At 41.6% G+C, this 141,711-nt stretch overlaps 14 protein-coding genes, 1 long non-coding RNA gene, 5 other non-coding genes and 1 pseudogene across 21 annotated transcripts; 13 read left to right on the top strand and 8 right to left on the bottom strand.

The window, feature by feature from the left end:
- Positions 1–1,314, bottom strand: part of LOC126061151 (ras-related protein Rab-5A-like) — a 3,252-nt pseudogene extending 1,938 nt beyond the window's left edge.
- Positions 1,315–8,709: 7,395 nt separating this feature from the next.
- On the top strand, positions 8,710–9,672 carry LOC126061038 (olfactory receptor 2B2-like). The gene has a single exon (XM_049857436.1). The coding sequence runs from the start codon at positions 8,710–8,712 to the stop codon at positions 9,670–9,672; it is 963 nt and encodes a 320-aa protein (XP_049713393.1).
- Positions 9,673–36,915: 27,243 nt separating this feature from the next.
- Positions 36,916–36,986, top strand: TRNAG-GCC (transfer RNA glycine (anticodon GCC)). Its single transcript has one exon. It is a non-coding gene; the product is annotated as a tRNA-Gly (tRNA).
- A 404-nt stretch (positions 36,987–37,390) lies between these two features.
- On the top strand, positions 37,391–37,462 carry TRNAM-CAU (transfer RNA methionine (anticodon CAU)). The gene has a single exon. It is a non-coding gene; the product is annotated as a tRNA-Met (tRNA).
- A 7,859-nt stretch (positions 37,463–45,321) lies between these two features.
- LOC126077314 (histone H2B type 1-J-like) lies at positions 45,322–45,834 on the bottom strand. Its single transcript, XM_049886533.1, has one exon. It carries the CDS (start codon positions 45,765–45,767, stop codon positions 45,372–45,374), a length of 396 nt encoding a protein of 131 aa, XP_049742490.1. The 5' UTR covers positions 45,768–45,834; the 3' UTR covers positions 45,322–45,371.
- Positions 45,835–45,955: 121 nt separating this feature from the next.
- LOC126077320 (histone H2A type 1) lies at positions 45,956–46,810 on the top strand. The gene has a single exon (XM_049886548.1). It carries the CDS (start codon positions 46,077–46,079, stop codon positions 46,467–46,469), a length of 393 nt encoding a protein of 130 aa, XP_049742505.1. The 5' UTR covers positions 45,956–46,076; the 3' UTR covers positions 46,470–46,810.
- A 775-nt stretch (positions 46,811–47,585) lies between these two features.
- Positions 47,586–48,084, top strand: LOC126077383 (histone H3.1). The gene has a single exon (XM_049886687.1). The coding sequence runs from the start codon at positions 47,604–47,606 to the stop codon at positions 48,012–48,014; it is 411 nt and encodes a 136-aa protein (XP_049742644.1). The 5' UTR covers positions 47,586–47,603; the 3' UTR covers positions 48,015–48,084.
- An 11,202-nt stretch (positions 48,085–59,286) lies between these two features.
- H1-5 (H1.5 linker histone, cluster member) lies at positions 59,287–60,041 on the top strand. The gene has a single exon (XM_049886499.1). The coding sequence runs from the start codon at positions 59,331–59,333 to the stop codon at positions 60,006–60,008; it is 678 nt and encodes a 225-aa protein (XP_049742456.1). The 5' UTR covers positions 59,287–59,330; the 3' UTR covers positions 60,009–60,041.
- Positions 60,042–60,574: 533 nt separating this feature from the next.
- Positions 60,575–61,040, bottom strand: LOC126077333 (histone H2A type 1-D). The gene has a single exon (XM_049886573.1). It carries the CDS (start codon positions 61,017–61,019, stop codon positions 60,627–60,629), a length of 393 nt encoding a protein of 130 aa, XP_049742530.1. The 5' UTR covers positions 61,020–61,040; the 3' UTR covers positions 60,575–60,626.
- A 254-nt stretch (positions 61,041–61,294) lies between these two features.
- LOC126077364 (histone H2B type 1-N) lies at positions 61,295–61,799 on the top strand. The gene has a single exon (XM_049886637.1). It carries the CDS (start codon positions 61,348–61,350, stop codon positions 61,726–61,728), a length of 381 nt encoding a protein of 126 aa, XP_049742594.1. The 5' UTR covers positions 61,295–61,347; the 3' UTR covers positions 61,729–61,799.
- Positions 61,800–73,631: 11,832 nt separating this feature from the next.
- On the bottom strand, positions 73,632–100,406 carry LOC126077361 (histone H2B type 1-H). The gene is made up of 3 exons (XM_049886622.1): positions 100,345–100,406; positions 82,283–82,777; positions 73,632–75,020 (listed from the first exon to the last, which is right to left on the bottom strand). The coding sequence occupies exon 2, from the start codon at positions 82,762–82,764 to the stop codon at positions 82,384–82,386; it is 381 nt and encodes a 126-aa protein (XP_049742579.1). The 5' UTR covers positions 82,765–82,777; positions 100,345–100,406; the 3' UTR covers positions 73,632–75,020; positions 82,283–82,383.
- Positions 82,993–83,505, top strand: LOC126077338 (histone H2A type 1-D). The gene has a single exon (XM_049886587.1). It carries the CDS (start codon positions 83,043–83,045, stop codon positions 83,433–83,435), a length of 393 nt encoding a protein of 130 aa, XP_049742544.1. The 5' UTR covers positions 82,993–83,042; the 3' UTR covers positions 83,436–83,505.
- On the bottom strand, positions 100,388–119,384 carry LOC126077386 (uncharacterized). The gene is made up of 4 exons (XM_049886701.1): positions 119,065–119,384; positions 115,408–115,438; positions 113,610–113,950; positions 100,388–100,752 (listed from the first exon to the last, which is right to left on the bottom strand). The coding sequence occupies exons 1-4, from the start codon at positions 119,360–119,362 to the stop codon at positions 100,427–100,429; spliced, it is 996 nt and encodes a 331-aa protein (XP_049742658.1). The 5' UTR covers positions 119,363–119,384; the 3' UTR covers positions 100,388–100,426.
- On the top strand, positions 101,577–104,520 carry LOC126077391 (uncharacterized). Its single transcript, XR_007517719.1, has 3 exons — positions 101,577–101,987; positions 102,796–102,911; positions 104,427–104,520. It is a non-coding gene; the product is annotated as an uncharacterized LOC126077391 (long non-coding RNA).
- Positions 106,260–109,459, bottom strand: LOC126077353 (histone H2B type 1-F/J/L-like). Its single transcript, XM_049886611.1, has 2 exons — positions 109,044–109,459; positions 106,260–106,274 (listed from the first exon to the last, which is right to left on the bottom strand). Exon 1 carries the CDS (start codon positions 109,431–109,433, stop codon positions 109,053–109,055), a length of 381 nt encoding a protein of 126 aa, XP_049742568.1. The 5' UTR covers positions 109,434–109,459; the 3' UTR covers positions 106,260–106,274; positions 109,044–109,052.
- Positions 109,725–110,193, top strand: LOC126077345 (histone H2A type 1-J). The gene has a single exon (XM_049886600.1). The coding sequence runs from the start codon at positions 109,735–109,737 to the stop codon at positions 110,119–110,121; it is 387 nt and encodes a 128-aa protein (XP_049742557.1). The 5' UTR covers positions 109,725–109,734; the 3' UTR covers positions 110,122–110,193.
- On the bottom strand, positions 117,607–118,094 carry LOC126077324 (histone H2A type 1). Its single transcript, XM_049886562.1, has one exon. The coding sequence runs from the start codon at positions 118,068–118,070 to the stop codon at positions 117,678–117,680; it is 393 nt and encodes a 130-aa protein (XP_049742519.1). The 5' UTR covers positions 118,071–118,094; the 3' UTR covers positions 117,607–117,677.
- Positions 118,328–135,162, top strand: LOC126077305 (histone H2B type 1-C/E/F/G/I). Of its 2 annotated transcripts, none has more exons than XM_049886511.1 (2): positions 118,328–118,751; positions 133,723–135,162. In XM_049886511.1, exons 1-2 carry the CDS (start codon positions 118,375–118,377, stop codon positions 133,769–133,771), a joined length of 426 nt encoding a protein of 141 aa, XP_049742468.1. In that variant the 5' UTR covers positions 118,328–118,374; the 3' UTR covers positions 133,772–135,162. The 2 variants fall into 2 exon arrangements, with proteins under 2 accessions (XP_049742468.1, XP_049742477.1); XM_049886520.1 differs by lacking the exon at positions 133,723–135,162 and adding an exon at positions 119,148–119,225.
- On the top strand, positions 126,808–126,879 carry TRNAQ-UUG (transfer RNA glutamine (anticodon UUG)). Its single transcript has one exon. It is a non-coding gene; the product is annotated as a tRNA-Gln (tRNA).
- A 2,451-nt stretch (positions 135,163–137,613) lies between the features above and the next one.
- Positions 137,614–137,685, top strand: TRNAQ-CUG (transfer RNA glutamine (anticodon CUG)). Its single transcript has one exon. It is a non-coding gene; the product is annotated as a tRNA-Gln (tRNA).
- Positions 137,686–140,761: 3,076 nt separating this feature from the next.
- On the bottom strand, positions 140,762–140,833 carry TRNAM-CAU (transfer RNA methionine (anticodon CAU)). Its single transcript has one exon. It is a non-coding gene; the product is annotated as a tRNA-Met (tRNA).
- Between the last annotated feature and the right edge of the window lie 878 nt (positions 140,834–141,711).

The raw sequence follows: 141,711 nt of genomic DNA, 5'->3' as shown, positions 1-141,711 counted from the left end.
GAGAATGAACATCTTAACAATATTGAGTCTTCTGATCCTTGAACACAGCGTATCTCTCCATTTATTGAGGTCTCCTTTAATTTCATTCAACAGTGTTTTATAATCTTCAGTGTACAAGTCTTCCATATATTTCGTTGTTTATCCTTAATTATTTCATGTTTTGATGCTATTTTAAATGTTTTTTTTTTATATTTTAATTTTCAGTTGTTCATTGCTATTATAAAAACATGTAATTGACCTTTGTATGCTGACCTGATATCTATGACCTTTTAAAACTCACTTATTAGTTCTATAGACTGTTTTGAATTCCTTAGAATTTTCTATGTAGATAAGCACATTATCTGCTTTGAATTTACTTTGCTCTTTCTCTTCTAGTTTTTTAACAGTAGAAGCCTATACTATTTAATTATTATCTTTCTTCTTTTCTAATACAAACATTTAATGTGGTAAGTTTTTCCTTCAGCATTGCTTTAACTACATCTTACAATTTTTTATTTGTTGGTTGTTCATTTTCATTCATTTCAGAATATTTTATAATTTCCCTTGTAATTAGTTCTTTGGCCCATGTGTTACTCAGAAATATGCTGACATTTAGGGATTTACCAGATATATTTCTATTTTGACTGCTAATTTAATTCTGTATGGCACTGGGTTTGGGGTTATGGTCAGAGAACACACCTCCTCGGATTTCAATTCTAAATTTGTTGAGATTTATTGTATGACCTAGAATATCATCTATTTTGGTGACTGTGAACTTGAAAAGAATCTGTATACTCTTGTAGTTTAGCAGAGTGTCCAATAAATATCTATAGAACAATTTAGTTGATATTGCTGTTCAAGTCGTCTATTACCTTACCAGAACCCTTACCAGAACCCTGGTGGTATAGTGGTTAAGAACTTGGCTGCTAACCAAAAGGTCAGCAGTTTGAATCTACCAGCTGCTCCTTGGAAACTCTATGGGGAAGTTCTCTCTCCTGAATTTTTGTCTATTTTTCCTTTTAATTACTAAGAGTGGAAAGCTAAAGCCAGCAACTATAATTGTCAATTTCCCTATTTCTCATTTCAGTTCTATCAATTTTTGCTTCCTGTATTTTGAAGATCTATTACAAAGATCATACACATTTAGGATTGTTATGTCATCTCGAATCAATCCCTTTATCGTTAGGTAAATATCTCTGTTTATCCCTAGCACTATTCCTTGTTCTGAAGCCTGTTTTATCCAATATTAATATAGCAAATACTGTTTTTTTTTTTCATTATGGTTCGTATGGTAAATATTTTTCCATCTTTTTACTTCTAACTTACCTGTGTCATTTATATTTAAAGTGGGGTTTATGTAGATAGCATATACCAAAATAATCCTGTTGCTGTCAAGTCTGTTCTGACTCATAGCAACCCTATAGATAGCATTTAGTAGAGTCTTATTTTTTCATCCACTCTAATGCCTGTTAACCATAACCTAGCTCAGGGTTTAACTTGTGCAGGGAATTTAACCTTAAACATGTCCTTTGCTTCCTGAGATGTAAAGCTTAGAATTCCCTACCTTTACTATCTTTTTAAAACTCCGGACTATACCCAAGGATTTGTGCAAATGAATGGGGGCCACAGAGACCACCTAGTAACCTGATGTCAGCAGATGTCAGAAAGAGGGACATGACTCAATCAATCGTGTTGAGACTAGCCAACGGTTAACTGTCTACTCTGTTTCCTCCTCTTCTCTTTTAAAAGCCTCATTATAACTAGCCTAGATTGAGCCTGTTTTTTTTTTTAAAACAAAATGGTCTCCATGTATGTATACTGATTAACAGCACAAATAAACCCTACACGATTTCTCTGTGTTTGATTATTTTTTAACAAACTTCAATACATGAAAAACTCTTTAAAATCAATGGATGAAAGAGGAAAAACTCAGCAGTAAAATAGCAAAAAGACACTGTGGGATAAAAAAAATTAACTTTACCCAAAGAATTTGTTCTGGTGGACTCAAACTGCAAAGCTTCTCGTCAGCAGCCATAGCTCTTAACTGCTACACCACCAGGGTTTCCAAAATCATATTTAGGATGTTTTGAATATTTTTATAAAAGAAATATTTACACCATGTTATGTACATTTTCCTCCATTTTTATTAGGTCATCAGCAATGTCTTGTGACTGTAACTGTATGCCATCCGTTAGAGCTGTATTTCCTCATTTTACGTGGATACATATTATTCTATCCTGTGGATATATTAATTATTTAGCAAATTCCCTATTGAAGGACTGCACATTTTTCTCCATCTTTGGCCATTAAAGTATATTTCTACAATGAACATCATTGTCCATATGTCATCATATACCATTAATTTCCTCTCCATGAGAAAAATTCCTTGAAGTGAGAGTGCTAAGCTGAGAATATATGTAATTTTTAGCAGCTATTTTTTTATTGCCATATTTCTCTCCAGCAAAATCTATAACACTTTGAATTTCCACCAGTAATTTACAAGTAGTCTTTTTCCTTCATCCTTACTAGCAATAGAATTCAATTCTTTTGTTTCCAACCTGGTGAGTATGAAGAGCTTTATCAGCATTACTTTAACACATCCTTCTCTATTTGAGAATTTAAATGTATTTTCTTATATCTATTGGTCATTTGGATTTGCTATTCTCTAAATTATCTAGCGTATCATTTGTCATTTTCCAACAGGGCAATTTGTTCTTGTTGTTGTTTCAGATTTGTTAAAAACTCTCTCCCCCATGGTATAGATCCTAAATCTTCTTTTTTTTTTTTTTCAGAATTATAAATATATGTTTTCCAAATCTAAACATCTGGAAAAGAAATGAACCTCAATATTGCATAAGAAAATAAATTCTTAAAGGATTAAATGCTATAATATAAATAAATTTTCAAATCTTACAAGAAACTCTAAGGGGCATATACAATATCGAGCTGAGGAAGACCTTCGTATCTAGTCCTGGAATTTCAAAATTCATGAAAGAAAAGATAGATGTACTGACTACATAATAATTTTTTAAACTGCCTTATGTAAAATGTACCAGAAAAAAAAAAAGTTGCCATTGTGTCATTCTGATTCATGATGACCCAAGTTAATGAGCAATTTTCTTAACATACATTAAGTAGGGCTCTATTTTCTGGTATAGAAATCAAAGGCTTGGTGACATGACCTGATGTGGAAATTTAGACAAGTTATACATGAAATAACAAATTCCTGATGGAAAGAATTAGATGGCTTCAGAAAACTCATTGAATAGTTTTCAAAAGGAAACTAATCCCAATTCACAACACAAAACTCAAACTTTCTTTGATAGGGTTTATTAGTCCTACTGTAGAAAAAGTTGAGGATTCAGTCCCTAGAGAAAGATAGTTTTGCTGAGCAAATCAATGATGAAATACTGCTTCATAGAGATCTCCTCCTTCTCTCTTCCCAGTTGATATGTGGTTAATTACTATAAACTACAGGTGAGAGTTTTGCAATTTAGTGTTTGAGACTTTTGCCAGAGACCAAAAACAAACACCAATATTGACAGAGAAAGTACACCATATTTCTTATCCATTTTGTAACACCGATTGGAAAAAAATCTCTGAAAATTGTAATTGATTCCCTAGCACTGAGCAATGTGATGAGAGCACAACACGTCCTGGTCATCTGCGATACTGCATTCTTATCCTCCAGTTTACTCTGAATGGAGACTGCATGACTTGCTACATATGGAGTGGAACTAAAAGAAGTTTAACGAATTTCATCAAATTAGTTATACAATTAAGTAGCATATGAAGATGTCATTGTATCTATGTTCTTTAAATTAGTTCTATTTGAATTCAAGGCTTTTTGGACATAAAAATAAATTGATCCATCTCTAGTGCTTAAAAAGGAGGTAAGTAGACTATATTTCAGAAAATTAGCAAATAATATGATACTAAAATTTGAGTATTCTAAGCATTCACATCTCATGAACTGTTCATAATTCACATCTCAAGAACAGACCATATTATCTGCTAGGAAAAATCTGATTCACTTAGCTTCAGTTTCTATGTACAATTTTTTAATATATAATGCTATTTTGAATATATTTGTAATCTCTATGAGAAATACGAACTTTAAAGCAGGTGAGGAGTTTTATGTTCTAATCTTCAGACCACTACTTACTAGCTCTAGAACCTTGGGAAACTAACCTCTCTGAGCTCTGCCTACCAAATTAAGGTTTCATAAACTGGAAATTTTTTTGGACAAACTTCTGTGTACTGTTAAGCCAAGCTGGGATGTATTAAATTAGCTGAGTGAAAAAATTCACTGCTATAATTCATCCTTATAGTCCAGCATGAAGGTAGACGTTTTATATGGTATTTGGAAGCCTTCCATACATACATAGGGATATGAGATAATTTGAGAAAGCATGAGAGTAATCAGTTTTTATCATGAAAAGAAAATAGAAAACCCATAATGTATATCCAGAACAGGCAAGTGTCTCTAGATCAAAGTTTATTAGTAGTTACCAGGGGTAGATGGGAGGGAGGGGGAAAGGAAGACATGATGGTTCCTGGACACTGAGCTTCTGTTAAGGGTGATGGAAAAATTTGGGAAGGGTTAATGGTGATGGTTGAACAACATGATGAATGTATAATTAATATCACTAAACTATACATGTGAAGACTATAGAAATAACAAATGTTTTACTACCTTGTATTTACCACAATAGAAAAGAAAGAAAATCCATAACGTTACAGAAGATAAAACTAACATCCAAAGCTATTAACTAACTGGTCCAATTGTACATTAACTTACCGGCAGATTTGGAAGTAAAACTCTTGTTACCTCTCTTATCTCGATGCCTTTTCCATAATGCAGATTAAAAAGACGCTTCCAAGGCTTTGATGAATCTTGTTTTTTTTAACGTTCAGGCTCAGATATGGAATGAGAAAATTCAATAGACAGGTGACAGACATAAGGTCAACCAATGTACAAGTAATAAAGGAGGTGATGCTGTGTTCTAAACTCAGGGTTAAAATATTCTAAGATGATCACTGATGCCCAGGCCAGAAGGATTTGTAAAATCCCATCAGCAGCTTTCTAAAATCTTTTCCTTCCATTAAGTTCTGTTGTAACCCAGTAGCTATGCTCCCTTTCTGATTCCCTTGGCACCTCACATAATTCAAATGTTTTGTTTTGCTGTCCAGTTGAATGCTTGCTACTGAAAATGAGAAAAACATTATCTGGAGATGCTGGCAAAAGTAGAGCGATCCACTCTATGGGCTTTGAAGTATTAGCTACAATTGCAAACAACTGGCACAGGTATTAACAGGTAAATAATTAGTAGCCTATCTGATAGAATTTCAAAGTGCAGACAGAAACTAGTTTTTTTTTTTTTTTTAGTTATTTACAGATACTTCAGTCCTAATAATAAAGACAAAAACCAAAATTCAAATTACTTAAAAATACTAAAATTCAAAACATGCCATAACTATTTAATCCGAAGATATGCTGTCAAGAGTGGATAAATATTTGAGGTTACTGCGTGTTTGGAAGATGAACAAATGTGCACAAAAGTGTGTAAAGCAGAAAAAGAGAAGTCAGTGCTCTGAAATCTACCAAGTTCCCCCCCCAACCCCACCTTTCTTTCCAGCCCCATTGTTCTTATTCAGCTCCAGTGCTTCCTGCTAGAGTGATAAATATTCTTTTTCACTTCCCTGTGACTCACTGGGAAAGGCTGGTGGCATAGTGGTTAAGTGCTACAGCTGCTAAGCAAGAGGTCAGCAGTTCAAATCCGCCAGGCGCTCCTTGGAAACTCTATGGGGCAGTTCTACCCTGTCCTATAGGGTTGCTATGAGTCGGAATCGACTCGACGGCACTGGGTTTGGGTTTTCTGGGTGACTCACTGACTACAGAACTTGGGGAGATATTACATACAACAGGAAACACTAACCAATATATTGTATTGATGACAAAAGCAGTTTATTACTTTTATAAGTACTGAATTAAGGAGTGAGGTGGGTCAATTGATTGCAAAGGAGTTAACTGACTCCTCCTTCTGTAACTTCTACAGAGAGGGCCTCCAAGTTCTAGAGGAGAAGCGCCAGATTTAGCCCTGATCAGGAAAGGCAATTATCCCGGGTTAGAGGAGAAAACATGCAAAGTTCTCATTGATAAGATACTTCCTGAATAATAATATGAAAATTATTTCACTTTTCAATATTACAGTTAGGGTGAACTTATAACTTATCATCCAGACAGGAACACTCCTGAGAATGGGAGGGGATCTCTTAGTGACTATGCCAGGACAGCAGGAGTAAATTAAGCAGTCCTGGTAACGGGGGTCACCCCAGCTGCATAGACTTGAGGGGATATGTACAACACTCAAGGAAATTGTGAAGTATGTGAAATCTCTCTTTACTGATGCCATTTATCCCATTTTGCCAAATTCCTCAGCAGCACTATTTTGCCTTTCTTCAAAAGAAATTTTAAAGAAGTATTAAGAGTTTAAAAAATCAAATTTCTTATAAAGGTTTGCACTCTTTTGGAGGGTCAAAGTCTTAAACAAAAACAATGCTAGTTTGAGAGTAAAATACAGAAAGTGAGCTGGTGAGTAGATTTTTTTAATTATAAAATTAATGCCTGCTTATTAAAAAAAGTTAGAACAAAAAACATTATAAGTAAATTCTGCTTTACTCTCCCTATCCCCATTTCCCAGGGAAACACTTTCTTTTGTTTCTTTCAAGTTAACTTTTTATTTATATGTAAGCACTTGTATATATAAATATATGTAAAATAATATTATGAAACGATGTCCTTTCTCTAACTAATGGGACCATGCTATAGAAATGTCAGCAACTTTCTTTTTTCATTTAAACATGTATTTGAACATCATTTCATATCCGTGTCTATGACTATACACCTCAAATTTCTTATCAGCTGAGAGTAAGGGGACATTTTTGAGGGGATTAACAGCTCTGGAAAAGTAGAAGATTTAAATACACATTGCTAACAATTTGTTGAACATGAATACTAATGAAAAAATTATAATGTGTCATGGTAAGAGTTTGTTGTGATGAATACATTTTTAGCTTATGGAATTGACTTGTAATAGCACTTCTAGGAAATTTAGAACTCCGAATAGTTTCTGCCCAAAACATCTCAGAGTTCCTGCATCCCTGTCATACTTCTACTACACAGCTGTGTTTCTCTGTGCCAGGCACTAAGCCAGGCAATTTACATTAAAGATCACATGTGTACTTCACAGCAGATGGTTACTATGATCCCTATTAATGAGGTCTATGGTTTGGGGATTATGGCGGGAATGGAAAAGTGAGTTTTCAAATTGCAGAGCCATTTTCCATTAGTTGTTGTTAGCTGCCACTGAGTTATCTCCTGACTTACAGAGATCCCATGCATAACAGAATGAAAAGCTGCCCAATCCTGTGACATTCCCATGATTGATTTGAGGCGAGACCATTTTTCAGAAGCGGATCAGTAGGCCTTTCTTCGTAGTCTTTCTCAGTCTGAAAGCTCCCCTGAAACCTGTTCAGCATCACAGCAACACGCAAGCTTCCATTAATGGACAGATGGCGGCTATGCACGAGGTGCATTGGCCAGCTGTCCCGCATGGAAAGCAAGAATTCTACCATTGAACCGCCACAGCCCTCTTTCCTTTCCATTGGTAACCCTAGGAAATTTAAAGTTCTAAAAATCTTAAGTAAATCTTCTCTGAGCCCCTCAGAAATCTTGGATCACTATAGTTTATATATATATACATATACCCAAAAACCAAACCCATTGCCCTTGAGTCGATTCTAACTCATAGCAACCCTATAGGACAGAGTAGGACTGCCCCCATAGAGTTTCCAAGGTACTCCTGCTGGATTTGAACTGCTGACCTTTTTGGTTAGCCGTGGTAGCTCTTAACCACTACACCACCAGGGTTTCCTATGTATATGTATTTCACACTGCTCTTTTCCTAAATGTCAGAGGCTAGGCTCTGTGCATTTAATAAATCACTTATATTTCACATCAAGACAACTTTAAACAGTATCGTTATCTTCATTTTACAAAAAAGGAGCCTGAAGATCAAAGGAGAAGAAACATTCCTAGGGCAATGTAACTAATCAGGGACCGTAAGAATATGAGCCCAGGCCTCTCAGACAGCAAATTCCCTGTTATTAAAAATCCTACACTACTTCTACGAGCTACTCACAGCAAAAGGATATGTCTCCTTCAAACATGTCTGACAACTTGCTAGATAGTTGGTAGATGTATTGTTTTTTTGTTTATTTATTTGTTTTTGCAGAAGGTGTGGAGTTAAACAATTTAACTGATTCACATAATCAGGGAATCTCATTGACTTTGTGGAGAAATACCAAATGGCAGGAACTGTGTCTATATATACCTAATAGTATGGAAAGAAGTGAGAACAATGTGTTTATACAACAACAAAAGATCAAAGGATAAATTCTGTGAATATTGAAACTTATGATATACTTTTAAATTTTTGAAATTCACTTTGTTGATATACTTTTACAAATATAGAAACTCACTTGAAATACTTGGAAAGAAATATTTATATTTTTATCCATACATTTTTCACATTATTGATAGTATTGTTATAAAAATTTCTGCAAATTGCTAGCAAAATGATTATAACTGACATAGCCAATAACTATGCCTTTATTGAATTGCTGGCTTTTTTTTATTTCAGGGAACCAAGAGTTGAACCATTTAACATGAATAAGGTAAATGAGAGCATCCCATGGGAATTTATCCTGTTAGGTTTCTCAGATCTACCGTGGCTAGAGTTTCCACTCTTTGTGGTGTTCCTGGTTTCCTATATCTTGACTATCTTTGGCAATCTGGCAATAATTCTTGTGTCACATCTGGACTCCAAACTCCATACTCCCATGTATTTCTTTCTTACCAATCTGTCTCTCCTGGACCTTTGCTACACCACAAGCACAGTTCCACAAATGCTGATAAATATATGCAGCACCAGGAAGGTAATTAGTTATGGTGGCTGTGTGGCCCAACTTTTCATTTTCCTGGCCTTGGGTTCCACTGAATGCCTTCTCCTGGCTGTCATGTCCTTTGATAGATTTGTAGCTATTTGTCGGCCTCTCCGTTACTCAGTCATCATGCACCAAAGGCTCTGCCTCCAGCTAGCAGCTGCATCCTGGATTAGTGGCTTTAGCAACTCAGTATTGCAGTCCACCTTGACCCTTCAGATGCCACAGTGTGGCCACAAAGAAGTGGATCATTTTTTCTGTGAAGTCCCTGCTTTGCTCAAGTTGTCATGTGTTGACACAACAGCAAATGAGGCTGAACTATTCTTCATCAGTGTGCTATTCCTTCTAATACCCCTGACACTCATCCTTATATCATATGCTTTCATTGCTCAAGCAGTGCTGAGAATACAGTCAGCTGAAGGTCGGCGGAAGGCATTAGGGACATGTGGCTCACACCTAATTGTAGTGTCACTTTTTTATGGCACTGCCATCTATATGTATCTGCAACCACCATCCTCTGCCTCCAAGGACCGGGGAAAGATGGTGTCCCTTTTCTATGGAATCATCACACCCATGTTGAACCCCCTTATATACACACTTAGAAACAAAGATGTAAAGGGAGCTTTTAAAAGGTTGGTTGCAAGGGTCTTCTTGATCAAAAAAAAAGAAAACGATAGGCCTTGCTAAAGACTTGAAATTTACTTAGCTAAATAATCTAATTCTCTCCTGGTTGCTCTATTTTTGCTACTTTTAGAACTACTATGGTGATCGTCCTCAAATAAAATTTCATTGACAGAGAACATATTTTTTTCCTACTGCCTAAAAGTATTCATTGCACAAGTCCCCAAAACGTGTCTTTTTAGATTCCCAAGATAGTATAACCTTAAAATCTTTAAGGCCTCAAGCTTTATACCACGGTTTGTATACGTCAGGAAAAGTAGACATCTTTGAGACTAGAATAAATGCTAGGAACCCTTTCTCCAGAAGCATAACATTTTTATACACATACAAACAAATTTGCACATACAAACACACATGTAAAATTTTTTTCATATCATTGTAGGAGGACTCACCATCCACAGCCCTCTCCTCTTAATTATAGATGTAAGTTCAGTAGCCCTAGCTTAAATTTTTACCATCATTCCCCCATCAAGCCAGTAATAAAATCCGCAATAAGTTTTCTTCAACAGTTTTACCCAGATCTTTCATTCTCTTGCCATGGTTTTGCACTCAATCTACTAAATTGAAGTGTTCTATTTAATCCCCTCTCCTAAGTACCATTCCAGCTACATTTTGGGCCTTACTCAAATATTGTTCTTTGAAAAAAAAAATTCTTGATTCCTCTAACTCCTTTAACACACAAAGCACTTATCTAAACCAGAAAACACAGCACATCATATAATGATGTCTACTGCTTGTTTCATGCACTTTTCTCGTGCAAGATGAAAAGTTTTGTTAACACCATGTTAATTCCCTTGAGGTATGTAGCATAGACTGTAATTTACACTAATTCCATCTTACCTTCAAGCTAGTCAAAACGCTGAGGACTATATTCACAAATTGTGCGTTGGTTGTTTGGTGTGATGTATCATAGAACAACCATCTGTACTCTAATTGATGTAAAATTGAGAGAGTTATTGAAAATATAGAATCAGCTTGAGTAGCAGATAGACTGAATGCCGTGCTGGGGAATCCTGTAATCCAATATGGCAACTCAGCACTGACATTTCATAAGGTGGGAACAAAGGATGTGAATCACCTTACTTGATTGGTATTTACTAACTTAGATCATTGAAAGACATTACTTGATTGGTAGTAGATCGTTTATAAGGTAGGACTTTCTGTGGTGGGAACTAACAAGGCAGGATTTCCTGTAACAAAAGCTCGTAAGCCAATTGACTTAAAAGGATGTAGGTATCTTTCTTAGATTGGTTAACCTGTTGCCATCCAGTCAATTAGCGACCCTACAAAACACAATACAACTGCCGCATGTGGTTTTCAAGGAGTGGCTGGCGGATTCAAACTCCCAACCTTTTGATTATCAGCCGAATGTTTAACCACTGCACCACCAGAGCTTCCTTAAGTTGGTTACAGTTTGGTAATTACAAGGGCATATGACAGGGGTGGGTATTGAAGGATAGTTATGTCATCATTCTGGAAATTCTTCTCTTAGGGGAGTTGCAGTATAGTAGGTACATCATCATTACTAGACATTTCTTAGTTTCATGGTTATGTCTACATGGAAAATGGCTATTGCTAGCATGGAAACGAAATTAGCCACAGAGAAGTCGTTCTCAAACCTCAAGTCAGCCATTTCAGATTTTCTAAGATATATCAAATTTTAACATTCCCTTACACATTCTATTGATCAAGGATTTTGAAAGAAATTCTTTGATCAGTTCACTGACCACTATTCTGAAATAAGACTTTCTTCGGCATAGACTTTGAGCATATGTTTTATTCTGAATGGCTGCTTATTTAATAATCCTTTAAGAATGCAGACGCTGTGCTTGTGAAAAGGTTGTTATTGTTGTTAGGTGCCGTCAAGGTGGCTACAACTCATAGTGACCCTACGTACAACAGAACAAAACCCTGCTCAGTCTTGTGCTATCCTCCCTCCTAAGGAGCATTCTGTCTGTACTTCTTCCAAGACAGATTTGTTCCTTCTCTTGGCAGTCCATGGTATACTCAATAATCTTTGCCATCACCCTAATACAAAGACATGAGTTCTTCTTCAGTCTTCCTCATTCATTGTCCAGCCTTCACATGCATATGAAGTGATTGAAAATACTATGGCTTGAGTCAAGCACACCCCAGTCCTCAGCATGACATCTTTGCTTTTTCATATTTTATAAAGCTCTTTTGCAACAGATTTACCTAAATGTAATATATCATTTGATTTCTTGATGGTTGCCTCCAGGGACATTGACTGTGCATTCAAGAAGGAGATCAGACAATGAATAGCAGCTATAAATAGTAGCAGAGTATTATGAAACAATAGCTGGGCACCATTTTTTTTTTTCATTTTTATTGTGCTTGAAGTGAAAGTTTACAAATCAAGTCAGTCTCTCATAAAAAAAATTTATATACACTTGCTATACACTCTAGTTGCTCTCCCTCTAATGAGACAGCACACTCCTTCCCTCCATTCTCTAATTTTTGGCCATTCAGTCAGCTTCTGACCCCCTCTGCCCTCTCATCTCCTCTCCAGACAGGAGCTGCCCACATAGTGTCATGTGTCTACTTGGTCCAAGAAGCTCACTCTTCACCAGTATCTTTTTCTATCCCATATTCCGAGTCCAATCCCTGTCTGAAGAGGTAGCTTTGGGAATGGTTCTTGTCTTGGGCTAACAGAAGGTCTGGGGACCATGACCTCCTGGGTCCTTCTAGTCTCAGTCAGACCGTTAAGCCTGTTCTTTTTACGAGAATTTGAGATCTGCATCCCACTGCTCTCCTGCTCCCTCAGGGGTTTTCTGTTGTGTTCCCTGTCAGGGCAGTCATCAGTTGTAGCTGGGCACCATCTAGTCCTTCTGGTCTCAGGCTGATGTAGTCTCTGGTTTATGTGGTCCTTTCTGTCTCTTGGGCTCATAATTACCTTGTGTCTTTGGTGTTCTTTATTCTCCTTTCCTCCAGGTGTGTTGAGACCAATCGATGACTCTTAGATAGCCACTTCCTAGTGTTTAAGACCCCAGACGCCAGTCTCCAAAGTGGGATGCAGAATGTTTTCTTAATAGATTTTATTATGCCAATTGCCCTAGATGTCCCCTGAAACCATAGTCCCCAAACCCCTGCCTCTGCTATGCTGGCCTTTGAAGCATTCAGCTTATTTAGGAGACTTCTTTGTTTTTGGTTTAGACCAGTTGTGCTGACCTCTCCTGTATTGTGTTGTCTTTCCCTTCGCCTAAAATAGTTCTTATCTACTATCTAACTAGTGAGAAGCCCTCTCCCTCCCTCCCTTCCCACTCTTGTAACCATCAAAGAATATTTTCTTCTTTGTTTAAACTATTTTTTGATTTCTTAGAATAGTGGTCTCATGCAATATTTGTCCTTTTGCAACTGACTAATCTCACTCAGCATAATGCCTTCCAGATTCCTCCATGTTATGAAATGTTTCACAGATTCATCATTGTTCTTTATCGATGCATAGTATTCCATTGTGTGAATATGCCATAATTTATTTATACATTTATCCATTGTTGGGCACCTTGGCTGCTTCAGTCTTTTTGCTATTGTAAACAGTGCTGCAATGAACATGGGTGTGCATATATCTGTTCATGTAAAGGCCCTTATTTCTCTAGGATGTATTCCAAGGAATGAGATTGCTGGATCATATGGTAGATCTATTTCTAGTTTTTTAAGGAAACGCCAAATCAATTTTCAAAGTGGTTGTACCATTTTACATTCCCACCAGCAGTGTATAAGTGTTACAGTCTCTCCCCAACCTCTCCAACATTTATTATTTTGTTTTTTGGATTACTGCCAGCCTTGTTGGAGTGAGATGGAATTTCACTGTAGTTTTGATTTTCATTTCTCTTGGTTTTGGCAAGTTTGATTATAATATGTCTTGGTGACTTTCTTTTAAGATCTACCTTATGTAGAGTTCAATGAGCATCTTGGATAGGTGTCTTCTCATGTTTCACCATATCAGGGAAGTTTTCTGCCAACAAATCTTCAACGATTCTCTCTGTATTTTCTGTTATCCCTCCTTGTTCTGGTACTCCAGTCGCTCATGGGTTGATTGTCTTGATAGAATTCCACATGATTCTCAGGGTTTCTTCATTTTTTTTAATTCGTTTATCTGATTTTTCTTCTAATATATTAGTGCAAAGTGTATTATCCTCAATCTCCCCAATTCTGCCTTCTACTCGCTCAGTTCTTCTCCTCTGACTTTCTATTGAGTTGTCTAATTCTGTAATTTTATTGTTAATCTTCTGAATTTCTGACTGCTCTCTATGGATTGTTGCAGCTTGTTAAATTTTTCATTATGTTCTTGAATAACATTTTTAATTTCTTCAACTGCTTTATCTGTGTGTCCCTTGGCTTGTTCTGTGTATTGTCTAATCTCATTTCTGATCTCGTTCCTGATGTCTTGAAAAGTTCTATATATTAATCTTTTATATTCTACATCTGGTAATTCCAGGAAGATACCTTCATTCAGAAGATTCCTTGATTCTTTCTTTTGAGAGCTTGTTGAAGCGATCATGATCTGCTTCTTTATCTGATTTGATATTTACTGTTTTCTCTGAGCCATCTATAAGTTATTGTATTAGTTTATGTTTGCTTACTATATCCTAGCTTTTAGTTTTGTTTTGATATGCCCAAATACATTGCTTGAGTGAACTAGTTTGATTATTTTTACCTTTGAAGCTCTAACATCCTGTCACTGGATGGCTAGAGCTGTTATCAGGTATATCAGCCTAGAAGCCCATTCACTTTTCTTGTATGGATTTGGCTCAGGTCTCCAGGTAGTTGGTCATCAAGTGTGTGGTACAGGCTCTGTCCTACAGTCTTAGAGGGTCAGGGGTGATTGGTGTAGGTACCAGAATGTGATTGTAGCAGGTGGTCACACTTTGAACAAGGCAGGGGCTGACAACCAACACCCGAGTGTCTGTGAGGAAATCACGCCCCTGTTCCCTAAGCACATGGCTGGGTGGGTTTTGCAGATGGACCATGGGCACCCAATCCTTTTTGTTGTAAGGGCTGGGAGGTACCAGTTATCCTTGGACCCCTGTCATGGATGGCTGGGTGACCTGAGTGGAGCCACCAGTCCTTAGGCTTCTGATGTGGGTAAGTGAGGACCCTGTTTAATAGGCAAAGTGGTGTCAAACATCAAACACCCACCTCTCCACCACACAGCTGAAACAGTTGCAGTCTGCCAACAAGAGCCTATTCTCCTGAAATAGGCCCACACAAGTCCATACAGGGGGGAAAGGTATTCAAAGTCTGTGGACCGTTTATGTCTGGATAGGAGCCACTTCTGTCCTGAGCTCCCCAGGTTAGTGGAGCTGGCAGATTATCTTTTCCCCCAATTGTGAATTCATTCCTTCTCCAAGGCTGGGAGGATGGCTCAGGCCATGCAGCAGGACCTGTCTCAGGCCCAGGGAAATCAACAGCCACTGAAGCTGGCTTGGGGGTGGAGAGCACGGTAAAACATACTCAAGTACTTAGCTTTTGCTGAGAACGCCATTCTTATCTGGTTCTGGATGTGTGAGTAGGCTTTCTGGCTGGCTGTTTCTCCCTGAGGAAACTGCAGCCAAATGCTACCACCAGCCCACCACAGTCGCTCCCGGGAATGGTGCCTGAGGGTTCCCAGTGATTCAGGTCCGGCAACCTCTATCTGCTTCTGAACCATCTCTTCCTCCGCCTGCCACTCAGTCCATTTTCTAACTTTGCTTTTGATGTTCAGGGCTCCTAGCTTATCATAAATATAATCGTTTCACTTGTTTTTTCAGGTCTTTGTTGTAAGAAGGTTCACTTGAAACTTCTGACTACTCCACCATCTTGGCCCTGCCTCAGCTGGGCACTATTTGGCATCTTCACCATGCCATTGCTTTAGCCTCTTGCTTCTGTGGTTTTATTACTTGAGCGTTAGTGTAGGGCAGGCCACATTAGAGATATAACTGACATCTGATGGCTTACTCAAGGAGCATTATTCTTCTTGTAGGCATTAAATGGGTTTTTTTGGGTAAAAAAAATTGTTAAAAGTTTCATACAACATTTACTACTTCCTACTATTATTACAAAGACAATGAGTATTTTGAACCTAGTTAACAACAGAGGCCTAATCCATGGCCCAACACCTGAGAGTAACTAGCTGAAAATATCTATAAAAGGGGAGCCTATGGGTGGAGGGACATGGAGCCAAATAACTGTTTGGCAAATTAGTCTAATATCTTCTCCTACCACTTGTGAGGTGTTTATCCAGGTGAAGCAAGACGTGTTAGCTATAGCACAGATCCTTCATTGCTGGGCTAACCAGAAATCTAGGAAAATTTGATTATCTAAAATTACTTTGATGAGTGAGTTCAGTGATTTCAGTCTTAACCACGCTTTAAGAACCACTGTGCTAACAGTTAAAGTAAATAAAAGTTTTTCCTGAGTTCCTGTCCTTTATTTCTATCAATGGGAATTGTGATTAAAAAGGAAAATGGAAGCCAGGCACTAGAAAAATGAACTGAAATATGAAATAACTTTTCCCAGTGAAAATAGATCATATCTTAAAAGTCCAAATAAAAATATGCTAGGTTACCAGAGACAAATTTGGCTGTGACCTCAAAATCAGTGTACAAGAATTATGAGAGAATAGCAGAGAAATCAGAGTAATGAAAATTGAGCTATTTTTTATATATATATTTTTAATAAGCCATTCATTGATTCGATACTTTAGTTATTGGTACATTTGAAAGTAACTTATAGCAAAATTCTATAAATAGTTTATTATTAGCTAGCTTGTGATTATTAAAATATATGTATTCTACACATACACACACACACGATCCTAGAATCTGTTCCAAATTAATTTAGAACAAACACTAAACTAACTTTGCCTATTTTTATAGAGATACTAAACTGATACAGTTGTTGTTAGTTGCCACAGAGTGGCTCAGGCTCATAGCCACCATATGGTGTTGGTGTCATCTTGTGCCATCCAGTCTATTCTGGCTCATGACAACCCCACAAGTAACAGAGTAGAACTACTCCACAGGGTTTTCTTGGTTGTAATATTCACAGAAGCAGATCACCAAGTCTGTCTTCTGTGATGTCACTGGGTGGATTCAAAATGCTAACTTTTTGGTTAGTAGACAAGAGCAAACCATTTGCACCACACAGGGACCTTTTTGCATCCATTACATGTACATTTAAAAAATTAATAACAAAGGACACATTCAAAATGATACTCAAAGTTCTAAATTTCAACTTGTTTTGCCTCAGGAGAATAAAAATTTTATTAAAAGTCTTCTTTTTGGCAGATTAGGATACACATACATTGTAACATAACATCTTTATTTAGCAATATTGAATAACATGAAATTGAAGAGTGATATGTGAACATAAATTCAATACAATTTTCTCTCTTAGAAGTTTACAGTCTTATTAGGTAAAGAAGCATACATAAATGACATTGAAAGCAGAGATAATGTAATCACAAGGGCCAATGGGGAGGCAGAAACTATTTTGGAAATACTCCCATATCTGAAATGCACTAATAATAAAGACAATATGACAAAGGATATATTTATATGTAAAATTTATCCAGAGTGCTTCTTTTTTGGGGTATATTTGATTATATGCAGGTGAGTGCTCTGTCTTAGGCTGTTGCCCTGTCTTAGGTTGGGTATCTCTAAAGCAGCAAAACCAGTGAAGCATATGTATATACATACATGTATGTATGTATGTATATGTATATATACATATATGCATAGGGTTGCTATGACTCAGAATCTACTCTATGGGAATGGGTTTGGTTTTGGGTTTTATATGTATGTATATACATGTATGTATATATATATTTATATTTATAGAATAAGAAAGGGAGGGAGGGAGAGAGAGAGAGAGATTTATCTCATGGAAACAGCTCATGTGGTTGTAGAGGCTGGCAAGATCCAAGACTGTGGGTTAGGTGTCAGGCTAGAGGCTTTTCCTGTCTCATATAGCTGCAGGGGCTGAGCAACCTAAGATAGGCAGGTCAGACAAGAGGCTGCTGGCTCACAGGCTGTGAAGACTGACAAATCCAAGATCAGTAGGTAAGATGTCAGGCTGCTGGCTCAGGTCCCATGAACCAGAGGTCAGGTGTTGATGAGCTGAATGCAAGATCCAGAGCAGAGCAAAAGCCAGCAAGCTTTGACAGAAAGTCCATGTATGTTGGATGCAGGCCACACACCCAAGAAAACTCCCTTTTAGGTGATTGGCTACTCATAGCAGATCTCATCATGGAGGTGATTACATTATATCAGTCTCATCATGGAGGTGATTACACCATTACACAACTACCAAACTACATCATAACTGCCAAACCACTGAGAATCATGACCCAGCAAAGTTGACACACAGCCTTAACCATCACAAGTCCTAAAATGGGTATTAAGTTATTTAATTTTATAGCTCATTGTAAATTTTGATAGTATGTTTTAAGTCTCAGATTACCCCCAGATGTTCCTTAATCTTGTAAATTATATTTGGAACAGCCAGCCCTTTCAAATGTTATACACTGATATCTCAAAACCATCCCTTCATACACCAAATTTAGTTCTTCATATACTGCCTGATAAATGATAGGCTCCTATCCTATTCTGCCAGGATAGAGAGGGGTTGATGAAATGATAGCAAGCTTTACAGTCAACATTCATAAGCAATTTCCCAACTTTTAGAAGCTGTATCCATTATTGCATACTATGAGCAGGGATGGATTACCTAATAAGCAAGGTATGCACAAGCTTACTAATCTGTAGTGCACAATTTCACCTGTTTTTCACCATATCAAAGACGTGAAACCCATGTGAAACTGTGTACCACATATTAGGAAGTAAACAGAACTAAGCCCGTACATACCTTTCTTATTGTAAGCCTGTGCATACCTTGCTTACTGATTAATCCACTTCTGACTGTGAATTTTAGGGAAATCCATTAAGATATTTACATTTTATTCAGTGTGTCTAAAAAGTTGTTTTCCCATTGATCCCAAACTTTTTGCATAGGACAATTGTAGAGCTATTTCTGCAGATAAAATTTTTTACATGTATAGAATTTTGTGTCATTTCTCCCTTCTCTGTTTTGGTTTGCAGAGCCTACATGATTACCTCAACCTCTGTGATACCCAACATTTAATGGTACATCAAACCAAAACCCGTTGCCATCGAGTCGATTCCAACTCATGGAAACCCTATAGGACAGAGTAGAACTAACCCATAGGATTTTCAAGGCTATAAATCTTCATGGAAGCAGGCTACCACATCTTTCTCCAGCAGAGCAGTTGGTGGGTTAGAACAGCAGATCTTTTGGTTAGCAGACAAGAGCTTAACCACTGTGCCACCAGGGCTCCTATAATGTTATGTCGAGATAGAAATTTTTAGAAATTAAAAAACAATTTGAGAAAATGAAATTTCTGTTCACTATTCCATTTAGTTGACCAAAGCAATTTATTCACACATCAAAATGATTGAGAGCCATCGCTTTCCAGTCACAGTGCTGGCATACATAAAAAGGTGAATTAAGAATGGTCTTTGCCCTCAAGGAGCCCACAATCCAGGGGCTCCAACAGATACAGAAAACAAAGATGTTCCAATCATCTACTGCTGTATAATAAACTTAGTGGCATAAAACTACAACCACTTTATTATGTTCACGGGTTCTGTAGGTAAGGGATTGGGACAGGCTATAAGGTCGCTACGAGTCAGAATCAACTCGAAGGCAAAGTTTTTTTTTTTTTGGTTTACATAGGAGATGGATTGTCTCCACAATGTCTGGGCCAGCCTCATCGGGGAAGACTCAAACAGCTGGGGGTGACTCAAATGGTTATGGATTGGACTTATATGGAGGCTTTTTCACTTGCATGTCTGGCACGTGGGCTGGAATGATTTGAAAGATCCACCCAGCTGGGAACTTTAACCATGACGGCTGTCAGTGGCCTCCCTGTGTGGCCTGGCCTTTCTTATAGAGTAATCAAACTTTTTAATACAGTAGCTCAGGAACTCCAAAAGTGAGTTCTAACCAATAAGGCGGAAGCTGCAAGTCCTTTTTAGGACCTAGCCTCGGACATCACATAGTGTCAATTCTGTCATATTCTATTGAATGAAGCAGACACAGGTCCTTCTCAGATTCAAAGGAAGGATATATAGATCCAAATTCTCAATAGTAACCCTTCTCATTTGCAACCAAGATAGAGAAGCATGTGTTTTGATAAGGAAGACGTCGTAGGCACTGAAAGCCTTCATCACTCAGTGACAGACATTCCTCCTAGACTGTCTTCTACCCTCATCCTCTTTCTCTCTCTTTGCCTTAAGCCACCTTATTCGCAACAAGGAGAACTTTAAATGGACAATCATAGCTGAAGAGAAGAATAGGCGTTAAAATAGACTTATGACTTATGCTTCCCTTTCATAGATGCTAACATGGCAAACCAAAGAACAGTGCCCATGGCTTTTGCAGGGGTATTCAGGAAATGCACTATATTTCCTAACACAGTATCTTAGGCAAATCATTTGAACTTGATTTAACCAACTGCCAAAACAGGAAAATGCAAAAAAAAAAAAAAAAAAAATTGAATAACTTTACTAAACTCACCCAATAAAATTACAACAATGAATGAAGGTTTGGAAAATTCCTCTAGAACCAAGGATTCTATGTTGATCTGTTGCTATGGTTTTATATTTTTTTGAATCCCTGCTCAATTCCAGTGGTTGCTCAGATCTTTTAATTACTACACGGCTTTGTAGTTCAGACATCTTTGCTCATGTGGAGGACACATTCATTTTCTGATTCTATTCTTCTAGTAGTCAGGGCATTTGCTTGTTTGTTTTGTTTTGTTTCTTGCTTCTTTTTCTTCTTCTCGGTTTGTAATTAAGATTTATATTCCTATTTGCATTTTCATTTTTAATACCAATTTTTTGGTATTCAGTAAACCTCCATTCATGATAATATATATAAGAGAAGATTTGCCATAACTAAATGATTTCATTTACATTTGATGGCCAAATTCTGTCTCTAATTTTCAAAATGTTATCTTGTTTTTTGATTGTTTAAGAATAAAAAGTTCATACAAAAGTGTAGGAACAAGCTGGAGGATAGTTCAGAGCCCACACTTTGGGTATGAATCTAGGCTCTACAAGTTACAATTTTGTGTGCTATTGGGCAATTCATCTAATCCTTGGTGCCTCAGTTTCCTCATCAGGAAGGAGGAGATAACAATAGGACCTACTTCACAGGATTGTGTTGTGAAGATCAAATAGAATAGTAAACAAAACAAGCTTAGCCCAGCATCTCCCCCCACTAGATTGGGCTAACACTTTGAGAATAGATAAGGCATATTTTTATCTTTTCATACCATGTGTCTAGCACAGTGACAAATAGATAGTAGGTGGGCAATCAGTGCCTAATGAATCACTGAAAGAAATCATATCTAGTAGAAACTGCTTACAGTTCAAATTTTTCTCTCACTATTAAACACTAGTTTTGTAAATAGAGTTCACCTGGTTTAAAATAAGGTACTCTAGCCTCCAGAGTCATTAAGTCCATCCGAATCAAATACATTGTTAAGTTTTAAAATCAGGCTCAGCAAATACCATCCGTTTCTGAACTCTCAAGTAATTTTCAGTCTCCAAGCGTTTTTATCGTTTGCTTGTTTTGTTTGGTTTTCAGTTTTTGTTTTGTTTTTTTCAGGCCTGACAAGTACCCACCACTATCCAAGGTGCTTCGGGTAATTCAGAAGAATCACAACGCAAGCTGAGCTTAATAAATAATTTGAGAAATTTGAGACCTAGAGGAGCTAAGTGATTTGCTGTCTAACAGCATAAAAGTAACAAAATTAAAGTTCAAATGCAGGTTTCCTGATTCCCAGCCCAGTGTTCTGTCCACTGTGGAAATTTCTCATTTAAGCATAGGTTTTCATTCCAAAAAAAAAAAGCAAAGAGAAATGTACACCTATCCTGCCTGACTTGATAGACTTACTTGGGGTACAGTATACTCTGCCTGCTGAAAAAGTGTAGCTTGTTGGAAAGATGCAAAGTAAATGAAACACAAGTCCCCTGCTTGAGGTCCTTTTCTGGGAGACTGCAGCTGTGATCTAGCCCAGGATCCATGTTAGCGGAAACTCAGGTTTGCTTTGTCCAGCTGACTGGGCAGGCAGTCCAGAGCTTCTGCTGAGTCTGCCTGAGGAACTCTACTGATGAGCATGGCTGCTAGTAACTATGGCGGGTTGCTGCCTATTTGGCAGGCCTGCCCTGCTTCTGAACAAGCTGCCTCTGTCCTCCTTTCTGAGCTACTGTCCATCCAGGACTCAAAGCTTCAAAGTCTGAATATGAATTGCAGCTTGGAGGATATATTTGAAGTCTAAATTAAAACAATAAAAAAATTAGCTTTTGAAAGTTAAGGGTGTTTGCATATTTCAGAAGAGAATACAAAACAAGACACATAAAACCAAAAACCCATTGCTGTTGAGTCGATTCCAACTCATAGTGACCCTATAGGACAGAGTAGAACTGCCCTATAGGGTTTCCAAGGAGTGCCTGGTAGCCAACTCAAAATATATATTGTTACCCAGGACATAGTTATGGCACAGTAATGATTACCAAACACTGACTAGGTATCAGGTGACTTTAGAGATGTTTAAAGTTCATCGTTAATTCTTGCAGGCCATGAAGTTATCAATTAGGACATTAAAAGGGATAATTTAGTAAGCAGCTCCCTACAACCTTTAATACATAAGGCAGTAACAAACAAAAACAAAATACAGTCATTAGAAAGGGATATTTAACTTGTATTACTGGCATGAGAACAATGTTAGCTCAACTATTCTGTTTAAATTATTTTTAAGGTCCACTCCTTTTCATTCCAATTCTACATGATGAAATAATCTAATTTTTTAAAGAAAGTTCATATGAAACCTAGGAGTTTGTGAGAAACGACTATACAGGCACAACATCTAAAATAATTTGGGTTTCAAAAAGTCATAACCAACCTGACTTTTAAAAAGAACTTAAAAATCTAATTTTTAGAAAACTCGTCAACATGGGTGTTTTTCTGATTATCTTCTGATAACATGCCAATATCGTAAAGGTTTTTTCAAGTGTGTATAAGTAGAGGCTATATAGACATATGAGAGTCCCTGGGTGTTACAATGGTTAACATGCTCACTGGAAAGGTTGGTGTTCACTCTGATGATCTACGTCCGAACAACCAGCCATCGAAAATGCTGTAAAGCGTAGTTCCACTCTGACACGCATGGGGTCGGTATGCATCAGAACCACTTCACGGACAACTGTTACATATATACCGAAACCTGTGGAAGCCAGAATTTGATGAGACTGCCTTGTTTTTCTGGGTCTTACAAGCTTTCTGCCTTTGACAGGGTGCAGTCTTACCACTTTTCTAGTGCTTGTTTTAGTGGAAAATATTTGAGCTTTCCTTCTCTGACAGGTTTCTGCCTTACGCAGGTTGTGGCTTTCACAGGTTTTACTGTACAGGTAATCTCTGACTTAAGATGTATTAAAGTTACAGCAAGCCACACTTACAACGGTCCTTTTCTTTTTGTACATCTTATTGTTAGTAATATGTATACATACAATGTTACAGCACATAATTTGCTGATGTTACCATTCTCAGATGTTCACTCGCAGACGTTCACTTTTATGATTGACTGTTCAAAATACTGCTACATAGATTTAGTTGTCTAAACTAAATCAGTGGCTTTAGTTGCTTGAAAACATAGACCCAAATGTTAATCACTTTTCTAAAGTCAACAGGCAGATTGGGGAAGTGGTGAGATGTTAACGTGAAATATACGAAGAAAAAAAGAAAAGGACCATACGGATAACTCTCACTAATTTTCTGACTAGAAATGCCATCCTCATTCCCAGGAATAATTCAAATGATCCAGAACCTTCCACAAGTGGAATTATTACCACAACTGACAAAATGCCAACGTCGTCCAACTCTTCTTCAACATCGGAGTAAATGTTTATGTGTCGTGTATTTTTTATCTATATATGTATGTATGTATAAAAATATATCTGTAAGTTTATATGTAACGTTTCCAACCCCCAAAGACAAATAAGGATCGGATTTATAAAGATACTACTAATAAAAGGCAATAATAATGAAAACTAAGAAAAAAAATGAGGTATTCAACTTGCATCAGAACCAGCTGTGGACGGAGTGGTAAGAACAGAACCCCATCATAAGTCAGGGACTACATATATATACATACACAGCCCTACATGTGCAATAAATAGAAGAATGAAACCACCAAAATGTCAGTGGTTATCTCTGGATAACATTAAATTTTACTACTATTTTATTTTTTGCATATTTTTGTATATTTCCACAATTTCTACAGTGAACATAACTTTAAAAAGGAGTAGAACACCTAAGACATAGAATCAGACAGAATTGCATTCGAATCCAGGCACTGATTCTAATTTGTTATGTGATTGTAGAAATTACGCAACCTCTCTGGCACTCAATCTCTTTACCTGCAATTAATATCATCCTTGTGGTGGCCTAGTTAACAGCAGATGATGATATTCACATTTAATTTAAGAGGGTTTCTTTGGATTGCCTGAGAGATCATGTCAAGGATATCACATAAATTTGATTTCTTGGGAAAAGTCATTATACAGACATATGTTACAAAAATATAAGCATGAAGAATTTTAGTGAAAAACAGCAACTAACTACATTTTTAAAATTCTGGACCTAAGGAACTATGAGATGAGAAAAACAGCATTTCAAGTACTGACTGATAGTTGCCATTATATAAAGTGAAAAGGGAAATTTTCATAGTCTTCCAGACCTGTGGCTCAGGTAAAAATCCCATTGTACTGAATTTTAGAATACACAAATTTAATGTAGTAAATGAGTAATCATGTTGGTAGAAATTAAAAAGAAATACTCTGAACTGAGTGGAATAGCTTCCAATTAAAAAACAGTCTGATATAAAAAATTAGGATCTACTTTCTATCAAGATACATTCATAAAACAACCATTCAACAAATTTTTACTGGAGTGTTAACCAGGTCATTTTGCAAATGTGGTGCTGAGGATACTGAGACGAAAAACCTGCTCTCCCAAGATTGGAGCAGTGTCATCCATCCACGTCATACATACCTTAATCACTAAAAAAAAAAAAAAAAAAACCACCCCATTGCCATTCAAACCACCAACCTTCTGTTTAGCAGTTGTACCACCAGAGCTCCTATACTTCAATTACGTTGTTGTTGTTGTGCACCATCAAGTAAATTCCAACTCACAGTGGCCCTGTTGGACAGAGTAGAACTGCTCCATAGGGTTTCCTAGCCTGTAATCTTTATTTTGTCTCAGAGAGCTGCTGGTGGGTTTGAACCCCAAAACTTTCAGTTAGCAGCTAAGCTCTTTAACTATTTCGCCACCAGGGCTCCTTACCTCAGTCACACAGGAAAGTTTTCTAAGGCCTTGGGAATAAATCTTTACAAAGGACATGTATTCATGTAAAGATTTATTCCTCCACCCTCGTCCACATGTGAGGATTCCTCAATCCTTGGAACTGTGTCTTTTAAACTATTGCTTTGCATCCTTAGCAATCTCTTCTCAGGTGTCTCTTTTCCTTAAAACTTAAGCTACCTGAAGTTTGGGACTGTTTTTTCTTCATCTTGTCACTCCTCTGTGTCTGCTATAGGGCTTTTGACACCCTGGGTCTCCATAAAGTTGAGTGGCAATGATATATTTTTGTATGTATAAAACAACAACAAAAACAAATACATTGCTGCCGAGTCAATTCCGACTCATAGTGACCCTATAGGACAGAGTAGAACTGCCGCATAGGGTTTTCAAGGAGCAGACATATTGGTTGACAGCCAAGCTCTTAACCGCTGCACCACCAGGGCTCCACCTTAAATGCGTAAGGTATAGCTATTCCTGTATTCAATTCCTGATTTCACTCATTATCAGCTAAGTGATTGAGGACTACTGACTCAAACCCTGTCCTGCTTCAACTGAAAAATTAGAACAATACTTCCAGCCTCAGAGTTTTTTGAGAGGTGCTCAGAGAAGTAAGTGCTAGACATGTAACAGGCATTCAGCAGATGGTCTAATTTTGTGAATTAACATCATTTTTTTTCAAAGCCCTGTTCTCAAATGCCCGTTGCTCTCAAATGGTTAGATAGAACGCTTAAGGGGCAGTAAGCTTATGTTAATGGTGGATTAGCACTCAGAAAAGGAGGGTGAGAATGGCTGCACAACTTGAAGGTAATCAACGTCACTGAATTGTACGTGTAGAAATTGTTGAATTGGTGCATGTTCTGCTGTGTATATTTTTTAAAACAAAAATAAACATATTTTTTTAAATGTACATTGCAATTGGATCTACCCCCTTCTCTGGGCCTCAGTTTCTCCTTCTGTAGAATGAAGAAAGTTAGGCCAGGTCTCACTCACCCCTGAGAGCCTTCCCCATGAAATCTGTCCTTAGGAAGCACAAGATATGACCAGAGGACAAGCCCTACATGGCCTCGCCCTTTGCTATGCCTGTGACTGGGGCACTGCGCAGTCCAATCACCTTTGTCCCAGGACCTGGAAACCCAAAGCCTCAGGTGACCCCACAAGACGACCCTTACGCTCACCCCACAGGACTTCCACGCCCATTCCTGGCGTGGTCCTGTCTGGCTCCTGCCTCTCCGACTCCATCCTCAGAACTGCAGGTTGATGGTTGAACCGTCTTTCTAGGGAACCTAACGGCAGGGACAGCCGTTGCTGCACGCAGCAGGACGCGAGTTTTTACAGAAAGTGGCAGGTAAGGGTGTAGGGGCACAGGCTGGGGGCGCAGGAGTTTGTTCCACCCTCGTGCGCCCCCTGCGGACCACACTCTGTGTGCCGCGCTGGCCTTTGTCCGGCATCCGTGGTCCAGTGTCAGTTTTCCTGCTCCCGCTCCGCCTCCTCTTGGTTCTAGCTGGTTTCTCCTGGTGCTTATGATTGGCTGCTCGCCTCACTTATATACCTCTCCCTGTCACTCCCATCACTGGACCATCCCTCTTTGCCTAGTCCCTCGTGCTCTGTCAGGGTCTCTCTCATGGGGCTTCCTATGGGCCACTGCCTCTTCCCCTCCTGCTTATATATCTAATACTTACATATATGTAAGCCTGCCTGTGCATCTTATTTGTTTAATTCCTTCGTTGGTCTATCCCTAAGCCAACAGCAGACGATTTTAATAACTATACATTTATAGGAAATATAACCATCAGGTAAGCCAAGGCCACATCCATTACTTTATAACACTTATTCAGGTATAAAATGTACTTTTTTTTCCCCCATTAGGGATGGTTGAGTGCCTTAGCAGAGGTAATAACTGGCAATCTAGCATATCAGTCAACAGCATATCAATGGTATAGACCAGGGATCCTGGTAAACATTCTACAATGAATAGGCAAACCCAACAACAAAAATTACCTGGTCCAAAATGTCAATAGTGCTGAGCTTGAGAAATTTTCCATATACCCTTCACATAGCTCCTTTAAATGTTGACATCTACTTAACTATGGTTGTTAGATGCCATTGGGTCTGTTCCAACTCATTGTGACCCTCTGTACGACAGAACAAACCACTGCCCAGTCGTGCACTATCCTCACGATCCTTGTTATGCTTGAGTCCATTATTGCAGCCACTATGTCAGTCCATCCTGTTGGGGGTCTTCCTCTTTTTTGTTGATCCTCTACTTTACCAAGTATGGTATCCTTCTCCAGGAACTGATCCCTCCTGATAACACATCCAAAGGATGGGAAACAAAATCTTGCCATCCTTGCTTTTAAGGAGCATTCTAGTTGTACTTCTTCCAAGACAGGTTTGTTTGTTGTTCTGGCTGTACATGGTATATTCAATATTCTTCCCCAACACCACAACTCAAAGACATCAATTCTTCTTTGGTTTTCCTTATTCATTGTCCAGCTTTCACATGCATATGAGGCAATTGAAAACACCGTGGCTTGCGTCAGGTATAACTTAGTCTTCAAGGTGACATCTTTGCTTTTTAACACTTTAAAGAGCTCTCCTGCAGCAGATTTGTCCAATGCAATATGTCGCTTGACTTCCATGGGCCACTCCCATTTTACCCTTTGATTCCTGGACCCATGAACCCTGGCTATGGGAGAAACAGCACCATATATTGGACACTGGTTTAGAGCATATACAGTCTCCTAGAGAACATTGCCCCAACCCTGCAAGGTATTGGCACCTAACTGGAACTGTAATTGTGTCTTTAGAAGGCCATTCCATCATTCTATCAAGCCAGCTGTTCAGGATATTGGGGAACATGGTAACCAAAAATCCAAAATAAACCCATTGCTGTCTAGTCAATTCTAACACACAGCAGCCCTGTAGTACAGAGTAGAACTGCTCCACAGGGTTTCCAAGGAGTGCCTGTTGGTTAGCAGCTGTAGCTCTTAACCACTATGCCACCAGTGTTTCCAGGGAACATGTTAAGACCAGTGAATTCCATGAGCAAGGGGCCCATTGTCTCACTTCACTGGCTGTGAAGTGAGTCCCTTGATTGGAGGCGATGCCGTGTGGGATACCATGACAGTGGATAAAGCATTCTGTAAGTCCATGGGTGATAGTTTTGGCAGAAGCATTTTGTGCAGGAAAGCCAAATCTATATCCAGAGTAAGTGTCTATTCCAGTAAGAACAAAACACTGCCCTTTCCATGATGGAAGTAGTCCAGTGTAATCAATCTGCCATCTGGTTGCTGGTTGGTCACCTCCAGCAATGGTGCCATATCAGGAACTCAGTGTTGGTCTCTGCTGCTGGCAGACTGGGCAAACAGCAGTGGCTGTAGCCAAGTTGGCCTTGGTGAGTGGAAGTCCGTGTTGCTGAGCCCATGCATAACCTCCATCCCTACCACCATGGCCACTTGGTTCATGAGCCCAGGGGGCAGTGACAGGAATGGCTGGGAAAAGAAGATGACATGTTTCAACAGAACACATAATCCTATCCACTTGATTGTTTAGATCCTTCTCTGCTGATATCACCCTTTGGTAAGCATTCACATGAGACACAAATATCTTCACTTTTTTTGCCAATTCAGAGAGGTCTGTCTACATGTCTCATCCCTATACCTCCTTGTCTTCAATTTTTCAATCGTGTTCCTTTCAAGTCCCTGACCATCCAGCCAAACCACTGGCCACAGCCCAAGAATCAATATACAATCATACATCTGGCCACTTCTCCTTCCAAGCAAAGTAAACAGCCAGGCTCACTGCTCAAAGTTCTGCCCATTGGGAGGATTCCTCTTCACTTTTGTCCTTATGGGAGGTCCCAGAAAGGGGCTATAGTGCTGTTGCTGTCCACTTTCGGGTGGTGCCTATATGTCACACAGAACCATCTGTAAACCAGGCACGAGTTTTCTTTTCCTCAGTCAGCCAATCATAAGGAACTCCCCATGAGGCCAAAGGTGCAGAATGGGAGATGGTAGGTAATGTGACAGAAGTGCAAACCATGGGCATTTGGACCACTTTCTTGCACAACTTACTTGTGCCTTCAGGTCCTGCTTGGGACTATATCAACTCTCCAGCCCTGTGTCATAGTTTAGTCTGCAGGGACAAGGGCCAGTGTGACATCAAAGAATAGTATGTTATGTGTTTTTTTTATCACAGCATGTCAGGTCAAAGTCATCATAACTTAAAAGTTGTTTACCATATTCTTCACATACTTAAATGATTCTATGTCTAAGTTTCTAAATTTTTTAAATAACTTTCTTATGACTTGTGGGTTTCTAATGACTTATAGTTACTCTCAGAGAGCATCACAAAGGTAGACATATTTCTAAGTTCATATTATGAGTGCTTATACATATTCATACTAGCGATTTACACATTATGTGATTTGGGATCATTATAGAAACATACAGAATAGACATGCCCACCGTTGCTCCTTAGTCTCTCGTCTTCTTATGTCTTGTTGGAAAAGGGAGATCTCCAAGCAGATCTGCATTAACACCCTAGACCCCTAGAAGGCCACGGTGCTGTTCTTTAAATTCATACACCATTTGTTCATTTACTCGAGAAGTAGTTATCAAGCGCCTACAAAGTCTGAGATTATTGTAGGCACTGAGTACCCAGCCATGAGAAACCAGACACAAATCCTCTGTTCTCATGGAGGTAAGACTCATGTGTGTGTTTTGGGAAGAGGAGAGCGACAAAAAAAAAAAAAAAAAAGTTAACTAAAACGTAAATAAAGCAGGAGAAAAGAACAAGACCAAAAAAAAAAACCAAACTCTTTGCCATTGAGTCAATTCCAACTCATAGCAACCAGGAAGAATGTGCAAATTTCTCAGACATTCTTGAGAAAGTGACATTGCAGCCATGACATGAAGGTGGTGAGGCAGCAAGCCAGGCAGATTTCTGGGGAGAAAATCATTCCAGGCAAAGGGTAAATGCATGAAGGCTGGAGCGTATTAGGTGTGACAGCAGGAAGGCTCATGTGCCTTAGTGGAGTGGGCAAGGGAAAGAGCAAAGGCAGAGAAAAGGTAGAAGTAGAATAGATCCCGTAAGATTCGACTTTTACTCTGAGTAAAAGTGCACCATTGGAGGGTTTGAGCAGAAGAGGGACATGGTAGATCATACCATAGGCAGGGCAGAAGCAGGGAACACAGTAGAAGGCTACTTCAATAATTCAGGCAAGAGATGCTCGTGTCTTTTGGGTCACCATGAGTCAGAATAGATTCAATGGCAACTGACAACAACACTTACTAGGTCTCTACTCTAAGCCAGTATAAAAATGGTGTGGGGCTGGCATCTGGCCCCCTCTAACTTCACAAGGGGCTTGGAGAATCAAGATCAACAGCCCAAGGTTGATTGCTTTGAGGCAAAGGTCACACATTCCTCCTCTCTCCACCATCTTTACCAATTCTGACACCAACAATCCTTCCCACAGCACTCTCTACTGTTCTACTGAGTTCAATATGCAATGGCCACGCAGAACTCACAGACAATACTCATGATTATGAGGTTTATAGGGAAGTTACAGGTTACAATTCAGGAACACTGAGGATGCAGTTCAGGACAGCCTCTTCTCAGCCATGCCTACAGGCAGAACTCTCTTGGCCCCTCAGCCTGGCCTCTGCCCTGCTTGGGTAAGAATTACAAAGCTCTTTTAGCTCTGCCACTAAGCACCAAGAGGCACCCCATTCTACCAGTAAGCCTCAGCCCGAAGGTGCTCAGCTCTAGCTCCACTAAATACCTGGAGGCACTCTACTCTGCCAGCAAACATCCTGCCCAAAGGGACTCAGCTTTATTGCTCTGTCGGCCAGGAAGCTCAATTCACTGTCTCCTGTCCATCTCTCTTGCCATCATTTCACTGCCACTGCTTCTCACCGTCTTCAGTGTTACAGCTCTTTCTCTCTCTGTCCCCTGGTTCCAGGAGCTTCTCAGCACGAGGATCCTCAGTCCAAAGGACACGCTCCTTTTCTGGCTTTTCTTCCTTGGTGGGGGTAAGATCCTCCCTCTGCTCTGGAATTGTCTCTCTTTTAAGCGTAGTGTTATGGCAAAACTGATCAATCCCCTTGGTTGGCCACAATTACCTTATGCGCACAGTCCCACCCAATCACTTGGGTGGAAGTTACAAGTCTATGGCAAGAAAGGCCACACAAAAGCAATCCATCGCATTGCGGCCAGGCAGTGTACTAAATATTTATAACGGATTATCTCATTTAATTGTCACCAAACAAAAACCAAACCAGCTGTGGCAACCCCATGTGTTTCAGAGTAGAACTGCACCCCACAGAGTTTTCGTGACTGTGACCTTTCAGAAGCAGGCTTTTCTGTCGAGGCACCTCAGGATGGATTTGATGCATTAACCTTTCAACCTTTCCATTAGTAGTCCAGTGCTTAACCATTGGTGACACCCAAACCCATTGCTGTCTAGTCGATTCCAGCTCACAGCGACACCATAGGACAGAATAAAACTACCCTATAGGATTTCCAAGGCACAGCTGGTAGATTCGAACTGCTGACCTTTTGGTTAGTGGCTGAACTCTTAACCACTGCACCACTAGGGCTTCTAGGTGAAATCCAAGGACTTCTTAATTGTCACAATCACCTTATAAAAATAGATATTGTTATGCTTATCTCATAGATAAAAAAGTTGAAATTCAAAACAATGAATTGGCTCACCTGAAGACATACAACTACTAACAGGTATTTTCAAGATTATCCATTCCTAGCTATGCATTGATAGGTGGCTAATTTTCTTAACTAAAAGAAGGAAGGAAGTGAGCCTGCAGATAGCTGCAGAGCCACCCAGCCATGCCTATCCTAGATCTGCTGACCTTCAGCTAATCTGTAGATCCTCGGGGGGACAAGCAGTTTTTTAAGTCACTGTATGCTGAGGTGGATTGATAAGAATACAGCAAGAGCTAACAGATAAAACACCAAATCAAGATGAATTCTTTGAACTAGCTGTGTGTTGTAGAATAGTCTCTATTTGAAGCAGCATATCCCTTAGCTTTGAAAAAAAAAAAAAAGACTCATGTAAATCTTCAAGACTTGCATTTTTAATGCTAGTCTTTGTCAATCATTAGTTTGCACTTGGCATTTAAGATTGCTAGGAGATATAAGGAAGAAAGGCCTGGTGATCTATTTCCAAAAAATCAGCCATCAAAAACCCTATGAAGCACAGTTCTACTCTGTAATCCATGGGGTTGCTGATGGCAACTGGTTTTGTCATTGTTGTTGGTTTTAGGAGATATAAAGAATGGGTTTTTTTTAAAGAAAAGACTAAATAGGAGTGACTTTATGATTTTTGTTTTTGTTTTGAAAGGAATATAAATATTTTTTCCGACAGCAGTGGGTACCTTAATATAGTGGGGTATTTTTTAAAAAGTCAAATCAGAAGAGTAGATGTAAATATTTTACTTTGGTATCTCAGGAAAAAGTCTAAAATCTCCTTTATCTCTTTTCGGACACCTGTCCTCAGCATCTGCCTTTATCAGCTTCTGGCCTGCTGTTGTGGATTCTGACTCATAGTGACCCTTTAGGGCAGAGTACAACAGCCCCATAGGGCTTCCAGCCAGTGGGATCACTACGGGGTGCGGATCACAGTGGGTGACACTATCAGAGGAGATGACAGCAAAATGGCTGTTTATAAAATTTTTGTGCAGTATTTTCAGCAGAAATTTATTATTTTTTATAAAAATATCTGTCGTTAGTTATAACAGCAAAAACATTTTTTGTAAGCCCAGCTTACATCTATCAATATACCTATAAGGCTAAAACTCTATGCTCATTTATTTTTTGAACCTTCTAATGAGTTCTGGTCAAAGCTGCCATTATTACCCAATTATAATGATGCTCAAATCACGTGGCTTCACCTGGACAGCAACAGGTACGCGCTGTTGTTTTCATTGCTGCTGGGGTTCTTATTGTCTTTGATTTTGTCAAACTTACTGCTGATTTAGCTACAACATTGTGGTGGTTAGTATTTGTGAACCTATATCAATAACTTTTTTGAGAATGAAGTAGTAACTAAAGGAAAAGGAGAAAAATCAAAAAAGCTTCCGCTCAGTTACTAATGATATTGTAATTCAATGCAAGATTTTACAGAACAATTTTGTTGTTAATATTCATATAATCTAAGAAATATTATGCTTAAGCATAATATTTGAAACTATATATATGTTAAGCATAAAATTTTAAACTATATTTATCACATATTGTTCCATGATTAAAATTAATGACACTTCTACAAAAACATTACTAAGGATTCTGTATGGTCTGGTATGGGGGGAGGTCCATGGGGGATAGTGACACCATGAGTTACTGCACTGAGTGACACCAACACTAGTGATGATGCTATTTCCAGTGAAAAGGAGGAAGACGCTCAGCAAGATGGATTGACACTGGCTGCAACAACAGGCTCAAGCATAGCAACAATTGTAAGGATAGCACAGGGCCAAACCTGTTGCCCTGTAGTCATAGCAACCCTACAGGACAGAGTAGAACTGCCCTATAGGGTTTCCAAGGAGCAGCTAGTGGATTTGAACTGCTGACCTTTTGTTAGCAGCCAAGTTCTTAACCACTGCACCACCAGGGCTACATAAATTACCTTCCCAAACAGGAAAGGACAATACTTGGCTTTATGGTCACATTGATGTTGTTCTTAGGTGCCATCAAGTCAATTTTGACCCATAGCGACCCTATGTACAACCGAAGAAAACACTGCCTAGTCCTTCGCCATCTTCACACTCATTGTTATGCTTGAGCCCATTGTTGTAGCCACTGTAACAATCCATCTTGTTGAAGGTCTCTTCTTTTTCACTGACCCTCTATTTTACCAAGCATATTGTCCTTCTCCAGGGACTGATCCAACCTGATAACATGTCCAAAGGATGTGAAACAAGTCTGTCCATCCGTGCTTCTAAGGAACATTCTGGCTGTACTTCTTCCAAGACAGATTTGTTCATTCTTTTGGCAGTCCATGGTATATTCAATATTCTTTGCCAACACCATAATTCAAAGACATCAGTTCTTCAGTCTTTCTTATTCACTGTCCAGTTTTCACATGCATATGAGGCGATTGAAAACACCATGGCTTGGGTCAGGCACAACTTAGTCTTCAAGGTGACACCTTTGCTTTTTAACATTTTAAAGAAGTCTTTTGCAGCACATTTGCCAATGCAATGCGTCGTTGTCATTTGATTTCTTGATCACCGCTTCCATGGGCATTGATTGTGGATCCAAGTAAAAAGAAATCCTTGACAACGTCAATCTTTTCTCCATTTATCATGATGTTGCTTATTGGTCCAGTTGTGAGGATTTTTGTTTATTTTATGTTGAGGTGAAATCCATACTGAAGGCTATGGTCTTTGATCTTCATCAGTAAGCGCTTCAAGCCCTCTTCACTTTCAGCAAGCAAGGTTGTGTCATCTGCACAACACCAGTTGTTAATGAGTCTTCCTCCAATCCTGATGCCACATTCTTCTTCATATAGTCCAGCTTCTAGGATTATTTGCTCAGCATACAGATTGAATAGGTATGGTGAAAGGATACAACTCTAACCCACACCTTTCCTGACTTTAAACCACACAGTATTCCCTTGTTCTATCTGAACGACTGCCTCTTAATCTATGCACAGGTTCCTCATGAGCACAATTAAGTGTTCTGGAATTTCCATTCTTTGCAATGTTATCCATAATTTGTCATGATCCACACAGTCAAATGCCTTTGCATAAGCATAGGGAATAGAAACTGCAAAAGCCTGTGCTGGGCCTATGCTTGGAGGGTTCTGAAGAACTGCAAAGAAGCCAGCATGGTTGGAACATGGTGAACAAGGCCTGTGATGGGCAGAGATGAAGCGTGGATGTAAGCGTGGGTGTAAGTGGGGAGCAGGAGGGCACGTAGATCTTGTGGGTAGTTTTAAGGCTTTGCGGACAATCTTCAGGAATGCAGCTTGAGCTATACCTGTTTACGTGCTATACCCACACCACCACCATCGTAGCTGATCCCCTAAGTGAGGCCCTCATAAAAGAGGGGCTGCAGGTGCTCAGAAGGTAAGGATGAAAATGAATAAATGAGCAGCATGGGGAAGACAGTTCTTGATGAAGGCAACTTCCAAGTTAAAAGGAGAGCAGATACGGCAAAACTACTGGAGCAGGGACTCTTACCCTAGGTCCAAGCCCTGAAATAGATTGCAAATGTGTGTGTATACACAGGTTTCTAGGGACTGGGTCCAGATTTTTCATCAGGTTCATCTGTGAACCCACATGCTAAGAATCCCCACGCACATTTTAAGGGAACATGGTTAGAAACATCAGACCGTTGGCATTGAAAAATAGTGAATTTAACTTCAGAATTTGGCACTTCTGATTGTATTCATGGCTGACAAGCAATCTCCTTTAAAAAGAAGAGGACTGTAGGGAAAATTTCATGCTTCAAAGGAAAATTATAGCACACTCTTTTGTGTCATCTGATTCTAAATTCCACGGGAGCTGTTTTACAACTCTCTAAATTGTAGATAACTGATATCAGTGCAAAATAATTCATGAATTTAGACATGCGAATTATCCATCAGGTGGTAGAACACCCTCCCCCCAAAAAGTATTGCCCTTATTTACACATTTCAATATTCCTTGTTTATAAATGCTTCCGGCCTTTGGAAGTAGTAACTGGTGGTACTAACACTTCATGAATACTTCATTGATGAGTTGAATAAAATCTTTTAAATATGGGCCCTTTTTTATATCTATATCAGAGTCATGACTTCAACTTTAAAAAAAAAAAAAAAAAATCCTTTAATGAAGGTCCCTGGGCGGTGCAAATGGTTTGCCCTCTGCTGCTAACCAAAATATTGGCAGTTCTAACCCATCCGGTTAGGCCATGGAAGAAAGGCCTGGCGACCTGCATCTTTAAAGATTACAGCCAAGAAAACTGTATTGAGCAGTTCTATTCTGTAACACATGGGGTCGCCATGAATGGGAACTGACTAGATGGCAAGGTGAAGTTTTATCCTTTAACGAGACTTTTGAGCTGGATTCCACTGAAAGGGAATAGTGCCACATCCGTAACTATGGCAACCGAAGCATAAGGCAAACCCTTAGAATTCCCAGATTCCTTATCTCTTCCCTTTTCTCTGGGGTAACCAATACAGGCAAAGCAAGGGTTCCTATTTCCCTTCCCTCCTCATTACTCCTTCCTCGCTTCCCCTTCTTCTTTTCACACTCCGGGCTCCTACCTCTTTTCCTTCTCTTTTGTCTCCTCCTCCAGAGATTCTCTCCCGACTTCCTTCCCTTCTTCTTCCCTTCTCGCACCTTCTCTTTTTTCCGCCTCTTCCATTTCCTCCAGAGCCCACCTAACGTGGAGCCTCCTCACGGTCAAAAATACTCCCCTCTTTGTTTTTTTTCTCAATCTAAAGAATTAGGCATCTTCCAAGGAGCTTCTGGGGACTCTAAAAAATCCGGAGCCTCGGAGCTCCACAGTGAGAAACCGACCGCCCGCGGGAGTGGGGAGCTAGCAGGGCAACCGCGTGACGGAGCCGCGCCCGGGACTGGGCTGCCTACACTCCGGCCAGCCTCCAGCATTGCAGAGGCACGCTCTGAGCTTGTGAAAGAGTTTCCTTAAAAAAGGAAAGAGGGAACACTTCACGGCTATAATCAATAAAACCCGAAAAACTATCTAAAAAGGTTGTTTTAGAAAGTGTTTGGATACAAATAACAGGAAAAGGAAATCCTTTACTAGACTAATCAGGAGGCTTTGTATAAGGAAGCATTGGTGGTTCAGTGGTAGAATTCTCGCCTGCCACGCGGGAGGCCCGGGTTCGATTCCCGGCCAATGCAACAGCTCCTTTTTTTTTTTTTTTTTTTTTCCTTATATAACCCTTCCACACATCTTAAAAACGTTCTGTTTTTCAAAGGTCGGATGCTTTTCTGATCAGTTTTTTTGTTTGTTTTTGGTCACTCATAACATTTTGTGACTATATAATAACCTGCAATGGCCTCCGCCAGGTGAAAGAGGCAGGCAGGCTGGCGAGAGGCTGCTTCCCTAGAGACACGGAGTTCGTTTGCGTGCAGAATATTTGGGATCAATGTACAAGTGTGCTCTGAACTTATCTTATGTGAGCCATGAATAGCATCAACGACCCTTGGAGAAAAAGATCGTTTCTTTTTGTAGCATAAAGAAACAGCAACCTTCGGAGAAAAATATAATAAAGGAATTACTTCAAGCAGTGGTAACCCCGTGGAGCAGAGTGGCGCAGCGGAAGCGTGCTGGGCCCATAACCCAGAGGTCGATGGATCGAAACCATCCTCTGCTAGGGCTTTTATTTCTATTAAAAAAATATATTGATGACATTAAAAATATATATTCACCGATTTTGCATCTACTGACCAAACGACAGCTTCCGAAACAGCGGACATAAGTTTTCACTTCTTAGGGACGTTTTGGAATGAAAATAATACGCAAGTCAGAAAGTAACTTCCAATTAAGGAATGTAAAATGTCCCTCTCAGCAGATAATTTATTCAAAACACCTCAGCTGAAAGGCCTCCGTCTCTGCTTACTGCCATATTGTAGAGGAGAATATATTTAGAATTCTAAAGGACCGTACAGAGCTCTTTTCACTTTTAGAGATTCAGTTAAAGGCAATCGGAAGTATTTAAAATTGCAGCTCCCCCAGCAATCTCTCGCTCCTGTTCTGTTTTCCTCCGTAGCACTTAATCACTCTGTAGCATAAAGCGTATTTTATTTTATCAATTAATTCATTATTTTTCTCCTCCATGGGATGTAAATTCAAGAGGACAGGGATTTTTGTCTGTTTTATGACAGCGGTTGCAGCAGTACATAGAACATGGCCTGATGCATCTTAGGTACTTGTGATTTTGTAAATATCACTTAAAAACCACAATTTCTGATTCATTAAACGGAAGTATTCTACATTTTCCCCCCTCCTTTTACCTTTTAAAAAATTACAGAACAAAAATAACCATACAGAATTAACTTATTACTTCATATCATGTCATATTCACTACAAAACTTTTTTATAAAGAAAAAAAAAACACATTAAAATTAAAGTGCTCTTCTACCTCATCTCTAATCCTTCCTCGGGGCAATTCTATCACGAGTTTGATGTGTATGTCTCCTATACCGTTTTCACTCTTGCTAACATGTATGGCCATGATTATATAATTTCCACCTGAGATGAATTTTAAAACAGTGTTCGCAGTAAAAAGCTTCCTAATTTATGGATCACATGGGGACAGATGTGATTTATCTAAAAGAAGAAAACTGCCAAGAAAGATGGAACTTTATTTTCTCTTGGGTTCTGTTTAAGAAATGGATTTCCAGTTTTCCAGTTTGTTCATGGATTTTGTGACCATAGAGAGAACATTCTCTCAAAGTGCTGAATTCAGTTTATCTCTTAATCTTCTACAAAACACTAATTCTGCTCTCTAAAGACTTTCCTACTAGCAATCATAAAAATGAAACCAGAGCAGCTATATTAAAGACAGCCATTTTGAAAAGGACCGGAGACTGTGGACCCTCAAAGCACACTCTCTTCGTATAGCATAATTTGTGCAAGATTGAAACAACTCTTGTCATAAATTACGTTTGTTACTGATAGCTCACGTGACCCACATGAAAGAGACTTATTTTTAGAAACATTTTTTGGTGGAAGAGACTTTGACAATCACTTTTAATTGAGGAAAAGGAGACCAGCAAGATCATAGAATTCAATAAATTACATGGACAGTGGTGACAGCAGCTGGAGCAGCTGGAGTAGCGGTGGGGTTGAGGCTGGTAGAACTCAAGCTTTGTCATGGATCAGAGTTGGAATCTGATCCCTCAAAGTTGCCCACTTCATAGATTTGAATGAAAATTATAGAGATTTTCAAACCGTAGATATCCTTAGAAAGGCCCAGAAAACTCTTTGTGGGGCAACATTCGTATGGCAGAGAGCTGAGTGTCTATTTTGTGAGACTTAGAGGAAAAAAATGTGATTTTTGCTCCGCACCTTTCTTTCGATACTTAGCACCAAGAATCATTTGCAGTTTATCAATATAACTCAAATTCTGTCTCTACAGTGTTGTAAAATAGCCTAATCAATCAAAGACGCACGCCCCCATAGAATAAAATAATCCCGGAGGCTCCACTACTCAGCACCCACACTTTGGAATCTCTTTTGTCCACTTCCAAGTCTTTGGTAATTTATTCTGGTAATCCACACCCCTTTTGTTAATAATCTTGTTTTTCCTTTTTAATTCTACATGCCAGATTGTCAGTTTCTGGTGCCAGCTTTTAACTCTAAATAAAAATAAGAGGTGGAGTTCCAGCACCCGGTCTCGAAAACAGGCCCCTCTAAGCGCTAGAGAGAGAAATCCCCTTCCTTGGAGCTGCAGAAGAAAAGAGCTTATCAGGTATCATAAAATGGACCTGGCCACTGATATTTCTAACAGGAGATTTTTTCAAAGACACCCAGACCTCAAACATTATTACTATGATCTGTGGAAATAATCTTCAGCTTTTATCAGTTGTAATTCAAATCGATTGTCTTATAAAAAAAAAAAAGTTGCTGCCCTAGTAATAAGATGCAAATGGACATTTCTCCCCCACCCTCCACCCCTGCCCTTGATCTCTTAATCCTTGTGATATTTCTTTGCTAAATCAGAAGAGGAAAATTTGTTCTTCCTACTTCTCCCATATGCATGGAGGTAAAGTAAATAAATAAATTAAAAGTAGTGATTTTCTAGGTAAATAGCTGATTTAAACAGCCTGAGAATCTGTGCCTTATTTAAATAGGCAGTAGGAGTCCCTGGGTGATGCAAATAGCTCAACTACCAGTCAAAATGTTGGTGGTTCAACCAACCCAGAGGTGCCTGTGAAGACAGGCCTGGGGATTACTTCTGAAAGGTCACAACCTTGAAAACTATAGAACAGTTCTACTCTGTGCACATGGCATCACTATAAATCCGAATCAACTCCATGGCAACTAACAACAACAAGGAAACAAGAGTTGAAAAGAGAGCGACAAACTAGATTCAGGAAACAAACCCATTGCCAACAAATGAATTGATTCTGATTCATAGGGACCCATGTGTTACAGAGTAGAGCTGAGCTGCATCTTGCCTGTTACCTTTACAGGAGATTTCCAGGCCTTTCTTCCACAGAGCCACTGGTTGGGGTTGAACCAGCAACCTTTGAGATGTCAGCCAAGAACAAACTGTTTACACCATCTATTTGCACTACCCAGGGACCTCTGAGTCAGAGTCTACTCAACAGCAATGTTTTTTTTTTTGGAGGGGGGGGACGGAGTGGGTAGGTACCTTTTCAGGAAACAACGGTGAGCCAATTTGCAGAAAGGATTAATACCAGGAATGGGAGAGGCTGAGATTCAGTTTAAGACTCTTGTGGTCATTTTACCTTTCTCTTTCCTTTTACTCATTGTAAGAAAGATAGGAGGCATGGGAGCAATCACTAAAGATAAGGAACTCTCAGAGACAGTAGAAAAGTAGGTAGATGAGAATGTATCACAAGAAACAAATGTAAAAAGAAAGGGTTTATATACCCAGTTAACTATCCAATCCATAGTAAACAATTCCAACACAACTTTTACCTCATTACTGATTGTGAATTTAAAGAATTTTTAAATTTAATTTTACTTCTCCACTTCTTTACTCATTTACTCAGCTTGCAGAAAATGCCTGCTGTGTGCAAGACTCTGTGCTCTGTCCAGAGGCACCAGGTGAGGGATGGATTCTTTTCAGCTGAGGATTAAGAAAACTGAGAAGGCCTGGGCACTTGACCTGGGCCTTGGAGGGGAGCAGAGTGGACAGCTTGGAATAGGCACAGAAATCTCTGTTGATAGCCAGAGGTCTTCACCTGTGAGATCAAGACCTGATGAAGTTTGCAGACTTTTTTTTGTTGTTGTTTAGTCTGCACCATGTTATACATATTTTATTACTGTCTTAGTCATCTAGCGCTGCTATAACAGAAATACCACAAGTGGATGGCTTTAACAAAGAGAAATTTATTCTCTCACAGTCTAGTAGGCTAGAAGTCCAAAGTCAGGGCGTCAGTTCCAGGGGAAGGCCTTCTCTCTCTGTCGGCTCTGGAGGAAGGTCCTTGTCATCAATCTTCCCTGGTCTTGGAGCTTCTCCTCCTCGCAGGAATCCCCGTCCAGAGGACACGCTCTGCTCCCAGTGCTGCTTTCTTGGTAGTATGAGGTCCGCATGTGTCTATGCTCACTTCTCTCTTTTATATCTCAAAAGAGATCAGCTCAAGACACAATGCAATCTTGTAGATTGAGTCCTGCCTCATTAACTTTAACTGCTGCTAATTCCATCTCATCAACATCTTTGTTATTGTTGCTATGTACCGTGGAGTTGATTCCAACTCATAGAGACCCAATACAAAGGACTTACAACACATAGGAAAATCACATCAGATGACAAAATGGTGAACAATCACACAATACTGGGAATCATGGCCTAGCCAAGTTGACAGATATTTTTGGAGGACACAATTCAATCCATGACATTTGCCAATGTCAAAAATTTAGAATATTTCCGATTAAAATGCATGTACTCTTAAAAAATCAGAAGACTCACTGTCCTTGGCCTGCATCTCCACAAAGCAGTTGGGTGAAACTGCATTGTACAAGGTGTATATTCTTCAGTGTTCTGCAGTCCCCAAGGGTCGCCTTAGTTTCTGAGTCAGCTGGCATTTATAAATGGTGCTTGTGCTGTGGCTTTTTTTATATAGCACAATTTTGAGAACAGTGAAATATGTGTTGGTCCCTATCTCTATCAAAACTGGTAAAATGTAACAGAGTGTCAGAAAACTGTATATTTGAAGAAAAATAGCAAAGAACATGTTTCTTTGTAAACATGAAACAGGTTTTCTACCATTCAGTTAGTTTTGCTCTTCTCTGCTGGGCCCTTGTGGGCATTTGACTTTTAACCTCTGGTTTAGGGAATATCGCTACTGCGTCTTCAGCCACAGTTTAAGCAAAATGTAGACATTTTATGAAAGAGAATTTGAAATAGCAGTGATTTAGGAAATAATATCGGAGTCATTATTCCCTATCCTTGAGCACAGAGAACGTGACCCAGGTGGAACTGGGCTCACAAGAACTCACAAGGACACATCAACTGGGCCATGAGGTATAAGGACAATAGGATAATCTTGGAAAATGTCTTTTAGGGAACCTTATTCACATAAGCCAGAACACAAAAGACCTTTCATTCTTATCTTTTTTCTATTAACATATACCAAAAACCAAATCAAACCCACTCCCGTGGAGTCGATTCTGACTCATAGCGACCCTATAGTGAACAGAAATTTGTTGGCCCAATGAAGACCCTTCTGACTGTCTTTACTGAAGCCTGTACCAGTAATTATTAAGAAATACAATTCAAAATATAGGATGACAGTTTCTAGCCAATCTGTGAAAAAGTGAAGCTTTCAGTGGTTTTGCCCATTTGTAATGTTAATATACACTGATGACTGTAACCTTCCTTGGACTCAGGCAGACATGGCTGTGGTGGCATGCTTGTCAGTTTTCCCATTCTTGCTTACTCTGTAATATTTCCTTGGACTTGGGCAGACATTAGTTCTGGCAGCATGCTTGTCCACTTCTCAACTTTTGTCTTTTTGAATATATGCTGAATAAAACTTTCTTTTTGCTTTACTAAACTTTGTGATTTTTTTTCCCCTACAACAGCAGTTTGGAATCAAAGCATGGGAAAATGGCCTCAAGTGCTTTAGTAGGGCATTTGACTTGGCTGGGAAATAGGAACTGTCAAAAGAGGACAAAGAGAAACATTTGGAAAGGAAAGAAACATTCTACTTGCAAAGAGGGCAAAAGTGTCAGACTCTTGAAAAAATCACAAGTATTAAAAAAAAAAAAAAAAACTTGCAGAAATGACCAAGGTTACCAAGTTTACATAGACCTGTTCGGAGTGGAAAAAACTGCAGCTTACATAATTATCATATTCATAAAAGTCATGACAGATTTTCAAACAACAGCCTAGCTGTTCAGGTTTACAAGGAACATTCAAGTTTTTATTATCTTGGTGACCAGAACTACAGAGCAGGACTCTATTATTTTTTATTTATTATAGGATGCAAAGTATCTTGGTTTTATATTTTTATTTTTCGGAAGGGAGCGGGGGCAGCTCTTGCCAGGCCACAAAACTCGACACAGCACAACTAATGGTCTCTCTCTCTCTAATACGCTCTTTCGGTCTTCTCTTTTACACACCCGGATCCATGCACGCGCGCCCACGAGCGAATCTTGCAGAAACTAGCCTAAATTCAGCGGTTAAAGGGAAACAGAAATGGCGACCCTTCCCTACAGCTCTTCAGTAGAGCGCTGAGGTTGGAAAAGGGAAGCTTTTAATATGGGTCTGGGAAGCACAATGAATTGGATTTGTGCTAATCTTTTGCCACAAGATGGCAGAAGAGGGCAATAGTCAGTATCCCAGCCGCTCCGGGTGGAATCACTTAGAAAATCTGTGAAGGATCGAAAGAAAAAAAATAACCTTGGAAACGGAGCACGGAATAAAAGAAATGAATGAGGTGCCGATGAGGTCTGGAACACAAGGAATTAGGGGGGCTCTTTCAATCAAGTATTGTGGCTTGTCTGTGGGCTCCTTCCCCAGTTCCCAAGGCGCAGAGCCTCAGAGACAGCGGCTCAGCAATCAGAGGACTTCATTTTAGGGACGTGAAGGACAAACTCGCATATTTCGCATGATCAGCTGACCTGTTGATAGGATTTTGGGGGAGTTTGTTGTTTGTGACAGGGACAAGACTGTTCGTCCGAGATAGAGCGCCCCCACTCCCAACTTCAATGGACGAGACAATAGGGAAATACGGAAAAGGAAGTGGCAGGGCTGGGGTGGGGTGGGGATTGAAGCCTGAAGGAGGAAGAGGGTGGAGCTTGATATTTTGCTGTCTGACCCAAAAAAAATGGATTTACGAAATCAATCATTTACTTGAGAAAGGCGTTGACGGGGTGGCGGAAGAAGTTAATACTCTGAAATGCAAGAAAGAAGAATTCAGACACTACTGAGAGGTTGGTGGTGGTGGTGGGAGGGTTTTGAAGGACTTTTTTAATTTACGTGAAAACTACCCACCACTCCTTGGAATTCTCCACACCCTAGTATTCTTAGCCAGCCCTTGTTTTGGCCTGCCCCCTAATCTGTGGTCTTTTCTGGGCTCCGCTGCTCCTTAAACACTGGGTTCTCCGACTTTTGTTTCAGAATACCTGATCGCGGACTCAAATTCCAGCTTGAAAGCAGCTCCCTTGCCCGAATAAATCCTGGCCTGGCTGCCTGATGAAAATATAAGACCGCGCTTTCCGAAGTTGCTGGGTTTGCTGCTTAACATTTCATCCTTAAGGAAATTCTCTGACCCAAAGGTCATAGCACTAATAACTCTATGGAGAAGTCCTACTCTGCACACGTGGGATTGCGAACAACTCCATTCAGCCCCTGTTTTGTAGTGAGTGGGAAGTAGATTGAGCCTTGGTTGTGAAATGGTGAAGACGTACGACTGCTAACCACAAGGCGAGCAGTTGGAATCCACCAGCCGCTCCTTGGCAACATTATAGGGATTTCTACTCTCTCCTAGAGGGTCGCTGTGAGTTAGAATTCAATCGACCGCAATGTTTTTTTGTTTTTGGGGGCGGGGGTGAGTTGGAATAAATATCCAGAAGTTAACTAACTTGCCCAGGATTTGACTGTAGAAAACAAGACTGTTAATTTACAGCTTCTGACTCTTGGCTCCAGAACCCGGAACATTTTAAGCAGATAACGTAAAATTCTAAAATGTACCTCTTCAAAACCCACAACCTGAATGACATACTAACTAATTGCAGCCCCAGGCGGGCTTTTCAAATAGTATTGCTGGCCAATAATAGAGGGCGTTACTCGCATTGGTGATTAGTAACCCCAAGCGAAATTTTCGCTACTGACGCAGAGAGTAAACTGCAAGCCTCTTAGTTTTCAAAGGGCGACAAAGAAACAATACTAAATTTGTATGGTCCACACGCCAAGAATGCGTGCGGAAATCTTTCTACATTTCCCCCTTTCCTGCTATCTGCCTCTACTAACCAGCTCCCCTCTCCCCCCCCCCACCCCGCCCAACACACACACACAAGAAACAAGACTACAGGCAAAGTGCATCAGCTATTTTCTGAGAATGTGGGTGGCTCTGAAAAGAGCCTTAGGGGTATGCATTGCCGAGGGCGGCTCGCTTGGCGCTGGTGTACTTGGTGCCCTCGGACACGGCGTGCTTGGCCAGCTCCCCGGGCAGCAGCAGGCGCACGGCCGTCTGGATCTCCCTGGACGTGATGGTCGAGCGCTTGTTATAATGCGCCATGCGAGAGGGCTCACCAGCGATGCGCTCGAAAATGTCGTTGACGAAAGAGTTCATGATGCCCATGGCCTTGGAGGAGATGCCGGTGTCGGGGTGGACCTGCTTCAGCACTTTGTATACGTAGATGGAGTAGCTTTCCTTGCGGCTGCGCTTACGCTTCTTGCCATCTTTCTTTTGCGCCTTAGTCACTGCTTTCTTGGAGCCCTTCTTAGGGGCCGGGACAGACTTAGCCGGTTCAGGCATAGTTAAGAGGAGAAAATAGTGCTCAAGAAACAGGACAAGCTGTGGATGCGTCGTGTTCTTTCGATTTATAGCGTCATAAGCAAATAATAGTAAAGTTCTGTGTCTGATTGGCGCCTCTTCCGTGAATGACATAAACGACAATATTGTCCAATCAGAACACTCATTTTAAAAAATTGTATTTGCATTGGTTAAAATGGATCTGCCGTTTAGCCATTGGCACAGCTTTATTTTCGCGCCTAGCAATAGCTATAAAAGGTGAGTTTTTATGTACTACTACTCACTTTTGGCGGGGGTCAAGATTATTTCATCATGTCTGGACGGGGAAAGCAGGGCGGTAAGGCTCGCGCCAAGGCTAAGACTCGGTCTTCCCGAGCCGGACTCCAGTTCCCAGTGGGCCGAGTGCATCGCCTGCTCCGCAAGGGGAACTATGCAGAGCGGGTTGGAGCCGGCGCGCCGGTGTACCTGGCGGCGGTGCTGGAGTACCTGACTGCCGAGATCCTGGAGCTGGCGGGCAACGCGGCCCGCGACAACAAGAAGACACGCATCATCCCGCGCCACCTGCAGCTGGCCATCCGCAACGACGAGGAGCTCAACAAGCTGCTGGGCAAAGTCACCATTGCGCAGGGTGGCGTCCTGCCCAACATCCAGGCCGTGCTGCTGCCCAAGAAGACCGAGAGCCATCACAAAGCCAAGGGTAAATAAGGTCTAAACTCTATCACCAGTTCAGACTTCGAACTAAACCAAAGGCTCTTTTCAGAGCCATCCACCAGTTCTTAGGAAGAACTGAACACATTGTTTTCTGTAAACCTATAACAAATAACCTGGCTAAAACCAAGCACATAAAACTCACTTTGCTCAATTTAAAAATAAACAGCTCATCTTTATTGCCCTTTCCCCAGGAACATTTCGTTCTCAGTCGCTAAAAAACAAAGTTGTGAGAGTTTCCTTCTGGAAGAATGTCACTTAGGTCATTTCTTTTCTCTGGGCCTTTACCAAAATTGTAGAACCTGATGGTTCATTGATACCTAAAACCTCACTCTTAATCCAAACGCTTTCTCAGTGCTACCCAGAATTACTGGTAAAGTCTTAATCACTGATGATGCAAACTTATTACCGCACACATACTGATTAAGAACACAGATTTTCATGTTGAATAGTCCAGTAAGTTCCTTGCATCAAAATCGGTTAATGAGAAGATAGCTATTCATTCGTTTCATTTAGTCGAGCACCTATCAAGCCCTCTTAACCAACACCACGCTGGGCAAAGTAAAGTTCCACTGCTCCAGGGTCGAATGTTCCCGAGTCTACTTTTAAACTATCTTTGTTTTGAGTTTTGGTAGTCATTAAAAGCAGAGCTTACTGATACAGTGATGAAACAAAACTTTTTTCAGAGACTAAATAATAACGTTTTCTGCTGGAATTTTTTTCGCGTTACTGAAAAGGAAAAAAGGCTCCAGTGAAAATGCGTTTAAGGATCGTTTAGGCGCTGACTTCCACAAATTACTGGTCAGATTCCCTTTTCACTGGTGGAATCGTAATAAGGTGATTGGTCGAAGGCAGTAAACTCAAAAAGGATGGGGTACAGCAATTATTCCTTCCTGTAAAAAATAGAAAATAAAACAATTATTCTTTCCTGTAAAAAATAGAAAATAAAAATGAATACCATGGAAAACAAAACCGTTTACATGGGGTGGAAGGAACCAGATAAAGAATGAAGTAACCAATTAGGTTACTGCTGTAATAGCTCTGACCAATCAGGGTCGGAGCATGAGTATAAATTCTGGTCCCAGTATCACTCCTTCAGTCGCTTCTTTTTAGTGCACGACTGTTGTAGCTATGGCTCGTACCAAGCAGACAGCTCGCAAGTCTACCGGCGGCAAAGCGCCGCGCAAACAGTTGGCCACCAAAGCTGCCCGCAAGAGCGCGCCGGCCACTGGCGGCGTAAAGAAGCCTCACCGCTACCGGCCCGGCACCGTGGCGCTGCGCGAGATCAGGCGCTACCAGAAGTCAACTGAACTGCTGATTCGCAAGCTGCCTTTCCAGCGGCTGGTGCGCGAGATCGCGCAGGACTTCAAGACCGACCTGCGCTTCCAGAGCTCTGCGGTTATGGCACTGCAGGAGGCGTGTGAGGCCTATCTGGTGGGGCTCTTTGAGGATACCAACTTGTGCGCCATCCACGCCAAGCGTGTCACCATCATGCCCAAGGACATCCAGCTGGCGCGCCGCATTCGCGGGGAGAGAGCCTAAACTGTCCATCGGGGCTTGCTAGTTTTTTTTCCCTTCCCAAAGGCTCTTTTCAGAGCCACTCACACTCCCACTGAAAGTAGCTGCAAACACAGTGTTGACGTTCTGGGGCAGAATTGTTGAAAAGGGGAGGAACGTTACCACCGAGATACCCAACGACTGAGATCTCATTTAGCTGCAAAAAAAAAAAAGTTACAACCATCAATTTCACATTAGCTACAGTGGTTAGCAGTGGGTTAAGTCAATTTTCTTAAAGCAACTGTCAGCACAAATGAACAAAACCACTTCCCGGATTAAAAACTTCCCTAGGCCACTTGGACAATCTATATGTTAAAAGCTGTTTGGCAGTTTGTCAAACAGACTACAATGGGATTTAGAACACAGTTATTTGCATTTCCTTCTCTGCAGTGGTTAAAAGCTAAGCTGCTAAACAAAAAGTTAGCAGTTTTGCTCCTTGGAAACCTGTAGGGCATTTCTCTCCTATAGGGCCACTATGAGTCGGAATCCACTGGACCGCAACGGGTTTTTTGCTTTTCCCCCACTTAGGTGGCTGCAACAATGGGCTCAAACATAACAACTATAGTGAGGCTGGCGCAGGGCCGGACAGTGTTTCGTTCTGTTGTACATAGGGTCGCAACGAGTCGGAACAGACTGGATTCCACTTAACAACAACCCCCCCTTTAGAATGTAAATGTCTGGGGAGATGAGTGCTTTGTTTTGTGTACCCACCGTGCCTAGAATGATACCTTAAACTTGCTCCATAGAGATGAGTTAGTTGAACGGTCTAGATTCCCGGGAGACAGAGGCTATCTGTAGTTAAGTGAATTCAGGCAATGTGGGTGTTTTTTGTTCGTTTTGTTTTGTTGCCCAGGTATCTAGCAATGGTTAGTAGACTTCAACTTGTCTCACACTGAATTTTATATATATATATCACTCCAAAAAGAACAAAAAACCTGAATATGATTGGACTTAATCAGTATGAGAGAAATGTTACTGTTCAAACTGTAACATTTGATTCTCAAGAGAGTCGTATTGCTTATTGTCTAGCAGTAATTTGCCTTCTGGCAATCCTACAGATAAAGCTCTGAAATGTTTACTATCCTTCACATTCACTCCAAGATTTCGATACTATAAAATTAGCAAATTACCCCATCCATCGATTTTTATTTGCCAGCTTCCAGGAGCCTGACAATGCAGAAGTATGTCTGAGGAGCAATACACAGGCACCCTGCCATCAAAACCTGGTTGCTGAGCCCTGCAGGCTGATTGCCTGACCTTATATTGATGACTTCGCTAAGGTAGAAGCTACAGCGGAATTATTTGAGGCAACAGCTCCCACCCCCGCACCCCACACCTGAGGGCTTCCTTATGATTCTGTATCCCTTACGTGATGACACTACGTGTATGAAACACCAGATCCAGGAGATATGCATTCCCCCAAATCTAAAGAATTTTACTCATTTTTTCTTTCTATAGAATATACATGCCATAAGCCAAAGTTGTCTTGTTCCATTCACTATTGTATCTCTAGAATGGAAAGAGCCCCACATAGGACAGGTATCCCATAAATACTTGTTGAATGAGTGAATTTGCTAATTTGTATGCATTCTTTGCTTTAAAATTCAGAAAGCACTGGCATATATTATTTCCTTTGTTCCTCAGAGAACTTCAGAAAGGATAGATCGATTGTTTACAAAGAAATCCCAGAGAGGACTCAGCCCAAATTTTGTACCTTAAATAAATATACTTCATAAATAAGAATGGTTTTAGCTTAAAGAGATATAACGGTCTTTTATTTCCTACACAATAATTCCCCAAATTGTCCTGTTTTTAAATTCCAATACTCTCTTTAATCTGCTTTCCCATTCAGTCTCACACATTTCATCCCAGATGTGTAGCCACCACTATTTTTATTCTCCATGGTGAGTAGATGTCATATTGACAACAACTATTATATAAAGCTTTATAGTTTCCAAATATATTCACATGTGCATTTTGTATGTGACCCTGACAATAGTCTCTAGGGTTTAGAAGGGGTACAAGGTACTCTCTTACTAGCTCTGCAAAGTTTGTCTTTTCCAGTACTGCTTTAGTATTGAAGGACAGCCCTGGGCTGGTGGATACCAGTTCATAATTCTTTCCACAATCTCCAGCTGAGAGCAAAGTGGGAAGGAGATGATCTACATAAGCCTCCAATGGCTATAATAACCCATTGCCATCAAGTTGCCCCTGACTCACAGTGACCCTATAGGACAGAGTAGAACTGCCCCCACAGAGTTTCCAAGGGGCTGCTGGTAGATTCGAACTGCCGACCTTTTGGTTAGCAGCTGAGCTGTTAACCACTATGCCACCGGGGCTCCACAGGACAATAAATAAGGAAAATATTTAAATAAATAAGCTGGGAGGCAGAGAGCACTGTTTTTCTTTAATAGGGAAGGCAGAAGTTAAATGTTTTTCTTATCTCTTTTAACTCCTCAGCATTCCAGGTCAACTACGGACTAGTGAGGATATTTTCAATTTGAAGCCTATATCTGGGTATAGAAGTGGTGGTTTTAGGAAATGTCCAAAAATTCTTTGATATGCCTCTGTATGTTTCTATAATGATCTCAAATCTCATAATGTAGAAGTCACTACTATGCTTTTGAAATATATATGTATAAGCACTCATAGCGTTAACTTAGAAATATGCCTATCTTTGTGAGGCTCTCTAACATTAACTATAAGTCATTAGAAACTGTTAAGTCATAAGAAAGTTATTTACAAAAGCTTTGAACTTAGACAAGAAACTTGAAGTATGTAAAGAACATAAACAACCTTTAAGTTCACTTTGACTGGCATGCTGTGACACAAGAAAATAGAACATAGTTAATATCTAAACAACCTCCCTAATCTCTAACCTTGAAGAAAAAGTGAGTCCTTCAGCTGGTTTCTAACCCCAGAGAAAAGAAATAACATCCTAATTTTTGATGTCACACTGCACCTTGTCATGTGGAGCCAAGGTAACAAATTCATATAAAACCAAGACTCATTGTCATAGAGTCGATTCAGACTCATAGTGACCCTTTAGGACAGAGTAGAACTGCCCCATACGGTTTCCAAGGCTGTAAATCTTTAGCAGCAGGCTGCCACATCTTTCTCCCACAGAGTGGCTGGTGAGTTTGAACCACTGATCTGTTGGCTGGCATCTAAGTGCTTAACCACTGTGCCACGAGGGCTCCTCAAATTCACATATAAACCCTAAATTTCTGCTCACTCACAGAGAAAAGGCAGAGATGGAACTGAGATTCTGTCTGCCACCGCTGACCTTGAACTCTAGCTATTAGAAACCTCCACCTCCTTATAGCCAGTTCAAGCCACGGTTAAGCCTTCCTCCTGAGACCTACTATTAAAGGCAAAAGCCTGAAGTCTGAAGATTTGGACTCTAAACATTGAATTACCTTTGTTATTGTAATTGTTAGTTCTAATTCTCCTCTTCTAAATGAATGTTGTGAGATCTTACTTGTATGCCTTATCATGACTACCTTGCAATAAACTAAACAAATTTATGCATGTTAAACCTGAGTATCTCTCTATTAAACTTCTAAGATAAAATCTTATAACAGATTTTATCTTAGAACACAACAGGTAACTCCTCCCTTCAAAAAGCGGAGCCTAATTCCCCTCCTCTTGAGTTTTTTTTTTTTTTTTTTTTTTGTATGGGCTGAATTTAGAGACTGCTTTCTAACCGATGCAGTAAAGCAAATAACATAAAATGAAAGTGATGGTGAGCTACTTCAGAGACTGTGCTTCTTGCTTGCTCTCTCTCATTCACTTGCTCTGCGGAACCCTGCTGCCATGATGGGAGGACACTCAGGCCGCCCTGCAGAGAAACCCGCATGGCCAGAAGTTGAGGCCTTCTCCAAAAGTCATTGGGGAACTACCACAGCCATGTGGTTGAGCCATCTCTAGCTCCACTCAGTCAAGCATCAGATGACTGCAGCCCCTGCTGACAGCTTCACCCTTCACATTTGAGTCAGAACCAGAGTTAAGCCACTCTCTCTTTCCTGACTTTCAGAAGCTGTATGAGATAATTAATTTCTTCTTGCAAGCTGCTTGTTTTGGGGTAATTTGTTACACAATAAATAACTAATATAGTAGGAAGAACAAGAGTTAGGAGTCATGCAGTGAAGTCCAGCTAGACTACATGAGATGACCCCATCCCACAGTTCTGCACCTCACCACCGACAGTCTGGACCCGCAGGAATTTGCCTTAGTCATTGCCCAGGAATCAGCAGGATTTTCTTTTGCTGCTACCCAGAGAGGCTAAAGACAGGTTTAGTGCTGCCAGAGATTTAGGAAGTGGATGAAACCTATTGGCTGCTCAGGTAGGGCTACTTTGCAGGTATGGATGGCTATCAGTTTTGCAGGGGAAAAATCTCACATTTCTTTTCAATTCACCCAGCAATAAACCAATTGCTGTGTGTTCAGACATTAACTTACAAACTACTGGTTCAGTTACCCTTGAGTCAATTCCTACTCATGGCAATGCTATGTATGTCAGAGTCAGAATGTGTTCCATAGGGTTTTCAATCCCTCCTAATGTGAGAAGGAAAAAGAAAAAAACCCACAGTATTTATTCCATGTAATCAACAAGGATTTATTGGGCAACTCGGGAATTAGCACCATTATCTGCTGAGGCAGACAAAAAGAAAACATTCAAGTAGTACTTCATTTAAGTGAAACAAGATTCTCAAACTCTTCAAGAAATCTGAATTCCGGGTCAGCCAGTATGTTTCCTCTATGCAGGTGGAAGAAACAAATTAACAAAGTATCTGATTTAACAAAAAGAATTAACAAGTATTTACAACTTTGGAAAAGCTAGATGACTATGCCTGTATCATTCTCAGGGCAAATTGCCAAGGCAACCAAACAAAATTAGACCTGTCAGAATACATTATATTCACCAGATAAATGAACACTCAGTGTTTCTTCATTAAAATAACATATTCAGGGACAGTTGCTATTTGATAAGGCAGAACACTGCCTGGTTTTTCTGTAGTTGAACAGGAAGAGGTAATTTTTCTTTTTTATTGCTAAGATTATTTCACCCGAAGAAATAGGGTTTACACCTTCAAGGTTAAGCATTGGAATTCCATTATTACTTAATAGAAAGAAAAAGAAACCAACCTAGAAGTTCAATGAGAAATGGATTATTAACTGATAGAACATGGGACATGTAATTTTTTGCATGTGCATTAATCATAAAGAGCTTACAATGTGCTTGGAAAGACTAAGTCCTAGGATAAAATTAGATCGTTTTTCAAGGCATAAAAACCAATCACACATGTTTGAAACAAAAGGTAAACATTGCTGACTGATACTCAGAAAAAGAGGGAATGTGGGAGAAAGGGCTGCCAAAGTTTCACAGGGAAAAACCAGAATCTGATACCTTGAAGAACACAAGCAAGTGGGGCCTTATGAAAATAATTCCAAACAGCTACATCTTGGAAACCAACCCAACACGTTGTCTTTTTAAACCCCACCCCACCCCCCCACCCCCCCACCCCCGCCCCGGAAGAATGTAGTCCATGGTTTCTGCATTCTGAACGTGTAAATTCAAGGGATGAAGTTTCTGGGTGCAGTTGATTTCCTAGTTGAGAGGAGAGGAAGAGAGGAGTGTATGGAACCCCCTAGAGCTGAGCAGCATTTCTACCTGTTAATCGACTCTCCAGGGAAATGGCGGGGGAAGGTCTTCCTTCTTCAAAGAACTTCCTAAACTGTTTCTAAGTGGGATGAAGGGGGAAAAAAAGAAAGTCAGCCCTCCCCAAATATGTGACTGGGGGCGGTAATGGAAAGAAAAGGGAAGGCGATTGGATGAGTAAGGAAGAGGACAGGGAAACAATTTTGTTAAAAGTGAGGAGACCCACACTGAAGGTATAATCAAGGAGCGTTCATTGAAGTCAGCCTCTTCTCAGGCTGACTAAACATTATACGGAAAGCACTTTTGAGGAGGCTCATTAAATCGAGATTATATGGAAAGTATTTAGCATACGAGACAGTTACACGAGCAGCTGAAATGAGTGCAATCCTCCCTCTCAAAAAGGGTCACGCTATCCAGCAGCCAGAGATCAGTGCTAAGAGGTGACTGAGAATAGCAAACCGCATGGCCTGACCTGAACAAAGGAAGGGCCTTGCATTGGTGGGCGGGCGCAAAGCACAGTAGGAAGAGCTGTTGGACCTCTATACACCCAATAGTAATTCTTGCTTCGGCATCTTTTTGAAAGTAGGAGTTTAAGCACCGCCCCCCGCCTTCCCCCCACCTTCCCGCCCCCGGGCTCCGGATCTGAGAACTGAGGTGATACAGCTGGTGTAAGGAGTTCCCAAACAGGTCCGATTAACCACTATATAACTCGCTACCTCTAAAGCTTGACAAACTGTCTTCCGTCCAGCCGTAAACATGTCTGGTCGCGGCAAGGGAGGTAAAGGCCTCGGCAAAGGCGGCGCTAAGCGCCATCGCAAGGTCCTAAGAGACAACATCCAAGGCATTACCAAGCCTGCTATCCGGCGCCTGGCGCGGCGTGGCGGTGTCAAACGCATCTCCGGGCTTATCTACGAGGAGACCCGCGGGGTGCTCAAGGTCTTTCTGGAGAACGTGATCCGCGACGCCGTCACCTACACCGAGCACGCCAAGCGCAAGACAGTCACTGCCATGGACGTGGTCTACGCGCTCAAACGCCAGGGGCGCACCCTCTACGGCTTCGGAGGCTAGAGATTTTGTCTACGTTCTATTCCCCAAAGGCCCTTTTAAGGGCCACCCACAAAATCTGTTAAGGAGCCGGGTACACTTTGAAAGTCAAAAGTTCCTTAATGATAGCTGGATCGTGTTTTTAATATACCTTCGGGGGTTTAACCAAACACTAAGGAAGAGAGTAGTTTAAATTGATAGTAAGCATTAAAGCAGTTACTCCCCTTCCGTTTGGCACGCCGGTAACAGCGTAACCAACGTCTCCGAGTCAATGAAAAATCCTGGGTCGGTAGACTAGCGCTGTTGGCCAAATGCATGCCGCATGTGTCATTGCTCCTTTGTCCTATGACTGCTTTCGCGCCACTACATCAGTTCGCGGTACAGCATGGCTTGCAAAGCCAAAGGTAGTGACTGTAGATCGTTGTGTTAAAAAGCATGATTTTTAAATTTTAGAAGTACTAACATAGCACACTCGAATTTCGACCCACATTAGAAGCCCCCATTTACGAGTCAGTTTCCTTAATCTCAGTTGTTCCTTTAATGTTATTCAATAAACTTTGTCCCAAGAATTCAGATACTCAAGCAAACAGGATTCTCTTGTAATTTAGATAGTGCAAACTCCAACAAGTTTTTTTTCTCTTAACCAGTAAAATACTTTTTTTTTTACATTTCCTAGGCTGAAATAGTGGCCCAGTGTTTAAGAGCTCGCCTCTCTAAACAAAAGATCAGAAGTTTGAATCCACCAGCCGCTCATTGGAAACCCTATGGGGCAGTTCTACTCTGTCCTAGAGTCCCCATGAATCGGAATCGACTCGACGGCAAAGAGTTTGGTTGGTTGATGTTTTTTGTTTTTAGTCTGAAGTGGGAGCGGGAAACATTTTGTATTAGGGGATTAATCTGGGGGCCAATTCCGCTTGCGTAGGCTAAGGCGGAGCAACAGTAGACGGTCCAATCAGAACGCGAGAGTCACTATAAATAATGCCACGACCACCTCATACCTTAGTCTCTCCAGTGCAGCAGTCACGACTCCTTACTCATGGCCCGAACCAAGCAGACAGCCCGCAAGTCCACCGGCGGCAAGGCGCCCCGCAAGCAGCTGGCCACCAAAGCTGCCCGCAAGAGCGCCCCGGCCACCGGCGGCGTGAAGAAGCCCCACCGCTACCGGCCCGGCACCGTGGCGCTGCGCGAGATCAGGCGCTACCAGAAGTCCACCGAACTGCTGATCCGCAAGCTGCCTTTCCAGCGGCTGGTGCGCGAGATCGCGCAGGACTTCAAGACCGACCTGCGCTTCCAGAGCTCTGCGGTCATGGCGCTGCAGGAGGCGTGCGAGGCCTACCTGGTGGGGCTGTTTGAGGACACCAACCTGTGTGCCATCCATGCCAAACGTGTCACCATCATGCCCAAGGACATCCAGCTGGCCCGCCGCATCCGCGGGGAGAGGGCATAAACAGTTCTCAATATTTTTCTCTAAAAGGCTCTTTTCAGAGCCCCTCAATTCTCTCCAAGAAAGAGTTGTTAAACTTCTAAAACACATACTGATATCTCAAAAGTTTTTCTTTTCTTTTGCTTAAGTCCCTGCCACACCGATAGTTACGCAGGTAGATTATTCTAGGGTGTAAAATAGCTGTGCGTTTTGCAAACCCCCAACTTAACACATTGAGGGTCGGCAAGTATAATTGTGCAAAAGCAGATGAACTTTCCCAAGGTACTTTATCACTATGCATGCCATTGTAAGGAACCGAACAAGTGACCTTACACTGTAGTTTTCTGTATGTAGGGGTTGGGGAGCAAGGCCTGGAGACTTAACTACCGACAACACTTATCTAAAATGAGCTGCCTCTAAAGTTATATGAAAATTATTTGCCGAGACTTTATCAATGCTCTTGTTATACCTCTGTGAAGTTGGTTTTCATGATTTTTTTTTTCTTCAGATACAGAAGCACAATGGAAATTAAAAGCCCAAAATGGCAATTGAAAGCAGTTCCTGGTCTCTGCACGTAGAGTTCAGATTTTCTAACAAGCACTCCATTTATTAACCTTATCCAGTATTTTACCTGTATACTACCATCACTACTTCATTTTACTGTTGACTTTTTTGGGTACATATCTTGAGTTCAGAAGGCGGCAAAGAGTTATATTAAGGCAAATTTTCTTCTGTTTTGGCACAGATCAGCAATCTCATTCTCTACCACCCTTTCCTCAATTTGCTCTTCCAAAGGGGCTGTAGTCCTAGCCACTGGTTCTTTCTAAAGATTTCAGAAACTATGGAATTGGTTCACAAAAACTGTTCAGAGGGAGGAGGTCAGGAGCCTCTTCCTACAGATTCTCTAACCTAGAGCTCCTTTAGTATCTGTCTGCTAGGGGGGTACCAAAAACCAAGCCCGTTGCCATCGAGTCGATTCCGACTCAGCGACCCTATAGCAACCCTATAGAGCAGAGTAGAACTGCCCTGTAGAGTTTCCAAGGAGCGCCTGGCATATTTGAACTGCCGACTCTTTGGTTAGCAGCCATAGCACTTAACCATTACACCACCAGGGTTTCCGCGGGGGGCGGGGGGGGGGATCAATTTACTGCCTATTCCAAGCTTCAAAAATAGCCTTGCCCTCGGTCCCCACTCCACCCTCATCACTTTCCCAGCATAATAGTGTGAGGCCAGATGATCTAGGTTCAAATCCCAGAGCAGATAGTTGCTAACTTTATAACCCTGGGCAAGTTAGCGATCCACTCTCTAGGCCTCAGATGTGCAGCAGTGAAATGTGACAGATAAGTAAAAACCTGTAGTGCAGCATACTAAGAATGTTCTCTGGCACTTAGTAAATGCTTAATTTATTGTTATCTCCTCTCCCTACTTTAAACACAGCACCTCCCTGAAAGTTTTGATTAAAACCATAGAAATTACTTGGTTAGAACATTTACTTGTTAAGATCTCCCTTTCATTAGTTCTCAATTTGCACTGTTTCGAAAGAGTCTTGTAGTAATAGCATACCATCATCTGTGTCTATGTGGAGGCGTCCACAACACAGCAAAAGGACCAGATGGTGAGAACTTTAAGCTGTGCAGGTCACATATGATCTCTGTCATATATTCTCTCTTCCTTCTTCCCTTTCTTTCATTTTGCAGTCCTTTAGAAAGATAACTGTTCTTAGCTTGAGAGCTATAAAAACAGGCACTGTCCAGATGTGGCCCACAGGTGGTACTTTGCCAACTATTCCAGGTGCTCCCGGAGGGAAGATAAAGTGCATTGGCCATTTGAGCCTCCCCCCCCACCCCCACTCCACCCCAGGTTTTCACTGGCAAGAATTGACTGTTGGTTGCATCAGAGATTTGAATCATCATTTGATCTCCTTTATCAAGCGGCCATAAAATCTTTTCATTTCTTCCCTTAAATAAATAGCAAACTTCTCCAACCTCATAGTCATTGCCTCAGTTCTCTTCAAAGTTAATGTTTTCCTGAATTCTTCTGAACCCCTGTAACCTCCAGCCCCTCCATACCTAATCTAACCTTCTCAAAATAGCCTGTTATTTTTCTAAAATATGCATCTGTCAGAACTTAAACACACACAAATGTTCACATTGATGTCTCCTGGCGTCTTGCAGAAAATGATTTTCGCAACTATGCAACTGGTTCAGTGTTGGTGAACATAAGAGGCTTAGTAAGAGCACTAGGAAAAATGTATTGAAAGCCTGATAGGATCCTGTCATCTAAACGTGCACTTCATTCTGGAAGATACTGTGAGCCCTCGAATAATTTTCAACAGGTTTGAGAGATTTTTCTAAAGCAAATTATCAGAGGCAAGCATTTTTTGGTCCTCATTTTCCTGAATTTGCCCAAGAACGAGAGAAAGCATCTCGATCAGATAGCATACCAAATTCGAATTTAAATCTGGGCTTTGGAATCTGAAGCAAGAGATCTCCGCTCTTGCTGCAACGGGGAAGAAGTCACACTGGCAACTGAGTTTTTCCAAGCTGCAAAGTCCTTTTTCTCTAAAGATATCAGCACGTGGGAACTCTGAAAAGGCAGAACAGATTTTTAATCTGGGGCGGTAGGAAACCAGTTGCTCTATATCTGTGTTACTTACAACACTTAGAAACAAAGTTTATACCAAACGCAAGAAACCTAGTGTCTTCCCTCCTGTATAAATCAAAAGCTGAACCTCTGAACAAATCCTTTTAGAAAACTTTTGTTTAATACTTAGTAGAAATCTACTGCAACATACAACTAACTATCGCAATGACCCCAACCGGGTGGATCCACACTCAAAGCTAAAGGGTTTTTAAAAAATATCTTTCAACGTCTGGTCACGATTCATGAAAACACGAATAAGTTTGTGAACCTGGAGGCTCTTTTCCTCCTTTAGAGCTTCAAGGAGCCAAATTCTGCACCGTTGTTTTTCTCATTTAATCAAATTTTGGCGACTAACAAACACAACTTGGGAGTCCAACTCCGAGAGGCGTCTGCCCGAGGGCGGTGGATTGGACTCTCCACCAATCACAGGCCAGGGCCGCCTTATATAAGCCCGGGGCTTGAACGAGCCAGCATTGCAAAACTTGCTCTCTTTGGATTTGAAACCTCTCCTGCAATTTCTCCTATCGCCATGTCGGAAACGGCTCCCACTGAGACTGCCGCCCCGGCACCAGTGGAGAAATCCCCCGCCAAGAAGAAGGCAACTAAGAAGACAGCTGGGGGCGCCGCGAAGCGCAAGGCAACCGGGCCTCCGGTCTCCGAGCTGATCACTAAGGCTGTGGCCGCTTCCAAAGAGCGCAACGGTCTCTCCTTGGCCGCGCTTAAAAAAGCGCTAGCCGCTGGCGGCTACGATGTGGAGAAGAACAACAGCCGCATCAAACTGGGTTTGAAGAGCCTGGTGAGCAAGGGCACCCTGGTGCAGACCAAGGGCACTGGCGCCTCGGGCTCCTTCAAGCTCAACAAAAAGGCAGCCTCCGGGGAAGCAAAGCCCAAGGCCAAGAAGGCTGGCGCCACCAAAGCCAAGAAGCCCGCGGGGGCCACTCCTAAGAAGCCCAAGAAGGCAGCTGGAGCCAAGAAAGCCGTGAAGAAGACTCCGAAAAAGGCGAAGAAGCCCGCGGCGGCAGGTGTTAAGAAAGTGGCCAAGAGCCCGAAAAAGGCCAAACCTGCCGCCAAGCCGAAAAAGGCTGCCAAGAGTTCTGCAAAGCCAAAGGCAGTGAAGCCTAAAGCAGCCAAACCCAAAGCCGCCAAGCCTAAGGCAGCTAAGCCCAAAGCTGCAAAGGCTAAGAAGGCGACTCCTAAGAAGAAGTAGGTAGTTGGCCTGGTGAAAAGTCTAAACCCCAAAGGCTCTTTTCAGAGCCACCCAAATATCTCTGACAAAATAGCTGTACACTATCCTAAGTATTTCGGTCTTTCGTTATCCCATTTTCACTCATACATTAGGTTGAACAGTGTTGAGGTTTTCCCCACTTTTAAATCTGAGCATTTTTACTGTATGCATGCATCTCATCCATCTTTAAAACGTTACTTGAAGGAAGCTTATTTAAAAAGCCCGCGCCATTCTCCGATTGGCCAATAACTGCCACATTGTCTCTTCGGCGGAAAATTTTATGCAAGAATGTGCTACGTGCCCCCCAGTACACCACATCTAAAAAACCTGTTGGGGGGAGTTAATATTTTTTACACTTTTGATTTTAAAAAGGGTGACACATCTACTGGAAAATCTTACTGACACCTACCGGACCTAAGATAAGTGACCGTAAATGTTGTGCTTTTACTGGCAAATACTGACTATAGGTTTAGGGTCGCTATTGAGCCGGAATCGACTCGACGGCAATGGGTTTGGGTTTCTTAAGTGACCCAACTCTTCCACAGAAATAGTGGGTGGCTCTGAAAAGAGCCTTTTGTTTGGACACTGCTATTTGGGACCTTATTTGCCCTTGGCCTTGTGGTGGCTCTCAGTCTTCTTGGGCAGCAGCACGGCCTGGATATTAGGCAGGACGCCGCCCTGCGCGATGGTGACTTTGCCCAGCAGCTTGTTGAGCTCCTCGTCGTTGCGGATGGCCAGCTGCAGGTGGCGCGGGATGATGCGCGTCTTCTTGTTGTCGCGGGCCGCGTTCCCTGCCAGCTCCAGGATCTCGGCCGTCAGGTACTCCAGCACCGCCGCCAGGTACACCGGTGCGCCGGCCCCGACCCGCTCGGAGTAGTTCCCTTTACGGAGCAAGCGGTGCACTCGGCCCACGGGGAACTGGAGTCCGGCGCGGGAAGAACGAGTCTTGGCCTTGGCGCGAGCCTTACCGCCCTGCTTTCCCCGTCCAGACATGATGCGGCAGTAGTAACTAGCCTGAGCAAACTGTGAGGTGGAAAACCTCAATCTGCGGTACTTATACACATTGCCGGGCGCGAAAATGAAGCTCTGCCATTGGTTAAAGGTGACAATTACACTTAAGCCAATGGAATCGTGGTTTTGAAATACACTGATTTTGATTGGACAAAGTTAATGTACTACGTCAATCAGAATTCGCCTCCAATCAGACACGTGATTTTACCGAACGCTTTCTTTGCATGAGGGCTGCTAATAAAAGGACAGTGTCCAGCTTCACATTCATTACTCCTCATTCTCTCGGGTTTCGTCGTAGTTTTCTCTAGCCATGCCAGAGCCGTCCAAGTCCGCTCCCGCCCCGAAGAAGGGCTCCAAGAAGGCGGTGACCAAGGCGCAGAAAAAGGACGGCAAGAAACGCAAGCGCAGCCGCAAGGAGAGCTACTCTGTCTACGTGTACAAGGTGCTGAAGCAGGTCCACCCTGACACCGGTATCTCCTCCAAGGCGATGGGCATCATGAACTCCTTTGTCAACGACATCTTCGAGCGCATCGCTGGTGAGGCCTCTCGCCTGGCCCATTACAACAAGCGCTCGACCATCACGTCCAGGGAGATCCAGACGGCTGTGCGCCTGCTGCTGCCCGGGGAGCTGGCCAAGCACGCTGTGTCCGAGGGCACCAAGGCCGTCACCAAGTACACCAGCTCTAAGTGAGCTGCTAGCCTGTGGACCTAGTTAATTGTCCAAATCTACACCCCAACGGCTCTTTTCAGAGCCACCCATACTTTCAAAAAAGAACTGGGACTCATCTTGTCTGCCCTTATAAACAATGATAGTTCCCATCGGTCTAAAAACCAAACCCACTGCCGTCGAGTCTATTCTGACTCAGCGGCCCTATAGCACAGTAGAACTGCCACCGCCCTATAGGGTTTTAAGGCCTATAAATTTTTATGGTAGCCAACTGCCATATCGTTTTCCCGCAAAGGGGCCGGTGTGTTCGAATCGCTGACTTTTCTGTTAGCAGCTGAGCGCTTTAAGCACTGCGCCACCCAGGCTCATTTATCTTAGTGCTCAACTGGTATAAAAGTTACTATTTGGTTTTACTGTGTTTCAAGTGTCTGCTGCCAAATTTTCTATATTGTAAGCAATGGAAACTGAAATTTTCTTATTTTATCTGACATCCTAACTCGGAAATTAATGCTAAAACTCAACAGTTGACAAAGCTACTCGGTGAAGACCAAGCGCCATTTAAAAAATCTATCGGCTTCTATTGAAAATAGCTGAATGTCTGCTTCCCTTACAAGTTACAAGTCCATGTTTTCATGCCCTCAGTAGGGTGCTCCATGAATATCACATAAACATTGGTTTGAGAGAAAATCATCCCCAGGCCGTCTTCCCTTTAGATTTGTTTTGTAACATAAATATTGGAAATGTGCTTTCTTTTCACTTATAGGCCTTCAAACCAAAAACGCATTGCCGTTCCGAGTCGATTCCAGCTCATAGCGACCCTACAGGACAGAGTAGAACTGCCCCGAAAGGTTCCAAGGTTACAAATCTTTATGAAAGTAACCTGCCACATCTTTCTTCCGCAGAGCTGCCCGTGGGTTCGGACTTTTGGATTAACCAGGCTCCTTCTCCGTAAAGATTACAGCCTTGGAAACCTTATGGGGACAGTTCTGCTCTAGCCTATAGGGTCGCTATGAGTCAGAATCAACCTGACGGCAACCGGTTTGGGTTTTGATTATAGCTCCAGCCACATTGCTCCAGGTGAGGTCAATAAAGTACAGCAGAAATGATGGTATGTCACTTCCAAGATTAGATTATAAAAAAGACACAGAGGCTTCTGCCTTGACTACTCTCACTCTCTCTGATCAATTCCTCCAGAGGAAGGAAGCCAGCCGTTGTTATGAGTAGTCCTCTGAGATAGACACCCACATACTGAGTAACATGGGGAATTCATCCCTGGGCCACAGGGCCTGCCTGCGCTGACTTATCTAAATTTTACACAACCGTTTTTAAAGATTTTAAGGATTGGAAATCATAGACTAATTTAGATTCTGACACACACACAAAAAAACTTAAATTCTCTGCTATTGATTCTATTTCCAGTAGTGGTAAACAAGACAACTCAGATCAACCCTGATGCTGAGAACTAGAACACAATATGACTGGAGGTATCAGGAAGCTATCAAGACAATACAGAATAACAGAACCAAAAACCAGGAAAAAAGAAAACCTAGAGTGTTATACAGCTGGAAAATATGAGGAAGAAATTCTCCACATACTATTATGGAATGATTTTCAGGATATACTTTTAAGTGAACTAAAGCAAGGTAGAGAAAATTCTGTTTAGAATGTTACTATTTATCTAATTGGGGGTAACGCAGTCCCAGTGCCCTAGAATATATGTGAACATTTAATGCACTCAAATGCTAACCGAAATGTTGGAGGTTTGAGTTCACCCAGAGGCACCTCAGAAGAAAAATCTGTCAGCCTGCTTCTGAAAATCAGCCATTGAAAACCCTATGGAGCACAGTTTTACTCTGACACACATGGGGTTCGCATGAGTCAGGCGGACCGACTACAAGACAACTCGTAACTGGTAAGGATACATACAGGTATGCTTATAATTTAAAAAAATAACAATGGAAGGATGAATCATAACATTAAAACATTGTTACCTATAAGGAGATAGAGGCTGCAGGCTGAAGGAGACAGGCCTCTTTGAATAAATATAACTTGATTTGACCTTGGATCCATTTAAAAATATTTCACATAATGATAAAGCCAAATTTTAAAGAGCCCAATCCCTAAAACATCAACAGCAAAATTAAGGAAATTGATCTGCATATCCAGATTGAACCATATATACACAGAAAGGTATATTACAAATACTCTGAAAACCATTAATTTGAACATCTCTCATGTGATACACCCTAACGCGGCAGTTGTCAAACTTTCTGATCTCAAGACTCTTTTACACTCTTAAAAAAGTATGGAGGCTCCAGAGTTTGTGTTTATGTAGGTTATAACTGTTAACATTTACCATGTTAGAAATTAAAACTGAAAAAAAGTAAAATATCAATTTTGTTAATTCATTTAAAAATAACAATAATAAATCAATTTTATAGTAACATAAATAAAATATGAAAAATAGCTACATTTTTCAAAATGACAAAAAATAGTAAGAAGAGTGATTTGCATTTTTGCCAAACTCTTTAATATCTGGCTTAATAGCAGAGAGCTGGATTCTTGAATTTGTTTCTGCATTCAGTCTGTTGCAATGTAATCCTCACATGAAAATCAGAGTGAAAGAGGCAAGTTTTAGAATTAATATGAAAATAATTTTAGCCTCGTAGACCCACTGAAAGGGCCTCAGGGAACCCCAGAGGCCTCCAGACCACATTTTGAGAATCACTACCCTAAGGTCAAGCTATGAGTCAGAATCGATTGGACAGCAATTGGTGGTAGTAGTACCCAAAGGACATAAAGGCAAACATTTCTTTGATATAGTAACCACATTGGTGGTGGTACTATTGGAGGTGGCTGTGGCAGAAGCGAACACACAGGGTACTTCGAGAATGCCTTGGGAGTTAAATTAGAATTTGGGTTCCCAGCAATAACAGCCATTAAGATGAAATTTGCTCCTCTGAAATGACATTTCAGTGATCAGTGCATCAGAGTTTCTCAGGGAGCTCTCTTTTGGCCCTTGATCTATGATAGCACTGTAGGAGGTGGAGACTTCCTTTACAATCTAATGAATTTACCACTTGCCCTTCTAAATAAAAATTAGCACTTGGCTGGTCATCTGAAAACAAGTAATAGAGAATTATTTGCATCTCAAAAAACTATTAAAAAAAAGACTCTGTGAACTGTTGTAACCACTAAACTTGGTTGTATTTGTTAGGTAACATTTTTGAAGAAAACTGATGATATGTTGAAATGTTTTTCCATCCCTTAAAGTATGCTGTTTGAATGTTCTGGATGCTGCAATATCAATATTTTAATATGATTTCTGTATTTAAATAATACAGCTTTTATTCCAGTTAAAGGATGAAACAAAATATTTTAGGCAACAAAGAGATATTGTAAGGATTAAATTATTTAATACATATAAAATCCTAATATCACTGTCTGGCATGTCGGGGGACAGCCCCAGCAGGGAAAGACCCTCACTGTGTGTCCTGGCAGATAATCCGAAGAACTGACACATGGTCCTTTCCAGGTTCATGCCTTCAGGGAAACTTACTGACACAGACAAGCAGCCGCTCTCCAGTGGCAGCTGGCTGGAGCATTTTCTGCAGTCACCTAGCAAGGGACCCAAGCTTATATACCATTCCAGTTGGGATCAAGGCTCATTGTTTTCTCCCACACCCTTGGGTAGTCAGTGTTCCCAGGGACTTCACATCCAGGCCCAGATGTTTTCCTTCTTGTTGCTAAGGTATTCCTCAGCCTTGGCTGCTGGCCTAGTCATGCCACTCCCAGCCCAAGTCCATCCCGAATTCATTCCCAGCATGCTTCGGGGAAGAGCAAAGCTGATTCCATCAGGGAGGGGATGCAGATAGCTGAACAGCATTACCCCTGAATACCCTCCTAATGTCCCTACGATCTTACCGCCTGCTCTTCTGCGATAGCCCTCGGACTTGGTATGCAGAGAAGCGTTGCAAAACCAGACCACATATTCAGCATAACCACCAACACAGGAAAAGACATAGTAATAAGAGTTCTAATATCACCCAGAAGCCTGTTCACCAGGTGAATGGGAGGGATTGCAGCCAGCTGGAGACAGGGCCAGCGGTGTCATATTTGATAGCAGTGATGTGTTGCTGTAAGTCCTGCAGAGCCCAAGACATATTTTTAGAGGCATCAGGGATACGCATGCAACATTCAGTTTTTATCATGGCACAGGTACCACCCATACCCCTTAGGGTAACAGGCTACGTCCAATTTGCACAGCTGACCCTGCATTAACACTCATAAAGCCTGTATTTGTTTTACAGTTTCTGGGTGGGGGTAGACTTGGACTTTATCCATCACTGCTTCAGGCACCACTTGCATCTTACCTGACCAGATAACACCCAAGTACTTGACCAACAAACCAGGCCCCTGCATTTTTCCCTCGTTCACTGTCCACCCCCCAGCTGGAGGTGTATGGCTACCTTACCAGCTGCAGTCTGCAAAGTAGCAAACGAGTTAGAGGTCAGCAAGACATCATCAATATAGTGGAATATGGCCACCGCAGCAGGGGGAATCTACCACTTGAGGGCAGCAGTAACCCTGCCATGGCATACGGTGGGGCTATGCAGGTACCTTTGTGGGAGCATGGTGAAAGTCTACTGCCTCACCTCTCAAACTGGTCCTGGATTTCTGAGTGTAGAGGGATGCTAAAGAAAGCATTAGCCAAGTCGAGCACAAAGCGGTAGGTGCCCAGTGCCTCTTCTATTTGTCCCATCATCTGTGTGACGTTGGGTACAGCTAGCTGTAAACAACAGAGGAGTCACCTTATTCAATTCCCAGTAGTCTACTGTCATTCTCCAGGAGCCGTCTGGCTTGTGCATTGGCCAGACAGGACTACTGAAGGGGCTTTTGGCAGGTCTCACAATCTCCACTGGGTGTAGCTCCTGCATGGCCTCAGTGATTTCTTGGTGCCCGCCACGGAGGCGGTACTGCTTAAGGGCCATGACCCGAGCTGGGAAGTGCAACTGCACAGGCGACCATTTAGCATTACCTTTTTTTTTTGTACTACAGTTTTTATGGCTCTCACTTGCAGGTGGAACTCACTGGAGGTCTGTAGCTCTAGCCCCAACAAGATATCTCTGCCCAGAATGTATTCTGGTATCGGGGCTAAGTATACTTGGTAGGCCTTTAGAGGTAGCTTTCTAATCTGCAGCACTAGTTTGATTTGGTGCACCCTGACATCCCCACCCCTGTACCCATCAATAGCTCTGGTATCCACCAGAGCCAAACATGTTGTCTGTTAGTAGGGGTCCAGTGTATGATCATTTTAATGTGTGACCTCCGGTCCCGTCACACAGCAGAGGTCTTCCTGCACCTGCAGTACACCTTGGCCACACCCCTAGACGAGGGGTGAGGGATACTCCCACTTCTCGGCAGGAGGAGCCTTAGGCTTGGCCTCCTCTCATGGACTCCAGTCAGTGCCTTTGTGGAACCCAGATCTTTTGTCAGGAACAATTCTACACCAAAGAAACAAATTTTATAGAAGAGACAGTTTGATCAAACATACAGCACAAATAAGAAATACTCTTGCAGGGAAATGCTGCATTGAGACCCCAGACTGCTTGTCTGAGATGCATGGTCCAGGCTGGGGTTGTCTTGTCCCCTCCCATCAACCATTTAAACCTGTCCATTTTGAAGTGCTCAATTGCGCCTATGTCTTGGGGTGATAAAGAGTGTGAAGAGTTCATTCAAGATCCAGTGGAAGCCTCTGTATAGGATAAAAAGCCCCGATATCATGAACCTGTCGAGAACACCCTGGCCTGTTGGCTCAGGAATCTGGCCCTGCACAGGTTTTAGCCTTGGCCGGGGTCTCATAGCTTGGTCAGCTTTCCTGTGCTATCTAGCATTTTCTGATGACAGTGGTAGGCTGTGAGCGCAGACCCAGTCTAGGATGGTGTATGAATCTCCATGGACAGTCCTCTCTTAAATCTAGAAAGGTGGTCAACTGCACATTTCTGCTCTGGAGCAGACAATGCTTCAGCCTCTGCAGTCGGCTGGTTAAACCAGTCTGCTTGCTGGCTGTTTTCTACTCCCAGCATAGGGACTTTTCTGATGATTATCCACACAGGTAACAAAAGCTTAGCAGGAGCAGAACTGATTTTTTTTTCTTTTTTTGTCCAGATGTCTCACCTCTACAGGGCTTGCTTTATATGTCAGCCCAAGGGTTGTCAGTGACCAGATTGAATGGCCAGGCTTTTAGTTGTACCCCACATCACAGTTTCCTTGTGCCCCTCTAAAAACGGTCCTAACTACAGCAATTTTCATCAGGACTTGGAGGCAAAAGTTTACAAAGGTGTACATTAATACATCAACATCATCAGTACATACAATAAGGATTTGTAGGGGCCCCAAGGGACTTAACTATAGTAAGGCTGGGGTAAGTGTCTCAATGATAGTGACCTCAGATCCAAAGTATACCTCACTGGACTTTGATTGTAACACACGGCCTTTGCTCCTCGCTGGTTAAGAAATAATCATTCTTAATTATTTCTGAAAAAAGATCTGGGAAAAGTTGGCAAAGCCCTCACTCATTTGTCCGGCCATGCCTCCACCACACCAAGTGCAAGCATGGGTCCAGCCCAGTTGCCTGGTAACCTGGAGTTAGGCCCCCTCTTTCAGCTTTCCCCTTACCATTGCAACTACAGCTAGGTTGCTGTTCAGTTACCTTGGCGGGGGCAGCTATCAGAGAATTCTGAGGTCTCTTCAAGGTCGCTCAACACAAGCTATCTTGTAAGGACATTTTACTTTTTTTTTTTTCTTTTCTTTCTTTTTTCCCTGCAGTTTTAACTGTTGCTTTGCACTGGGTGTTACAGGGTGTCCTCAGCACTAACCAGCACTAGGGACTTGTTTACCCCCTCCAACTAGCTCCAGTCTCATGCTCTACCGACTGAGCTAGCTGGGCTTCGCAGGTCATTCCGGGATTTCTCCCACGAAAAAGCATAGGGGCCAGGCTTCCCCACACAGAGATCGCTGGCCACCCCGGGATTTCCCCTGAAGACGTCTTTTGTTTCTGCAAAGGGGGCACTAATGTTTCAGTGGAGGAAGAATACGCAGCACGCAAATCCTCCAGTTGCAGCTCTGCTTCCAGCTGCCTAATTAAGGCCCTAGCGGCTGGCTCCGCATCAGACGCTTCCCTCAATGCTGCAAGTAGAAGCCACCCCACACAAGCCACCTCAGCGCGGCCATCTGGCTTTTGCCTTAGGGCCTCCCATGAATATTGCCATGCCCACAACAGCGGCCAGGCAACTCCCGCAACCAAAACACTAACGTCCCTCTTTTCTTTCTCAACATGCGAAGACTCTAGTAACTGCAACAATCCCTGTGGCGTTTTCGAGGCGTCCCCGTACTCACGCACAGGTCCCCAGGCATCAACAGCCTGGGCTAGTGGTCCCAGGGCAAGCGTTCCTGGCCTCTCTGGGATTTCCCGCAATGGAACCCACTTTTCCCCACCCATCTGGGAAGGCCTATTGTGCTCCCCAGAATCCTGTCAACTACACCACTTGTTGGGGGACAGCCCCAGCAAGGAAAGACCCTCACTGTGAGTCCTGGCAGATAGGCTGAAGAACTGACACAAAGCCCTTTCCAGATTCAAGAGTTCAGGGAAACTTACTGACACCGGCAAGCAGCTGCTCTCCAGTGGCTGCCAGCTGGACTATTTTTCGCAACCACCTAGCAAGGGACCCAAGCTTGTATACCATTCCAGTTGGGATCAAGGCTCATTGTTTTCTCCCACACCCTTGGGTAGTCAGTGTTCCCAGGGACTTCACATCCAGGCCCAAATGTTTTCCTTCTTGTTGCTAAGGCATTCCTCGGCCTTGGCCGCTGGCCTAGTCATGCCACTCCGGGCCTTGTACCTTAGCCTGAGTTCACCCCAAATTCATCCCCAGCATGCTTCAGGGAAGAGCAAAGCTGATTCCATTAGGGAGGGGTTGCATATAGCTGAATAGCATTACCCTGCAGGCACATAGTCAATAATCATGTAATAAAAAATAATTAGTATCAATGTTATCAATAATTTCATTGGTATGTTTGCCTTATTAGTTTTTTATTTTAATTTTATGACCTTTCCATTTTTTATTATATATACGTGTTTATGTGTGTATGTATATATCACTGTGGTGTGTTAATTTAAAACATTGCACCAGACAATGTTAAAACAGGTAAGGATAACTTTATTTCAAAGGATTATTATACATGAGGGGAGGGGAAAGGACTAAGATGGGAAGGACCATTATAATAGGTGGGAAGGAGACTATTATAATGTGGAGAGAGACCAGAAAGAAGTAGAACTAAGTCTGAGCTCAGCTCCACTGAAGCAAAGGTTGGGAAAGTTTTGAAGGACTAAAATGAGCTAGTGGCAAAATACTGAAAGACTATTGGGGAAGTTAGGCAATGGAGTCTGTCAATCACATGGAGTTATGTCCTGAGTTAGCTGTTCAGGCCAGATGAAACACGTTTGTGGTGCGATGGATCAGTTGGGCTGGGCTTTCTCGTCATGGTCTTGTCACTCCCACTCAAGTGATTGGGTGAGACTGTACAAATAGGGCAATTGTGGCCCACCAAGGGGATTGATCAGTTTTGCCATCCTGCTAGGCTTGAAATGAACCATCCCAGAGGTGGGAAAGACAGGATCCACCACCACCAAGGAAGAACAGCCAAGAGTAGAGAACTTTGAACCTGAGATCCCTGCACTGAGAAGGTCCTGAAACTAGGAGAGAGACAGAGAGAGAGAGAGAGTTCTCAAGAAGCAGAGAAACAACAGTAGGAGATGGTGTGGTGGGCTTCCCATCTGGGGAGAGGAAAAGCTGAGCACCTTTGGGCCAAGGCTTACGGGTGGATTACAGTGCCTCTGGGAACTTATTGACAGAGTTAAATAACACTTGCCCAAGCAGGGCAGAGGCAGAGGGTATACCTGTGGGCATGGCTAAAAAGAGACTCTCTTGATGGAAGAACTGTAACCTGAGCCTGAATTGTAAACTTTTGCTTCCCTAATAAACTCCATAGTAGTGAGTATCATCTTGTGAGTTCTGTGTGGTCACTGCAATGAATTATAGAACCCAGCAGAGAAGTAGAGAGTGCCGTGGGAGGGACAATTGGTGTCAGAATTGGTAAAGGTGGTAGAAAGAGGAGGCATGTCTGACCTCCACCTCGTAGGAATCAGCCTTGGGCTGTTGACTTTGATTCTCCTTCCCCCTTGTGAAGTTAAAGGAGGTGTGGCACTGGCCCCATGCCATTGTAATAATGTTCAATGTGGATTCTGTACGGGCCAAGGAGAGGGAAAGATAAAAGGCCTAGAGTCAGGAAAAAGTCTGCCTAGTTTAATCAAGCTGAGGGGACTGTTTAGGGTGTCTTGGTCAGTCATATTCTAGAACATGAAAGTGTAAGGGATTTCTTTAACCATTACTGTTTTCCAGGATCACAGGGCTTTGGTAAAATTCTACATTATATATATATATATGTGTGTGTGCGTGTGTGTGTGTACACACACACATATACTACACCTTCTCCTCACTTGTCCACTCTTCCATTGTTTTAGTCACCTAGTGCTTCTACAACAGAAATACCACAAGTGGATGGCTTTAACAAACAGATGTTTATTCTTTCACAGTCTAGTAGGCTAGAAGTCCAAATTCAGGGTGTCGACTCTAGAGGAAGGCTTTCTCTGAGGGCTCTGGAGGAAAATCTTTGTGATCAATCTTCCCCTGGATTAGGAGCTTCTCCCTACAGGAACCCCAGGTCCAAAGAACGTGCTCTGCTCCCAGTGGGGCTTTCTTGGTGGTGTGAGGTCCCTCTGTCTCTCCGCTCTCTTCTCTCTTTTATATCTCAAAAGAGACTGGTCAAGACACAATCCGATCTTGTAGAGTCCTTCTTCGTTAACGTAACTGCCTATCCCATCTCATCAACATCATAGAAGTAGGATTTACAACACATAGGAAAATCACACCAGATGACAAAACGGTGGACGAGCACACAATACTGGGAATCATGGCCTAGCCAAATTTATACACATATTTTTGGGGGACACAGTTCAATCCATGACCCTTGTTATCTGACTTTTCACTTTTACTACAATAATAAAAAATCTACTATCTGATTGTTTTGTGCATTAACGACTTATGTCTGGCATTAACAAACATACAAGGTGAGGGTAACACTGGCTATGATGGTTAAGGTTATATGTCAATTTGGGCGGCCTGAATTTTCAGTGGTTTAGCAGTTACGTAATTTGACAGTTATGTAATGATGTAGTTATCCTCCATTATGTAATCCGATGTGGTCTGTCTGCATTTTCACATTATGCCAATTCATACAACGACCTGGTCTTTGGAACCTCACCATGTTGGTAACTGAGGAGATAGTATACACATACACACAGTGCATTATATATACTGGCATCAACACACCACAGATTTCAAATAATTTAAATCATTTAGTGTATGTTCTCTGGCCCAATCAAAATAAGTTAGAAATCCATAATGAAAAGATAACCAGAAAATCCCTTGTTTGGAATTTAAAAATATCCTTCTAAGTAAGTTTGGGTCAAGGAATAAATTACAATGGAAATTAGAATATATTTTGAACTGGAAAATAATGGAACTACTACATAATAAAACTCATGGGATGCTGTTAAAGCCATGCTTAGAGGTAAAAATATAAATGCATAAGTTAAAAAAGAAGAAAGGGTTTTTAATTAATCAGCTAAGCAGCATATCAAAGAGTTAGAAAAGAAGAACAAATTTAACCCAAAGAAAGAAGGAAAGAAAAAATAATTATGGGAGTGGTAATTAATGTTGTTGAAAGTTTTAACAATTGGATTTCCTCCGTCTTGTACCAGGTGCTGCCTGTGCTCTCTTACTTCCAGTGATGGGTCCTCTTTGCCAGGTGATCCATTTCCAAAACTGCGTCTTAGTGCCTGCTTTGTCAGACCACTCCTGGTATCAACTATCTCAGGTTTTGTTCTCTGGGAAACCAACGGAGGCAGTTTAGTACACATGCGTGCAGGATGTTTATTAAGGTGATCCCTGAGGACCAACACTTTTTTAAGGTATTGAAAGGAAGTAGGAGAGGACAGAGAGAGAAGTCAAACGGTGATGTCCAGCCAATGACTACCTTGGCCAAACTCACAGATAACTCTGGAGCTAGAATGAGCCACCTTTCCCAGTTGTCCAGAGCTGGACTGAGGTGGCCTGGCCTTTATACTCCTACATTCAATTCATTGTTTGTGGACCACCGCAGGAAGGGAAGTGACCTTGGGTGAGGCAGTACTCTTTAACTGAGATACTCATTGATGGGGTTGACAGATGGAGGCTGTCTGCCAATAACACTCCCAGCAGCAGGGGTAAGAAGCCCTTCATTGAAGGGGGATCTGGGTGGCAGTCACATTGTCTACTTTACTTAGGTTGCTATGTGCCATTTTTTTTTTTAATATTTATTCCACAAGGACACCAAAAAGTACAAATACAATAACTGGTCAATTTTGATTATTCTAATCTCATGGTACAGAATAACAGTGAGATGGATGGAGAATACAAATAGATTCAATCCTTTGAGGTTTTAACTATATAATCCATGAGCCAAAATATATTTTATACACACATACACTGAAATACACACACACACATATTATGGTACAATTATTTTAATTGAATACAGCATGGAATTTCAATTTCTTAGAGACTTTTGGTCAAATACAGTTATTCATCGCTTTAATATTCTACTGGTTTATTTTCAAAATCTCAGCTAAAGTGTAGGAAAAATTGCTAAATTAAGATAAAATTATAATGCAATTGAATTAACATCAAGAATTATTTTTAATTGCAACCAATGTCAGAAAACAATTCATGTATCAATTTTCGAATGAAAAACTAATTTGCATTTCAACTTTCACCAAAAACACAATAACATTAAAAATAATTAAAAAAGAATTATTTTCAAAAGTCCAGTGTTATACAACTTTACCTCATAAATTTGAGTGAAATGATACACAGTTCATATACAACTTCCTCCACTTATCTGTCAATTTTTGGTACTGTGGGGGCTTGCATGTTGCTGTGATGCTGGAAGTTATGCCACCGGGATTCAGACACCAGCAGGGTCACCCATGGTTGAAGGGTTTCAGCTGAGCTTTCAGATGAAAATGACTAAGAAGAAGGACCCTTTGGCAGTCTACTTCTGAAAAGAATTAACAAGTGAAAACCCTGTGAATAGCGGGGGGAACATTGTCCGACCTAGTGCCAGAAGATGAGCCCCCCAGTTTGGAAGGCACTCAAAAGATGACTGGGGAAGAGCTGCCTCCTCAAAGTAGAGTCGACCTTAATGACGTGGAGTCTAGATTTCAGGACCTTTATTTGCTGATGTGGCATGACCCAAAACGAGAAGAAACAGCTGCAAATATCCATTAATAATCAGAATGTAGAATGTATGAAGTATGCATCTAGGAAAATTAAAAAATTGGAAATAGTCAAAAATGAAATGGAATGCATAAACATCAATATCCTAGGTATTAATGAGCTGAAATGGACTGGTATGGCCATTTTGAATTGGACAATGTTGGGAATGACAACTTGAAGCGGAATGGCATTGCATTCATCATCAAAAAGAACATTTCAAGATCTATCCTCAAGTACAATGCTGACAGTGATAGGATAATACCCATATGCCTACAAGGAAGACCAGTTCATATGACTATTCAAATTTACACACCAACTGCTAAGGCCAAAGATGAAGAAATTGAAGATTTTTACCAACTTCTGCAGTCTGAAATTGATCGAACATACAATCAGGATGCATTGATAATTACTGGTGATTTGAATGTGAAACTTGGAAACAAGAAGGATAGGTAGTTGAAAAATATGACCTTGGTGACAGAAATGATGTCGGAGATTGCATGATAGAATTTTGCAAGACCAATGACTTCTTCATGGCAAATGTCTTTTTTCACAAACATAAACAGTGACTATACACATGGACCTCGCCAGATGGAATATACAGGAATCAAAATGACTACATCTGTGGAAAGAGACGATGGAAAAGCTCAATATCATCAGTCAGAACAAGGCCAGGGGCTGATTGCAGAACAGACCATCAGTTGTTCATATGCAAGTTCAGGTTGGAACTGAAGAAAATTAGAACAAGTCCACGAGAGCCGAAGTATAACCTTGAGTATATCCCACCTGAATTTAGAGACCATCTGGAGAATAGATTTGACGCATTGAACACTAATGATCGAAGACCAGGCAAGTCATGGAATGACGTCAAGGACATCATACCTGAAGAAAGCAAAAGATCATTAAAGGGTCAGGAAAGGAAGAAAAGACCAAAACAGATGTTAGAAGACACTCTGAATCTTGCTCTTGAACGTTGAATAGCTAAACCAAAAGGAAGAAATGATGAAGTAAAAGAACTGAACAGAAGATTTCAAAGGGCACTGGAGAAGACAAAGAAGAGTATTATGACATGAGTCGGAACCAACTCGGTGGCACCTAACAACAATATAAAACTTATATAGTTCCATATTCTTGAAACACTGTTTCAAAAGAACCAACTAGTAATAGACACTGGCACATTTGGATTATAGCATATTTTAGGTGCAACTCCATATTCATATCACATATACCCCTTTGCCGTGGAGTCCATTCCTACTCATAGTGACCACATAGGACAGAGTAGAACTGTCCCATAGGATTTCCAAGGCTGTAATTTTTACAAAAGTAGACTGTCACATCTTTTTCTTGCAGAGGGGTTGGTTGACCTTCTTGTTAGCAGATAAGCACTTAACCACTGTGCCACCAGGGCTCCTTATATAACTTGATAAACCAAAAAGCCTGTTGCCATCGAGTCCGGCTCATAGCAACCCTATAGGACAGGGTAGAACTGCCCCATGAGGTTTCCAGGGAGCGGCTGGTGGATTTGAACTATTGACCTTTTGGGTGGCAGGCAAGCTCTTAACCACTGTACCACCAAGACACCCTATCACATGTACATACTCCTAATATTAATTGAGGTAACTGTGTAACTTTAGAGTTTTTTTTTTTTTCCTTAGACAAGAACAAAGACTTTAGAAATTTACCATTATAGAACATTTTATTCTTAGGAAAAACATGAATCCTTGCATGAATAGGCCATGCCTATACTCTCGATTTTGTATTCTGAAATAATTTCATAATTAAAGCAGACATTATATACAAAGTAATTTTTAAAGGCTTAAAACTCTCACACACACACACACACAAACCCTTTATTAATGGATTTTTTCTTCATTCTAAACCTCTGAGGAAATCCTCGGGGAAATATTTTATCTCAATGTTTTATTATAACATACATGTAAATTATTCATTTTACTGTCATGTCGAATGTAAAAAATCAGAAATTTGGAATTACAAATCACCTAAATTAAAAACAAAATACAATGTAGTTTCCAAAAAGATGTAGGCCATACATATTTAGCTTTCATTCTGAGGCCTTAAGCAAAGATTCAAAGTAGTTTCCACCCCCCGCCCCATCTCAAGACCTCAGGCTTGAGAAGCTTTTAATGGTCAGCCATTCATTTATGTCCTGGGCATATGAAATTTGAACAAAAGGGGAATTCTGCATCAGCTGGTCAATTGGTAGAATAGTGTAAATTTTTTTGTTGTTGTTGTTCTTGTGTGACAAGGTAGTTCATAAATTTACTAACTAAATAGATAAGAAATATATAAATGACTATATGGCACTTTGTCTTTGCCTTTTAATTTTGTTTTTCACAGTGATAACCTATAATGCTACCTAATTTTTATTTATTCCTTTTGTGAAAATGTGACTATAGTTTTTTGAGTAATTCAAAAAGAAAGCTCTGGAAAGATACAAAGATTGGTCTATATAATCTGTTATTGTTTTGACTTCATATCACTTTAAGTGGCTTTCAATTTTAATCTTTTTTTTTTTTTAGATTCTTTTATGCAAAATTCAATTACGCTTTCTAGGCAAAATTTCCTCCACTTTAGGATCTTGGCAGTGATTCTCCTAGCAATGGTGATTGTTGAAAGAAAAGATCTTATGTTGTTGAAATGTGTTTGATAGGCTGAGATTTAGAAGAAAGAACTAGAGATTTACTCACAGCACAAAGAAATCTCCTAGAGCAGAGGAATAAAGAACTCATTGATGATACCTTAAATGCTGAAAGGAAACTTAAAGACCATATTGTTAAACCCCTGCTCTATTTACAGTTAAAGACCAAAATATCAAAGACATGAAAAACCGGTGAAATTGTGCACTACAGATTAGTAAATAAGCACAATTAAACCAGTGTATACCCTTTTTTTTTTTTTTTTAATACCTTGCTTAATGGATAATCCATCCCTGGTTCCTTTGTTCAATCTGCAGTCTAGTCTTGGTAAACACACCATCGGTCAGGAGACTTGATGCCGTGAGAAAGAGACCAGATGTTTGAACTTTGGACACACTTGATTCACATGGTGTGGTCCTTCCAATTGGACTGAACACTAAACTGTTAACTTGCTCATCTTTTTCCCCTTGCTTCTTTCTTGCTGTATGTTTTCAACTGACTTAATAAAAAGTGTGAAATAAAGTATATGATTCAAACATTTTAATTTGGTCTGTGAGCCTTTCCGTGCTGTGTCCTCCTGGGATAGCCTGCCTGGTAGTGTACTTAGAGACTACCAGGGCATCAATCGTCATATGATACCAATAAGGGCCCCCTCACACAACAAAAATATGGGAGAGAGCCCCTTGTAAGCAACCTACAGGAAGTGGGGAAAAATAGTGGAGAAGCATTTTGGTTAGAGGAAAAATTAAGTGCAAAGGGGCTGGGATTATTGAGTACTTCATGTTCATTGATCCCTAGGAATATTTCTGTGTGTGCTCAAATTTGTAGGAGTTGATAGGAAAAATTATTTTATAGTTATTAGCAAGTGTGGAAATTTTTCCTTTTTCTTTTTCTTTTCGGTGCTATATATCTGCTCTACCTTGTGCAGCCTCCCAATATGTGCCACCTTTATGATTTGATGACAATATCAAAAAAGGTGAGCTTCTGAAATAAGTGTTAAAAGGGTATTAGGAAATTGATAAACTTGTTATCTGCAGAAATCATACACATTTGAGAGGACGGAGATAAAAGATGAGATTCAGGTGTTTTTCACACCAAGCAATCTAAAATGTAACTAAGTTGTAATTAAAATAATGTAATGTGCTCCATACAATGCCATAACTGAAAGAGAGTAAACTGCATGGAATTGAGAAGTGAGTGACAAAGAATTAAGCTTAGTCACCGTGTGCTCTGATTCCAAAGAGAAAAACGTAAATTTCTCTAGGCTGCAGAAGGGTCATTTTACTCATGAGAGACAGCTTTAAGAAATGTCCTTTAGGGTTTAATTCTTTCATCTATTTCTATGTTCCAATCACCTCCTTTCAGCTCTCAAATTGTTCTTTAGGGAAAAAAATACAGAAAAAATTACTTTGGGTAGATTATGCCAATTAAGGTATAAATTCCAACATAAAATAATAAAGTAACATCTTGGTTTGAATTAGCTTAAATCAATTTCCCCAAAGCTGATCAGCAATGGCATAACTTAATCAAGACTTTTCTGCAACAGAGGGCTAGACACTTGGCTCACAATGGTGCAAATAACCCACAAGACGTACCTTCGAGTTCTCTCCCCCCTCCCCCCTCCCCCCGTTTATGAATTTTAACTTTCTAAAGAATGAAGTTATCTGGCACCTGATGTATGAACTTTGTATGAAGGGACCAAATTCTCTCTGCATGCTTTCTTCCACTCTGCCCACAGATTTTACTGCCTCCCTCCACATATTCTTCTAGATACCTTTTCCCTGCTGACAAATTCAAGTAAGTCATTTAAGCAGTCTCTGATAGCTAAAGGCTTAGAATATATATACATATACATCCTGTGTATGCAATTTTAGTAAGCAACAGCTTCTGTAATCTTTATCTTGAGCCTGGAGAAAGTGTTTAGGTTTAATTCAATCTCTCTAAATCTTCTTCCAAACTCTCCTGAATTTTGATCTGCTAATACCCTCATTCTGTAAAATAAAAACAATGCTAGAATTAAATGCTAATTACCTGCATTAGTGAATAGGATTAGAGACATCCATACTATGACAAATAGTGATGAAAAAACCAAATGTATGGTTCTGTTGTGCATAGGGTCACTATGAGTCAGAACCCACTCGACGGCACCTAACACAATGACATGGTTAATTTACTGCCCTCAAACATTTTGGGAATGAGTTGGTAGAAGAAGTGAAGATATACAAATGAAGAAGGTAAAATCTCTGGTCTAACAGAACACACACACAAATGCATACTAGATATACAAAATACAAACACAGACATAACACACACAGAGAACTGCCAGAGAGCTGCCACAAAGAGGTGAGAAGCTTAACGAACATGAGGTTTACAAGAAGTGGAGGACCTGAGAGATGACAAAGTTCAACCAGGCCAGGACAGTCCGGAGCTTCAAAGAGTCCTTGAGACTTGAATAGGCCTTGAAGGATAAGTTAAGATTTACATATCTGGCAAAGGAGGGGTGAACAGCATTTAATTAAGTGGATTTCATGAAGTACAAATTCAATCAATTCTGTGTTGCTTGCAGATTCAATTACACCAAATAATGTTAAAAAAAAAAAAAAAAAAAAACCTGAAATTAAGACCCATCACAATCCTTCAAGAACTCTCTGGGAATCAAGATTCTTGGTCTAGGGAACTTAGTCTATAGATTCAAGACCAGGGGTTTTGGAGACTGGCTGCTGAATCTTAATTTTCGCCGAAGCCTCGAGCTTTCGAAGTTACAGGATTTTTAATGACCTCTGTGAGTTTTCTTTTTCTCCTCCTCCTGCCCCCCCGCCCCCCATGGAAACCCTGGTGGCGTAGTAGTTAACTGCTAGTAGTGGTTAAGTGCTACGGTTGCTAACTAAAGGGTTGGCAGTTCGAATCCGCCAGGCGCTCCTTGGAAACTCTATGGGGCAGTTCTACTCTGTCCTATAGGGTCGCTATCAGTCGGAATCGACCCGACGGCACTGGGTTACTGGGCTAGGCCTGCCCCTCCTCTCTAAAAGAAATTAATAATATCTACAGGGACATTGGTGGTGTAGTGGTTAAGTGCTACGGCTGCTAACCGAAGGGTCAGCAGTTCAAGTCCGCCAGGCGCTCCTTGGAAACTCTATGGGCCAGTTCTATTCTGTCATATAGGGTCTCTATGAGTCGGAATCGACTCAACCACAACGGGTTTAGAGGGACATTATCAGGTTTGGAGTTCTCATGTATGTTTTCTTTTATGACAAACTACATGATGCTTAGAACTTATTTTACAAGAGGGTTTTCCCCCTCTCTATTTTTCAGTACGGTATGTGATATATGAGAGGAATATATGTAACATACATTTAAGGTATAAAGCAAATTATATCAAACACTTCTAGCCCCGAAACAAGGGTGTGGCCAACAATTTTATTTACCTTGGTGCTTTTCCCCCATCCCCTGGCCCTGCCTTTATCACCAAGATAGACATCCTCTTGATTTTTAAAATTAACCAGTCTCATTAAAATAAAAAAAAAAATTATAATTACACACACATGCTTCTATATATGCTTAACTAACAGACAATTTGGTTTTACTTTTGACTTTTGACCCTTATAAAATGTTATATGCACCTTGGGTGATTTAACATGTTTCTGAAATTCAGTCATTGTAGTTCAATTACTTTCTCTGCTGTATGATATTCCATTGTGTGAATATACCTCAAAAATGTATTTATTATTTTGACTGTGAACATGTTGTTTCCAGTATTTTGCTGTCAAGAACAGCACTGTTTCATTGTTGCTTATCTCCTTTTGCATGTGTGCAGAATATGGTCTCATGTAAACACCTTGGAATGAAGTTGTTGGGTCACTGGAGCACCCTAACTGGATTAAAGATATCTTCACAAAATTGCAGCAAACAACTCAGTGTGGAGGCGTTCCCAAGCTGATTCCCGGCAAAGATCAAAATAGTTTTAAATATGGTATTAAGGATTTTAAATAGGAAGTTGGATTTTGATTTTCTGAGTTAGGAGTGGGGTGGGGAAGTGGGAAACAGCCCTTCTGCTTATTTTCTTTTGAAATTTCTTCCAGTTCATAAAAGAAACCTGTTGCTGTCGAGTCGATTCCGACTCAATGCAACCCTATAGGACAGATTAGAATTGCTCCATAGGGTTTCCCAGGAGCGGCTGGTGGATTTGAACTGAGGACGTTTTGGTTAGCAGAGGTAGCAGGCCATAACTCTCAGCCACTGCGCCACCAGGATCCCTTCAAGTTAATAAACAGTAAATTCAGTAGTAACATAGTGAGAAAGAAGACATGGAGCTGAACCCTGCCAGGAAAGTGACATTTAAAATCTTTCCTCACAGTTAATGCTTTCCCAGATAATGGGGAAAAACTGCCCAGAAGGTGGAAAATGTGTTTTAAAAGGGAGATTGAGGATAGGAAGTAGAAACAAATTCCATCCCTCAAGAGGAATTTCACTCAGAAATGTGGGTGGGTAAGATGTCAGGGTTCCTCCCACCAGCACACAGAGCCTGGAATCCTTACATGCGATTCCCTCATCAGGACAGACGCACAAAGAGAAACCGATGGACAACTTCAAACTACCCGCGCAGCGTCTGGATTAGCCATTGACACCAACTCGTCTCACGATTGGTGGCTTGCGAGTGTTTGAATCCGGTTCCAACTTTCTTTCCTTGTCTATCTTAAAATTTTGCATACCTAAGCTCAGGAACTCATCTATTGGGTCCCTATGAGTCGGAATCGACTCGAGGGCAGTGGGTTTGGTTTTTGTTTTTTAAGCTCAGGAAGATGGGAGAGCCAGCATCGCCCCAAAAGTAAATGATTAAAAGAACGCTTAAGGCAATCTGTATGTCTACCTTGTTGTGTGCCGTCAATTCCGACTCCTGGGGACCTTATAACACAGCATAGAACTCCCCCATAGGACTTTCTAGGACCGGCTGGTGAATTCGAACTCCCGACCAAAATGTTAGCACCCTGAGCTCTAAACCACTTGTTTACCTTACTATTTATTAAGCTCCTAGTATTCTGACTCATAACAACCCTATAGGACAGAATAGAACTGCCCCATAGAACTTGCAAGGAGCGCCTGGTGCAATCGAAGTATCGGCCTTTATGGTTAGCAGCCGTAGCTCTTCAACCATGATGCGACCAGTATTTCCATAGGGCTTCGACGGCACTGGGCACTGGGTTCGATAGTAGGGTATGAATGAAAGTGAAGACTGTCCAAAGGAAACATTCTTACCAGGATAGTAATTTAATGATCGGTAGACTGGTTTGGGATAAAGGGTTTTAAATTTTTCCCACACTGGCTTTCTGTGAGGCTAATCCTGACGCTTTTTGATATAAAGCTATATAAAATTTTCTCGAGCTCTGCTGCAGTACCTATTACGTTGTAGCTTAGTCATCTCTAATGACATCCAGATAAGTAAACGGAGAAAAGTAAATTGTTTCCTTCTAACAAGTATAAATCACTTACCGACAGTTAAGAAAGTGCCAGTTCTCTTTGGAAGAGAGAGTGGCTCTGAGAAGAGCCTTTGGGGTGTGGATGGGGCCGGGTCGATCGCTCCTCACAGGAACTCACTTGGAGCTGGTGTACTTGGTGACGGCCTTGGTGCCCTCGGACACCGCGTGCTTAGCCAGCTCCCCAGGCAGCAGCAGGCGCACGGCCGTCTGGATCTCCCTGGACGTGATGGTCGAGCGCTTGTTGTAATGGGCCAGGCGAGAGGCCTCACCAGCGATGCGCTCGAAGATGTCGTTGACAAAGGAGTTCATGATGCCCATGGCCTTGGAGGAGATGCCAGTGTCGGGGTGGACCTGCTTCAGCACCTTGTACACGTAGACCGAGTAGCTTTCCTTGCGGCTGCGCTTGCGCTTCTTGCCGTCCTTCTTCTGCGCCTTGGTCACCGCCTTCTTGGAGCCTTTCTTCGGGGCCGGAGCGGACTTAGCCGGGTCAGGCATGGTTGCAGGTTAACTGCGAAGGAGATAAACAGGAAAAATGAACGTGGGGCTGTAAATGCTTTATACATTCCTGGACACGTCACGATTCCTGGATACGTCACGATTAACTTTGTCCAATCAAAATCAGTGTATTTCAAAACCACGATTCCATTGGTTTAAGTGTAAGTGTCTCTTTAACCAATGGCAGAGCTTCATTTTCGCGCCCGGCAATGTGTATAAGTACCGCAGATTAAGGTTTTCCACCTCAGTTTGCTCAGGCTAGTGACTACTGCCATATCATGTCTGGACGCGGGAAGCAGGGAGGCAAGGCTCGCGCCAAGGCTAAGACTCGCTCTTCTCGGGCTGGTCTCCAGTTTCCAGTGGGCCGTGTGCACCGCCTGCTCCGTAAAGGGAACTATTCCGAGCGGGTCGGGGCCGGCGCACCGGTGTACCTGGCGGCGGTGCTGGAGTACCTGACTGCCGAGATCCTGGAGCTGGCGGGCAACGCAGCCCGTGACAACAAGAAGACACGCATCATCCCGCGCCACCTGCAGCTGGCCATCCGCAACGATGAGGAGCTCAACAAGCTGCTGGGCAAAGTCACCATTGCACAGGGCGGCGTCCTGCCCAACATCCAGGCCGTGCTGCTGCCCAAGAAGACCGAAAGCCACCACAAGGCCAAGGGCAAGTAGAAGTCGGGATTGCTTTCCAACAACTCAAACCTTCCATTCAAACCAAAGGCTCTTTTCAGAGCCACCCACTTTATCACTAACAAGAGCTGCGCTGCACAATTTCATCCAATAGCTAAAACTTTGTTGTTTTGAAATACCTCTTATACCTGGGTTTACTATAGAGGAAAAACAAAAGAAGAGAAGCCAAAAAATAATGGAGGGTTGCTTAGGGATATACAGTTGGAGCAGTGAGTAACCTTTTTAAATCGCTTATATACCCTGAGCATAAAGTTATTTTTTAATCCTTACCCAGAGCCCCTGAATTCTAGAAATCGGGTAAACTCATCAAAATACGGACCTTTATCTCCCTGTGATTCCCTCTGCAGGATTCAATGTCCATCTAGGGCAAAACTTAATGCACTGAGTGTTGGGCCTACCTTCCCCTCCCCTCCTAATTCACTCAAATCCTAGTACTTACCTACGTGGTAAACCAGGCACCCTGCTAAAGAGGACTACAATGGTATTTCAGATAGGTAACATCCCATCTTAATGGGAGTTTCAAGGACTGTTTTAAAAAAAATGATAAAGGTGGTGTGGAATTACATTATGAAGAGAAGAGCATGTCAACTGACAATAAATGTTATAAAAGATGGACATTGTGAATCGTATTCTTTACCTTACTTGCCAGGGTCATAAAGTCTGATTCCTGTCAATGGTTTTTACTGCCTCTTTCCCTGGCCATCATCACTCTCCATGCCCTCCCTTCAGAGTCACCCTAGCTAAAAAAAACTGGCTAGAGGCCCTTCAATTCCTCTCCACTTCACATACCAACTAATAACTACTTTTCCTCATGAAAACTTTTTTTTTTAATCTCCTACCTAGTTTTGCTATTTCTTGAATTTCTATTGCATTTCTAGTTCATTGTAATCAATTTACTTTCTGAGTCTCTTAAAATACTTGTACTACTTTTAAATCTCAACTGCAATCAAATGCAAATAATTTTCCTTTGAATAAAACAATGACCACAGCAATTAAAAAAAAAAAAAAACTGTTGCTGTGAGTCGATTCCAATTCATAGCGATCCTATAAGACAGAGTAGAATTGCCCTGTAGGATTTCCAAAGAACGGCTGGTGGATTCTAACTGCTGACCTCTGGGTTAGCAGCCATAGCTCATAAACCAAAAAAACCAAACCCTGTGGCATCAAGTCGATTCCGACTCACGGCAACCCTATAGGACAGAGTAGAACTGCTCCATAGAGTTTCCAAGGAGCGCCTGGCAGATCTGAACTGCCGACCTGTTAGTTAGCAGCCCTAGCACTTAACCACTACACCACCTGGGTTTCCGCCATAGCTCACAGGAGGTAAATAATACCTTTTTTCTTTTTTTAATCTTATGATCGTTTTGATGACCATTTGACGTTGGATGAACCGAATTCTGATCTCAGTGAACCAAATTATTCAATTGTTTCCTCTTTTAAAAAGTCTTCTGTATTACTGTGTGTATAAATTTTAAACAGGAGGCCTTGTGGCACAGTAGTTAAAGTGCTTGGCTGCTAAAAAGATCAGCAGTTCAAATCTGTTCAAAACTTGAAATTTCAAGTAAATGATATATCTCTTAGGAAGGCCAATGAGTTCTTTCTAATTTTAATAATAAAACATGCAGTTATTATTGATGTTAATGATGTAATTACTAACATCTGCTTAAATGCATAGTTTCTACTCCCCATAAGAACCACCGCACTGTTAAAATCATGCCATTATATTTATTGGTGAAATTTATGTAAAGACTACAATCAATAAATCCATAACCAAAAAATTAACAAATGAATGTAAATTTTCATATTTTAAATAAAACATTCAAGGGTGATATAGCATTGTTCATAATTCCACACATTAGCTGATTTTTTTCAATTGACTATTGCTCCAATCTCATTGGATAGAGCACCTACTATTCTCCTTTGGAAACCCTGGAGGCATAGTGGTTAAGTGCTACATCTGCTAACCAAAAGGTCAGCAGTTCATATCCACCAGGTGCTCCTTGGAAACTCTATGGGGCAGTTCTCTGTCCTATAGGGTCACTATGAGTCGAACTCAATGGCAACGGGTTAGGTTTGGTTTTTTATTCTCCTTTATCTTATACATGAGATAAACTATATGCATATCAGGAAAAATAATAAAACTTGTTTTTAAAAAGGAAGACAACAATACTTGCAAAAAAAATCTTGATAAAACTGTTTAGATAGTTCTAATTGCAATTAGAACATGAAGAACTATTTAGAGTGCACCCTGTCATTTTCATAAGAGATAAAGTTCACTTTTAGTGGCTGTTATAGATTGAATTTTGTCCCCCCAAAATGTGTTGTAAATCCTAACGTCTATGCCTATGGTTATAATCCCATTTGGCAATGGTTTTCTTTGTTATGTTAATGGACAGGATTAGTGTGGGGCCTGTTTTGAGTCAATCTCTTTTGAGATATAAAAGAATTTAAACAAGCCAGAGAAGCAGAAATTGGGGAAAATGACTGCCATGCCACTTGGGGATCACCAAGACGCCAAGGAATAGGAGCTGAAGAGACAAGGTCCTTCCCAGAGCTGACAGAGAGAGAAAGCCTTCCCCTTGAGCCGGCACCCTGAATTTGGACTTCTAACCTCCTAAACTGTGAGCAAATACAATTTTGTTTGCTAAAGTCACCCACTTGTGGTATTTGTGTTATAGCAGCACTAGATAACTAAGTCAGTGGCCAAAGATTTATGGAAGCATTATTTAAACTTTTTCTTTCTTTGCCATTAATTTGTCTCTCCACAGTCTCTGGACAAACATAAAGGCACTTTGCAGTTTCTTCCCATACTAGAGTTAACGTGTACCTTATCCACTAGTTTACAAACTCCCTCTGGGTGGAGAATGGATTTTATTCACCTTATATTTGCATTCCCCCTAGACCCTACATCTACGAGAAGGCAACAGAATGTAGTCACTAAATTGTGTTAATTTCATAAAAATAAAAATCTTTATGAAGAAAGGAATAATATAAAATAAAAGCTAAAAACAAATTGTAAACTAAATGTGGTTGAGTTTGCATGGAAGTCTATAGGTTTAAAGTAAAATGTGAAGGCTATTAAATGAATTCAAAAAAAGGTAAACTGGAGGAGACAGCCTTAAGATCAAAGAGATCAGAGGGGCAAAGACCAGCTGAAAAGACTTAAACTGCAGAAAATCAGTCAATAGACCAACTGTCTGATCTGCAACCGAGCATGGGGATGGTGCAGGACTGGGCAGCATTTAGTTCCAATGTGCCTGGAGGGCCCGCTCAATGGCACCTAAGAACAACATCACGTAGATACAGTAAATCATTTGGGGAAAGGTTGATCTGGATGTTGGTCTACATCGTGCTTCCTCTTTCAACCTTTCAGTCTCACATTTAAATAAAATGCTACTGAGGTTTATTAAATATTAATTATCTGGCCAAATAATGAAACAGCTTAAATGAATGATTTGGGGAACCAGTGCTTTGGAGAAATGTAGGAACTCTGGCATGCGGTAGGAACTAGGGACCGAGATTAAGGGATGCCCAGGGCACATACACATTTCCAGGGCTTCCCGCCCCCCCCAAAAAAGCTTTTTTAACTCCATTTCCCCTAAAGTTCATTTTTTGTGCTTTTATAACTTTCTCCTCCTTCAGACTTTTTGTCTATGCTTACTATTGCAACTGTTTATATGAAAATGTTAGCTTTATTAAGCAGATTGCTAGGCCTGCCTTCCAAGGTGCCTCTGAATGCATTTGGTCCTCCAACCTGTCAGCTAGTAGTCCAGTGTTTAACCTTTTGCATGGAACTCCCTGTTTAGCTATTAAAATGCCAATTAAAAGGTGTTTCAAAACATAAAATACCTGGTAAAGATTTACATACGTACATTAGAAATTTGCACAGAAGAATAATAGATGGTAGCTGTTTATTTTGTTTCAGCCTAACCTAATAAACATTAAAAATAAATTTTAATCAAAGGCAAATTGTAAAGAAAATATATAAACACATGTTTAAAATGAATGTTGACTCTGTTAAGAATAAGTAATAATAACTACCATAAAAATAAAAATATAGTAAATATTAATTATAGTAAGTTTTTACTTACAGAGGTTGGAGGATCAAAGACACTCAGAGGCACCTTGAAGGCAGGCCTAGCAATCTGCTTGCAAAAGGTCACAGACTTGTAAACCCTATGGAGCAGTTCTACCCTGACACACATGGTGTCTGCGTGAGTCAGAATCAACCTGGTGGCAACTAAGAACAACAACTATAAAGTTGGAAATGTAATACTGTAGTTAAACATATGTGGAGAATTATCACATTAAGGAGCTCATGGTTACTCCCTTTACCAAAGTAAATATTACAGTAAAAACTTACTACGAAGTAGGCTCTGTGCTAAGCATTTTGCTTAAATTATGTCCATTAAATCTTATAGTAACCCTATAAGTACGTGTTACTGTCCCAATCCCACTTTATAGATGAGGAGCAAAAATGAGCAAGTCAGTTGAAGTCAGTAGAGAAGGTTTAATTTAAAAACAGGTTTTTTCTAACGCCAAAGTTTGAGCTCTTAACCAATCTCTAAAGCAAACCACCGAAGAACAAGAGTTTACAACGGAATAGGTATAAAACGCAAAAAAAAAAAGAACCCGTTGCAGTCGAGTTCATTCTGACTTATAGCGACCCTATAGGACAGAGTAGAGAACTGCTCCATAGGGTTTCCAAGGAGCGCCTGATAGATTGAAACTGCCGACCTTTTCATTAGCAGCCTTAGCTCTTAACCGCTACACCACCCCGGTTCCCAGAAGAGTCATAAGAGTGTTAAAATTTTCATTTATGTTAGAATTTTAAAACTCCACAGTATAACCCTGGCTTGTAAAAAATACATATATATGCAAATAAAATTATTTCAAATGACATATATAGATCAATATTATATTGTTAAATTGAATTATCTTTGAGTCGTGAGACTGTAGATGGTCCCCTCCTAATCTGAATTTTTAAGTGTTCAAACATGAACAAGGTTTGCTTTTGTAGTAAAATAAGTAAACCTTATTGTATAGGAGCCACAAACATTACTTGGGTTATTATGAATCAAAAAGATATTTATTTTCAAATTTCATGAAATGATTCTGCGATTTCCCAGAAAAAAAATCTTAGTGAAACTAGCTTAAATTTTAGAAAGAAAAATGAGGACAAACCTGCAGTATCAAATTGTGAAGCCTCTAATTCTGCTACAATTTATAACGTTGATGCAATAAAAAAGAACAGAATTTTCAGTAATGGTTCCAAGTATAGTGAACAGGTAAATTTATGTTAAATGTGGACAAGATAAATTATTAAAAATGCAAAAACTAGCTCCTTGATGAATCGCTAAGGAATTGGTTAAAACTACTAAGGAGAATTCAAAAGAAGGAATAAGGAGAAAGTAAAACTCACTTTTTTGAAAATTCTTTAGATAAGGCAAATTGATTAAAATATAATCAATGCTACAAAAGTCCTTATACAGCATTATCTAAATTTCTTAGGAAATATTTAGGTGTGTATTTATTGGTTCACCAAAATATTGGCAGTAGTTGTTCAGGTGTGGTGGGATAATGGGTTATTTCCTTGTTTGTATTGTTTTGAATTTTCTACAGTATTAGTGTTTTGCTTTTGCATTGAAAAACAAAATTTTAAAGCCTTAATCCTTAACGCAAAACCACAATAATAGTTACCGTGTTAAAACACACAGGACAAGGAAACAAGGCTTTCTCCGCCCCCTTAGATTTCCCGCCCCCTCCACGGCGGGATTTTCCGTCTCTTTTCTTGAGGTTCTCAGTTCGGTCCGACAACGGACCTATAAAGACTGCCGCGGCCAGCATCACTCCAGACTAGTACCGCTTGGTCTGTCTAGTCATGTCTGGTCGCGGAAAGGGTGGGAAAGGCCTTGGTAAAGGCGGAGCCAAACGCCACCGTAAGGTGCTCCGTGACAACATCCAGGGAATCACCAAGCCCGCCATTCGGCGTCTGGCTCGGCGTGGTGGTGTCAAGCGCATCTCTGGCCTCATCTACGAGGAGACCCGCGGGGTGCTCAAAGTTTTCCTGGAGAACGTTATCCGTGACGCCGTCACCTACACCGAGCACGCTAAACGCAAGACGGTCACAGCTATGGATGTGGTCTACGCGCTCAAGCGCCAGGGGCGCACCCTCTACGGCTTTGGCGGCTGAATGCGCTTTTTTCCTTAACAAAAAGGCCCTTTTCAGGGCCCCCATCATCTCACCTAAGGAGCGGTGATGCTGATTGCTAGGACCTTTTACTGCCCCTTTTGGCATGGTTCCGACTCATAGGGACCCTAAGGGGCAGTAAAACTTCCCGGTAGTTATTTCTAAGGAGCCGCTGGCGGATTTGAAGAGCAGACCTCTTGGTTAGCAGCCTACCTCTTAAACACTACGCCACCAGGGCTCCAGGGTACCCACGGGAGAAAGACCTGGCGATATGCCAAGTATATTAGCACACTAGTAAGCTAATAGAATATTTAGAGGCAGGTTGCCAGGTCTTTATCCCTCGGAGCAGCTGATGGGTTTGAACCACTGACCTTTCATCGGTTAGCAGCTGAGCACTTAACTAAAGCGCTATCAAGGTTCCTGTAGAAGATTTAAAGGTTATGACACCAAGTTATTGCAACAACCTCCCCTGCTCCTGCCAAAAACACACACAAAAAAAAATTATGGTCCTGAAGACATTCAAATCAATAACTACAGTCGGTCAAAATCCCAAGGAATAAAGAATTTAGTCAAAACTTAGTGAATACTCATGAAATTAACAAAAATTAGCAGAGACACTCTTCCAGTATTTAAAAACAGCTAACTTAGGGTTTCATCTACAGCCTACTCATATCCCAAATTCTTAGAGCTCTAAAGATGTCTGAGAAAATTCATAGACACAAAATATAATCTTCCTGTAAGAAAGGAAAAAGAGTTACACTGATCGAAGCCAGAGAAAGTATCTTTATACTCAACTGTGGGCCAGCAGAATCCCTAGGGATGCCCAGGTAAAAGCCTGCTGGAGCCAATTGAACTGCTTTGCAGAGGAGTACCCCATATACTGTTTAAGCCCAGGAACTCCTTTTGGTTTCCAGGGTGAATCTCAGGTGGCAATCTCCTGAACTATTAACTAAAAGTTCTATTTCTGTAAGACTGGGGGTGGGGGGAAAGGAAAATAATTAGCTTTTACAGTAACTCCTTATCTATCTGGGCCAAGCTGCCGCTCAGTTACTGGCTTATTCATTTTTATTTTTCCCTTTCTTACACTTTCTTAGAAGATTCACAGCTTACTAAAATGTCACACTGTAACAAATCTAACATTAAAAAGGAGATAAAAGAAGCAACCCACAAAGTTACTACACACTTCAAAAAAAGTTGATGAGAAAAATATCAAACAGCAAAAACAGCAGAAAAGTTTTGGACACCAGATGCCTAAGCCAAAAAAAAAAAAAAAAAAAAAGACATTCTGTATGTTGTTTGGAGAATGCATTGAACCCCTTCATTTCACCAAGAGTTAACCTTCTGAAGGTCTGGTATCATTACAGCTTCGCATTGGTTTTTTGTATAATTTTTGACAAATCTCTCATTTCAAAAGAAGAAAAAAAAATCTGAGTATTCTGTGCATAATTTAAATAATATTATTATAGCTAAAATTTTAATAGTTTCTTATCTTTTGAAACCTATGACTTATGTTCATATCCCGATGTAATGAAATATTACCATTTCCAAATCAAGGCCACAGACATTAAAAAATAAAACCATTAAGCCGTTATTTGTATCTAAACTATCTTTGGCGTTTCCCAAGTAGCCACTAGGCCACACAAAATATTTGTTCTCACATTTTATAAGAAGGTATACTTTATATTTTTAATTAGCAGTACACAATTATGAGAGCTGTCCTGTTACATATTGTACAAGATGAAAAAAAGGCTGGCAAATCAATAAAGGAAAATACACCTCTAAATTAATTAGGTAAAGTGTTACTAACATAAATGTTACCACTTATACTTGTTAAATTGTATAGAACATGTTCACATGAAAGACTAATACAAAAACTGCCAACAAACTGATTTTGTTCCTCCATATAAATGCCCTTGTCGTTTGGTGGCAAACACTATCAGAAGGCCCTGGATGTTTATCAATGTCCTCAATATTCATAGCATCATACCTAAAAAATATGATTCTATCCTTCTCCATATCGCTAATGTTGATTTATATAATAAATCAACCAGACATATACTGTCTTATCATCAACAGATGGCTCTTGCTTTTCTCTACATTTATCTAAACATCCCTGCTACAAAATACAAATCTCCAGAAACATCAAAAGTAGTTTAATAAAGGACTGTAGAGATACCCGTCAGACTTTACCACAGGGCTGATTTAATATTTTTCCAGGACATCATGGAAGTAGATTCTCAACCCAAGACCATCAAAGCAAGAAATAATCACTTAGGACTGATGAACTGACTTCATTGTGGCTGCTCCTTGGAAACCCTATCGGTCCGTTCTACTCTGTCTTATGGGGTCACTATGAGTGAGAATCGACTCAACAGCCCTGGGTCTTTGGTTTGAAGTTTTTTTTACTAATGCCTTGGTAACATACATTTAGTTGCTCTCTTTTTCCAACTGACTCCACAAAATTTGAAAAAATATTCTATAAAAGACCCGATAAATTGTCAGGAAAACTTAAGAATAATGATTCTGTAGAAAATATATGATATATATTGATTGGCTCTGCAAAACACTAAGACTGATTGAATATTATTGAAAATGTTTTTATTAAAACTCATTACTTTTTATCGGAATGTAGTAATTAACATAAGAACTCATTTGTCTTCCTAAAACAAGCAAGCCTTTATCTCTCTTCAAAACAATATAATTAAAACAGACCAAGTAGAACAGAACATAAAATGTTAAATACTTTGTTACAAAATACATGTCCAAGGGACTGATCACATTTGATAAAAATCCTTGCTGTTGGTTTCCTGACATTTTCTCAGAATAAAAGTGTTGGATTGTCCAAAACTTGAAGATGCTATTCATCATATTTGTAATATGTACTTCCAGACTGTCATGTTTTAATGTGCTGTCAGTCGGTCTTAGTTTTTGGACATCTCAGAGAACACAACTTAATGACTTTAATAGGTGGGCATTTACAGAAACAATCTTTCAAATAAGGATGCACAAAAGATATGTGAATGGTATGAGATCAACACCAAAAAAGGAACTTTGGTGTTGGGAAGATAATTAGAAAAGATAAAAACAAGATGCAATGCTTGCAGCTACACCTCACCTCAAAGTTGGGAGAAGACAACTGCAATTCACACCCTTTGACTTTTGAAAAGACTGGGCTAATTGTTTGAAGAAGCTATGTCATATTGCTAGCTATAAATAATAATGGTGGTTTAGAGTTTTAAATTTATCTGAAAGATGGATTAAAGAACTGGAAATTCTAGGGGTGGACTGAAAAATGCATTTCTTATACTATTTGAGAATTTTCAGTTCTGCTATTTTTTTTTTTTTGCTATAGGAAGAAGCAAATGTAATGGATGAAACTCATAAGGTGTTAAGTATAGATAAGTAGTTAGTAAGTAGATCATGTATGTGTTAAATGTATAGAGAAAGGGATAAAGGACCAACAGATATGTAACATTCATGAGGCATTCATTATGCATGAGACAGCTGGACATTAAATATGAATGAGACACTTGTGAGACATATATACAGCACTAAATATACCAGTTGGAGCCCTGGTGGTGCAGTGATTAAGCGCTACAGCTGCTAACAAAAAGGTTGACAGTTCAAATCCACCAGCCGCTCCTTGGAAAGCCTATGAGGCAGCTCTACTCTGTCCTATAGGGTTGCTATGAATTCGAATAGACTCAACGGCAACAGGTTTGGTTTCTTGGGTTATTGAAGCCCTGGTGGCACAGGAGAACTGTGATCCATAGGGTTTTCACTGGTTGGTTTTTCATAAGTAGATTGTCAGGGCTTTCTTCTGAGGCACCTCTGGGTGTGTTCAAACCTCCAAACTTTTGGTTAGCAGTCAAGAGTGTTAGCCATTTGCACCACCCAGGGACACCGTTAAATATACAAGTGGCACTAAATATTCATGATGCACTAAGTATACATGAGACATGTAGTGTGTTCAATATTCATGGTGACTTAAACCAGCTACCCACTGATGACATCCATTCTGACCCCACCTGTCCTTTGCCCCAGAAACCCAAGGCTATTCAGCAGGGTCTTAGTTATCTAGTGCTGCTGTAACAGAAATACCAGAAGTGGATGGCTTTAACAAAGAGAAATTTATTTCCTCACAGTAAAGTAGGCTAAAAGTCCAAATTCAGGGCGTCAGCTCCAAGGGAAGGCATTCTCTGTCTGTCTGCCTTCTCATTAATGTTCCCCCGGACTAGGAGCTTCCCTGCACAGGAACCCTGGGTCCAAAGGACACCCTATCCTTCAGGCACTGCTTTCTTGGTGGTATGAGGTCCCCCTGTCTCTCTGCTTACTCCTCTCTTTTATATCTCAAGAGATTGCCTAAAGACACAACCTAATCTTGTAGATTGAGTCTTGCCTTACTAACACAATTACCGCCTATCCCACCTCATTAACATCATAGAGTCAGGATTTACAACCAAACCCAAGAAAACCCACTGCCGTCCAGTCGATTCCAACTCATAGCAACCCTATAGGACAGAGTAGAACTGCCCCATAGAGCTTCCAAGGAGCACCTAGGTGGATTTGAACTGCCAGCCTCTTTGTTAGCAGCCGTAGCACTTAACCACTACGCCACCAGGGTTTCTGGATTTACAGCCCATAAGAAAATACAACACATAGGAAAATCATACAATACCAGGAATCATGGCCCAGCCAAACTGATACACACATTTTTGAGGGAACATAATTCAATCCTTGACAGTGAGCTACAATACTTCTCTTTCCTCTTTGATAGAGCAAGTATCTGTCATTGGCCCAGGGTACCTTCCATCTTTGGTCCCTTTTGCTGAAAACTGAACTCAGGTCTTCATAACTATATGATCAGCCTGGATGGCTGCTGTGGCAGATAGAAAGATAGGCTCTACAAACATTGTGTAATCTATGATTCTGCTACTGTGGTCCTTCTGATTGCACCCTATCCTAAGTATTAAAAAACTCCATTTCTTTCCGCCTTGCTTCTTGCTGTGTGTTTAAATTGGTTTAATAAACCATGCATTCCCAAAATTTTAATTTGGTCTGGCGGGTCTTTCTGTGCCATGATTCCTGGGAGAACTTGCCTCATAGTTACTTGAAGCCATCAAGGTAATTTCCACAGATTAGCAGGGAATCAGGAGTGGGAAGCAGGGAAAACATGAAGAGGCTAATGCTAGTAATCTACAGGAGAGATAGTAGTTGCTCACACCAGGGTGGTAGCATGGCAGCATTGAGAATTTGTCAATTTCTGTACATACTTTGAAAGCAAAAAAGAGTATGGTTTCTTGAATGGTTGAAAGTGGGGTATGGAAAAAAGATAAGGATAAAGTTAGAACTGAATGGGAAAGACAGTGAAAGAAAGTTGGAAGAGGAGTATCAGGGGTTCTGTTTTGGATATGCTAAACTTAAGACGGGAATCCTGGTGGCATGGTGGTTAAGAGTTTGGCTCCTAACCAAAAGGCTGGCAGTTGTAATCCCAAAGTGCTCCTTGGAAACTCTATGGGACAGTTCTACTCTGTCCTATATGGTCGCTATGAGTCGGAATCTACACGACCGCAACGGGCTTTTTAAGCTTAAGATGTTTACTAAATATCCATGTTAATAAAGAAAGTAGGGAGTTCGATATATGTCTGAATGTGAGAGAGGCTTGGGCTAGAGATATAAAATTGGAAGTCATTAATGTACAGATGGCATATAAAGCCTGAGCCTAGTGAGATCTGCATGGGAATGAGTGTAGAGGAAGGAGGAGCAAAAACTTAGCTCTGTGGCTCTTCAACATTAACGGGTTCGGGAGAAGTGGAACTAGCAATGAAGACAAAGCTACTGGAAAATAGAACCAAGTAAAGAATATATAAAAAACCAAAACCAAACCCGTTGCCGTCCAGTTGATTCCGACTCATAAAAAAATTTCTTGTTTTAAAATGGGAACCAGTTGGAGCTGGACTCACAAGGACTTGTCACCTGGGCCCTGAGATACAAAGACTATTTAGCTAGGACAATCTTGGAAAACATCTTTTAGGGAATCTTTCACATAAACAAATCATAAACAACACAAAAGACTCACATATTTCCACCCTTATCTTTTTCTGTTAGCATTTGGTGAATAGTAAGATTTGTTGGCCCAATGAAGACCTTCCTGACTGTCTTACTGAAACCCATACCAATGATTATTAAGAAAATTCAAAATGTAGAATCACAGTGATTAAGCAGTTTCTAGCCAATCTGTGAAAAGGTGAAGCTTTCAATGGTTTTGCCCCTTTGTAATGTCAATATATATGGATCATTCTATAATATTCCTTGGACTTGGGCAGACACGGTTCTGGCAGCATTCTTACTCATTTTCCCACTTTGCTTATTGTGTAGTATTCTTTGGACTTGGATAGACATGGCTTTGGCAGTATACTTATCTATCTGTTTCCTATGTTGCCTCTGAACATATGTGGAATAAAATCTTGCATTTGGCTTTACTAAGCTTTGTAGTGTTTTTACCCTAGAATACATCCCTAAAGATTTCAGCCTTGAAAATCCTATGGGACAGTTCTACTCTGTCCAATAGGGTCACTATAAGTCAGAATCAACTCCATGGCAGTGGTTATTTTTTTTGGATACTGTCAGTGGTAGACCTCTCCTGACTATACTCATAAACAATCCTTTACCAGTGTAGAGTCCTGAATAACCACTGAAATTGCCAAATCTGTGTTGATACATTCTAATTCTCAGGGCATTTAGTCAAGTTACCGTTTCCTGTTTGCTAAGGTTTTGGTGTGAGTAAAGACTATGGTTTGTTTTCAGGGGCTCTTTCCCTAGTATAACCGGAAAGAAGAGCCAAGCAGCTGTCTTGGGTTTGTAATGTCTTAACTCCAACTGCCGAACCTTGTTTACAGCAAAACCTATTTATGCAACAACCTTTAAGCCATCAGTAGTGAAGCCATCAAGCATAGGTAAAATAAACCCATGAGTTTTGATCTAAATCCTTTAGGAGAAAAATAAGAATTTGAATTCCTGGATGGGACATGTATAAAAAATACTCTCTTTGAAATGAAGAATAATTTGCCCTTTGTCTCTTAATGTGGGTCAGAGTTTTGGGATGAGGGTGTAGCTGCTTTTGAGTGTGTCCTCTTACTTAAAGCTGACATTGATAAGAAGGTGACAGTAAAACACTGATATTCCCCCCTCCCCATTTGAAAAGTCCTGTGGGACCGGGAGGAGCCCTGGTGGTTAAGAACTTGGCTGCTAACCAAAGGGCTGGCAGTTCAAATATACCAGCCTTTCCTTAGAAATCTTATGGATTCTCTGTCCTGTAGGGTCACTATGGATCAGAATTGACTTGATGGCAATGGGATTTTTTTTTGTTTCTGTTTTTGGTGAGACCAGGTATCAATGGGAAGTGCTAATGAGACATATTTGAGGTTACCCATTTCTAGAGATTCTAATTTAACTGGTCTGGGGAAGAGCCAGTTATTGACATTTAAAACAAACTTTCATCAGTGATTCTTATTTGCTGTCAGGTCAGAGAATTTAAAACAAACTTTCATCAGTGATTCTTATTTGCCGTCAGGTCAGAGAATCTCTGGTCCCTGTAATGTCTGGGTTTCTTTTTGGTGGTAAAATTCTACGCTATGCAGAAAAAAGAGATGAGATTAATAGAAAGGCAGTGAGAACATGGAGTTAGGGAAAGACAAAAACCATAACAAAACTACTCAGTCACGCTGTAGGTGGCCATCCTCAGAAGAGTATGGAAGGCTCCTCCTGCCTTTCACTTAACCACCCAGAATGTGACTACGAAAGCAACAAAGCATGTGACATTGTGGGAATAATCAAGAAAATCTCTCAATTTGACAAAGTTATTTAAAAAAATGTGTTAATGACACTAGGGTATTTCTTATTGCTCAATTAGAGAGACGGGGGAGACTAGGCCTCTTTTAAATCCAAGTACACAATGGCTGAATCTTGAGGACTGGAAAGTGGTTGTTAGAAAAGGTTGCTGTCATCTAGGGGTCACAAAGTCAGATGCAATTAGGGGCCGGGCATAAACGAGTAATAACAAGAAGTGATTCATATTGTACTTATTGTGTATCAGGCACCGTACTAAGCACTTTTCATTTATCAACTCATTTGACTAAGCTAGGCACTGTTATCATCATCGTCACACAAATAAAGAAAATTGAGGCCCAGAAAGGATATGTAACTGTACTCAAGTTCACACAACTAGAAAATGATTGGTATAGGTTTGATTTCAAGCCTTCGGCTTCCAATGCCCGTGGAAACATTTCACCATGTTGCAACACTTTGGTAGTAAAGTTGTAAAACAGGCGATTTACATCTTAACTTTTTTTTTTCATTCGAAACAGAATGATTATTCTTTATGTCCAAAAAAACTATGTGAGCCCACTTAGCAGTGCCAGGTCTAACAATTTTTCCAGAGGTAAGAAAACTATACATTATTCATATAAAATATCTTTCTAAAATAACTGACAAAACGATTTTAAAAAGACCTGTGTGAAAAAAACACATCTGCACTCCATAAGTGGGGCCATAAGTTTTTCACTTTTGGCTTAGTGGTTAAGTGCTATGGCTGCTAACCAAAGGGTCTGCACTTCGAATCCACCAGGCGCTCCTTGGAAACTCTATGGGGCAGTTCTACTCTGTCCTGTAGGGTCACTATGAGTCAGAATCGACTCGACGGCAGTAGGTCTGGTTTTGTTTTGATTTTACTGTATATAAATCAATGTTACTGTAACTGCTCCTACTGAATTTTTATTTGGTATCGCCAGTGACACATTCGTCATTTTCATCAATGTCATAAAATAGCTAACCCCAGTGAGTGCTGATTATGAACTTCATCATTAAAAAAAAAAAAAAAAAATCTTGTTCAATAGTTAATTTAAGTAAGGAAAGCTCTCTCAAACCCCCTTGTGGTAAGATTTAGACCAGCAACAGTCTCTTAAATGTTTCTCCATGCACCGGTGAGACTATGCTGTTAAAGATAATCAAAACTCGAAGAAATTGAAACATGAGGTTTATTCTGAGCAGCTATGGCAGTGGCTATTCTATATGCATATAGGGAGACCATTCTGATTCCAACAAAGCAAGTGACTGGAAGTAGACTGGTTACAATGAGGCTTATGAAGGGGAAGGAGAAGAATAGAAGATCATAACGTAATTGACTGAAACCTACCCTCCTCTTTTTACTGAGATCAAATGATATCTGGTCACAAGGTGGTCCTGGCCCTCCACCCACCCATAGCCATGATATCTTTTGAAATTTAAATGAAGGCAGCCTTTCTTCGAACAGGAAAGAAAACATTAGCAACTTTGGGTGAAAGAAAAACCACTGGCAGAATTTGGTCTGTACTTTTTATGGTTAATATTTAGTTTTGTGGGTAAGAAAAACCTTAAAATCAAAGTAAGATGTTTGCTTTAATTTTTCCCTTCAACAACACCAGTCACCCTTTTCTGATTGACAATAGGTGCTATATTTGGGAAGACCTTCATAAAAACTGAACTTCAACAGAAGCCTTAAAAAAAAAAAAAAAACAGACATCCTCCTCCCCTCTCCCCCACTACTTTGTGTATTCCTGGAAGCGCTTAAATTGCAAACAGACCAAATTGACTTAATGATCTCCAGTTTTAATTGTAGCTCCTAAAAAAAAAAAAAATTTTTTTTAGCTCCTGGGTGGTGTAAATGGTTATTAACACTATGGCTGCTAACAGTAAAGGTTGGAGGTCCAGCACAGCCAGAGGTTGACTCCGAAGGCCTGATGATCTACTTAAAAAATCAACCATTGAAAACAGGAGTGGACTGAATGGTAATTGGCCTTTCTGTTGTTTTAGCTGGCTTTAAAATAGCTTCTTTATCTCACACGCTTTCCTCTCCTTCAAGTTTTAGACCTCCAGTGTCTACCCTTGTCTCCCAGGAACTGGGTAGCCTTATAAGAAAACATTTCAAGCACACTGGCCCTAATTGCAACAACTTCAGTCAATTACTCATTCTTTCTGGGACTCTGTTTTTAAAAGCTTTACAGCCCTTTGTTTCAGGGGAGTCTAGCCCAGATTTGTGTTTGGGTTTGCTTACAGCTACACAATTTCTTTCCCTTTTACCCTTTTTCTCTTTTTTCATGTTACTTTTTGTGTCATTTTCTTGCCTGTTTTAACATTCTCCAGTGCAATTTTTGGACACCCTTAAGAAAATAAAAATAACAATTTCACAATATAACTTCCCTAATTTGGGGTCTCTCAAGTTTTTCTTTTCAAACATCACTGCCAAGGCTTATTTTTTGCCAGTGGTACAGTACGCTATTGGAGTAAAAATGCCCCAATTATGTCTACAGACAATAAATTGTTAAAACCTACGTGGTTAGGGAACAGGTATTGCAACCCACAATACTGGTATCTAAAGGCTTTTTCCCACATTCTCTATGCTTGAACATGTAAGTCGTTAGTAAACTGCAGATACCCTTAAGTCTAGTAATGGAAGGCTGTCCCTTAATGAGCCGACTAACGATCCCGATTGACAACTTCAGCCATACCCTAGTGACATTGTGCACGCATGCTCATAAGTAGGCACAAACTGAGAAAGGGCAGAGCAAAGCAGGTCTGCAGAAAGCCAAGCACACGTGCTAAAAACTGCACTCATGTTAAACAACTGGCCTGAAAACATTAATGGACGCCATTTATAAACATTACCAAGTCAGCATCACGGCTCCTCAGCAGAGTGGGGAGGGGGCCCTGAAAAGGGCCTTTTGTTGTGAACGAAGAAAACGAACACTCAGCCACCAAAACCATACAGGGTGCGCCCCTGGCGCTTGAGCGCGTAGACCACATCCATAGCCGTGACTGTCTTCCGCTTGGCGTGCTCGGTGTAGGTGACAGCGTCGCGGATCACATTCTCCAGGAAGACCTTGAGCACCCCGCGGGTCTCCTCGTAAATGAGACCAGAGATACGCTTGACACCGCCACGCCGAGCCAGACGCCGAATGGCGGGCTTGGTGATGCCCTGGATGTTGTCGCGCAGTACTTTGCGGTGGCGCTTGGCACCGCCTTTCCCAAGGCCCTTACCGCCCTTACCACGACCAGACATCGCGAAGTAAGAGACTGAACTAAGGCTTGTGACAGCTGCAGTCGCGGCAGAGTCTTTATACGCCGGTCTGCGGACCGGACTGAGAACCTCAAGAAAGAAGGCGGGAAGCCACGCCCCGGTGGGGGAGGGTAACCTAAGGGACGGAGAAGAGACTTGTTCTCGTCTTGTGTTTTGTAACATAGTAAATAAAATTGTTTTGAAGGCAAAAGTAAATATTGTAGGAAATTGAAAACAATACAAACAAAATTACAACCCGTTATCCCACTACATAGGGACAACTATTGCTAATATTTTGGTGAACAGATAAACGTACACATAATTTTTTACAAGAAAATATATATAGTGCTGTATATATCGTTCTCCACAGTGATCATAATTTAATCAATTTTTCTTATTTAACGACTTTTTTTTAATTTATTTAATGTCTGCTAATTTTTTCTTACGAATTCTCCTTAACACCAATTCTCTAGCAATTTATAACGAGTCAGAATTTTTTAAGTCATCTTTTCACTGCTGATGAAGTACCACCTTTAACACTATTGTTGAAACCATTCCTGATATAACCTGACCTCTGTCCTGCAACTTTTGAAAAGATTCCATCATGTTGCCTAACAGTAACTTTTCAGAAACTTCAATAACTTCCTCTCGGTTGTGTTTCGTAAACCAACGGCGGTTGGCAGCCAAAACCAGATTCCACAGGCCCTGACCTTCGCGCATGCGCAACCCGGCTGGACTCAGCGGAACCAAGGTGCTATACCCCTTAATAGAATATTTAGTCACCGGACACTTGACGTTTGAGCACTTCCGCCCGCACTTGCGCAGTAATAAATAAATAAAAACTCCCTGGCCGTTTAAATAAAAGTGACCAGAGCTTTAGCAAGTCATCAATGACACCCAACCTTTATATGAACCTGTATAACTCCACTTTCCCGAACCCCATAAAAATGTAACGCTCACCCACCTCCGGGAATCAGATTTGAGGAAACTTCCTCTTGGCTCCTTGCTCAGCACTTTGCGATAAAGCTTTTAAAGACCAAACCCGTTGCTGTGGAGTCAATCCCGACTCATACCGACTCTATACCCAGTGCCATCGTGTGGGTAAAACTGCCGCAAGAAGTGCCTGGTGGATCCCGATTGTCGACCTTTTGGTTAACAGCGAACAACTACGCCACCAGGATTTCCTCTTTAAAAACCGGTATCGAATAATTGGAACTCTGTGCGAACCAGGCAGGAACCTACTTTTGATTCGGTAGCACTAATTCTTTTGTTTCATATTTTAATCAATTTCCCTGGTCAAAAGAGATCTGTGTTCATAGTTTAAAATTTAGAAAATTAGCATAAAAATGATAGTGATTTTTTTCTCTGCTTAATATTCCATCATAAGGATTTTCTATAGTAAATTTAATAATGTATTTTATAGTTGTTTTCTTATTATAAAGGATACCTGTACATAAGTTTATTTCTTTAGAATAGCCTTCTTGAATTGAAATGCTTTGTCCTAGAGAATATCGATTTTAACACATATGATTTACATTACATTTTCCTCAAAAGTTTTATCAAGTTCACGTGCCAGCAATAATGGTTACGTATATAATTTCACCATCACTAAGCATTACCATTTTTTCAATCTATTTGGTAAATTCAGGGTTTACATTGGTGTAGATGATTGCTTCGTCTTTAGTTAATCAGCTGGATTTATTGTACCACCTTAATATAAATCAACTTCTTTATTAGTACTGGGAACTGTTACTGCTGTTTCCACTGAAAGATGTTTTAAACATTGTAACTTTAAAACTTGTTTCAAGTTTTTTTGTTTGTTTTTGAATGAATCCCCTTTGGGATTTTGGTCATAATCCCATTGCTTTTCTTAACTAATTGGGGCAGATAGATTAACATCTTTAAAAGACTGAGTTCATTAGCTCTGTTTACTGTCTATCTTTTACAGGAGATGAAAGATGAATTTTCGTGGCACTATATTTACCAAAGCCATAGTCTGACTTTTTCTCTTGACTTGCTTTTCCATATTCATGATTAATTTTCTCTGCATGCTCTTTCAGAACTCTGTGTATCAGTATTAAAGCAGCTGTTTTTGTCATCCTGATCCTGTATTACAGTTATTGATATAAACCTTGGTGCATCTCTCTGTGAATCCAAATCTTCATTTTTGGCCCAGGTAAGTTTTTTAGTTCTCAGCAAATCTACATCTGAACCTATATGTGCATATAAAATTCATGTATTATAATATGCATGCATAATATATAGTACATATTCTACTAGAGATAATTCATGTACATGGTTAAAAATTTTTTTTAATTAGGAAAAATGAAAAAATACCTATAATTTCATAATCCGAAGATCACACTATTAACTTTATGATATTTATGCATTGAAATATTTGTTTTTTCATATAGTTAATAATTTTTACATGCATGGAGATAAATATTGTGAAATTCTTTTAACTGTAAAGAAATTATAATAAATCCTGGTATCATTTAAAATATAATTTCTTGTTTTTCAATGTTTCTGTATAGATATGTGCTTTGGAAAGTAGTTAAGATCTCAGTCTCTGCAATCAAACAAACCTAGGTTTAAATTGTGGCTTCGGTGCAGTCACTTTTGCTCCGTTTTAGTTTCCTCATCTATATGATGATGATAAGGACAATACTTCCCAGGTATACTCTAAGAATTAATGGAGATAATTGAGTAAAATAGTTAGGCTAGCTTGTAGTAAGATCTTCCTAGTATTGTAGAGCTAAAATTTACGTTTAGTATTTGTTTATTAATATTTTGACATTCAATTATCTTTTTGTAGAGATGTTAATTCATTTATTCTATTTGCATTTATTAGTACAATAAAGTACTCATAACAATAAATTTTCTTGTTTAAATTTCTAATATATTTGTGTAAATCTTTACCTAGAATTGTATGTTTTGAAACAATTTCTAAACAATATCCTAATAGCTAAAATATAATAGGATATAATCACATGAAGATCCTCTTGGAGGCTTCTTCTCCCCTATCTCCCCACCTCAAACATTACCACTAAATATACTTTTATATATACAGTTAAATGAAATTACAGTAAACTTAGATAAAAGACATCAGGGAAGAGTTAGTTATAAACCCAAGACCTGGTTTGCCTGGAAGCCTCAAAGAAAGTTTTGTTTTGTTTTAATCTCTAGACAGAGAAACTCCTTTTCCCCCAGGAAGATCTTGTGTAATCACAGCGTTTGCCTAGTATGCCTGCCTTTGTCTAAAACGTTATTGTTGTATACCCTCAAGTCTCCAAAACATAAAACACCCAATGCAGTTGCCAGTGAGTCAATTAGAACTCTAGCGATCCTATAAACAGACCAACTAGACCCTTCAAAATATGGGACCCAAAAACCAGTTAAGTATTGCTCTTTTATTATTCCACAAGAAAGTCAAGTCCATTAACCATATCTAGGAGGAATTAATGTTTCTGAGACACTTCACAGTAGCTGGCCTAGTTTAAAAGTACCCAGCCTCCACATTCCTCTCTACCCTCCCGTACCCAAGCCCAAAGGCCTCTATGCAATCTCGGCCTCATTTAACTTTTAACTTTTTTTTTTCAGTTCTACATCACGATTTTATTTTATTTTTTTTTTGTCATAAGTATTTCTGTTAACTATTACATTGACACATTTTATTGACCTTATTTTATAGGGTCACCAATCATCCAGGCTCTGTGGGGAAAAAAAGGTGAATAAGACCCAGTCTTCATTCTGCATGACTTCAGGAAAAAAAAGACAGTCATCAACAGCTCTAACATCAGCTTATACAGTTCTATGCTATAGGGACAGGGCAGAGTTCTACATGTGTGTGGAGAAAGAAAGATTTAAGTATGGGTAAAGCAACTCGAAAAGAAAAGTTTAAATAATGCTTTAGGAAGTATTCTGTGATCGAAATATATACATTTCACCTCGTCTAAAATGACTATATACAATTAGAACATAGATCTAAAGATTCCCTTGTGTTTGTCAAATAAACAAATCTAGACTTTGATAGGGAGAAACTTTATTCAGAAAGAAAAATGGGAAACAAAAAGAAACTAGTGTAATATACCAAAACAACTTGGTACAACCCTATAAGACAGAGTAGAGTTGCCCCATAGTGTTTCCACAGAGTGGCTGGTGAACTTAAACTGTCAACCCTTTGGATAGCAGCCATAGCTCTTAACCACTATGTCACCACGGCTTCTAGTGTTACAAGACCTACTATGTAGGGTTGCTATGAGTCTAAGGAAACCCTGGTGACTTAGTGGTTAAGGGATACAGCTGCTAAACAAAGGATCGCAGCTCAAATCCACCAGGTGCTCCTTGGAAACCATATGAGGCAGTTCTACTCTGTCCTATAGGGTCACTGTGAGTCTGAATCGACTCAACGGCAATGGGTTGTTATTATTACAATAGGGATAGCACTCTAGGCATAAGATCAGCAAGCATCACAAAGAGTTAGGGCATCCTTGAGTCTTACCTACATCATGTGGGAAGGGCGGTCATTTGCAGTAATCCATTTTCCTGAATGCAAAGTGGGGGTGGTTCTTTAACCATTGATCTTTCCCATTATCATAGGGTTCAGGTAAAATTTAACATTAACATGCTCCATTTACAATAAAAATAGCAAACAAATTTACCAGATTTTCTGGAAAGTATTTTTCTCTCCTGTTTTAAAACTCAGAGGAGCTTTAATATTTCCTCCGATGTTTTAGAAAACGCATACTCGTCTACCAAGAATAATATCAATAATTAATAAAGTAAAAAGGGGAAATTATTTTTTAATCACATTTTGAACATTTTATTCTTACTTAAAACATGATGTATATCCCTTGCTAATTTTTATGATAACTTATTAAATGTGTCCTGAATTGGAACTTCTTAGCATAAACTACACTGAAAAAACAAAACCCCATTGCCGTCCAGTCATTTCCAACTCCTAGTGACCCTATGGGTCAGAACAGAACTGCCCGCATAGAGTATCCTAGGCTGTAATCCTTACAGAAGCAGATTGCCATATCTTACTTCCTCGGAGCAGCTGGTGGATTCAAACTGCTGATCTTTCAGTTAGTGGCATTGTACTTTAACCACTGCGCCACACACTGTTACAAAATGACTTTTCAGAATTTGAGGCTTCTTTTAAATAACTATGAGAATTTAAAGACACTTGCAAAGCAATCCGAGTGCAGATTCCTTTTGAATTCTGCGTTGAACCCACCTTCTCCTTGTAGATAAACTTCACATCCCTATTCAAGGCATACAAACCCTTGAGTCCCTCAGGGTCTTTTTTCTCTACTTATCCTTTCAGATTTATGTCCAGTCATTTCAGCCTCCAGCAACTGTAAAGGATGCTCCCAGCCCACTCTGTGCTGGGACCTCTCAGCCTTGAAATTGGGCAGGCACCATTTTGCTTTTTCCAGTTTCGGTTTTGGAGTCTTAATCGTCTTAAATTTTTCTTAGAAAGCTGTGGACTTTCTCATTGCAGGAACCTTTCTTAGCACATATTAGGCATCAGGACCTGTTTGCGGAATAAACGAGAAAGGGTGGAGAGGGATAGGTGTATTGAATAAACAAAGCTCGAGGTTTGCCTTAAGAACAAGTGATTTGCACACCCATGTTCATTGCAGCATTGTACAATAGCAAAAGGATAGAAACAACCTAGGTGCCCATCAGCAGATGAATGGATAAACTGTGGTACATACACACAGTGGAATACTATGCAACGATAAAAATGAATCTGTGAAGCATCTCATAGCATGGATGAATCTGGAGGGCATTATGCTGAGTGAAATAAGTCAATCAAAAAAGGACAAATATTTTATGAGATTACGCACAAAAAGAAACAATCTTTGATGGTTACAAGGGAGGGGAGGGGTAGAGAGAGAAAAGCACTAACTAGACAATAGGTAAGTGGTAACTTTGGTGAAGGGTAGACAGTACACAATACTAGGGAAGCCAGCACAACTCGTCTAAGTCAAGGCCATGGAAGCTCCAGACCGGTTAGACCCTATAGGGCAGAGTAGAACTGCCCCATACAGATTCCAAAGAGCACCTGATGGATTCGAACTGCCAACCTTTTGGTTAGCAGCTGTAGCTCTTAAACCACTACCCTACCAGGATTTCCATGGAAGCTCCATTGACACATCCAAACTCCCTGGGGGACTGCATTACTGGGCTGAGAACTGGGCACCATGGTCTTGGGGGACATCTAGTTCAGTTGGCATAACATAGCTTATAAAGAAAATGTTCTACATTCTACTTTGGTGAATAGTGTCTGAGGTCTTAAAAGCTTGTGTGCAGGCATTTTACATACTCCACTGGTCTCACCGCATCTGCAGCAATGGAGAATGAAAAAAAACAAAGACACGAGGGAAAGATTAGTCCAAAGGACTAATGAACCACATGTAGCACAGCCTCCACCAGACTAAGTCCAGCACAACTAGGTGGTGCCCGGCTGCCACCATGACTGCTTTGATGGATCGCCATAGAGGGCCGTGGGCAGAGCTGGAGAAAAATGTAGAAAAAATTCTAACTCAAAAAAATAATAATAAAAAAGACCATACTTACCTGTCTGACAGAGAGTATGGCCCCCGGACACCCTTAAAACCAAAACTTGTTGCAGTCAAGTCGATTCCAACTCATAGCGACCGTATAGGACAGAGTAGAACTGCCCCATCAGGTTTCCAAGGACTGCCTGGTGGATTTGAACTGCCGACACACTTATAGCTCAGTTTAATGAAGTCACTCCTGAGGTTCACCATTTAGCCAAAGATTAGACAGGCCCATAAGACAAAAAGGCTAAATGGGCACACCAGCCCAAGGGCAAGGACAAGAAGTCATGACAGGACAGGAAAGCTGGTAATGGGAAACCCAAGATCAAGAAGAGGAGAGTGTTGACATGTCGTGGGGTTGGCAACCAATGTCACAAAATAATATGTGTGTTAGTTGTTTAATGAAAAACTTAGTTTGCTCTGTAAACCTTCATCTAAAGTACAATAAAAAAATAAGTAAAAATAAATGATCATGTAAAAAAGAACAAGTAAACTAGCCACACTTGTACTCTCCTGTTAACCCACTTTCCACCTCTTCCCTCTCAAGCAAAGATGTAATGCTAGTCCTTCCCTGGATTTCCTCCAGCCAGTGGTCCAGCACAGTCCTCAAATCAGACATGCCTTTAATTTCGACTTTATCGTCAGAGGTACCAGGTTGTCCTGCCAACATGGAAAAGAAAAAGAATGTGCCTCTCTGTTGTGAAAGTATTAAAAGGAACTTAAGAGATGAAGGAAAATTTTACATTTTCTTACTCTTCACACTTAGCCTGACAAAAAACTATTCTTTTTCAAACCACGCTTGTTACACCACGACTAAAAGCCACTTAATCGCTTTAACAGTGTTTGTACTTCCATAGGAGTTGTAGTCCACTTGAGAGCAACTGGTATCATTATACTGTTGGGGGGCAGAGTGTGTGGTAAATTGTGTGGAGAGGCAAGAAACTAGAAGACAACCTAATGTAGTCAGCTGTTTTGTGACTTCAAATCACCAAATCTTCAGTCAGCCTTATTGCAAGTTACCATAGGCTGTAAAGTCTGAGATTTTAAGAGATGCAGGGGGTTGTGAGTCTGCTGCAGCTTAGGGAGCAAGAAGACACTTTACAGAGAAATCTGGGCAGTGACGTTGCGCAGCCTCCACCGAGACCTACAAATTTCGTATCCTTCTCCAGCTCTCTTTGCTGTAATTACTCTATAATTAGCATATAGGTAGGTATAGGTAATTTTATAGAGAACCCTATTAACTAATAAGGCTTTCTGGCTACTGGTAGTACACCGCGAAACTTTCGCTTATGATCACAGTCCAGAGGCCGGGATGTTATTTGCATTATTAGGTCTTAATGAACCACACGAAATTTGTGATACTGAAGAGCAATTGCAGCTTAGAGATGCAAAAATATACATAATCCGCAAGTCCAAATACATGCCAAAGAACGACAAAATACTTCAGTGAAGATGTTGTGTTTATACACGCATGAAAGCAAAACCAAACCCGCTGACGTAGAGTCGATTTCTACTCAGTGACCCCATAGGACAGAACTCCTCCGGAACCAGATTGCCATGCCTTGGGTTCGAACTGCAAACCTTTTGGTTAACAGCCGAGCGCTTAATCCCTGCGTAACCAGAGCTCATTTAAGAAAGCATAACAATAGCACAGTGGTAACAGCGACCTAGCTCTTTCTTGGAAAGCGTGGATGGCTCTTAAAAGAGCCTTTGGGGTTAGGAGTAAAGACGCTTACTTAGCATGTTTACTTGGAGCTGGTGTACTTGGTGACGGCCTTGGTGCCCTCCGACACGGCGTGCTTAGCCAGCTCCCCAGGCAGCAGCAGGCGCACGGCCGTCTGGATCTCCCTGGACGTGATGGTCGAGCGCTTGTTGTAATGCGCCAGGCGAGAGGCCTCGCTCGCAATGCGCTCGAAAATGTCGTTGACAAAGGAGTTCATGATACCCATGGCCTTAGACGAAATGCCCGTGTCCGGGTGGACCTGCTTCAGCACCTTGTACACGTAGACGGAGTAGCTCTCCTTGCGGCTGCGCTTGCGCTTCTTACCGTCCTTCTTCTGGACTTTTGTAATGGCCTTCTTAGAGCCCTTCTTGGGAGCCGGGGCCGATTTAGCTGGTTCAGGCATTGTGAAACAAAACACAACAGCTGAAAACAGAAGCTGCTGGTACTACCAGTCCTCTTTACTTATAGGCACTTATGCAAATAAGGGGAGTAAAGCTCCTCTAGTTATTGGTGGGGTTCCTGATGATGACGTTAATGTCATTTTTGCCCAATCAAATTACTCCTTATGTAAAACCCCGTTTCTATTGGTCCAAATGAAAATAACGTATTGACCAATGGCACCGCGTTGTTTTCGCGCCCAGACGTGGCTTTAAAGAGCGCTTTTGGCACCTTTGCTCCAGTCATTACTGACAGGAGCTGACGCCATGTCTGGACGTGGCAAGCAAGGCGGCAAGGCTCGCGCTAAGGCTAAGACTCGGTCTTCCCGCGCCGGTCTCCAGTTCCCCGTGGGTCGTGTCCATCGTCTTCTTCGTAAGGGCAACTATGCCGAGCGAGTTGGGGCCGGCGCGCCGGTGTACCTGGCGGCGGTGCTGGAGTACCTGACGGCCGAGATCCTGGAGCTGGCGGGCAACGCTGCCCGCGACAACAAGAAGACCCGCATCATCCCGCGCCACTTGCAGTTGGCCATTCGTAACGACGAAGAGCTCAACAAGCTGCTGGGCAAAGTCACCATCGCGCAGGGTGGCGTCCTGCCCAACATCCAGGCCGTGCTGCTCCCGAAGAAAACCGAGAGCCACCACAAGACCAAGTAAGGAACAAGTTTGGAAACTTAAAAACAAAGGCTCTTTTCAGAGCCACTTCTATAGTCATAAAAAAAGGTGACACGATCTATTGCATATTCAACTACTTTTTATCAAGTGTTGACGTTTAGATATTTGGGTTAATCCTTACTAAACCCACACAATTAGACCATTTCCACATATTTTATGTCCTTGAAAGGAACCTCAGCTAAGACATTCAAGAAACTGAGTTGATGAAAGTACACAGTTTCTTGGAAATGAGGCTAACTTAGGCCCACGTATGTGGATATTGCAGGTAAATACGGTGATAAACCTTCCTGTCTAAAAGTTCAAAGGGCCTTTGAAGGACGCAGTAGTCGATTTCACTGATGCAGAGGAACCTATTGGGCTGTCAGGGTAGTAAGTCTTGTATTTAGCTTTAAAGAATTTTTAATTATGCCTACTGTAATACTCAAGTCGTATATACTCAAATAGAATAGAAATATTACTATCTGACACTGGTAAGTTTATTCGTTTTCCTCAATTGAGGGCAAATTCCTCATTCTATTTCCCCAGCGTCTAGAATCTAGAGGAGGTAATGGGTGTGTTAATAAAGAGGTAGACATACGTTGGTTACACTTTCAAAAATTTTTTGCACTTAGGGGAATTTGGAATAAAAAAGGAAATTGCTGATGAAAGCCTTAGGAATCATCGAATTAAGGATCTCTAAAACACCTATGCGTTTCATGTAGGAATTCAGTAATCACGTCTGTTAGTGCAATACTGAAATAAAAATTTTATGAAATAATACTTGTCCTTATTTTATAAGATGTGTTCTGATATTTTTCTGTTCTACTCTATGATATTGTTGTACCTGGGTTTTCTCATATTCTAAATATGATATAATACTTGTCTCATAAAAAGTCTTGTGATTAGTGTATGACTTAAATACCTGCTTAGAATACAGCCAGGTAAATAGATGGCTAAGCACAGTAGTCCAAGTGTGGTGGTAGTATTGATGATGATGATAATGACAAAGGTACTGCCTTCAGAGAAGGCAGAGAGCCATTTTGAGAATAGTGACAGAAGTCAAAGATCCTGAAATGTTCTCACTATTTCTAGGTCTTTTATTAAGGATCCTGGAAAGGACTAGAATATGCCACTTAACAGTTTTGTCGTCTCAAGAAATTCAGGTACAAAAATTAGGTCTTCTGTTTCCCCCTTTAGTAAATTTTAATGCACTTACACATTCAATTAATATTTATTTAGCACTTATTTGTCATGCATCAAAGATGCAACATTTATGACACAGTGCCTGTCCCAAAGAAAATCTACTGGGGAAAAACACAAAAAAGCAAGTAATTAAAGAACAATGTAGCAAGAGTAACCATGAAAGAAAGCACTAGAGTATTAGCATAGAGGAGGGTTAAGATCTCTGGCAGGTAACATCTGATCTGAAGATTAAAGGAAATTGGGTATTAGTGGAAAGAATGAGGATTCCAGCAGGAAATGAACATCACCAGAAGACTCATGGCTTATGTGCAGGGATGACAAGTCGTTCAATATTGGCAAAAAAAGCAAGGGATTGCAAAAGACAGGAGGAAGGAGACAGAAGATCTGTAGATCACTCCCTTGGCTTTAAATACTTTTTATATAATAATGATTCCTAAATCTTTATCTCCACCCCAGATTTATCTCCTGAGTTCCAGACGTGCATATTCATCTACCTTCTGAAATTCTTACAGTTTTCCCAGGAAACGCAAAATGCATATCCCATGTTGAATTCAACACCTTCATCACCAATTCTGCATCTCCAGTAAATGGCATCATCGTCTACCCATTATCATGAGCCAACATGACTACATCATTGAATATTCATTTTTGTGTGTCATTTCTATAGCAAAATGCAAATGCTTGACAGGGAGATGAAAGCATAAGTCCAAAAAGAGCTATAAGGCTACCAGACTACCATAGTTTGGAACATAGTGTTTTGAGAGACATGACATATCCACGTCCACATAACTAGGACTACCACTGCTCCTAAATAATTTTTCACATAATCAGAACTGAAAGGTTAATTTGAGTGCATATATCCAGGAGAAGGTGTCCTACTCAGCCAGCAAAAGTATTGATCAGTGCAGGCAGGATGATCTCTGTGTGGGCCTTTCCTGACTTATGAATAGCTCTTAGTTTCCCAGCCCAGAAAGAGAGAGTGCAGTGCTTACACAGTCAAGAATACCAATCTGTTTAGTAATTGACCCCAGATCAGATCAGCGGGGGCACCCAAGTGGTTCTAGAGAGAACGCTTTCCCTCCAAAATACTGTATCTATCTCTACAGAAGGCAGATTCTGGAGAAGGGACACTCAGTACTTTGTTTATGGTGTTGATTTCAATAGAAAATATTAGAATATTAATTTTGTAAAATATAAGAATCATCCTAAATTTCATATGTAGAAATCCTGGGTCCCATTTCCCATGAATTCACTCAAAGGAAAGTAATAAGTATGAAGATTGCAAAGGTTGCAACAGTGATTGCATTATCTAGTTACAAGCAAAGTAACCAATTCTGATAACTGAAGAGAACACATAAATAGCCAGGTGGAATGAGATAGAGAATTCAAGCTGCTTTTATAAAGTTCAATGTAAAACTACTATGATCTCCACTTAAAAATGCTCCCCTAACTGACAAGTTGAGGAGGGACAGAGTTGATGACACACATACACAAGCCAATTACCCAGAGGATGTATTCTTGAATGCTCAGAAGATAAGCGTAGAAGAGAACCTAGAATTTAGATACCTAGAAATCTGAATATGAGAATGAGTGGAAAAATGCGTCATGGTCCACAAGAAGCTAGTTTTAGTACTCCTAGCAGGATCACAGGAGCCTGGTGGCACAGCGGTTAAAAACTCTAACTTAAAAGTTCGGTGGCTTGAACTTACTTAGGGTGTTAAAAATAAAAGCAGGGTGACCTGCTTCTTTAAAGAGTACAACCAAGAAAATCCAATGGAGCAGTTCTACTCTAACAGATGGAGTTACCATAAATCCTAATCAACTCAAGGCAACAGATTTGGTCTTGTTTCTGGTTAGCAGGTTAATGTGTTACCTTCATTTAATGTTTTTAAAAGTGTTTCTTCTCTCTTCTTTCGTGAATTCATTTATCAAAAAAGTAACAATTGAGCAGGTACTATACACCAAGTACTCTTCTAGGTACCGGTTATTCAAGAGTGGATACAGTGAGTGGAAGCAGTCTGAAAACGGCATTAAAATCTTTGTATTTTAAAGACCCAGGATGCGAACTGCACTGTATATTGTACTAGAAATAGGGCCTGTTTGCCCAAATTTAAAAGTATCAGTAAAGTACGGAAACAGTCCTTTTCCAGAGTATGTGGGTGGCTCTGAAAAGAGCCTTTGGGGACATGAACTTGCGAGTCTTGAGACTTAGGCTCTCTCCCCGCGGATGCGGCGGGCCAGCTGGATGTCCTTGGGCATGATGGTGACACGTTTGGCATGGATGGCACACAGATTGGTATCCTCAAACAGCCCCACCAGGTAGGCCTCGCACGCCTCCTGCAGCGCCATGACGGCCGAGCTCTGGAAGCGCAGGTCGGTCTTGAAGTCCTGCGCGATCTCGCGCACCAGCCGCTGGAAAGGCAGCTTGCGGATCAGCAGTTCGGTGGACTTCTGGTAGCGCCTGATCTCGCGCAGCGCCACGGTGCCGGGCCGGTAGCGGTGGGGCTTCTTCACGCCGCCGGTGGCCGGGGCGCTCTTGCGGGCAGCTTTGGTGGCCAGCTGCTTGCGGGGCGCCTTGCCGCCGGTGGACTTACGGGCTGTCTGCTTGGTTCGGGCCATAGTTAACAGTCTTAGCTTGCGTCAGGACGAAATGAAGAATAGGCGTAAAGCCGTCTATTTATAGTGAGACTAAGAACTTGATTGGCTAAAAGGAGGCCCTGCCTACCCTCTCGGTAACCTGATTGGTTATGGACTCGGAATTTTTATTTGCCGGGCTCCAACTCCTGCTGTACTCTTGTCCTAGGCCTGAATTTTTTTCTGGTAGCTTCTGTTATTCCTGCAAATTCGTTCGCTCTACGCCAGAGCTTTCAAATAGAAATAAATGCGAGCTACATAAAGTTCACATTTTCTAGTAGCCACATTAAATAATAAGAAACCAGGTGAAATTAATTTTATAGCATTTTTTAACCCAACTTAGCCAAAATATTATCATTTGAACATGAAGTCAATATAAAAATTATTAATTCGGTATATCCCAGTCCTGGGTTTTTTTGATGCCTCGTTTGTTTTTGCACTGTCTGAACTCCAGTATATAGTTTATATTTACACATCTTTGTTCAGACTAGCCACATTCAAGTAATCAGTCATAATTGTCAAGAGGCTACTGTATTGGATAGCACAGCTTTGTATCCTCACTTCAATTTATTCTACCGACACAACTTCAAGAACTTTTTTTTTTTTTTCCAGCAGGAAAATAAATTTGTTTTGGGATGTGAGGAATTCAAGAATAACTTCATTAAAAAAAAAGTTGCTGTAGACTCGACTCCGACTCATAGCGACCCTGGACAGAGTAGAACTGCCCCCACAGAGTTTTCAAGGAGCTCCTGGTGGATTGGAACTGCCAATCTTTGGTTAGCAGCCATAGCACTTATCCACTACGCCACCAGGGTTTCCACAATAACTTCATAGAACCATAAAAAAAAAAAGTAGTGCCATAGGAAAAAAAAAAAAAAAAAAAAAACGTTGACTTCGAGTCGATTCCAACTCATAGCGACCCTATATTCATAGCGAACCCAAATAAACCAGACCCGTTGCGGTAGAGTAGATATGGGGCAGAGTAAAACCGCACGCTAGGGCTTCCAAGGAACGCCCAGTGGACTCGAACAGCCAGCCTTTAAATGGCTCTTAACCACTACGCCAGCAAGGTTCCCTTTATAGGAAAACGCATTTTTAAACTTGTTTTCACTTTCAGATAACATAGTAACAACTCTTTAACAACGTAATTTTCTGACTATTGTAGAAAAGTTCTGCCTTTAAGCTTGAAGAATCTAGCATTACATCAATGCATCGAAATATAATGTCTTGAATAAGTCTGAATAGAATTTAGCGTGTTTTATCCTGAAACAAATAGGTCATCACAACTTTATTTGTGGACAGGGTAAAGGGAATTCGGAAAAACGTTTGAGAAACCACATTTAAGCAACGTCCGAAGAAACGTGTTACATCCTATCTTCTTTTTTTTTCCAGTAAAACTTTATTTACAAATATAGACAGTAGGCCAGATTTAGCCCACGAGCTGTAATTTACCGACTCCTGCCATTGATGATACGTAGACGACCTGGCTGCCCTGGGGGCTGTGGCCCAGTCGGCTCCTCACCACCACCACCTGTAGCCATTCAGTCGATTCCCACTCATAGCGACCCTATAGGACAGAGGACAATTGCCCCATAGGGTTTCTAAGAAGTGGTTGGCGAATTCCAGATGCAGACCTTTTGGTTAGCAGCAGAGCTCTTAAACACTGCGCCACCAGGGCTCTGCTCCTCGGTGAGATGGGAACCACTCTCGGGTAGATGCTGGCTGAGGGTTGTTGTTGAGGGCAGAACCAAACCATTAAACTAAATCCGTTGACATGAAGCCGATTGCGACTCACAGTGACCCTGCAGGACAGACTAGAATGGTCCCATAGGGTTTCTTTCCAAGGATGTAATCTTTAAAGAAGCAGACTGCCACATCTTTCTCCAGCAGAGGGGCCCAATGGCTTTGAAATGACGAGTTTTTGGGTTGCGGCCGAGCGCTTAAACCACTGCGCCACCCAGGATCAGAACCAAAACCAAACCCAGTGCCGTCGTGTCGATTTCGACTCATAGCGACCCTATAGACAGGGCTCCTTATTTGGAACTTTCTGACCAAGCGGTGGGCTCACAGCAGTGTGAGGACTGCGCCGCAACAGGCTGAGTCTTCCTCACGAGGGGAACCAACTACTTTATTCCAGATCAGGCCCAATCCTCTTACCCTCACATACACAAGGTCCCTTGGCCCTGGGAGGGCGTTACTATTACTGGACCCTCTTTGTCCTGCAGGAAACCCTGGGGGAGTACTGGTTAAGAGCTACGGCTGCTAACCAAAAGGTCAGGGATTCAAATCCACCAGGCGCTTCTTGGAAACCCTATGGGGTGGTTCTACTCTGTCCTATAGGGTCGCTATGAGTCGCAATTGACTCAACGGCAGTGGATTTGTCCTACAGGATCGCTATGAGTTGGGCTCCACAGCAACGGTGTTTTTTGTTTTTTTGTGTGGGGGGGTGGAGTAGAGGAGCCCTTGCGTTATGGCCTGACCATCAGCCTTTCTCTGGTGATAAGCCAATTGTAGCTCATCCCCAAGTCCAAAGCTTCTTCCACCCACGCCTCCAGTTTTTCTCCGGCGATGACGTTTGTCACTGACTCCTACAGCTGCAGCACTTCCTGCTCACTGACCTGCGCCCAGGCCTGCGCCTGTGCGGCCTGGCAGGCCTGTTCCTCCGCCTGCCGCCGCTCCTGCCCCCTCACCTGCTGCAGCTTTGCCATCCGCAGTTCATGCTGCAGCTGGCTTTCCGCCTGGTTCCAGGTCATCGGCTCGGTGCTGGCCGCCTCCTCCTGGGCTTTGCACTAGGCTGGGACCTCGACTCCGGCCTCTACTTCCGCACCTCGGCCACAAACGTCAGCGTGAGGACGCACGCGGCCTGGCTGTACTCCCCGTAACGCTTGGTCAGCACCAAAAACTCCGCTGGATCCACTGTGGGCGGGGTGGCCACGAGTCCGACCTTAGATTTCGTGGGAGGGTCTTAGCGGATCTTGCGGACGGCCGAGGATGGTGAGCAACAGCAGGGCCCAGGGCCACTCGCCCAGGCCGCTCAGCGCGCGCAGCCTGACCCAAATAAAAGGCAGTCTTGATTTTAGATACACCTGGGATGTGGCCCTTCTGTTAACTGCTTATCCAAGTAAAAGGACGGTTCATTAAAAATGCTCTCCTAAATCAGCAATGTGAAAAAACGATACATTTACACGATATGGGATTAGACATTGAGTGGCTCCAAATAGTCTTTAGGCTATAACAGAGGTTTGGGTTGATCTCTACATCCTCAGGGTCTGCATTTTATTCTTTAATGACTAAAACCAGGAAAACAGACATCTTAAAATTAGATTCTGCTACATTTGTCCCTAAACCACCATCAGAACGTCATCTTTCAAATGCTCAGGTGTCTTGTGTTTAAAGCAATAGCCAACAGTGAATTTCAATGAAGTGGTCTCTTTATAACCCCTTAAATTATTACATGTTGAGGAAAACGAAAACTAGCGACTGGAGTACTTCATATATGAAGTGAGATAAACGGATACAGGTAGATTAACACTTCGGTAAATTGCCTAAACCAAGGTATCTGGCCCTAATCCAGCTAATTATAACTGGTTACCGCAGGTAGCCTTTCCAAAGACTTTTTTGCATTTAAGTGCTCAGTTCTTCTTAGGAAATGGTTAAGTGGCTCTGAAAAGAGCCTTTGGTTTGCATGGGAGGTTTGGGTTACTGCAAATCGATCCCGACTTCTACTTGCCCTTTGCCTTATGGTGGCTCTCAGTCTTCTTGGGCAACAGCACAGCCTGGATGTTGGGTAGGACGCCGCCCTGTGCGATGGTGACTTTGCCCAGCAGCTTGTTGAGCTCTTCGTCATTACGAATGGCCAACTGCAAGTGGCGCGGGATGATACGGGTCTTCTTGTTGTCGCGGGCAGCGTTGCCCGCCAGCTCCAGGATCTCGGCTGTCAGGTACTCCAGAACCGCAGCCAGGTACACTGGCGCGCCGGCCCCGACTCGCTCGGCATAGTTGCCTTTGCGAAGGAGACGATGGACACGACCCACGGGGAACTGGAGACCGGCGCGGGAAGATCGCGTCTTGGCCTTGGCCCGAGCCTTGCCGCCTTGCTTGCCACGTCCAGACATAGTTAAGTGTCAGCTTCTGTGAGTAGTGACTGGAATGAAACTGCCAAAAGCTCTCTTTATAACCACATCTGGGCGCGAAAAGAACGCCGTGCCATTGGTCAACATGTCATTTTCATTTAGACCAATGGAAACGCGATTTTACAGGACACGTATTTTGATTGGGCAAAAGTGTTATTAACGTCCTCTAAAGAAATCACCAATAACTAGAGGACGTTACTCCTCCTTATTTGCATTAATCTCTATAAATAATGATTAGCCTTCTTCCTACCTGTTATTTCTACCTTTTGTTCTCTTACTTTCCACTATGCCTGAACCAGCCAAGTCTGCTCCAGCCCCGAAGAAGGGCTCTAAGAAGGCGGTGACCAAGGCGCAGAAGAAGGACGGCAAAAAGCGCAAGCGCAGCCGCAAGGAGAGCTACTCCGTCTACGTGTACAAGGTGCTGAAGCAGGTCCACCCCGACACAGGGATCTCCTCCAAGGCGATGGGCATCATGAATTCGTTCGTCAACGACATCTTCGAGCGCATCGCTGGTGAGGCGTCTCGCTTGGCGCATTACAACAAGCGCTCGACTATTACCTCTAGGGAGATTCAGACGGCTGTGCGCCTCCTGCTGCCAGGAGAGCTGGCCAAGCACGCAGTATCTGAGGGCACCAAGGCCGTCACCAAGTACACCAGCTCCAAGTAAGTTGCCTGTGTAGGCACTGTAAAACACAAAAGGCTCTTTTCAGAGCCACTCACTTTCCAAGAAAGCCAGCTGTTACTCTTGCCTGGGGTGCAGATGTGACATTGCGTGTGAGGGAGGGGAAGTTGAGGGGATTGTCAATGGGTGGCGAGAATTTACAGCCGGGCTCTCTAACCAGTAGGCTTCTTTTTTTCTCCTATCCCGGGACAGACGAGTTCTCCAGCTCTTTTAAGATAATGTGGGTGGCCCTGAAAAGAGCCTTTCGTAAGTGGTAGACAAAGCAGCTAGGCATAGTATCTCAACCGCCGAAACCATAGAGGGTGCGCCCCTGGCGCTTGAGCGCGTAGACCACATCCATGGCAGTGACCGTCTTGCGCTTGGCGTGCTCGGTGTAGGTGACGGCGTCGCGGATCACGTTTTCCAGGAAGACCTTGAGCACCCCGCGGGTTTCCTCGTAGATGAGACCAGAGATGCGCTTGACACCGCCACGGCGAGCCAGACGCCGGATGGCAGGCTTGGTTATGCCCTGGATGTTATCACGCAGAACCTTGCGGTGACGCTTGGCGCCACCTTTGCCCAAACCTTTCCCGCCCTTGCCACGTCCAGACATGGTACTCAAAAAGTGAGTCTTAAAGAAGTCGAAAAGCTGTGTGTTAAGAAAAATGGCTGGCCTTTTATTTGAATCTATCGGACCAAACTGAAAACTAGAAGGAACACAGGCGGGAAAATGTCGCAGTTCTAGCTCCGCCCCCGTCATCAGTTCAAACGAAAGTGGAGAAGAAGATACCGGCCGGGGCTGCTCCGGAGGTGCTGAGGGTCAAAGGTCAGGTAGGTTGTGCGGTGAATCCTCCGAAGAGAAGAAAGGGTGCTGTTGGCTCTGAGATATGAATGCTTTAGGTAAGGAATTGAGATTGATCAATGAAAATGTGTCTCAGCTTTTGGTATTTAACAAACTGCGAAAGCAGTCAGGGTGGTGTAAGGAAGCTCACAGCCCAGGTTAGTGGGAATGGATTGGGTTTTTGGCCCCAGCTCCTCCTCTTGCTATGTGACCATAGATAGATAACTTAACCGGTCTAGGTATTTATCTGTAGAATAAATGTACTGTTCGCAAACGTATGCTGTGTCATCCCCATTTCTCAAATGAGGAAAAACAACAGAGGTAACTTACCCGAGGTCACACAGCAAGATGGATATTAAACAACCAAAAAACTCCAGTGTCCTTGCTCTTACCATTAGGATCTACTGTCTATAGGTCATAATACCCACCTCACAGGCTTCTTGTGCAAATGACCAGAACGTGGAAACAAAGCACTGAAACGGGCCTTTGCTTGTATAAGTCACCCTTGCATGATAACTGTTTATTCAAGACTTATTGGGTATTTACCATGTTTCTAGAGCTGTGCTAGCTTATTAGCCCAACTAGGCCATTTCTTGGATCTGTGACTTCCAGCAAGTTACACGCCCATGCATAAATCATTATAAAGAATCTGCTCTCAAATATCAGTAAAATATACATTTTGATAAATGTTTCCGTAAAAATCAATATGTACATGTTAACTAAGAACAAACAACTTGATAGCAGTTTTTAAGATTCACACAAAACTATTGCACTGGAGAGAATGACTCATTAGCAATACATCAGATCCTATTCTTTGATGACTCGTGAATGCTTCAGGGAAGGGGGACCACTTCCTTAGTTTTTTGAGAATCATCTTGTTTATTATAGACTTTCATTTTTAAGGCTGTTGAAAAGAGGAACTGAGGACCAAGTTGGCAGATTCCTCTTGAGTGCATAGGAACATCCAGAACTCAGAAGTCATTATAGAATGTGCCCAAGAACAGATAAACATCTTAAGTTCTCAGAAATATAGGAGACATAGTGGAGACACGGTGACCATTAATACTCTGCAAATTCCTCCTTGTGATAGAACACCTGTTAACGATAAACTTAACCAAATTTACCTTGGGCAAAGAATCCAAGATAGACACCATGACAGAGCTCATCCAATGATTATTGCCACTCTATATATTCTCCCTTTTCTCCTTACCAAAAAAAAACCACTGTAACCAGCCTAAGACAAGCCTTCCTGTTGTTCTGAACGGAAAGGTCTTGCTATATGCATACAGATTAATCAACCGAATAAACCCTATATGCTTTCATCCCTGAGGAGCTCTGGTGGCACAGTGGTTAAGTGCTCTGCTCCTAACCAAATGGTGGGTAGTTTGAACCCATGAGCTGCTCCTCTGGAGAAAGATGTGGCCGTCTGCTTCTGTAAAGATTATAGCCTTGGAACTCCTATGAGGCAGTTCTACTCTGTCCTATTGGTTTGCTATGAGTCAAAAGCGGGTTTTGTATTTGCTGTTGTTTTGCCTTTTTTTTTTGCTTCGATTGTTTCGACAAGGCTAAATTCTGAACTGTATTAGTCAACATTAAAAAGAGCAGGCCTGAGTTCATATTTTACATGAAGAAATGGAAAAAAGGCTGAAGAGTATTTTATTCAATAACAAGAGGATAGTGGGCCTGTAGCATCTTTCAGTGAGGTCCCTGGGTGGTGGAAACGGTTTGTGCTCGACTACTAAGCTAAAGGTTGGTATTTCAAACCCACCCAGCAACATTGCTGAAGAAAGGCCTGGTGATCTGCTTCCATAAAGATTCAGTTCTACTCTAAGACATGGGGATGCCATAACTCTTAATCAACTTGAAGACAACAAACATAGTTTTTTGTTTTTTGTTCTGCTTATTTTTGTTTTTTAGCATCTGTTATGGATTGAATTGTAGCCCCCCAAAATGTGTGCCAATTTGGCTAGGCCATGATTCCCAGTATTGTATGGTTGTCCTCCATTTTGTGATCCGACGTAATTTTGTGATCTGATGTAATTTTCTTATGTGTTGTAAATCCTAACCTCTGTGATGTTAATGAGGCAGGATTAGAGGCAGTTGTGTTAATGAAGCAGGACTCAACCTACAAGATTAGGTTGTATATTGAGTCAATCTCTTTGGAGATATAAAAGAGAAGCAAGCAGAGAGGAGAGGGACCTCATTACCACCAAGAAGAGGGGAGGGTGTCCTTTGGACCCAGGGTCCCTGCACTAAGAAGCTCCTAGACCAGAGGAAGATTGATGACAAGGACCTTTCACCAGAGCCAACAGAGAGAGAAAGCCGTCCCCTAAAGCTGGTGCCCTGAATTCAGATTTCTAGCCTCCTAACCTACGAGAGAATAAATTTCTGTTTGTTAAAGCCATCCACTTTTTATATTTCTCTTATAGCAGCACTAGATGACTCAGACAGCATCCTTCAATAGTGCTTTATCTTCAACCCACCAGGAGATCTTTCTCTCATATGTACAGATTGTCTTAATGTCAACAACAAGGGCATTCTTTGTTTTTTGTCATTTTTATTTGATTAGTGTAGGCATGTTGGTTTCTTTCGCTATAACTTCATGTTCTCCTATTTGAACCTACCCTTCAATCTGTCTCAGAACATGTTCACAAGATATGAGCTATAACAAAGGTCTGAAAAATCCATAGAATTTAAAGCTGGAAAGCAGCCAGTCCTGCAAGCCTGATGTTCTCCCAAACCTGTCTTCTTTGCAACATTTCTGTGGTTTTAAACTGGATGTAGTAATGGAATCTTTCAAGCAGGGACTTTATTAGGATGCTTGCATCTGAGGAACATGTTCATGATAACAAAACTCAAGAAATCATTGTCAAACTAGAATCCAGTATATTAAATATATAGGGGGATGTGCCTGGCCTGAGAACTGATCGCAAATAACCACCACCAGTTACCATCAAGCAGACTCTAACTCATGGTGACCCCATCTGTGTCGCAGTAGAACTGTGTCCATAGGGCTTTCAGTGGCTGATTTTTTTGAAGTAGATCACCAGGCCTTTCTTCCAAGGTGCCTCTGAGTGGACTTAAACCTCCAACCTTTCTGTTAGCAGCCAAGCATAATAACTGTTTGCACCACCCAGGAATGTCGATCACAAACTATTGACCAGGAATTGTTTTAGGGAGCAAAGAATCAAAATAAATGAAGTACCCTGATTCCTAAGGAGCATTTCCACAAATCTGTAATGGCATTTTAACTTGTCTCTCTTTACTTTTGGTATAACCATACCTTAAACAATCACACTGCCAATCTAGCATGAATTTATTCTGTTTTGCTGTATGGTGTTGGTAATACAGCTCACCGAAAATCTTCATGCTTCAGTTTTCCTTTGTCCAGATTCCAAGCATACCAAATGCACTCCCACACATGTATCTGTTATAAATTGTTGGAATTTCACTTTATTTTGTAATGTTGTCCATTTGACAGGAGAAATACTTATCTGCAATATAAGTCCTTATCTCTTGTTGGAAGTGTTTTGAAATAACTTCATCCACTTTATTTCTACTCATATTATAACCAGTGCTATTTTTGTACACTTTCTTCAAATTCTGGGGAAGAACCCAGTTTGAGGTTTACAAAACTGATTCCCTGATGACAGCCCTCAAAAGATGCACTCATATGTTGAAGAGGTTAGCTCTCAAATGTGTTGATCTGGTATCTTAATATCTGCGTGGACAAAAAGACAGCAGACTCAGGATATAAAAACATGGCTTTGCCCTTATGAGAACTGTGATGCAGGAAGAAAGGAAAAAAGACAAGAAGAACTAGAGGCTTAACCAAGCAAATGAGTCTAACCTCTCATTCAGTGGCCCACAGATCTTCCTGTGCCCCTTGATTCAATGAAGGTAACAGAATTTCTAGGTATTGGGACCCTGGTTCTTCCTCCCTCCCCCGCCCAAAAAAATCTGATGTTGCAAAGTGTGACTCACCACCACAAAAAGACAAATGCCATTTTGGCCACTGTGCCATCACAAATAAGTCAGTGAGATGTGTTATATCCAGTTTCCTTATCCGAAATATTGGGGGTAGTTGTTTGAACTGAATGAGATACCATAAGGCAATAATTTAAAAACATACATCAAGAGAAGAATATAGTTCCAAATCCCAGTTATAAGTCAGGGAAATCATTGTAGAGCCAATAATTTTACCTCTATGTGACGAGTCAGCCAGCTTACAGGAAATTCATGTATTTAATCATAAAAGATTGAGCACCTATTATAAGCCAGAATTTATAAAAAAAAAAAAAAAAAAAAAAATTATTTGTATGGTACCATTCTAACATTGAGGATACACAGTGACAAAAAATCTGCTGAAGTTTCTGTTATTGTGTTACTTTCAGGTGGGGAATGAGCCAGACAATAAAAAATAAATTATTAAAATATGTACTGTGTCAGTTCTAGTTAAGTTCCTTAGGTACAAATAGCACAGGGAAGGAGGTAGGGAGTTGAGGATTGCAATTTTAATCAGGTAGACAAGGCCTCACTGAGGTCCCTTTGGCATTTGCTGTTAGATGCCATCAAGTTGATTTTAACTCATGGTGACCCCATGTGGCAGAGTAGAACTATCCGGTAGGGTTTTCTAGGCTGTAATCTTTATGGAAGCAGATCGCCAGGTCTTTCTCCCACAGAGCAGCTGGGTGGGTTCAAATCACCAACATTGCCATTAGCAGTAACTTCTTAACTGTTGCACCACCAGGGCTCCTTGCCATTGGCATAAAGACCTAAAAATGGTGAGAAAGTGTTGCTATCTGGGGGACGCTATTCCAGGCAGAAGGAATAAGTGCAAAGTTCCTGAGTGCAAGGTGCCTGCTTAGCATGTTCTAGGAGTACCAAGAGAGGTCAATGTGGTTGGAGCTAAGGTAGATATAGGGCAAAAGTAGGAGATCAAGACAGAGTGGAGAGAAGATTCTTCCCCTGCTTTGTCCCAGAGAACCCAGAATATACCATTACATTGATATTCCTGCTCTCTGGGTCCCTCTGCCCTCCATTTGCCCAGTCTCTCAAGCCCCTTCTAGTCTCTTTTTTATCCCATCCAGCCAGGTATCCTCATCTTCATCAGTCTATGGCCAATAGTCTTGACTCCTGCTTCTCTGACCTTTCTGATGCATACACCTAAAAGCACCAACCCAAATCAATTTAGCTCTTGCAGTTTTAGCAACTGCACCTGGGCCATTGGAAGGTTGTTGGAGGAAACCACTCAAGTATACCAGTTTATGCTGCAAAAATTTATAACTTCCCACCTCAGCAGGGACTGCAATCTAATCAGCTCAACCTTGCCTTCCTTTCTAACCACCCACATGTGGGCTTTCAAAAGAAGACATCCTCCTTCACTTCTGAGAGCAAATTTAGACTGTTGGCAAAATTTCCATCACATTCTCAAGTAAAGATGCAAAACATCTTACACCCCATACTTCATTTTTAGAAATTCTCTCTGCCCTTTTCTTTCTACTTAGAAGTTATGAGCTTCACATGTCTGCCTCTTTTTCTCTTAGTCCAACTTAAATCCTGCATAAAGCCTCGAAAACTGACAGGTCCTCTAAATAGCTGCCGAAAAAAACATGCTGCAAGAGAGAAGATGGCCTGCTTCCCCTAGCATCTAGTTATAGAAAAGCAAATGATATATCATAAAACTATCACTACAAAGGTGTGTTCTAGCAAAGGAGTCTGGTTCTCAGCTCACAGCACCAAGACCAGTGCCTGGACTGTACCGTGAATGAACGACACTCCACCAAATGCCTTTTTAGTGCTTAATATAATAATATTTTGGGGGGGTTTTCTATCCCTAACCATCTACACTTGATTTTTACTTCTTCATATTTCATCCCACTCTTGCAGGCCATGGAAATCCTGGTAGTGTAGTGATTAAGAGCTAAGGCTGCTAGCCAAATGGTCAAATCCACCAGGTGCTCCTTGGAAACCCTATGCGGCAGTTCTGCTCTGTCTGATAGGGTTGCTGTGAGTTGGAATCGATTCAACAGCAACGGGTTTGGGTTTTGGTTCTTGCAGACCACAGGGCCAACAATTTTTGAAATAAATATCTTTGAAGATACATGACAACAACAACAAAAAAAATCCTTAAATAGGCCCATCATCAAACCCGTTGCCGTCGAGTCAACTCTGACTCATAGTGACCTTATAGGACAGAGTACAACTGCCCCATCAGGTTTCCAAGGAGCCACTGGTGTATTCAAACTACTGACTTTTTGGTTAGCAGCAAGCTCTTAACCACTGTGTCACCGGGTCTCAAAATAGGCCCATAAGGAGACATGAGTATAAAGCATTATTTATGGTGGTAAAAAAATTAGGTATAGCTCTATTGTGCAATACTGATGGAGTTGGATAGGTAAAAACTCCTGTTTCTAGAGTTGTTCCAGTTATTGTTACTGTGTCACAAACTACCCCAAAAGTTAGTGGTGAAAAACAAACCTTCATGGATTCTGTGGGTCAGGAATTAGGACAGAGCACAGCGGGAATGGCTTGTCTCTGCTCCAAAATGTCTGGGCCCTCACTTAGAAAGACTCACTGGCTCAGAGTGGTTCTTGGGGTGATGGCCAAGGGCATCTTCACTCACATGTCTGGTAACCGATGCCGACTGTCAGCTGAGACTTCAGCTGGGGCTCTGGCCAAAGCACCTGTGTGTGGTCTGGGTTTCCTAAGAGCATGGTAGCCTTGAGTGGTCTGACTTCTCATGTGGTGGCTCAGGATTCCAAAGGCAACCCTCCTAGGACACCTAGGTGGAAGGTGTGACTTCATATCTCAGAATAAAAGTCAAAATCCTACATGACATAGCCAATTATATGTGAGAGGACAATTCTGTGGGAGAGTACAAACCAGGATGAAGCAGGGATTTAGCTATTAGAAGAGGTTCCTGAAAACCCAGGTGGATCACACAAGGTCACTTTACAAAAGTCATGTAGGTTTCAGGATAATTCATTGTGCAGGACTGTCCCAAGCATTGCAGGACTTCCAGCATCACTCGTCCCTAGTCTCTAGTGTCCCTAGTCATTGTGACAACCAAAACCCCCACTCTTTTTCAAAATGCCCCTCTAGGGGGCAGTAAAGTTTTGCTGAAAGCAACTGCTTTAAAATTTACTGGGTAAGGTCTAGTGACTCACAGATAAATGTTTGTCACAGGACAAACTTGTTAGTGACATCCGTGTGGTGGCCCCATGGTGTAATGGTTAGCACTCTGGACTTTGAATCCAGCGATCCGAGTTCAAATCTCGGTGGGACCTGGTGAGTTTTTTTTCATTTCTCCCAGAAATACCCGCCATACTTCATGAGTAGCGGAAGCTTTGTCACTTTGCTGAAGATTGAGCCAGCTTGACAAAGGGAGCCCATAAGCAGGAACCGGCCCTGCAACCCCAACCCTGTGATCTGTGCATGTGGGTGGGGCAGAGGTGAGGGAATTTTTCCCCTGTCCTTCCTTGGCTTGATTCTCAAAAAGGAATATGCAAGTGCATAAAAAAGGAATGCCTTCCCCCCCTCCCCCCCCTTAAGATTAGCCACATTACTCTGACTGGAAAAGGGAGTCTAAGCTGACGAGTGATAACTGGCTGGTTTGAGAGCAATAACCTTGTAGTGGTGCTGCTCTTCCTCTTGGCTTTACTCTTCTCCGTGGAACACATCTCAGTGAGGATGATGTCAGGGATTGAAATGTGTCCCCCCAAAACATGTGTTGAATTCCTGGTCCTTTTAAACCTGTGGATGGAAACCCTGGTGGCATAGTGGTTAAGTGCTACAGCTGCTAACCAAAAGGTCAGCAGTTCAAATCTACCAGCCACTTCTTGGAAACTATGAAGCAATTCTACTCTGCCCAGTACGGTCACTATGAGTTGGAATCCACTCGATGGCAATGGGCTTTTTTTTGTTATGTTAATGACCCATATCAGTGTAGGGTGTGTCCTAAACCTTATCACTTCTGAGTTATAAAAAGCAGATTAAACACAGGAGCAAGCACAAACTGGAGGGCTGGAAGATAGCACGTGAAGATGGCCAAGGAAATAAGGAATGCTGGGGCTACAGAAACTGAGACGGGGATCTTGCCCCAAAGCTGAGAGAGCCTTCCCCTATAGCCAGTGCCCTGAATTCAAACTTCTAGTCTCCTGAACTGTGAGAAAATAAATTCTGTTGTTTAAAGCCACCCACTGTGATATTTCAATTAGAGCAGCACTAGATAGCTAAGACAGATGAAATTCAAGCCTGCACATACAGAGCACAATGTATTAGCAGTTTGTCACCTTAACTACACACTCATTAGGCCACCTCATCCCACCACAGCTGCAAAATTCTTAGGCTCTTTCTTAGTAAAGCTGCTGCACTTCAATCAAGTTGGTACATGTGGTACTGTTCTTCAGACTACAAGTTGTGAACCATGAGTGAACAGGCCTCCTGTCACCTTAGAGAATTCTCACACTGGACAAGTCCCTTCTTTGGGAAAGCTTTTTACATTTTAATGATTGCTGCCCTAACCTGCCCATATCTGCAGCCTCACCTGTTACCATTCCTCCCAGCCACATACACCAAAATTGGTTCCGAGTCTCAAGCCATGGTAACATTTCTGTCCTTCCATCTTTCCCCCCTCCTTATTTTCTACCTGCAAAACATTTTTGAACACCCCCTGCTGCCATCCTTCTGGCCTCACATTATGACACCCAGTTCTTGACTCATTCCTCTAATATTAACTTAGACCTTCCAGTCTTCTCATTGAGGTCTGTGTTGGCTCCCTTTATCAGGGCTTAGGTGCCCCATCTGTTTCCTCAGCACCCTGAATTCCCTTTCCCATACTACCTCATGTTTTAATTGCTCTGAACCAAAAAATCCTGTTGCCATGGAGTTGATTCTGACTCATAAAGATGCTACAAAACAGAGTGGAACTGCCTCATGGGGTTTCCAAGGAGCAGCTGGTAGATTCAGTCAACATTTTGGTAAGCAACCAAGCTCTTAACCACTGTGCCACCAGGGCTCCATTAATTGCTCTAATTAAACAAATAAGTTCTCTCTTTCTTTAGACAAGTTTCCACAGGGCAGGGACCAGTACCGTGGCCTGTTCATCTTGCAGCTGAGACAGAGCCCCACAGTACTATATTCTTTACCTGGTTTCCTCCCCTACAGTACTGTATTGAAAAAATCATTTCCTTTGCTGCCTCCCCCCCTCCCCAACAGCTTTGCGTTTGAATCCTGTTTTTGCTTGGAGGTTATATGGAAATGCCATTGTGTCTGCATAGTATGATTAAGAGTGTTGCTGATTTAACTTGTATGAATTCCCTACTTGTAAACCCCTTTAAAAGCAACTTGTCTGCATGCCCTTGGCAAGCAGTCTTGGCAGCAGCAGCTCCAACTGACTCCATTTCCTCGTACAAGGAAGTAAAGGTGCCTTTCCTGTCCTCCCACCTTGGTCTGTTGTTTACTGGCCAATACAAGTCATGCTAAGTTAAAAATTTGGGGTTTCCAGCCAGTAACACAGCCCCTAGTGCCTGGATCATGTTGAACCCATTGCCATCAAGTCAATTCCAACTCGTAGCGACCCTATAGGGCAGGGTAGAAGTGCCCCATATGGTTTCCAAGGAGTGCCTGGTGGATTCAAACTGCCAACCTTTTGGTTAGCAACCGTAGCTCTTAACCACTATGCCACAAGGGTTTCCTGGACCATGTTAGTGAGACAGGGTTAACTGTGCTGGAGGAATAGAAGAGCTGTTAAAAGATTACCACCTGGAAGTTGGGCAAACAGAAACCACACTCTGTCAACATGAGATAAGGTTAAAAAAAAAAAACAACCCTTGAATTACTACTTCCTTCTTAGTGTTTTTCTAGTCCCTTCCCCCTCTACAGGCTCCGCATGCACAGAAGAACAAAGCATGACAGGTGTTTGACCTTCCTTGGCCCTCTGAAGGGGGCAATGTAGTGCAGAAGATCAGTGAGCCTGCACTATATCCCCTAATAAGTGATGCCAAGGGCTGCCAAGAGGACTCCATCCTGGATATCAGCGGGTTCCATCTTGGATTCCAAATGCGGGCAACCTAATTAGTATCCACCGCCATTCTGAGGGGGATAGCTCCTTCAAAAAAAAAAAAAACCCACTGGATATTCATTTCTCTACTGTCCCCACAGGACCCATATAAGCCCTCTCCTTGCTTCCCTTTTCAAGTCAGTCTTTTGGAGCCATATGAACCCCCAATGACTCCTTTTACTTTTCACAAGTAAAATAAACCTGTTAGAGCTGAACCCAAAATTGTCTCCTCTGTGTATTACAAGAGAAAGACAAGGACCCATTGAGTCCAGAGGGCCACCCTGCCCTCAGCAGTAACAGTTTTGGCGACCCACATGGACAGATTTAGTCCCGGTTCGAGGATGCGGTGAACTCAGCCCACGGAATCCAGACCCTTGGAAAAGAACGCAGCCCCCCGGACTTCTTTGTTTGGTGCCTCTTCCAAGTGGTGAGTTTTCCTTGGGCTGAGTGGCCCCACTCTGACAAGTTTAGGTTTCTTTTCCCTTTGATCTCCCCACTTTCACTTCCTAGTCTTCACCCTTTGTCTATAACACTTTTCTTTAAAGCACTTGGGTTTGTGGATGGGGTTGAAGACAATACACCTCTTTCGAGAGAAGAGTGAGAACTTCGCCCCACTGGGCCTGATCAGCCGGGGAGCCTTAGGGCCCGGTAAGGTTAGGGTAATGAGGGACTTAAGGCCCCAAGATATATCCTCAGGGCCTGATTTGGCTGCCTTGGGAACCGTGCAAACCTTTCCCTAACTAGCCCTGGGCAGGTGTTGAGAGGTTCAAGTCCTCAAGAAACACCCGATTTTTCTTCTGAATTCTCTACTTTTGATTCCTCCGTATTTTCGTTTTTCCATTCTGTTCTCTTGGTGTTCAAGTGCCATCCAGCAGTGGTTAAATTTAATGCTGCCTGAAGTCCGGAGCCTTTGTAGAATCTCTTCTACTGAAGACCTTAAGGAGTGGCTGTGGGATTGTTGGGAACACCCTAGACCTTTGCTCTACTGATGGGTCTCTGACCATCTTACCCATCGCCCGTTAGAGGCTCATCACCCTGTCTTCAGCCGCTCCTACTCTCTTCCCTTTTGTCTTTATCAATTCGTATTCTGGCACTTGGATCTCGCCTGCCAGTGTCAGAGCTGGCACCCTGTCTCTGACCTTCAAGATTAAGCTCAGATAGGACTCTTAGCAGCCTTGGGCCAGACCTACAGAGAGGCTAAGTACCAGGCTAATGAGAGAATAACCTCATCACAGCCCGAAATCAGCCACGAATTATGAAGGTAGGATAGATCAGGGAAGAATAAGACATTTTATCACTTGCATCTCTGAGGGAATGAAGAAATGTGTGACTAAACCGGTTAATTATGATAAAGTTAGAGAAGTGACTCAAGAGAAAGAGGAAAATCCAGCTGCGTTCCTTAATAGGTTGACTGAGGCTTTTAGGAAATACACAAACACTGACCCTGAGTCAGCTGAGGGGAGAACCCTAGTGGCTATGCACTTTATACCTAAGTCCTCTGCAGACATAAGGAGGAAGCTGCAGAAGTTAGAGGCAGGACCCCAGACACCAGTCTCATGACTGATAGAGGAGGTCTTCAAGGTGTTTAACAACCGGGACAGAACAGAAGAGGCTAAGAAAGATAGACGGGTAGAGTGGAAGTCCCAGTTGTTGGCCACTGTCACCCAAGGGACACCTCGAGATAACCAGTATGGGGTAAGAAGATGGACCTTCCAGAAGCAAGGGAGCCAACCACAGAGACTGGGACCGAATCATTGCAGTTACTGCAAGAAGGAGGGGCACTGGAAGAGGGATTATCCTGAGTGTCCCAAAACAGGGTGCCCAGTTGACCCCTCCAAAAGAAGCCTCTCGTTGCCGCCCTCTCGGGTGCTAAGGTAGAGCACTCCGACTGGTGGAACCCAAGGAATCGCCCAGCTCCAGAGTAGTATACCTTGATCATCTCTGCTGTGGAGCCTTGGGTTACCATCGATGTGGCAAGTAGGAAAACTGAGTTTTTATTAGATATTGGAGATATCTGGTCTGTCCTGACACATCACAGAGTCCCCTTCTCCACCCACAACTGCACCATCACTGGGGTCGATGGGAGCCAAGGGTAAGGTGCTTTGCTCCCCCCTCCCTTGTGAGTTAGGTCCCATTGCCTTGCTTCATTTTTATATATCCCTGAATGCCTGGCCCAGTTATTGGGAAGGGACCTAGGCTTCTAAGTTCTCATTAGGACAACCCCTAGAGGGTCTTACCCCCCACCAAGTACAGACAGTACTAAAGGTAAAAAGAAACTAGTGGCGGACAGGGGGACGTATCACCCAATACCAGGCCATTCTGCTAAACACCTCTGAAGTTGCCTTAAAGTTATGTCAAACTTTAAATCCTGCATCCCTCCTCCTGGTGAGTGATAAAACTGAGCTAGAACATGGCTGTGTTGAGATAATAGACCAAGTCTATTCAAGTAGGGAAGACTTGGGGACACTCCTCTGGAGAACCCAGACGTGGAGTGGTTCACTGACGGCAGCAGCCTAGTCCAGAATGGGGAGTGGAGAGCAGGATATGCTATTGTTAGCTCCCATGATGTTATTGAAGTGAGGAGTCTGCCATCTGGAACATTAGCTCAGAAAGCCGAGCTCATAGCCCTGGTTAGGGCACTACAGTTAGGGTGAGATAAGGTTCTCAACCTGTACACAGATTTTATGTACAGGTTCCTTGTTCTTCATGCTCACTTAGCTATCTGGAAGGAGATGGGGTTGTGCACGGCCTGAAACCCCCTCATTAAGTATAAGGAGCTCATATTAAAGCTCTTAAAAGCAGTACAATGGCCAAAGAAGGTGGTGGTGATACACTGCAAGGGATATCGGAAAGGAAATACTCAGATGACCCTGGGCACAGCAAAGCTGACAAGATAGCCAGGAGAACTGCCCTAACCTTAAAACCTGAACAAGTACTAAGCCTACTCCCGAGAAGTCAGGTTGTAGATAACTTGCCACAGTATAGCTCAGAATAGTGGCATAGGGCTAAAATACAGGGTTACAAGATGAATGCAGCTGGCTGGTTTGAAAATGAAGAAGAAAAGGCTCTGGTTCCTGCCTCTATGATTTGAAAAGTTGTGAAGAGTCTTCATGACGTTACCCATTATGTGCAAGAAGCCCTCACTAACTTGTTACTAAAGTGGTAAGGGAGAGACATTTAAGAAAGATAGTGGGACAAGTTGTGAAGACCTGTGAGACCTGCCTCCAAATCAATGCCCAAAGCCATCCAATTCCCCCTCCACTGGCCCGACCAGTTCAACATCAAAGAACATACCCTGGGGATGACTGACAGGCAGATTTCACTGTGACGCCCCCAAAACAAGGATATAAGTACTTGTTTTTGTAGACACTTTTTACTGGGTGGGTAGAGACATTCCCCACTGGTCAGAGAAGGCAATAGAGGTGTGTAAGGCACTCCTTAAAAAGGTAATACACTGTTTGGGGTTGCCTAGATCACTTCAGAGTGACAATGGCCCAGAATTTATAGCTAATTTACCCAAGGCCTGTCCTCTGTCCTGGGCATAACTTACAGATTACATACTGCTTGGCACCCAGAATTGTCAGAGAAGGTAAAAAGGGTGAGTCAGACCCTACAGAAGACTCTAGCCAAACTTTGTCAGGAGACCAGAGAAACCTGGCTGAGACTATTGCCGATAGCCCTTCTAAGAGTAAGAAAGGCACCTAGAAGTAAGCTGAAACTTAGCCTCTTTGCAATGATATACAGAAGACCGTTCCTCACATCTAATCTTCTTTTTGACCCCAACACGAAAGAAGCTCTACATTATCTTATAAATCTAAGACAGGTACAAGAGGCCGTTAGGGAGAGTGGAAATGCAGTACTGCCTGCTCCCACTAAGGGGGCAGTGGTGACCCTAAGCCCAGGTGATCAGGTGCTTCTAACATCTTAGAGAGAGGGCTCCCCAACAGACCAATTACAAGAGAAGTGGAATGGCCCCTTTCAGATCATACTGGCTACTCCCACAGCAGTAAAACTCAAGGGAGCGGGACCTTGGGTACACAATTCAATGATTAAACTCTATTCCCCACAGGAGAGTAAAGACATTGCCAGAGACCCCCCAGAGTACACCTGTGAGCTGATCCAAGATCTCAAGGTCCTCTCCAAGAAAACAACCCCAGCCAACAGATGAGTAATTCCAGTGTTAGTGTGGCTGCAACTTTAGGAGTCACTTTTGCCCTTGTTCTCCTTATCCTCTTCATTTTGGCCTTTTCCTGTCAAATTCCCTTCTCAGGATCTGATTACTTCCCTTGGTGTTAAATTATGGGTCTGAGTGTTCTTCTTCTCCTTCTCAGGCTCCAATTTGGTGCTACTGCCCCGCCCGGGGGGAAATAACTTACTAGTTTGCCTGTCTGAGAGCATAGTTCATGGTAGTAACATCTCTAACTGTTGGATATGCCATCATAACCCTGAAGACAGACCTGGAAGACAGTTTGGATTACTGGGAATTACAATTTCCCTTAAAAATTTGACTCAAAATCAGGTCCCAACCTCTTTCCTGAAACCCAGAGGCACCAAAGTCACCATCCTCAGGATTGCCCCATTCCTGTCCATCATGAAGAGGTCCCTGGGTGGGCTACTGCTTCTTTTGACCACCCAGACATCACATGGGACATTAACACTGAGCCAGCCACACAAAATAGGACACGTGATTGTTCCAGGAAGGGTTTGCTGATGATGACGGAGATTATGATGTTGGACCTCAAAGTGACACCTTTGCTTTTTAACACTTTGAAGAGGTCTTTTGCAGCAGATTTGCCCAATGCAACATGTAGTTTGAGGACTAAGGTGTGCCTGACCTAAAGAAAAGAAAAAAAGCCATGGTATTTTCAACCACCTCATATGCATGTGAAAGCTGGACAATGAATAAGGAAGATCCAAGAAGAATTGATGCCTTTGAATTACAGCATTGGTGAAGAATATTGAATATTCCATGGACTGCCAGAAGAATGAACAAATCTGTCTTGGAGGAAGTACAGCCAGAATGCTCCTTAGGAGCAAGGACGGTGAGGCTTCATCTCACATACTTTGGACATGTTATCAGGAGGTACCAGTCCCGGAGGAGGACATCATGCTTGGTAAAGTAGAGGGTCAGTGAAAGAGAGGAAGACCCTTAACAAGATGGATTGACACAGTGACAGCAACAATGGACTCAAGCATAGCAACGATTATGAGGATGGCACAGGATGGGCAGTGTTTTGTTCTGTTGTACATAGGGTTGCTATGAGTTGGAACTGACTCAACATCACCGAACAACACCAACATGATGTTGGGGGTCTCTGGCCCCTTGCCGGTTTGCTGATGTTAAAAGAGATTATATTGTTGATGGTCTCTCAATACCTCCCCACCCCCAATTTTACTATTCAGAGTTTACCTTCCCCGTTTTACTATATAAAAGGCTCACCTCTCCCACAGAATGTTGGAGCACTTAGTAGATTCCTCTCTGCTGTGTTTCCCCAATTCGAGAATTGTATTACCCTCAATAAAACTCTTTGCTTTTTACTTTTAACGAATTCAGAGATCTTACTCTTTGACAGAGACATTAGCTTCTCAAAGCTGCAATTATTCTTCCCCTACTCAGTAGGAGTGGTCCCTGGGTGGTTTTAACTACTAATCTAAAGGTTTGAAACCCACCCACAGGCACCAAGGAAGAAAGGTCTGACAATCTTCTGACAATCTGCCTTTATAAAGATTACATCCAAGAAAACTCTTTGAAGCAATTCTACTGTGTAACACATGCGGTTACCACGAGTCAATTGACTCCATGGCAGTGGGTTTTGGTTTGGCTTTTTTATTTTTTTATCACATTTGGAATATGGACTAGAGTCTGGGAGGGCTTTAGGGATTTGGTCCTGCTAGACCTACTTGACCTGCTCGACCAGGAGCCTATGCTGGCTCAAGTCAGGGACACCTACCTGCATATGGTGCATTTTTTGTTAACCTGTCAGGAACTGTACAAGGTCAAGGCAATTTGAACTATTTTTCCCTTTGGCATTTGAAAATGTGATTGAACTAGTGGATTCTCTCTGGTTAGGTCAAGAGAGGGAGGAGAAATCTACAGGGCTGAAATCATCCTCCAAGTTTGAAATCACCCCTTTTGTAAGGACCTTTTCCTTCTGTCAGCCAGGGTTTGACAGTTTGGAGTCTCCATGGAGGTTTTTTTTTACTCCTGAGGGTTTCTTACTTCTTCTGTGCAGACAAGTATTAAGACAAGGTCAAGAATTGTTCTTGATCATCCTCGACCTGCTATAGGCTTGAGGAAAACCCCCAAACCAGTTTTCCAGAAAAGGCCAGATGCAAAGACTTTGTCCAGTGAGAGCCACCTTACAAAAACTTAGAAGCCTGGCATTTGCACTAAGAGGTACTGGTGGGTTTGGGGGGCTTGTTTGTTTGATGCTTTGTTTTGGTTTTGGACTCCCTGGGGGTGCAAACAGTTAACGACCGGGCTGCTAAGGAAAGGTTGGCAGTTCAAGTCCACCCAGAGGCACCTGTGAAGAAAGGCCTGGAGATCTACTTCCTAAAAATCAGCTACGGAGCTCAGTTCTCTTCTGACATCCATCAGGCGGAGTCCACCGCAACTGGCTCGATTTTTGGTTTGATTTTGTTTTTGCACTTTATCCTGTATATACGACAGGATTCTCAGTCCTCAAAGAACACCTATAGCATTTCTTGGTGTACAATCTGAAGTCTGGGAAACAAATAAAAAAGCCAACAAACCCATTGCTGTTGAGTGGATCCCAACTCAGAGTGACGCTGTATATAGGGCAGTAGGGCAGTAAAAGTGCCCTTAAGGGCTTCCATGGAGCGGCTGGCGGATTTGAACTGCCAATCTTTTAATTAGCAGTTGGAGCCCTTAGCCACTGCGCTACCATGGAAGTCCGGGAACACGGGCTCAATCCGCAAAGCATAAATCCAGTTTCCACTAAGCTGGCTCCTCATAGGACGAGAATTGGCTAGGCAAACTACTGGGAGCAGCGCTGGGCTCCCCCGTACTTACAAGGAGATTGCCGAAGTTCTCGCTCCTAAACTTGTGCTGAGAATTGTCGGTCTCTTAACTAGCCAACGGCCAGCAGCAGGAGCTTACAAAGATGCCGGAGCAAGACCCGACTCGAAGACACTCACCGAGACTCATCGCCGAAAAGAAACCGGTTTGTTCTGTGAATTTTCGCAATATGAGTGCCTGTGTGTGTGCGATAAAGAGGTATGCGAGGCTGGGGCGGAGAATCTTCCTAGGGTCCATTTGGAGGCTTCCCCTGCGCGCATTCCGGTTGGTGACAGGGGAGTAGAAACAGGGCGGGCCTCCCCTTGGACCCCCGAGTTGCGCTCGCAGGGCTGCTGGGACCCTCCTCCAGTGCAGCCTCGGCGACCGAACACAATTCAATTTTCCGTAAACACCAGCGTCTACCTTGTGCCTTTGGTAAAATCTTTCCATAAAGCGTTCGCAAAAGCACCAAATACCACCCTAGTTATATTCGTGAAAGCAAATAGGACCTGATAACGAAGCAAAGTGAAGGTTCTCAGGTCTCTACCTCAGGTTTCTCATTTGTAAAACAGCGATATTGGTCCCCATCTCACGGGATTGTTGTGAGCCTTCGGTGAGGCAACGAATACAAAATACTTGCCATAAAACTTGGCACACATTAGGGCTCAGTCTTGTTCGACGACGTCACTCGTTTTCCAAGGAAAAACTACAGTCCTCCTAGGGGTAGGGGAAGAGGACTCCTGACGTTTGGAAATCAATGTTTTCCATTAAGATTCTGTTCTGAACGTTGTTGCAGGCATGTGACAGGTCAGCGTCCATGACTTATTCCTAGAGGAGGAAAAGTAGAATGTGCGTATAAGCCTTAGACAATTGGGTCATGAGTATACTTTAGGGAGGGAGAACTATGTCATCCAAGTGTTCAGGGACATATAACGAGAGGTTGGCCCCATGGTGTAATGGTTAGCACTCTGGACTCTGAATCCAGCGATCCGAGTTCAAATCTCGGTGGGACCTTAGGAAGCTAGTTTTTTGAATCTCCTTTCCGCACATTTTGCGATTTTCACCACAACCTCCTCATTCCAGCCACAAGACATTTCATCCGCAGATGCATGACCTAATTAGAGGGGGAAAGAAGCCCCAATCCTTTCATTAAGTAATACATTTTTATTTTTCTTACGTAAGTATTTATAAAAATATATATACTTTTTTATTGGTTGTACGTTGTTGTTACCTACTACCATCGAGTGGACTCCTACTTATGGATACCTCATGTACAACAAAAGGATATGTTGTTGGGTCATTCTCACCATGTTCGCGTCTATCACTGCAGCTGTTGTGCCAATCCACCGCAGGAGTGTCTCCCTCGCCGGCCCACTACTTCACCAAATGTGACATCCTCCAGCAACTAGCCCTCCCTAATGACATGCCCAAAGCAAAGTGAGTGGGACAATGTACTGTTGTGATCCATAAACTTTTCATTGGCTAATTTTCAGCAGTAGATGGCCAGGCCTTTCTTCCTAGTCTGTCTTAGTCTGGAAGCTATGCTAAAACTTGTCCACCATGGGTGACCCTGCTGGTATTTGAAATACCAGTGACATAGCTTCCAGCACCATAACAACATGCAAACCACCACAGTACAACAGACTGACTGATGGCTGGTGGACTGATTGCATAACTATTATTAAATGTAAAGATGAAAAACACTTAAAAAATATGGTCACTGGAAATAACTAAAAATCATATCCCTATTCTGATGTATATTTTCTGCTGCAGAGTGATATGACAGGATTATTAATAACAGCCTTTAAAAATAAAAATGTATTTTATCAGGATAAAGTTCTGTGACAGATATGGAATGGAAAACACCTTTGAAAGAAAGAAAGGGAATTTACAAACATTTTTCATTGTTAAATAAAATTATGTCAAGTATATTGTCAATCACTATTAAGTGTGTGTCAAATCCTAAGAGTTTTTAAGTTCTGTGAACAAAATTCAATGAGTGATTGAACTCTTTCAGTGTTCAAATTTTACAATTTTCTGGCACTTACATTCTCTGGACTGACTTAAGTATATGAACAACAATTTTAAAAGAGCACTGGAAAACAACATGTAAGAGCATAAAAATATTGTGGCAATTTGTAAAGACTCTACGGGGTTAGAATACTTTGAAGACACTATTCTTGGTGAGCTCCACATCAGAATACCTCAAAAGCAATGATGTCTTGAAGCAAGCAGTCTGCCTCCCCTCATCCCATGCTCAGACTTTCATTTCTATTTTTCAAGCAGATTTTTTTTCCTTCTGTGAATTTCCAATTCACATACATTTCATTTAAGGTGGCTTTATTTTTATTATGATTGTGTAGGTGTTCATTTAAGAGTATCTTTATTAAGCCTTTGTTGCTAAAGTATTTCTTATGCTATAGTTTCCAATATTTTTTCTTCTGTGTTCTTATTAATTTCATCTAAATGTTTTTTATTTTATATTTTGTGTTTAAATCATTCATCTATTTGGAACTTGAATTCTTACGTGGTTGAAAAGTAAATGTCCCTTCTTGTTTCTTCCTTATGCAAAGTCAGTTGTGCCATTACAATTTATTAAGAAGTTGCTTTTGTCTACTAAGTTGAAATAAGGACTTTGTCAAGTAATTTCCATGTAACTTTGTATCCATTTTTGAAGCTATCCAGTTTCATTTTCTTCTATTTGTACTGATAACAGTGCCAAAATCTTTTGATTAAATTTTCTTGTGAATACATTTTAATTCCCCTAGGGCATTCTTCCCCTAGATTATTCAAAATTTTCAAGCACAGGAGAGTAAGGAAATAAAAGGGGGGTGGGATTGGAGTCTCAAATAACATTTCATTTTGTAATTTCCACCCTCTGGTATAGAACTGAGACCAAATTATGCTGCTGCTGAGCACACATATGAACCAGTAGCCTAGAGTACAAAAATCCCAGAAGTTGGATTCCAATACTTTGGGCCTCTGTTACCTTACTCACAGTAAAGACTTGGGTGCTGTTTTATGCTGGGTCCTCTAGAGAAGCAAAACCAGTGAAGCGGAAAGACAGAGAGAGAGAGATTTACATCGAGGAAATGGTTCACATGGTTATAGAGGCTGGAAAGTCCCAAGTCCTTGGGTCAGACTGGAGGCTTCCCCTGACTCGTGTAGCTTCAGGGACTGGCTAACTCAAGATCGACAGGTCACACAACAGGCCTGGGACTCACAGGCTGCGGAGGCCAACAAATCCCAAGATCGACAGGTAAGCTGGCAGGCCACTGGCTCACAGACTTCGGAGGCTGACAAATCCCAAGATAAGCAGATAAGCTACTAGCTCAAGTCTCAAGAACTGGAGGTCAGGTGATCAGGAGCTAGCTGCAGGATCCAGAACAAGCAAAAGCCCTGAAGCCTTGCCAGAAAGTCCACCTATGTTGGAAGCAGGCCACACCCACAAGGGAACTCCCCAATTGATTGGCTACTCACAGCAGATCCCATCATGGAGGTGATCACAATATATCATGGAAGTGATTACATCATTATAAAAAAATGACTTCCAAACTATATCATAAGTGCCACACCACTGAGAATCATGGCCCTGCTAAGTTGACACACAAACTTAATGATCACAGGTGCCATTAAAACCAAGAAAGACTCTATAGAAAACAATTTGATAACAAGGGGAATCCCTACAATATTACATCAAATGGCAAGAAAACGCAGCAGCAAAAACTATCACTGATGAAAGACCTCAGTCATATTAATTGTACTTGGGACTGCTTTTTCAATAGATTAGTTTCAATAGATTAGGTTAACTAGACACTTCATTTAATTTCCTAGGCCCTGAGCACTCAAATGGCATTGATACCTCTATAACCGATTAAATAAAAGCTTTCATGTCCTTGGCGGTTGCATCACAATTGACATTTAATTGTAAGTTTATTTCTTTCTTAAAAGCAAAGATTTTCCTGGTTTTATATTTTCTCTGCTCAGTCATAGAAAAAGAACATATTTCTAGAAATCAAGTGCCATCTCAGGAATAAATTTTTTTTCTGAAATCAAATACATTTTCTCAGAAGCTCTTCGAAAAAAACATTAGCAGAGGATGGTTTCGATCCATCGACCTCTGGGTTATGGGCCCAGCACGCTTCCGCTGCGCCACTCTGCTAGCCGTTGAACGGCCGTTGCTTTTCTTCTTTGTCATGAAAAGAATTAGTCACTGCCAGAGTAAATGTTTTGCATTTTCTAATCTACTTTTACTTTCTTTTCCTCTGTCGTTCCCCTCCCCTCTATTGGCCTCTCTAAAATCGACTCCCTCGAGAGCCAGATAAACCTAGCATTCCCTTCCGAGTTGTGCTTTCCCAAACTGTTCGGACACCTTTTCTTCAGGAGTTGCTCTGAGCTCAGAGGTGAAACTGGTAGAGCAAGTCGAGTAAAGCCCTCAGCAGTGCTTGCTCGGGACGAATTTGGGAAGGCATGAAGCCAAACGTGCTGTCCAGGAGAATGACTATATTCATCAGCTTACTCTTTCGTTTCCTGTCCTCAGCAAAACTACTTTCAGAAAACCGGAATCTGTTACCGTGTATGAACTAACTTAACACTGTTTTCGGCTTCCCAGGCACTTGATCTACCGGCACCCGCCTCTGCCCTTGGGTTCGTGAAAAAAGACTTCTTATCCCGTTGGGGTCTCTTCCGCTGACGGTTTTCTTTCTCGCCCTCGGCAAATGACGGCTCTCCCAGGACGATGGCCTGCACAGAGCCCTGTGACACCCTTTCATCCCGGGCTATGTTGGTCAAAGCCCTCCTGCAGCTTTCTTGCTCTTTTCACCAATTGCCTTCTCCGGTCTTCTCAGGGGTTTCTATCTTCCTTCAAGAATTGTTCTTCCAGCCCTGGGACAGGCACGGGGTTGATAGCTGTTTCTCTCCAGCAATTACACTTCCATTTTCTCTTTTCCTTCTCTAAGAAACAGGTTGGGACACTGGGGTTGGCAGATGGATTTGGGCTTAGGAGGAAGTTACAGAACTTGAGCATGAGAAATCTGCCTG

The sequence above is a fragment of the Elephas maximus genome, chromosome 1 (genome assembly GCF_024166365.1).
Source record: "Elephas maximus indicus isolate mEleMax1 chromosome 1, mEleMax1 primary haplotype, whole genome shotgun sequence".
NCBI classification, from domain to species: domain Eukaryota; kingdom Metazoa; phylum Chordata; class Mammalia; order Proboscidea; family Elephantidae; genus Elephas; species Elephas maximus.
Note: the sequence above shows the minus strand (reverse complement) of the source record. Positions and strands in the feature narration are given on the sequence as shown.

Excerpts from the sequence above, each read along its gene's own strand:
- LOC126077361 (XM_049886622.1), bottom strand. The coding sequence starts at position 82,764 with ATGCCTGACCCGGCTAAGTCCGCTCCGGCCCCGAAGAAAGGCTCCAAG.
- LOC126077338 (XM_049886587.1), top strand. The coding sequence starts at position 83,043 with ATGTCTGGACGCGGGAAGCAGGGAGGCAAGGCTCGCGCCAAGGCTAAG.
- H1-5 (XM_049886499.1), top strand. The coding sequence starts at position 59,331 with ATGTCGGAAACGGCTCCCACTGAGACTGCCGCCCCGGCACCAGTGGAG.
- LOC126061038 (XM_049857436.1), top strand. The coding sequence starts at position 8,710 with ATGAATAAGGTAAATGAGAGCATCCCATGGGAATTTATCCTGTTAGGT.
- LOC126077353 (XM_049886611.1), bottom strand. The coding sequence starts at position 109,433 with ATGCCTGAACCAGCTAAATCGGCCCCGGCTCCCAAGAAGGGCTCTAAG.
- LOC126077345 (XM_049886600.1), top strand. The coding sequence starts at position 109,735 with ATGTCTGGACGTGGCAAGCAAGGCGGCAAGGCTCGCGCTAAGGCTAAG.
- LOC126077324 (XM_049886562.1), bottom strand. The coding sequence starts at position 118,070 with ATGTCTGGACGTGGCAAGCAAGGCGGCAAGGCTCGGGCCAAGGCCAAG.
- LOC126077364 (XM_049886637.1), top strand. The coding sequence starts at position 61,348 with ATGCCAGAGCCGTCCAAGTCCGCTCCCGCCCCGAAGAAGGGCTCCAAG.
- LOC126077320 (XM_049886548.1), top strand. The coding sequence starts at position 46,077 with ATGTCTGGACGGGGAAAGCAGGGCGGTAAGGCTCGCGCCAAGGCTAAG.
- LOC126077386 (XM_049886701.1), bottom strand. The coding sequence starts at position 119,362 with ATGTCTGGACGTGGCAAGGGCGGGAAAGGTTTGGGCAAAGGTGGCGCC. Across the intron at positions 113,951-115,407 it reads ATCATCAATGGCAGGAGTCG|ACTGTTAACTATGGCCCGAA; the intron begins GTAAATTACAGC and ends ACGCAAGCTAAG. Across the intron at positions 100,753-113,609 it reads GTTTGAGGATACCAATCTGT|TCTCTTACTTCGCGATGTCT; the intron begins GTGCCATCCATG and ends GCCTTAGTTCAG.
- LOC126077314 (XM_049886533.1), bottom strand. The coding sequence starts at position 45,767 with ATGCCTGAACCGGCTAAGTCTGTCCCGGCCCCTAAGAAGGGCTCCAAG.
- LOC126077383 (XM_049886687.1), top strand. The coding sequence starts at position 47,604 with ATGGCTCGTACCAAGCAGACAGCTCGCAAGTCTACCGGCGGCAAAGCG.
- LOC126077305 (XM_049886511.1), top strand. The coding sequence starts at position 118,375 with ATGCCTGAACCAGCCAAGTCTGCTCCAGCCCCGAAGAAGGGCTCTAAG. Across the intron at positions 118,752-133,722 it reads ACCAAGTACACCAGCTCCAA|GAGAGTAAAGACATTGCCAG; the intron begins GTAAGTTGCCTG and ends TATTCCCCACAG.
- LOC126077333 (XM_049886573.1), bottom strand. The coding sequence starts at position 61,019 with ATGTCTGGACGGGGAAAGCAGGGCGGTAAGGCTCGCGCCAAGGCCAAG.